This window comes from Scophthalmus maximus, chromosome 7 (assembly GCF_022379125.1).
Source record: "Scophthalmus maximus strain ysfricsl-2021 chromosome 7, ASM2237912v1, whole genome shotgun sequence".
Taxonomy (NCBI): domain Eukaryota; kingdom Metazoa; phylum Chordata; class Actinopteri; order Pleuronectiformes; family Scophthalmidae; genus Scophthalmus; species Scophthalmus maximus.
The window spans coordinates 12133720-12270578 of record NC_061521.1 but is presented as its reverse complement, the minus strand read 5'-3'; the positions used below and the strand labels follow the sequence as shown (position 1 = coordinate 12270578).

Below are 136859 nucleotides of genomic sequence, written 5' to 3'. Positions count from 1 at the left end.
GGTGGTGGAGAGTGTTGTGTTACTCACTGGTCCAAAGTACTTCATAGTTGTTCAGCTGGGTTGAAATCAGGTGATTCTGAAGGCTGTGGCATATGATTCATATGTGCAAGCATTTCCATTTATGGTGCTCATCCACCCATTATGTCTGAAATGAATAGCTCATTAAAGTACAAATATTGAATATACATATCTTTTATGTCATGTCTTTGTACTGTACCATACCAGCACTATACAGAAGGCTCCTTTTATGCTTATCACAGTTTTGTACAAGGTGTGAAAAGGTTAAACTAAAACATAGCTTTTTGTGTCGGCACAGTCTTTTACATAAGCACAAAACCTCTATATACTGGAGATAATTCATAAATATTAAAACCAGGTATTCAGATCAGGCTTTTGCCTTTGGAAAAACCTTCAAAACGATACCATTTTTATTTTAAGCTGCGATAATCAGAATTCAAAGTGATTTGCTCACAGTGATGGACCCACAACAAATCTGCAGTTCTCAAGAGTACTACAGTGCATTTGAGCATCTTTCAAGTCATTGTTGTAATTCCCCGGTCCACAACTGTGTTGCTTTTGTTCGCAGCAGGCAGCTGTTCACACAAACTGCTCAGCAGCAAATGACGGACAAGCAAGTAGCAGATGTAGACCAAAGTGTAGACCAAAAAAGAACGAAATGGACACCGAATATTCATCAGGTCGACACTAACATGGCTCCAAATAATGGCTAATGATGCTCGGTTTCTGCCAGATGTATAAACTCTTTGCCAACAATATCGCCATACCAACCTAAAAAATGGTTATATGTCATTGTTGTGTTTAAAGTTTGCTTCTTTTGCCTCATGTGTGTAAAAATAGCTACAACATGTTAGACTTGTAAAACAACATTTACATGCTGTCAACCAATGTTCCAAATATGGGGCTACATGAAAATGACCAACAATGCATCATGTATTCATGTTTTGTCATACGTGTGTGATGACGTTACCTCTTTCCCCCCACAGTGGCTGGCTGGCTACCATCACCTTCTTCAGCACCAACATTGGCTCAGCTGTGGTCATGCTGATTCCCACCATCATGTTTACTGCAGTGGCTGTGCTCTCTTTCATCGCCCTCACAAAGGTGACTTGTACTGCGCTTGTCTACTTTTTCTCAGAAAAAGAAAAATAAGAAAAACTCTGAAGGTTTAGGTTCTTCCCCAGAAAAAGAAATAAGTGTTTTGTTGTTTTCATTTGGTATAAAGGCTATAGGTGGTAATATACGAACGGGATACCAGACCCACAGATGGCAACCATGTACTTAAATGAAAATTGCTCGCATGGCGCATGAGCTTAATACATTATCTGTCTTCTGGGTTCCACATTGTGTGGCCCTCTGCACATGTGCATGAGTGTTTTTCCCCCACTGGCCCCGCCCCATGTGTTCCCACTCAGCCCAGAGCCGTGACATCGGGATGATGTCACAAAAATACAACTCATGCCACTCGCAAACCCAACCAATGTGGATGCGTCACAAGACTATTGCTCAATGTCATTACACCCACAATGAAACAACTCTCATCTTTTATAGGTTCATAACTTTTACCGTGGTAGTGGTGGCAGTCTGGGTAAGGCCCAAGAGGAGTGGGCCAGTGGGGCCTGGAAGAACCCCCACGTCCAGCAGGCAGCTCAGCAGGCGGCCATGGGAGCCGCGCAGGGAGCCGTGCAGCAGAACCAGTACTCAGCAGCTCCCACCTACAACTACGACGACCCAATGTAGGACAGAGGTTGGGGCCAGGCTGCCAAGTGGGAGAGATGGAAAAAAAAAAAAAGAGGATCAATTAAGAACACGAATCAGAATAAGGTGCCCTTCATTATAATACTGTACAAGCTGTATTCAAAAAGAACAATGTAGAGAAAAAGTCATGTCTTTGGTGGAATTGTATTTATTGAATTCTGAGTTAACAATTTTATTCAGTTGACATTTTAATCAGCCAGTTATTTTAAAGGGTCTTAATTTTTAAATCTCTTATGCTGCTCAATTTTAGCTCGTCAATGCGTGTGTTGCTTTTTAACGGAGACACATAATATAGCTAAAGCCAATGCCCTGAGCTCCATCAGTTTATTCAGGAAGGTTCATCTACGGTCAACACAGGGTGACGTCGCTGCCTCCGCCTGTGTCTCCTTTTCAAAACATGTTTTACTCACCTTGAATGCGCTTTGAGGAACTGCAAGAACTAGACTGCTCACGTGTTTACGTCACCAAACGCTAAAACAATTTGCCCCTAAATGAATGTATGTCAAGAACATTTTTGAGAATTATTATCGATTAAATTAATGCCTTGACACGTTGGGAAATGTGCTTTTTCACCGTCTTGTTGAGAGTTAGGTGAGAAAATCTAAATCACTCCGTGTTTATGACGAATATAACGCTATGGCACTAATCTTTCAGTCTAACTCTCAGCTAGAAAGTGAACCAAGCCAATTCCTTTAAGTGTATGATGCGATTACACCTTAAGGCATTTAATATAGGAGAACATATTCCTTTTGATAAGGTCGTCAATATCTAGTCTGTAGGTGAACCATGTGCTTTCTTTGCTGAAAACTTGACCAATGTAATCAGAATTTGAAAAAGATTTTTTCCCTCTACTCCCGAATCTTTTAAATCCTGGAGAAACTGTTTGCAGTTCACGTTTTGATTACCTGATTGTTTAGTTGTTGTTTTTCTGTACTGACAATTATTTCGTTTAATCTCAACATTTTTTCACATTCTCAGGAAATTTGTGATAGCTGGTTTTAAATTCCACCTGTAAAGCCCTTAAAGCGTCGGCCTTTGTCTCCTTCTATCACCTCAATTAAACCACCTGGGGGGTGTGGTTGTGTCGTTGTCCTCCAGGTTATGTGTTGAGCAGGTTGATTTCAGTTAAATGAGTTATTATTACATGTTCAAGTGAAGCACATGCAGTATTTTGGATTGCAGTTCTTTGGATAAAACATTCCAACAAACATTGTACAGGTTAAAAGTGACAGAAAACCAAAATGCTTGGCAGGTTGAACATACAGTAAATATTAAAAAATCATTGTTGTAGGTGGTCATAGCATTGTACGAAGTGATGGATGTTTCCTCCCGTTGGCAAATTCTTCCTCTAACCCCTACATGTAAATGCTTAAATGGCTCCTCCTTTCTGAAGCTCTGGATTTCAGGCCTTTTTGTGTGTCATTTCGTGGCTATTGGTGTTATTTCATGAGTAGGTGTGATATGACATTTATATAAAAGAAAATAGAATATAAAATTCAAACCAATTATTTATTTTACAAAGTGAAATTGAAGCCCTTGTGAGGCCTGATGTGGTCAGAGACAGTGTCATGTGGATTTCACTGAAAAGGTGAAAAGTTTTTTTTGCCTCGTGTCACTTCGACTCTTCAAGATTCAGTAGATGGTTATTACAGTAATACAGTATTAGACTTGAAACAAATGTGAAGATACGTATCTGAATGCTCGTTATTTCAAAACCCGTGAGTTGTCTTGTCTGACTGTTATGACGTGGTATTCGATAGGCTGTTTGATGTTTTCTTTTTTCAGTTGTTGTTGTTTTTTTGTACCAACCCCGTTTTATTCTGTGTATTTTGAATGATGTGTGGGCGAGTGTGAAGCACATGTCCGTTGTGTCTTTCCATGACTGTGGGTAACAGATTTCTTTTTCTTTTTTGTTATATTAATGTTTTGAAAATCTTAAGTAATGTTTGCACTGGGTAAACCTGTTGACATCAGTGCAAACGTAACAGTGAATCACAGTGTAGCAATACCATCATTAATGTCTTCAACAGCAGAATTATTAGGATCGAGCGGAGTCCTGTTGTGTAGACACAAATATTAATAACCATAACACAAAAACGGGGCCTGTTTTTCAAGTTGGACACCACCAATATGATTTTATAATTGCGTAACTTTTTCACCAGCAGATGCACATACAGTAGTTATGGAGTATAATAAAACGTACCATTCACACGCTCATCTGTTGGTAAATGCACAAATTTAAGCTCTATAAATTGTGTTAAGTTATGCACAAAGATGAAGAAAGGAGCAGTAGTAAGTTATTTTAGTGAGTTTCAGATCAGTCTAAACTTTCTGCTATATGTACATATAGCACAGTTGACATGTTTATGGAAGTGACAGTTGTAGTTGTTGTGTAGGAGGAACTTCATTTCATGTCGCTCTATCAAAGCTTCTCAAAGCCATTTCCCATTATCTTACCCATGTTCCCACATGTACTGTATGTTGTTTGATATGTATTATCATGTACTATATCATAAGTAGATATAAATATATAATTACTTGAGATGAGGTAAATATTTGCCATGGATAAACACATTGAATAGGAACATGCTCTAATTAGGTGAATTAAACGTTTGAGGAGGCTGTGTCTCCATGAGTGAACTCAATGAGAAATACATTTTTGTGTATTACTTTTGTATTATTTGATCTTACCCTAATAGATATTAAACAGTTATCATTGCATCTTGTTTTGTTCTTTAATGAGTTCACATATAGGTCTTCTACACGAGATCCGTACTTCAGATAACCTGAAAGATTTAGAGCTGTGCACCGAAACCAAAGATAGATGGAAGTACAAGCATAATGGTTACAGTTACTTCACAAACTGATGACTTTAATACAAAGAGAAGTGAATGAGATGAGAACTACGCATCTATAGCTCAACAGTCAATATTGATCTGATAGTATCACTGATTGTGTGGCCAAACATGAGCCATTTTCTAAGTTTTTTCAAGGCCTGGTGTTTAATACATTCATTGTTAATTTTCACGATCCATGTACGGTTCAGTGTGCTACAGTTAAAATATTTGAACAGGATGTGATGGTGAGTGTTTATACAGGTTTGTCATTTACAGGAGTTAAACGCACCAGCATTGCAAATAAGTAATGGGATGATGTGCTCACTCACTTGTGCTTTTCTCTTATGATACAGGTGCAGAAGTCAACAAAGTCAGATCTAAAATACATATACAGTATAAAGATGCATGTTAAATTAAAAACCAAAAAAGTGTTGGGCCATCATATCTACTTCAAAAGTTAGGTCCACTTAGGTCTGTTAATCCACTGCTCAAGTTTCTGCATTCATTTCAGATTTCCCTTTAATTTGTTCCCCCACTACATTTAGCAACATGTTTTTGTATGACTAATTCTACTTCTGTTTAGAGGTGAAATGATTGGTTGATTAATCTATAAACTTTTTTCAAAATTTAGTTTTTGGACTTTTGCCTTGTACTGTTACTTATATGGATCTTTGTATAAACACACATGGCTCAGACATTGTTGTAACATATGCAATAAAAAAAACAAAACAACATGCATTCACCCAATGTGAAGACTGTAAGTTATGAACACTTTACAGAACAATGGGTGAGTCTGCAGATTTTCACAATAGTTACAGAACCAAATTGTATTCATCAGTCACACTATTGGTGCTCAAAGAAAACCACATTTATATATTTTGTTAATGGGATTACATTTTTTAAAACTGAGAATGTTCTTGTTTCAGTGACTAACTACAATTGCTTCATCCAGTTTTGATCTCTTAGCAGGTTCAGTGGATGTGGGGTGTTATTACGCTTGGCAGGGTTCCCGTTTGAATAGCTGACCCAGATAGATTGGTGAAATTAAATGAACGGAAAAGCCTTCGGTGCAGACATTCTGCCACAGCGTAACAATTTCCCACATTTATCAGTGCGTCAGTGGTGGAGCAAAATGACAATGATTCAAAAAGTGTCCAAAACCTTTACCGCTCCCTACTCAGTATATTTTCTATACGGGGTATTGGAGTGGATGGGAGAACAAGGGGAGGATTTCGGACACAACCTGACAAAATGATCATGTTGGTGATGTCATGAGTGTTTAAACATTTGTAACAGTCACGGAGGGCGCGGGGTTTGTCAAACATGCATTACCAGGGCAGGGAGGGTTAAAATGGGAGACCCTTGATGGACTGCTGCGACCTTAAGGTCGAGGGTCACGTGAGCAATGGGTTTAGCCAAGTTAGCTCTGCCGCTGGTGAGCTAATCTGCTGGCATCTTTACTGCCTGCCGACCACTCCTGGCTGTGCAAAATGTTAACGTGTTATTTTATTCTGTTAACTAATGTGTGAGTGTGTCCGGTAGTGTGAAGCGACTTCAAGACAACTAAAGCGCAGTCAATTTACATACTCGAGATGGAGAATGTTCTAGTGGCTCAAATAACACACAGCGAAGCCCATAGATCGGCAATAATCTTAAAATTCTTTATTCATAAACTTGATGCAAGTTTACAAATTACTGTACATGGTCAAAATTTCTTCAAATGGAAAATGAGAAATAAAAGAAAACCAAAGCGAGCCAACGGTGCCAGACTGTCCTTTTTGTTTGTCTGCGTCAGAAAATGAATTGACAATTGAGATAAATGGATCTGTTCAACGCACTGTCCAGTTAGAGAAGCGTGCAAGTCCCTTCACCACGGCATGACTATCGAACTCAATGTACCCTCTGACCAGAGTTTTGGCATTTTGGAGGAAGGAAATCACAGCTGGATGAAGGCTTGTGTAGCGGGAGAACCTTAAGAATGTTTACGGTGCAACTTTTCTGTGTCGCCAAGCAACACGGGCCCTTTTGTGGTGAGGACACACGTTGATCATATCTGGAGGATATGGAGCAGTGTGCTGGGGGGGATACATTTTTCCTGATTTTAAAATATTAAGCTCAGAATGTGCTTGATGTTATAACTGACCTCTCCAGGCACATTGCTGCCATTTGTGCAAACATTTCTATCAGGAACATTCAAAGATCACCCACCGAAAACAAGTCTGTTTCAGTACTTAGGAGGGAAAAAGGGCAAGAGACGACCAGTGGGTTTGGGAGGAGCCGTTACGTGGGCTGGTCACTGTGCTCCTGCATGCCTGTAATCCTTCTGCAAATGTCCTTCCTCTCTTGAATTACAAGAAACGTGGCCAATATTATTGTAAAGCTCATTAAATTTCCTATTGTTGACATCATAAGTTTGAGTGAATCTTAACATCAGTGAAACAGCGTTAATCAATCCAAGAAAATAACCCAAAACTCAACATGTGCATGTACAGAGTCCCCTCCCAAGGATTGTTTGTTACCTGAGTTGCCATTCAAACGTGCTTTTGCAGACAGTGTTAACAAAAAAAACTGCAAAAGAACAAACAGATAGATACAGTGTGTGTCCTGTAGTATGGGGAACAGCAGTACAGATGGTGTACTACAGTATATTGCGAGGTCAAAGGTAAAACGTGGAGTCTGGAGTTTAAGGTCTGTTCTTGTCACACTACGTTCGCTTCACGGCAAAAGAGACACCTAAACACATCTGTGGTGTATTGTTGTGGCAAAGGGAAGCCCTGCAACTTCTGGGAGTTTAGCTGCTGACTGAGAAGAGTGAGGCAGCGGGCGGTGCATTTAATGTCATGCATCATGGTGGCAGATTCAAATCTTAACTGGGCAGGGGCAAAACATTACAATCATTGTAGGCCAGGAAATTGTGACAACTTTAGCAGAAAAATTGGGCAAACTGCTGGAAAAAAAAATCCCATTTTCAAACAAACAGCCTTCATCTATTCCCTCTGTAAAGCCCATCGCAGCATGCTTCGGCAAGACAAAGTGACAGTAATCAAACCCAAATGTCTTCTACAACATTGGCTGCGACAAGGCCCCTGAGCATCACGCGCTTAACTATGCACACGCGGGGCCTCAGCATCGCACTAGCCTTCAACCTCTACAGCCACAACCAAGAGAAAGGGCCACAGCCAAACTGAGCTTGACAGAAATAAGGCAAAAAGAGCTCCTCAGCTTCAACGTTAGGTCTGTGAGAACTTCTGAAGTGATGCATTAACGCTCAATCTCACCGTCATCTGGTGAAAACATCTCTTTCAATGCTTTATGGAGAATCTGAGATGTTTTAATTCCACCGGCCATGTCTTCACATTAACCACTGACAGATTTGTCAAACGACAACGTATTTGATCTCAGTTCAACAAACCTGCGCCATTTTGGATCTGCTTGGCCCAGTATACTTCACACATTTTAAAATGTAAGAGCTAAAAGATACCAAGTGGTAGGTCATCTCGATTTGAAGATATGCTCCCAAAATATTAAAATTGGCTCATGGATTTTCTAGGTTGTTCAAATAATATCTCTCAAACAATATTTGCATTCATGTACCACTTAATCCCCCCCCCCCCCCAAAAAAAACACCCAACAAAGACAGGTGCAGTGAGGTGCCACTTCAAGAGCTTCTGTATCAATCTTCTTTTTAAATCCCCATAACTGACTGTTCGTGAAGCCCAGTTTGTCAAAGCAGCGAAAGAAAAAGCATTTCCCCACACTTAAAGGGAGAAAAGTTTTTTAAAGACAAATGAGCATATTTAGAAAACAGGACTAGTGATACCCCCACATCCTCCTCCTCACTAAAACACTGAGAGGAGAAGCAAAGTGACACCAGAGTAAAGTCTTTGTCCTGGAGCTGGGCGGAGGAATACTTGTCAGATGAGCCAGCGAGATGGTTTTCCGCAATAAAGATGATATATCCCTAGTTAATTCAGAGTGGGGGGAATATTCCAAAGAAAACAAGATACTTTGACCCAAAGACATGTTTCCTGTGCATAGTGGTAGTAGCTCCTTATCCGTCCTCTTTCGGTGGTGTGTACCAGCCTGTGAGAACAGAAAGAAAAACCCTGTTTGCCCATGGATCTATAGCATAGTGTCATTCAGAAATATTCAATAGACATGAAATTCTTACCATTCTTTTCATGGATCTGCACGAGTGATTTGTATGACTGTTGTGCTCTGGCAAGATTGTACTGGTTCTGAAAAACAAACGCTCTGTAAATTTCTCGCTGTGCATTAGGACCTATGTAGACTGTTACTAAGGCAATCCAGAGTTCGCAGCTTGCCATTATTCCTCATCTTTCACTCCCCTGACTCCCAAAAAGGGAATGACATGACCACTTTAAATTGCACCGTCTCTCCAATACGCATGCATAATCTTTACCCCTCTAAAGTCCAACTAAAGCTGCTCTCCGACATGCACTGAAGTCCCGACAATTTCCTGAACTTTTCCACAGGGATTGTATATGAGAACGCTAATGTCCACAAATGTTGATGCACACATTTGCCGGAACTTTTCCTACTAGCACCCGAGTAAAATTTCTAGAAAATGTCCAAGTGAGGCCATGTCAGAATACAGCCGGAGAATTCACAGCGAGCAAGTTGGCGTGTTGATGACTGTAAACAAAGTTATCATCGTGTCTGGCCTCCTGCGTGCTCTACAGACGCCGTACAATTTTCCGTAGCTTATCTTGTAGTTGTGCACGCATCTATCTCCTGCTGCGTTCGTCACATGTGAACGGCAAAGTCTGGAAAACGTGAAGGCGCAATGCTCCAGATATTTCACAGAGATCATGTCTGTTTAATCGACAGAGAAACTGGTCGTTAGGGAACATCCCTTTCACAAGCACTTCTGCCTTTAGACACGGTCCAAAAACATGATGTGCAACCTTACTTTGAGCATACTCCAGTTACCTTATTGGCTCCAAACTGCACCCTGGCTTTTCCTTTGACCAGCGTTGCATTTATCTGCATAATAACAGATTCTATGGAATAGGCACTGCTCCAGCCCTGAAAAACACAAAAACACAAAAAATTAATCCACATCCTTTGTTTGTTTTTTCTGAGCGAAGGAAAATCATGTCTTAAGACATAAGATGTTATATGATGAAAAAAATCGAAGACCTGTTTTGTGAGAAGTTCCATGCACAAGGCCCCTCCTCCTAGAACATAACTGTAATACAAAAAAAATAAAAAACAAGTATTAGAAATGGCTATTAAACATTTTAAACGAAACATCTATGATAGGCCAAGAAAGAGTTCACTCGACTTTTTGCAAATTTGTTGTGCTTCAAATTGATTTCACAATGTCTTTGTTTGCCAGGAGATAAACTTTTTGTCCAAACTCTATTTGAAAATTGAGCACACAGCAAAATGTGGACCGAGTGGAAACTTTCTGCAGTGACATGTAGGAATCACAACACACTCACCCTCCGGAGAGCACGGGTGAGACAACCCGTACAAAAGGTGGATCAAAAGGAAAATTATCCTGTCACACGGAGAAAGAGAAAAAATTAGTCTCAACTCTGGGGAAAACTCTTTTCCCCAAAAAGCATTTGACAAACATAATGAGAGGACTCACTTTATAAGAGAAATTGAGCAGAATGTAGTCCACTCCCTCCTTTTCTTTTAAGACCTGCAAGTCACTATGCAATGGACTATCTGGGTCTACCCTGTAATGGGGGGGGGGGCAAGTCAAATCTAACAGAACACACAATATTTGGCAAGATAAAAAATGATTAGGAGCGACTGAATGTGAGAACTTACGTCCTTAACTTGACATGCCATTCATAAAGGCTGTCGCCGACTAGTTCGACTGAATAAATACCTGTGAAGAAAAAAGGAGAACTTAAATTTAATCTGCTGGTGAGACTAAAACAAAACAAACAAAGAGGAAATTTGTGCCAGTAGTCACCTGTCTTGTAACTCTGTGATCTGTAGATCTCCCTGAGTTCCTTCATTAGGCGGTCTGAGGCTTGCACTGAGCCAGAGACTGCACCCTGCAACACAGATCACACAGATTTATCACCCAGATGAAAGATGCCTGGACAAATGGGAAGATATGGTACACTGCAACGTGGAGAAGTGGCCGGGCCGCCATCATAGCCTGAGGGGAAAGTCTTACTTCTACTTTAAGTCAATAAACAATGTCACATTTGAACATTTCCAACACCTGAAAAGGACAACCAACTGTCCTTGAGTGAGGAAAGATGGATCACTTAACTTTAGAAGATAAGTCTCTCATAAGCAAGTAAGAGAAACTTCTGATTATGGAGCTTAGATGCTGTTGCAGTGACGAAACCAGTGACTTCAAGATGTTTTATCACGTTTGCCTTTGTAGAAATTCAGCAGTTAGAATGAGTTCCGTTTTACATCAAGTTTGGGTCACCGCTGTGCTACTACTGACAGCCAACACGACACGATCAGAATAGAAGAGTTTATGATTCTGGCTCTCATCTTTTCATCATCTTCACAACCAATGAGGCCGTGTTTAGAGTGAAAACACTGTTGCGTTGGAGATGATGGAAACTGCAGCTGCCAAAGCTGACAGCCCAAACTTTTATTTTGTAAGGTTTTATCATTCTTTTTCTTGCTGCTGCCCTCTGTAGCAGCAGCCACATTGGTTTTAATGAACAGTGACTCTGTGATTTGTTAAAATGCTTCTGTTAGTGTGAACATGCAGAAACTGATTTGAGTTTGTCACATGGAATGAAAGTGAAGAATTGATGTATTTATGTACTTAGCAGGTATGTATAAGCTCTTAGTCTTCTCTACTCTCCTACCGTCACCAAACTCAATAAAGAAAATCATGACGTGAATGAGCGCTTACATTCAAGTGATCCTGCCTCTGGTTTTTACGAATCTTCTCCAGGATGGCCAGATTCTCTTTTTCTATCCCATCATCTTCTGACTTTTTTCCCTCTACTGGCTCCTCCTCTTTCATGTCATAATGGTCCAGGTCTTGGTCCAGGTCAATGTCCTGCTGTCACAGTGTATTAATTGTGTTTAAAAAGAGTGTTTGAAACAAATCCGATCACCAAGCTATACATGACATTAGTCCACTGCACATTCAGTACTACATATAGACACCTCTCCCATTTCTTCCTCCTCTTCCTCTTCAGATGTCACCTCATCCGATGGCCCATTCTGCAGTGAGGAGAAAACATTGTGGGTTGATCGTTTTTAAATGCAACCAAAAGACAGAGGATTTTCATGCTTCTTTTTTTTGTGCCTACCTTTCGCTCTTGTGTAATCGGACCGGCAGGCAGAGGCTGGTCGAGCATTTCTACATCTGGATGTTGTGGCAGGTTGTAAAGCCGACAGAGATCACAAATGAGCCGCTTCAGCTGCTGAAGGAGCTGCGGGTGAAAACAAACCGAGGAACGTCAATAATGAAAACCAACCTGCCAAAAGAGTTTTTCTCCCAAATCTCCCCTTATCCGGTGCACCTGTTCATTCGCATGCAATCCAATGCAGCCGTCCTACCACAAAATCTGACTTTACACCTGATAGAGTAGGTTTTTGTTGACACTATCGTAGAAAAGGGAATTAAATTGTATGTCTGAAGTAGTGATGTGCTTGTGCAGTATGGTCAGAGGTGTTTGGAATATTCTGCCCCCTCATGTATGAAAACAGACAGAAAAAATGTTTTAACACCTCTTCATATAATGTAGCCCTACACAACACCAACCACTAACTATAACCTAATAATAAACATGAAACTGGATTTACACATTTCCAAAAATATCTCCAAAAATTGAGGTTAGACAAAAAATAAATAATAATAATTCAAAAAAAGTTAGAAAGTGGAAATTTGGGACATGTGCAAAAGTAAGTCAATAAGTAACTGTTTGCCAACTGTGAAGCATGTGGGTGGAAATATTGGAAATCCTTTGGGGGTTGTGTAGCAGCCAGTGCCACAGAAACACTGCATGGATAAGAATGAGGAATGGATTGCACTAAATGCCAGAAAATTCTGGATGCCGATGTCCTGCTGTCAGTCAAAGAACTGAAAGTGAAAAGTGGCTGTCTTTCTACAAAGGCCGAATCTCTGCGTAGATATGACACACGCTGTGTGCGGGCGACCGATAGCAGAGCAGTGAGGCCACGCACCACATTGGGAACAACAGCGGGAATGTTAACTGCATGCCAACTCTCTCCCCCTAAATGTCCTGTCTCTTATCAAATAAATCACAATGATAAAAAAAAAAACTCTGTATGTGTAAAAAGAGCCTAAAAATATTTGGTTGCGCTCGTACCTGTTAAAGGCGACAATGAGTGTATGCAACAATCATGATGTGCCTTTGTAAAGCTGGATCCACGAATGTCAACTTACCAATGTGCTGCCTTTCCTCACATCCTCTAAGCGCTCCAACACTTCAGCCAGACTAGGATCATCAGAGTCAACAAACCATATCGGGGGTGTTGAGGGATAGGATTCCTGCAACAGAGGCAACAATGGGACATTGGAAATTTAGCCAGTCATGCTGCTGTGTTGAGCTTTATCGTCGACAGATTCTTGTATATTGACGCCGCATGTTTTAATGAAACCAAAAAATTTTCCCAGGGAAACCTCATCCACTTTAAATGCCAAAATGATTTGTCTACTGCCAGATGCAGAGCTGCACGAGCATCTCCAGCACTGGAGGACAAGTGGCTGAGTGATGCGCTTAACCGTCAATTAGATCTTAATACAGTTGTTCAATCATGTGTGGACTAAAGACTCAGAAGGCAAATCTGAATCATAAAGCAGATAGCCCTTCATCCAGGAAACTACGGTATAGTGGGGTAAGAAGTACAGCTACACTGTTGTGGGGTCTAGCCAGCAAGCTACTGCTGTGTAACGTACTGGTTATATTTTCTGCGGCAAAGATCCTATTTCCAATTTCCAGACAGGAAAATGCAGCACTTTTGTGTACAGTGATGTTTGGGTGTAAAGTTACAAATTAATAGGTTTTATGTTGCCTTCATGTTACCTGGGATGGATGGTTGCATCTATTTATTGGCCGATAAATTGTCCAGGAAATCATTGCGACAAACCACATTAATTGCAAGTCTACGTAGAGTCAATGTTCATCTATGGTACGACAGGTTGATTGCATAATTATTGTGACAGGCCTAATCCCTGCTTTGTTGCTTTTAAGATACTTTAGAACAGAATAAACCTACTAAAATTTGCATTCTGATTCTAGCCCCATGTAACCGAGGTGACATGATTAGGTCGGTCCGTCATTTGCCTGTTCCTGCTCCGGCGTTTTGAGTATTATTTCTGTTTTGTATCATAACAAACTGAACATCTCTGGGATTTGGACTGTCGGCCAGACAATCTAACACCTTTCTGACATTCTGTAGACCAAACAAATAATTAAGGAAATGATTAGCAGATGAACCAACAACGAGAACGTGTGTTTGTGGCAGCACTAATCCACATCTTTTCAGGATCTAGCACCAACCATCATCTTAATTCAAAGAAACTCACACGGATCGTGTCCCACACAGACTGATCTTCGTCGCATGTGTGTGTGCGTGTGTGTGTGCGTGTGTCTAACTGAGGCCCCTGTTCTTAATCCTGGTTCTCTCTTGTTCTGCCCGTTCCTACAGCTGGATTTGCTGAATTGTGTTGAGCCGGTGCAGACCTAGTAACTACACCGTATCCAGTTAATCTCAGGTGGGTGGACCGGGGCGAGAGATGAAAACCACCTTTCTAACTTCTCATCTTCCAGCGAGAGGACCGCTGATGCTGAAAGCTCTGTGGCCGACCCGACGGGGATGCAGACCGTCAACATGACACGGCTTTGAAAACATTTTTCATGAGCCTTGTCTGTGTCCTCCAATAAATGAGCATAAGTGAGAGTGTGTGTGTTCAGAGAGAGAGAGAGAGGATGTGGTCAGGGTGTTGAGAACGTGCCTGAATCACAGAATGACTGGCGCCATGATAACAGTGAGCACTGGTTGTTGGTGACAGGACCTGCACATTTGTTTTGCACATGTTTGAAGATGCGTCACTAACAGTGAACACAACCTGATCCCACGAGCTGGAGTGGAGCGGCATCAAAAAACAACTAGGCCCATCTGATGCTTCGTACGTCCACAAAATCAGCTCGGTTCGCGCTATGGAAAATAAATAAAATGACTCATACGTACTTAATCAAAGTGCCGTCTAATTCACATGCACAATACACCGCCCTCTGCGTGCTGCTGGTGTCCGGAGAGAACGGAGAAAACAAGCGTCGCCACTTTGAGACATGGCAGCAAGTTCGCCACATGGATGCGTCTATTTACTGGACAGGCAGCGAACACAGGGGCACTTTGCATTCCAGCGAACGGCGTCTGTTTACGGTTCGGACTGCGAGCGGGACGTCCGGCGGCGCGACGCTGATCCCGGACACGAGGACGAGCGAACAGCAGGAGCGAGAGTGGCCCCTGCGCTTTGAAACAAAAACCACGCGGAGATCGAACCCGCCGACGTCCAGCGGCCGCAAAGTTTAGAAGCCGCAGTGCTGCAGAAGTGCGGCGCAGTTGGTCGTGCTAACCGGGCGAGCTAGCGGCGCTCAGCGCGGAGGCTAGCGGGGGCTAGCGGGGGCTAGCGCTACCGATCGCCGTTCTGTCGTTTTAATTCCCCGCGGCAGATTCAACACGAGACGCTGAGGGGGCTGGTTTTAAATCGAATCGCGAGGGCTGCTCGCACACTCGGGTGCAAATGTAAAAGCGAGCACTTTTATTCGGAGTTGATCGGCGAACACGGAGGCTTCCTGCGGAACGGCTGGGTTTCAGTCGATAGTCGGGGTCCGGCGGTGCTGGCTGGCCCCGGACTCACCGTGATGTTGCAGTGGATGATCAGCGGCTTCTCGCCCGTCACGTTGAACTGGCAGCTCAGCTCGTCGGGTTTCCAGTCGATGATTCTGAACCGCTCGTGGTTTGGGTCGAAGATGGACTCGAGAAACTTCAGTTCGGCCTTCAGCCCCGACACCGACATCTTCTGCTCATCTCAAAGCGCCAGGCCGCTGGCGGAGGGGGGAGGTCGGGGCGGAGTGCGACCGCGCAGTGGAGTCGCTCGACGGATCTCGCCTGTTAGCGTGAGAACAACAACAAAGGGCTGGAGGCGCTGACGCACCGAGCTCGAGGTCTCCGTCATGACACAACACAACTCCAGTGTGACTGGAATGAACCAAATGGTCCTTCTTTCAAAAAAAATAATACAATTGTTATGACATTATATGTTCAGTTCGCCACTAAAACCCATGGTGCTCAAAAGCTTTCTGACAGGAAGTCAAGGTTTAAGTTTCATACTGTAAATATGTGGATATAGTCTAATATATATATATGTGTATATATATATATATATATATATACACACATATATATATATATATATATATATATATATATATATATATATATATATATATATGTGTGTGTGTATATATATATATATATATATATACACACATATATAATATTTGAGCAAGCAATAATTTGACAAAGGTAAGAAAATGAAAAGTTGGGTTACCAATCACCCCAGGGGCCCACAAGACCTCCATGGGCCCCAAAGTGCTTTCAAAAAAAGTGGGTCCTGGATAAATTTGCAATCTCGTAGCCCTGTGTCAGAATCTTCCTTTAATCTTTCAATTGATTGTATGTTCACAGATTTTTTTATGGCCCAATAAAGATGTGTATCATCAGGTGACCACAAACTAATGGACATTACCTGCAGGTAATATTTCAGTGAAGGAGAATTGGTCTGGGTCTCTGCGTCATCTATCAACAGCATAAATTTGCACTGCAGCCTCCAAATAAAATACGATCGGGTTTTATATAGGCAAAATAATCTGTGCGGTAGTCATTATCAAAAAAAACACACGCACACATTTTGGGACTGCTCAAAAATACAGACCTTTTGAAAAAAATGTCAAAGACGAAATTGAGAAAATCCTGGAAACAGATATTCCTCAATCTCGCTGTTATTATTCTTATTGGACCTATCACCTGAACACCCGCTTACCACAGACCTAGTGCCTAGTGACCTCAAACTTCCGCCTCTTTGCATTCAAGGACAGTTTCTAACAAGGATTACTATTTCATTTTATGTTAGAAAAAAATCTTTTTGCCGTTACAGTGTGGTTATCATGGCTCTCTGCTTTTAGGAAATTGAAGTCACATATCCATCACAGCAGCAATTGTATTAAAAAAATGGCCTGGTTAAATCAATCTGTTCAGGTTAGTGCTATTCAAAGAGCCATTCAAAGTTGTGTGCACTGACTTGACACTAGATGGCACAACACAACAGATGAATCGGTTCTACCAACAAAACACAACAGGATGTGGCAATCATGAGCAGTGCATTCATTATACAACAGGGCACTTATCTGCACAACAATACACCTGTTGTAAAGAAATTGCGCAACATAGCTGTGTTGCATGTTATGTGCTGGATACTTTGAAGGACAGACAAAGTGCACTCAGCACTCAGTAGGTGAAGGGAAACATTTGAGTTGGATTTTCTATCCTGTACCAGTGGATTTGGGTGAGTGTTATTGTTACTTATGACATGTTGAGTTTCTATAATATACATTGAAATTGTGTTTGGGGAGCTCTTCTGTTAACATTTAGATCACTGAATGTGACTAGTTAACATAAGGTTTGCACTGAGGTACCAATTGATCAGTGGTGGATAAGTATTCAGATATTTTACTTAAGTTAAAATATCAATAAGACAATTTAAAGAACCCTATTTACGAGCTAAAATCATTCATTCATTCTTACGTACTCTTCCTGAAGTAAATGCACTTAAGGTAGTAAAAGTTAAAGCACTCGTTCTCCAGTGAAATCGCCCCTCACAACCACTGGTTTAATCTTTACACAGTGTATTGCATTTTATAAGCATATTATACATTTTTTTGTGTAAAATTTTATTATGCAATGTAGTCACTGTCACTGTCTTTTCAAATAAATAGTACAATGAACTTTTACATAATTACAGTGTTTGAGTAAATGTACTTATTTATCTTCTGCCACTAAAATGTCATGTTATAGTGTCTGTAAACACAGAAACAGGCAAAGCGGATAGGCACTACTATTTTACTCCCTTGTTTTTCAGGTCAGAGGAACTTCAACATGAAGGCCCCTCCGTTATCTCTACTCACCCTTACTCTACTGTTGAATCAACTATCCAGTGCATCCGGGGGGAAAATACTGGTGTTCCCATTGGATGGAAGCCACTGGGTAAACATGAAAGTGCTCATAGAGGAACTGCACGCCAAAGGCCATGAGATCAGTGTGATTCGGGCGTCAGACAGCTGGTACATTAGTGAAAAGTCTCCTTCCTACACCTCCATCACACTTCCAAGCACAGGTGGCTTTGAAGAAAACTTTGAAGCCTTTTTGGCTCCACAGCTGCAGGTCCGGCTTCAGAGTAAGCCTACATCTTTTTGGTCATACTTTTGGATGCATGTTCAGCTGCAGCGGCTGGTCGTGGACCAGTTCTCTCAATTCCACAAGAGAATGAGTGAAATAATCATTCCGATATTTGAAGATGAGAATCTGATGCGTTCCCTACACGATGCCAAATATGATGTGGTTCTGACTGACCCTGGCATTGGCGGAGGGGCCATACTGGCACGCCGGCTCCAAGTTCCTCTTATTTTCAATGTCAGATGGACCATTCAAGGTGAAGCTCATCTTCTCATTGCTCCTTCGCCTCTGTCATACATTCCTTTTACTGCCACAGAGCTGACAGATAAGATGACTTTCCCCCAAAGAATCAAGAATGTTTTAAGTTATATCCTTGGGACATACACACTATCAAGGATCACAGAACCTTACTACAAACCTTTGGTTAGGAAGTACTTTGGTCCCGATGTGGATTACTCAACATTTTTCCTGGATGCTGATATATGGCTCATGAGGAATGATTTTATCTTTGAATTTCCACGTCCTACAATGCCAAATATAGTCTACATGGGTGGATTTCAGTGCAAGCCCCCAAAGCCGCTGCCCGAGGACCTGGAGCAGTTCGTCCAGAGCTCTGGAGATCATGGGGTCATTATAATGACCTTAGGAACACTAGTCGGGAAGCTTCCCCAAGATGTTGCAGAGGAGATTGCTGCAGCCTTTGCTCAGCTGCCCCAGAAGGTTGTATGGAGGTACATGGGACAAAGGCCAGCCAGCCTGGGCAACAACACATTACTGGTAGACTGGTTGCCACAGAATGACCTTTTAGGGCATCCCAAAACCAGAGTGTTTATTTGTCATGGAGGCACCAATGGAGTTCAAGAAGCAATTTACCACGGGGTTCCTATTGTCGGACTTCCCTTATTCTTTGATCAGCCAGATAACATCTCCAGAATCAGAGCAAAGGGAGGAGCTGTGGTCGTGGATATTGCGGTGCTCGATAGGCACATATTTGCAGATGCACTGATGACAGTTCTGTACAATTCCTCTTACAGGGAAAACATGCAGAGACTCTCAAGACTTCACAGAGATCAGCCCATGAAACCACTGGACCGGGCAGTGTTTTGGATAGAATATGTTATTAGGCATAAAGGAGCAAGACATCTGCAGTCACCGTCCTACAAAATGTCCTGGTTTGTTTACAACTCCGTGGATGTCATTGCTGCTTTGTTGACAGTTGTTGTGCTTATAACATTGACCTGCATTTCAATTGTAAGATTACTGTGGAGAATGATTTTTGTTGGGAAAAAGGTTAAAAATGAATGAATGCATGAATGAATGATGTGTGAAATCCAAGCATTTCCAGATATTAACCCAGAAAATCTTTGTATGCAGTGTTGGAAATCAGTGTACATTGGGACATTTTTGTTCATAAGGATTAATAAAATATCATGATTAAAGAGAACTTCACTGATTTAGCTTTACTCTCCTATAGCATTTATTCAGGATGGACAGTCTCTTCCTTGGGCAAATCTGGAGACTACGTTACCCAAAATGCACCTATGTATGGATATATGCAAGACCTGCAAAGGCTAATGAGTAAAATCAGAGGATAATGCCAATAACCTGAATCGGGCGATAATCTGAATATAGATAAGGTATTTTTATTTAAAATTACTTTTATAACAAAAACCCCAGAGGATGAATAGTTTCTGTGTTCTGTGAGAAATATAATCAAGTATAATCAGTCATGCTTTTGTTCAATATACAAATCTCTCCAACGACTCAAAGACGAGTCTTATGAGATCAGATGAAGGTAAACAGGAAAGAAAAAGATCCATGTCAGGACTCAGGTTGTGTGATTTATTACAACTTAATATGTATTTGCCACCCAAACACAAACATAGAGCAAGAGAAAAACAAAATACTGAGTGACACTGATTAAAAATACATTAGGGGTATCATCCTTTTCTAGCTCTTTTAAATTCCATATTTTTGGGGTACTTACTAATTGGGATCATCCATCAGTTTTTTTTCCAGTGTGACACACATTCACCCTGCCTCTGGAGAGATCTGTCACTGTCTGCTGGCTTCGGACAGTTTTAGTATATTTACTGTAATGTTCAGAATACAATTAAGCAATAACTCTTTTTACTGTTTTGAGTAGATTACAGTTAGTGTGGATGAAGAGAAGAAAAGAAGAGGCCGCCATGCCAAGGATGGGAGAAAGCTGTGAAAAAACTCTGGAGTATATTTAGAAATTTTGTAGCTATAGATCATCAGCAGCAGAAAAGTTGTAAAGGCATGAATGAAAAAAAATGCAACTTTCAAAACCGTTTTGAATGTAAACAATATTCAGTTTCCTTTTCCATTTTACAGAAACAAATCTGTTGCAAAGTAGGATCTGAGCAGTAGATGGCAGCCTCATGCTCTGTCAGGTTTATGAGGCTCCATGACAGATCCCAAACATAGCTTCAGCTTTGCTCATAGAATGATTAATATAGTCCATGTCCTTTAAAAAAACAAAAGAAATGAAAAAAATAGTACCCTGCACAGAAGATTTGAAATATAAGCCTAACCTTTTCAAATGTGTTATCTTACCCTTTGTTGGACATTTGTACAAGTGGTGAAAATGAAATCATCTGAATACATACAGCAAAACAAACAATTTTATATTAAATCTAACTATATTTCTATTTTTCTATATTTACTTCTTTACCAGAACTTCCACCAACTTCTGTCTCATGGCACATAATCAACATTTAGTAATTTCACATGCAAACTATTGTCCCTTTTTTCCTGGTGATATTCAGGATATGATGTGGCAGAAACCTGGTTCCTCATGAATGACTCCAACATCATTCAGGTGTCTGATCGTCCATACAGGAGTGACTTTGCACATCCCAGACACCTGTAGTCATTATTGTGCCGAGGATGAACAGAGTCTTATTTGACGTTCACTTGTGGAAGTTCGACAATGGTACAGTATTCATTACTTACATTTTTGCCTGTGTTATACAACTTACAGTGCTAACATGCCTTACAGTGGGCCTTCACTGAAATTAGCTCCAAAATATGTGTGTGTGTGTGTGTGTGTGTAGATGTGTGGATAAGGAAATGAATTAAGCTACTCTGTTGTAGGTTTGAGCCTGCCATTCCCCTACAATAGTTCAAAGAGGAATAGGATTATCGTCTGTTTAAAGCCTATGCAGGTTCTGTTGAGGTCAGGGCTTAGTCCGCCTGAGACACTGCTTGACCCAAGGCACAATTTAAGGCTCTGAGTGGCGCATTATTTAGCACTGCACACAGTACACATTTGGAGAATCTTTGGTGGAAATTAGCTGAGTCAATGCTGCTCTTTCTGCAAGTTTAATTTGTCATCTGCGGATGGAAACACATTCTAGTGCATAAATGAGAACAGAGATAGGAAGTAGCATTAGTTTTAAACCTGCTGGTTGGGTCACATATGACCTAATAATTCTAAACTAATGCTGGGCTACATGTCTTGTCCTGTCCTTGGACATTGAGTGAGGCGCTGATGTCTGCATATTTTACTTGTCAGGCAACCATCATGTATCACTTTATCAATATAGGTCAGAGGGTAATTGGAAAAAATGCATATGAAGAATACACAGGTAGCAGAAATATCTAATACCATCCTGCCGCAACGCCTGAGAAATACTCATGTCTGATTGGTTGGCAGCAGTGCGGAATGGGCCAAACAAATCACTGCGCTATTAAATCGCAGGTAACCATAGCGACAGAATTAGCTCAGCTGGTTTTAATGTGGCTACATATATTTTCCTGACTGGTATTTCGCTGTTAAATGACTCTGGTCAAAGGGGAAACATGGTGAAGGCTTAGTAGCGTTCGTTGGTCCGTTGTTTTCATATAATTGATTTCTGCTCCACTTTATGACAGGACGTCCACAGGAGCGCTCGCTCGCCTCCACGCTCCTCCGAGGTCTCGCGGGATTTGGGATCACACGGAGGGGCGGGGGTTAGAGCCAAGGTGGTTCGCTCGCCTCGCGCGGAGCAACACAGGTAGCCCGCGGTAGTACATCGAGCCCACCGCTAGGCCGCCGAGCGACGCTCCCCTCCCGGCGTGACGCGGTCGGAGTGTGCGCGAGCCTCGGACGAATCCGCGCGGCGCCGTCACATCCCGCTCGGGTCACCTTAGCGCTCCCCCCCCTTCCCCCCCGCCCGGCCGGCATCTCCATCCACCCCGCGTCTCCGACGGTGGTACCTGGGAAACGAAGAGCCGCGGTCATGTCCTTCGCCGCGGCGATACTCGGGGCGCTGATGCTGCAGTCCGTCTCCTCTCAGAACGGTAGGAAATTAGCCTCTCTGCACGCACGACGCTAATCCCACGGCCGGGCGACAAATGCGGCTGTCGGGGGAGAGGACGTCGCCTGCGTGTCTGACATTGAAGGCGTTTTTTCTTTAATGAACCGTCACAAGACGCCTCTGTTGTCACTGCGGCTGTCCGGCACCTCTCCGGCCGCCAAGCCTCACCGGGTAATCCCCTTAACGTTTCACCGAAGGAAACGGACATCGGTCGAGTGAAGGGCTCTTGTTCCTTTTTTCTTTCCTTGTCCTTTTTGTCCTTTCGCTTTCCGGGCGTTTAAGACGAAGGGTCGATAAATCATGAATGGGCCACGATGTGTGTTCGTCGGGATGGAGTGGGCGCATCGGAGGCCTGTGCGATGTCCCTACAATGTCCTTTGGAGTGTGGGGCAGAATACAGAGTCAGTGAGGAGCAGCTCTGCTCATGAGACAGGTGGACAGGGGAACGGTGTCACACGCACACACACACACACACACACACACACACACACACACGCACAAACGGCATCTGTGAGGATGTGTGTGCCTCAGTAATTCAGCATTCAGTCTCCTGCAGTGAATCACTAAGTTCCTCCTGCAGGGTGAGAGGATTCTCTGCATCACTCCAGATCTCTGTAACAGAAAAAAAAAGAAAGAAAGAAATATATATGTCAAATTTAATTAGATCTAGGACCTTGGAAGTGCAGCTCTGTAAATAGCATTAGTCCATTTTGCTGCATGCCTCTATTTTTAGAGCAGAGATGCTGCACTGGGAACAGTGGCTTTAATGTCTCCTTGCAACGGTGGATCTGTTAACTCTTCGCTGAGATGTACTGCACTGCAGAATGGCATTGATTTTCTCGGCGCACTTCTACTTGTCCAAAGTACTCTGGTGCTCATAAATCTCATCCCCACCAAACAGATCAGTGTGGCTCCATCTTAGCCGAGTATTTGTAAGTGTGTACAGTGCAGGCGCTGGGTGATAATGAGTGAGAATTTATTTATTTATTTGTTTTTGTTTTTTTCCAGCTCGGGCTTTCCCCCGGAGTTGGCCATGTGTAGGAATGCATTATACGTCTCTTCCTATACTGTACACCCACTCCTCACATTTCTTCATCAATCAGCAGATAAAGCTCGGGAAGTCTCGCAATGAAAGATATTCAAACACATAGTTGCCATAGTTGCCAGACATGATGAAATGTTCATCAATATGCAAAGCCACTGTATAGTGTATTCACTTACATCTGTAGACAGTAGGTTTGAAGCCTTTACTGATCTTCAGTTGTGGAGATCTATGAATTTATGCACAGTATATGCAGGACTGTAGAATTGTCCTTTATTAGTTCAGGAAACAACTAATGCTCATCCAATGAAGAATGAAACACATTTTAGTCTTGGAATTAAAAAGCCTGGTCTCTGTGATGTGCAGTAGGCCAACAAATGTCCATTCCAGTCATTTATTGATTTATCCGTTTATCACTTTTTCACTTTGTCCGTTAAATGTTTGGTTCGACGCAATCGACTAGTCAAAAGACTAGCACAATCCCCTAAAGCCTGAGGTGACATCTCCATATCACTCATGATGTTTGACAACAAGTCAAAAGCATACAAAGATATTCAGTTGATCCACACAAGACAAAGAAGACATCCTTACATGAGAGAGGCTGGGACTGCTGAATGCTTGCCAGCTAAGCTTAAAAAACAATTAAGATATTGACTTGATTATCAATACAGATGAATGATTAGTTGATTAGTTGACTAATTGTTTCAGCTCTAATTTACACCACATTAAACATCAATTATATTCCTACTCTTATAAAAGTGGGGACTTTTATGATGTCTCAAATCAGGTCAATTCGAAATGCAGTTTGTGCGAGTGTAACCTATTAATTCAACTCACGCGGCCATTTTAAAAGCACAAGGACGAGACTGCATCACTTGAAATGTCAGTTTTTTACCTGCCAATTTTCACTAGATTTACTTTAACTTTTGGGTGGAAAAAAAAGCCAAACGTTTAGGTATTAAAATGTTAAAACCACACAACAAGCATGTATATTTATGTGTATATGTGTGTGTATATACAGAGAGATAGAGAGAGTCTGTAATCTGCACGGAAAGACTCATGACTACTCGAGGGCATCTATTGTTAGATTGAACTGTTTGACAAATGAACCAGAAATAAGAAACTAATTTAAACCCCAAGTCTTCATATTATTCTATTAATATGCGGAGTGATGAGGTTACAGTTTTATTTTCTGATTTAAGCACCACACTAACCTCTTTCTCAGTCTTCAGTCGCAAGGCTCTGACAGGATGTGGTAGAATGGTGGATTTTGATTGGTCCTCACAAAACATCCGAGTGTCCGATTAGCGAGAAGTACTGTTCTGTACACAGAGGCTTATAAATGATGATGCAGTAAAACTATGATTTTCTCTAGATAGAGCTTTTTATTATGCTAAATACAGTATCTAACTCTAAAAGGCTCTTGTATAAAAATAACACTAAATTAGGAAAAATAATCACCAGCAGCTGTTTTGATAATTATTATTATTAATAATCAAGCTCAAACTCCAACTCTTCTCTGGTTTCATATTCTCCAGTCTGAGCATTTATAGCTTGTGACTGTTCTTTTATAAAGAATATCATCTCCTTCGTTGCTTGGAAATTCTTAGGGGCTTTTAAAAAAAAAAAAATTCTGATATTTTATAGACCCAACAATTAGTAGATAATAACCAAAAAGCAGTCTAATTTATGGTCAAGGGAATTTCAAAGTCTTTTGGTTTTACAGCATACACATAATTTACCATTGCAAATTTTCATCAACAAAACAGACAACCAAAATCACAGAGATTGAATCAAAATTGAAACATGATACAGAAACAAAATACCAAAAGAAATAGAGTGTGTAATAGAGACAATTGAATAAAGTGAAAATTTGTACAATTTGTAATATAGGCAATATGTAATATAAAAAATGTCAAGAAAGACGAGTGACATCACTGAGACATTCAGGGACGGTGTAACTGGCTCAGCACAACACAACTGTCAGAGGTGGCAGGATTATGTCTCACAACATTTCTATGTTAGGAGCTGAGGTGTTCACATTCAGTTTCATGTTGTGTACAAGTAGGTATGTACGTATGTATGTATGCATGTATGTATGTATATATATATGTGCAGGAATCTATACAGGACTTGGCTGTACAGCAGGGTTATGATGTCAGCTGAAAAATAACAAACCCGTCTGTCTTTTGGTGATCTGCCTGGTCTCGTTGTCCGTCTCTTCCTCTACCTACTTTGTTGCCTTCGAGTGCTTCTATGGAAACGGAGGGGGTCTATCACCAATTCGCCCACACGCTCCCTAGAGACCCAGAGCTGCAGCTTCTATAAATCTACTCTCAATCTCATGTGCCCTCTCCCCGGTGCCTATAGACCATACTTATGACTACAGCCCCCCCTCCGCCTCCTCTTCCTCCTCCTCCTCCTCATCCTCTCTGAGCAGCCATGATCAATTGTTTCACTTTTATCGCATTTGCCTCTGAGAGGGGGACATTTCAATTCAGTTACATCAACAGTATCATTTGCCTGGTTATCTGTGTCTCCATTGTTGATTAATAATGTGAACAAATCTTTTCTGAGCACTAATCATCATCATCATACAGACGATATGTAGTGAAAATAATGACAAGGTCACTTGGAGGACTCTCTGACGTGAGCGCTGTGTGAGCTGAGCACAAATTAATACGACGTTATTAATTGAACACAAACCAAGTGAGAGTGGCTGTGCAAGGACGTCCCAGCAGAATTCAATTAAAGCTTCCCAGATATAGCAGTAATGTGGCCTCTGTGGATCTGAGGTCGTCTCTCTCTCTTCCTGTCTCTTCGCTACCCAAAATATTGATGTGACCCACTGTGGACAGCTTGAGGTCGATGTTTGATTTATTGTATTTTAGAAATAGTTACTAGATGAATTGATTAGTTGATGCACAGAAAATGAATCAACAACCATCCTCTTTTATTTTTCAATCAGGATGGCCAAATATTTATCTGCTTTAATCTTCTCAGATTTGCTTATTTTTGTCTGTGGGTTCTTCTCAGAAATTGTAAATGTAATTTTTTTAGGATAAGCACTGAATTGAGATAATGAGTGGGAGACAAATCGATATTGGAAATGATCGTTAGTTGCAACCCTATGTCAATATACCCTATTGCATATTTTACTTTTATGTTATTTCTTCAAAATTTTTAATTAACCTTTCTTTTCATTTGTTATTTTTCTCTTTTCCATTTTATTGCACTTTGTTTGGTCGTTTTGATTATTTCACATGATCTGTTTTTTTTCTTTCCTTTTTTGTTCCCTTTTAATTTACCCTGTTGTTTTTTGCCTTTCCATCCTATACCTGTTTCCCTTTTTCTGCGCTTATCTCTGGACATGTTGTCCTACCTCCACCACCACCACCAACACCACCACCACCACCAGCGGGCTTTGTTAAATCCCCTCTCTCCGAGACTAAGCTCACAGGCGACGTCTTTGAGCTGTACTGTGATGTGGTGGGAAACCCCACCCCAGAGATCCAATGGTGGTACTCTGAGATCAACCGAGCCGATTCCTTCAGGCAGCTGTGGGACGGCGCCCGTAAGCGGCGAGTGTCCATCGGCACGGCCTACGGCACCAACGCTGTGAGCGTGTTGGGTGTCGCTCGTCTCACACTGGACGATGCTGGGACCTACGAGTGCAGAGCCAGCAATGACCCGCGACGCAACGACCTGCACCAAAACCCAGCCACTACCTGGATCCGTGCTCAGGCCACTATAACGGTGCTGCAGAGTGAGTGGTCAGTGTAGAGGACCCCCAACCCACCCCCAACCCCAGCAGCCAAATTGAACAGTTCCTGTGTGATTCAGCCTCCCTCATACCTCCCCAGATGACTGCTAGCTTCCTCCGTAGGCGCCATCCTCCCCTTCAGACCTGGAAAATGAAGAAAAACACAACCATCTCGTACTCATGTTGTCTTTAACAAGCAGAGTTGAGTAGTATTTTGCATTGTGCCCTTCCCTTAGTTCATAACACCCTTTAGCCTGTTGAGCCCAGATTTCCTTCTTTTCCGTTCTGCTTCACTTCTTCACAATCTTATGTAGGCCAAGTTATTTGATGGAGCTGATGGTGTTATGATGTTTGACGTCTTAAAAGGGACGACACTGAGCTGTGATGTATGTATGTGCTGGCCCAAGTGATTGTTTCAGCTTGTGGCTGCTCAGATCGAGAGGTTTGCCAGTGTCCAAACAAGATGTAGATAATCAGGATTAGGCAGAATAAAAACTCTACAATTAAGGTCATTAAGGTTGCTTAAAAGCTAATCCAAGAGAGGATTTTCCGCAGGTTGCATTTCAACAGGATAAAAAAATATCTAATTGTAGAATATTTTCTGTTCATGGATTCCTTCAGAGCTAATATGACCATTGGAACAACTTTGACCAATAGTCCTGAGTTCCTCTTTTATAAATTCTGAATGCAAACACTGTTTAACACAGTTTTACTTCTTTTGTATTGATAATTCAGTTGAGAGACTTCCCTTTCCATCTGAGCGTCTGAAAACGATGCAGAAAACGAATGGATTTCTATTTCAGGAGCGTCGGGTGCCCAGATTAATTCCTCCCACCTCGCAACTCTACTTTACTCCCTCTTCTACATTATATAAAGTGTGGTTGCCTGTCTCTGTCTGAAACGCTTGTTCGCCCACGAGTCCAAGCAAGCATCACCTCTGCCGTAGCTGATCGCCGTCTCTTTTACAGAGCCGTCAATCGCCACCTCCGAACACATCACACTTCCTGTGGAAGGTGACGCTTTCACACTGCAGTGCAACCTGACCACCACCCACAGTCCCCACCAGGAGAGCTACTGGACGAAGAATGGGGAGGAGATCGAGGAAACCCGCAGTCTGAATAAGAACACCGAGTACAGGTAGGAGTCACGGCAAAATCTTATGCAACTTGTGTGCTTGTGCGATTAACACAGACTTTAGCAGTCGACTCTGGGTTCACATGAGGTGTGCTTCTGCTCTGCAGGCTGAACAAACCAAGGGGAGACGACGCTGGAGTGTACATGTGTGTCTACACCTTTGAGATGGCTCCTGCGGCCAATGCCACCATTGAAGTTAAATGTAGGTGTTGATTTGTGAGCTGCAGGCATCTTTGTTAGTTTCAAGGCCACATTAGAGATGTCAACCAATAAAAATGGCCCGTGTGGCCTCAAGCACTAGCAGCCCTGTCATGTGAGGACCTGTGATTTCAAACGGCCCTGCTGGCGGATCTGTGGCAGCCAGCGCCCTTGACACCTCCATCCAACCAATGCCCGGCTCAGTGGTAGCAGATGGTGTGTTGTTTGTCTGATGGCAAAGGATTATGTGTCAACGGTAAAATCTGGTCAGCCTTTTCTGCTGTCGCACACGCATCGCCATGAAGGAAAATTGGATCTCGGAGAGTTTACATTCATTTTAATTTCTATTTACAAAAAAAGATTTACCACCAGTTCATATAACATATAGAATACACAGACAAATGCAGTTTAATGAATCTATGAAATGTTGTGAATGACATTTTTATATGTTCAAATTTCACTCCTGTTCACACAGACACTCATCAGGTGTCCTAACGCATTATCTCCCGATCATAAATAATAGAATATATAATCATTATAAATTATTTAATAAGTAAAAATACAAAACACCCTCAATGTATGATTTATTCTTCTGTTGTGAGTTTAAATCTTTTATATTTCTGTTTAAATGCAAGTTACAAATCCTTTTATTATCCTAATTCTGGAAAGAGCTCTGTGCATCTTACTTATAATGTATATCTTAAATTAATAATAATTGCTATTGTGATTTTAACTGACCACTGTTACACAGCTGTTCAGTGGCTGGAAATGTTAATTCAGCCATGTAGCCATGTGTCACTAGCTTTGTTTACTTAAAAAGATTGATACATTAATAAGAGTATTGCTTATTTTAATTGCCAACTTGAAAATGAAAGGATGAAAAGCATGATATTTCAATGCAACCCATTCATTTTTTTCATGCTTATCACATGACTACACTGGGATGAATAACTGCACTTAGAGAACCTTTAACACTTCTTGGACTTTTATAACAAATAATCTCCGATGTTTTCTTTGTTTCAGCTGCTCCTGACATTACAGGCCACAAGCGTAGTGAGAATAAGAACGAGGGCCAGCTTGCTATACTATACTGTAAGTCTGTGGGCTATCCTCACCCTGTCTGGACCTGGCGGAAGTTCGAGAATGGCGCTTTGAGGGTATGTGACATGACGTATACATTATATAATTGGATTACCTTGATTGTTGATAATGTTCACAAATCCACAGGTGCTGAAGCTTGTTTCATTGGGATGCAATAATATCTCAATCCACAGAGAAATTCAATTTAGTTTTGTTGCCTTTTTAAATTCCAAACCTGAACCAACAGAGCTGTATATTTAATATTATTATGATATGTGCTGAGATCACATATCACTATATCTGCACAAACCCACCTTGGAAGAAGTCCATGTCTCGTCTACTAACAGGAGGTAAACACGTTGCGTGAGCTGAAGGTTGAGAGGTTAAAATCCACTTAGGCTCAAGCAAACATTTCCTCTAACTGCACAACAGTGTCTTATTTTTCTAGTCTTAAGGATTCTCTGCAATACCACACTTCCACGGACTTACTGTAGATATTCTTGCCCAGGAATCTTGAAAATATTTTTTTTTATATGAAATTGCATCAAATGGAAAATCTTATGTTTAAGTATTGTACATCATTTCATAATAACTATGAAGAATTTACAAGTACTTTATATGAAAAAAAACAATTTTATAAATGCAGGTAAATAAAGGCAGAGAGAATGAAATAGAATAGAATACTCAACAATTAAGTAAAAAGAGAAAACTAAGTAATAGCAAAACAACAAACAAATAAAACAGATCAAATATACTGGAACTGGAAAAATGATTACCGTAGTTTTTCATTTTACAGATTATACACAATAAAATGTTTATATTTATTTTTATTTAAAGCCTTAAAAGTAAAAGCCACTCTGTCCATCTCCCCGATAGGAAATCGACAACTCAACCGGACGCTTCTTCATCAGCAGCAGAGACAACTACACAGAGCTCCAGATTACTAACCTGGATATTAGTTTAGATCCAGGCGAGTACCACTGCAACGCCACAAACATGATCAGCAGCCGCGACGAGAAGTCTGTGCTGAGGGTCCGCAGCCACTTGGCGCCCTTGTGGCCTCTCCTGGGGGTTTTGGCCGAGATCATCATCCTGGTCATCATCATCGTTGTTTATGAGAAGCGTAAGAAGCCAGATGATTTACAGGATGGTGAGTCACCAGGAATGCTGGTTTGGATTTTGTTATTATTCCACTGTTTATAATATGTTGGAGCAGAAACACAATTAAATGTGCAATTTTTACTTTTCTTTTTATTTCTTATTGTGATGTCTGCTTTATTCATTACTTTTCGCAAGAGACACCAACAAGAGTCACCCGTGCCTGCATTCAATAATTCAGTCTGGCAAGGTTGACCCAATAGGCAGACACTGTTGCAGGAGGTCGCACCTTGTCAGGACAATTCCATCCATTTAATATTCATGAGAAATATGATACTGCAGTGTTGTGAAGGTGGAAAGTTTCAATTATTAACAGCTTTCCAAGGACCTTGTTCTGTCCCCAAGCTGCTGCAAGCTTAACCATGACACATCAATTAGCTAAACAACATGCATATGCCATCCAAAGATATTTTTTTTAAATACTACTGAGTACTTAAATTTTAAGAGACTAGCTATATCATAAATTATGCATTAGTGTTATATATATGGAACATTTTCCTCTCAAACTGAATTTTGATGTTGTTACATGCTGATTAGACGCAACATGCAGTGAATGACTGACAGGTCTCTGTCACACTGCACAGGAATTTATCGCCCTTATGGTTCATTACATGGTCAGAAATGGACTCAACTGCAGAACTTATAGTGTCTCAGTCACATTGATGAGGATTATACCCTCACAAAATGAATGTAGACGTCCGTGAATGACATGCATCAGAATTACTCGACAAGTGAATAATTCATATATTGACATTTCTTTAAATTAGGTTAGCGTGGTTGCTGAATACTTTAACAGATTGTTGTAATATGTCCCACCCTCCCCTTCTGCCAAATTGCATAACCTAAATCATGTATGTGGTAAGTGTGAGACTTTGCATGCATCGTGGGTTTCAATCAGCATTCAGCCTCGTCTCTCTCCAGTCCACAGCACAGGACAACGTTCTGTTTAGCTTCCTCCATCTTCAGCATTAGTGTTAAGTGCAGTTTTATTTTTTTCAGTTTTAAAGTTTTTCCTTTTAAACAAACACCCATATTTTTGCAACAAAGTCAAAATGACTACAACAGTGAAATGGCATGCGAGTGATTGTGAACAATTGGAGGGATTTTTGTTCATCAGTCATTTCTCCCGTCACTTTGAATTATTACACACAGTAAAGCTTCTCATTAATCTCTTTGAGTGAACAGATGTTCTTTGTGAGTGCTGCTTGTCTGTGCATGACAACAGTATTTTTCTCCTTAATTTGATTTTTTTCCCCTGAATGCATTTGTTCTCACTTGCACATGCGTGTCAGTGTGTTGTCGTGCTGGATTTTGTTTGTGAATGACCTCATGGGGAGGGTTTTGGCTGCAGCATGAAGGTGCATTGTTTACTATTTTGTTACTTCATCTAGGGCTGCATTTTCATTCCATAACGCAGTCTGCACATACTGTACAGCACAGCTAGAACAGAAATGCTCAAAAGGCTCAGTACTAAATGCAGCATGTGTTAGTAACAGCTACTGTTAATTCCTCCTGTTGAAAAATCCCCAAACGCTTTGTCACTTCATCCACTTGTACAACGTCCTTTGCGATCATTTTCTCTTTTGGTCCTCATTTCTCCATTTCTTCCCTTGTTGCCTCAGATGATGACCCAGCTGGACCAGTGTAAGTATAAACCTTATACCCTCACTACCTTTTCTCTGTTTAGCCTGGTAAATTGATGTGTGTTTTGTTGTAGCTTGCCATCATGTATCTACTGCCGACTGCTTGCGTAGAGCTCAGAATCTGGGTACAACCCGACTCTGCGTCACAAGCAACTTGGAGAATCATGTGTTGGTGCCCTGCTGTTTTCAAAGTAAAACACAGGGAAATATTTTCCAGTCAGTCAAGGATACTTTTTGAGTTATCCTTGAATTGTTCTGATTAGAAAAACCATGATGCTCCAAGACACTTCTCCCTATCTAGCATTTATGAGCAGTATGTAAATGTGTTTTAAACAGTATATATACAGTTTATTAGCATACTGTTGTTTCCAAGTTGATAAGTGCTTATTTATGTATTTGTCAACAATTATAACTCCTCCTGAGGGAACTCGGAAGGGTTTTTGCGTATAAACACATAATGAATATTGTAAAAACGGTGGTAAAAAATATAAAATGTCCTCACAGAAGAAGAGAAAAATTGTTGACACATGCGTAAATAATTAAACACAATAAACAGCTTCTCCTAGAAATAATAATAAGAATTGTTATGTGTGTGAAAAATAGAATTTGTTTTTGTGTAGTCCGCTGTTTAATGTACATTAAAGTATTTTTTTTATCACTGATCAAAGGGTTATTCCATTGATAACTCTAATAATGTTGTCAGAGTTGCGAGGGTGGAGTGCCCCTTTAATCTAAACTAATATCTAAAATCTAATTAATATTTGGTCTATAAAATGTCTGACATTATGTTAAATTCTCATCACAACCTGGCGGACATTTTTTTTAATCAACAACCAAAAGTATCTAATTAATAATGGGGTGACAGAATTTTTAAAAAGTTTTTATTGAAACATTAACTGCAATGATTAAACAGTTATTCGAACTAGAATCAAACCACGTTCTGTCAATCAGTTGCCTGACTTCTGTTACAGTTTCAGCACTGGTACATTTCAGTGTGATGTGTTAACTGACTGTCATTTGCTTCCCGCTGAAGGAAAACTAATTCAACCAACAACCACAAAGACAAGAACCTTCGCCAGAGGAATACAAACTGAACAGCCTGTCTGTTGAGTAAGTATTCAATTATTAAGAGGAAGCTGCATGATAAATGTATGTTACCAGCCTGTGGCCACAAATCACAAGATGATCGACTATGAAACTGTCAGTGAAAACTCTTGGAAACCAAAATAAGGGCTAATGGGTTGATATTTTTTTGTTTGTTTTATTTACAGGTTTCATTACACATGTATTGACCATATGAAGGTAATCAAGAAGAGAATCCATACCAGTTGATCACAGGATGTATCTTCCATTGAACGTATGGTTGTGGAGGAGTTAAATGAGGCATGCCTTATGATTGTGTGAGATGAGGAGGTGCATTATAGGATTGTTAACATTATAATCACCGTTGCTGCATGCAGGTATTGACGTTTATGTTTTTTTCTCCCTCTCATCCACTAATTTTGAATTTTCACTACTTCTAAAGTAATGCATGCAAGATGTTGACCTTCTGTTTGATACAGAAAGGGCTTTTTTTGTTTGTGTCTCTGAGAGTGGCTTCATGTAGATAATCTGTACTGTGTTCTAGAGGAAAAACAAAACTCGGCAATGTAAAAGCAAATGCCACAGTAATCTGGTATGACAGTTGTGTACAGTTTTATCATCCCACCTCATACCATTTTCTAAGTTTCATTTAATTTTCCAAGTTTTATCAGACAATATGTATGACATTTTAAGGGCTTTGCAATGTCCCTATAAATTTGGTTAAGGTTTACTTTGCTGTATGTATGTACTGTATGTTTTAAATCACTATAACTGTGTATCAAATCATTAATATAAAGACTATTCATATTATATGATGCACTTAAATGTTGACAATAATGAAAAACTATATAAACTTTAGGAAATCTGTTATAATCATTCTAACATATTGTTTTGTAACTATGTGTATTGTACAGCATGGCTATTATCCTATGCAATTATTATCCATATCGATATATTGAAAATCATCGCAGCTTTTGATTTCTCTGTGACAAAGCTTTAAACTAGTAGGATCACCATATTGCGTTGACGGCATACTACAGCTGCATGAATTATCCACAGCCGACGTGGGAGGAGGCGAGCGAAGGCCCACGTCAAGACTGACACGTGAAGCAATTCTAAAATCTCTGAGTCATTTTTAAGAATAAATATCTCGAAAAGGACAATGTGTCGGTCCAGTTGGATTTCTTTGTGAAACACATTCAGGCTCTTCCATGGGAATGCAGAAGAAGGTGAAGGCATGTGGGAACAGCGCCATCTAGTGAGACTTTGAGTGACCCACAGCAGACACACTTAACATAGTAAGGTTAGAAACGTAAATTATCAATATTTAAAGAAAACAATTATATTGTTACATCAAACAAAGCTAAGCTCATTTCAACAAAGGTAAGCCAGACCTGATAACCTATAAATGTGTCGAATCGTATCAAAATGTTATTGCCAAACTTATTAACAAATGTTATCCTGCGATTCATTATTGATAGAGAAAATTTTGTGAACTTGTCTTTGTCAATTTCCAGTAAATTTTTTGATCGTCACTTTCAGAACTAATAATCACGAGATCAGAAGACAAAATGACCAAGTGTTTGATTATTTAACTGACCAAATTAAGTTATTTATGCTTATCCACTTATGCTTTCCAGTACACACAAAGAGATTTCTGTCTGTCACGAGGGAAAAAAAGGTAAGACTTTTGAAAAAATTGAAAAAGGTATCCTCAAAGGTTTGTAACAAACCTGAGGAAGAGTGTAAGTCTACATTTACAGACATATTACATGTTGTAAGTTCGGGTAAGTCCAATGTCTTGCTTTTTTATGTCAAACATAAATCAAGGTAAATGGATTTCATAATTCCCCACTAAATTACTTTTCTGGCGTTATAGGCAAGGCTGAAATAGAAGAAAATGGGCCCATTTACAAATTGATGTGATGTCAATAAACATTGAAATTCAAGTGGAACATAAGGGGAAGGTCCTTTTTTATTACTTTGTTGTAATTTACATTATTTATTTTCCCCTCATGAATGAAAGACCAAGGGTGACAGAAATCAACGAAGTTGTGAACTAGGAGTAAAAATTAAACTGTCAAAATAAAAGTGAAATGTGTGAGAACTTTATAGTGAAGAGAACAAGGCACTTTTCTTTTGATCCAAGAGCTCAAAACTTAACAGTTTTAATTGCAAGTCTACGAAACATTTATGTGACATGATGAACATGAACACACAAACCTGGGCCATATTTCAAACCTCAACGAGTCTCAACACAGGGCAGCGGAGTGGAAGACAAACCAAGTTCAGGTTGAGCCACAACCCTGCCAGGAAAGAGCAGACACAACATCTGACTGAATGATTTATTCGGCATGGATTAATCCTTGATTCAGTTAAAAAAATAATAATGTAAATGTAAATCGATCTGGTAATCTAGTGGTTGGTATTAAACAACAAATTTAGAGAGTCCTTCAACTTCCAGGAAACATTTATAGTTTATTTTTTAAATATTCAAAGAGTAACCTTCCTTTGGATTTATTCAAATTCTTATCTGGTTTATCTTGTTATGTAAATATCCATGTGTCACAACTGAACGAACAGAATAAGATGATTATTATTTTTTGATTAGTGATAACCTAGTCAGTGATGCCCAAGACCACAAACATCATATAAATATAGCGTGTTACTGTGAAATTTGTTCAGGTGAACAGGATTCAATGCCAGCTAATAGTTGTCTGGGGTGTCTATTTGCAGGTATTGGGCTATTTACACCCCTGTGAAATGTCCAATGGCTCCTTAAGCACCTTGTTTACCTTCAAAAGCCATTTTTGGTTGGAAAAACAATGTATAGGATGGCACGAATAGTTGAAGTGCACCTATTGATAAGTGCACCTATTGATAAACACCAAATGCACCTATCACCACAGTGCTGTGTCGACACTTCACACACATTATTCTGCTTTAAGGGGAAAAACGCACTGGCTAATTTGTTTTTCTTTATCCAGTCACAATTGTCTTGGACACAGTGACATGAGAAGTTGTTTGGGTGGAATATTTGCATGTGGGAAGGTGAGCACTGTTATTGAAATTACTTCTTTTTTTTTCACAAACAAAACACCATCAAGAACAGTAAAAAGATGTATGTCGACATTTTCCTGAACTTTATCAGAGTGGCAGTATGTGAGAACGCAAATGTCTGCCAGGCAGAACTAAATATTCTCAATGACAATACAGGAAAAAAATCCGGAAATTCACCTGCTAGCGAGTGGGTGTGCTGATCATTGTCAACAAAAACAGCAAACTCCTGAAAATGTCCGGACCCAATTATGCAGGCATTTTCAGGAGTTCATGTCTGAAAACAGCTTTAATCCTCATCAAAACTTGCCGTTGTCAGTGTGTACGTTGCGTGCTCAGAGCTCGCCCTCCGTTTCCTGTAACATGGGAGATTCTGAAAACGGTAACGAAAGGGGAGTAGAATGCCCCTTGTCGCCCAATGGCAGGCTCATACCCACGGTGGTCTACATCCGATGGGTCAGACAAATCCTCATATAGAATTTATGGTGTGTCACTGAGTGTCAGAAAATATATAGCCAATAATTTGCCGTGAGGAAGAGAAAGTGTGAGCTAAACATAAGCAAGAAACTCATTGGAGCTTAAAGGTCAAGTGTGTAGGATTTAGGGCATCTATGGGCAGAAGTGTAATATGGCAGTTATGTTTTCATAAGTGTATAATCACCTGAAACTAAGAATCATGTTATTTTTTTTAAATTTAGTATCTTATCTTTAGTATCTATAGTAGCCCTGAATGGACAAACCAAACACTCTAGAGATAAGCTTTCACGTTTTGACCTCCCTAGGTTCTCCTATATGCTTTGGAAGGGGAGGGCTGGTGAGGGTATTCATGTTGGTTGCGACTGCTAGAAGCCACCGACTGCTGCACACTGAACCTATAACGCGTGGCCATTTTCTCTCTTCATTAAATTCAGCCAAACTCGCATAGAGCAGTACATCGAAGTTAACGGGGGGAACCAAGATCAAGAGAGTTCATCGTACAAGCTTTTGCTGCCTGCAAACATAATGGAGAGTGATGACTGAGTGTACTAAATAAGGCACAGAGTGTGAAATCCTAATCTGGGCGGTTCATGATAGGGAGACTCCAAACATGAAGGGCCACACCAAGACAGACTGATTTGGGCAGCACACTGTATAGTGATGGGAAAAGCTATAAATAACAAGCGGCAATACAGAAAACGGGATAACCAACGCAGGGATGCATACAGCTCCATAAATAAAAGGCTAATTGCATCGTGTTGTGTCACCAGAATAATATATATGAAATAAATTAAAGTCAAACAAGTTTCTGTTGCACATAGCAGCAGACTGTATATCGAAACACTAGTTGACGGTAGCAGATATCGGCTTGCGGGAAATCTTCGTCTCTGTTAAAGTGACATTTATCTCTGTGTCATAATAAAATATTTTGGCAACAATGCACTGTGCACTTCCCCCTGTCGTTTGGCATCATGCCATATAAAATTGCTGTATGGTTTAAATCAGTTCAGTGGCGCCAGCATTGAATCATACAAACACGATGCATCCAGCCGTCAACAACCTTTACGTCAGAATTCATTTGCCATGTCGGCCTGTGCCAGGAAAGCCTTTCATTGCTTGTCTATATGACTGGAACTGTCTTCTTTAGGGAATAAAAAAAGAAAAAAAAGACGCCAGGTACTTTTCCTCAGAGCTCCTGAGCAAGTTGTCAACACCAGTTTGGAGATACTGTAATCCAGAGGAGAAGAAAGAAGTATGTGCACTAGAGCTCCTACTTCTTATTTTGGCTCCTATAGCGTCAACTAGCGACAGCCTTAGCGTCATGGATAACTCAATGCCAGCAGCCTGACCACTGTCCAGGGCAGAAAAAAGGCCGTAGCCTCTTGAGTTCTGGAGTTCTCTCCACGAAATAAATGCGAGCCCGAGGTTCACTCTTGTTAGGGCCCGAGCGCCTGACGCAATTCCTTTGTGCCCGTAAATTGAGTCATATTTTTTCTGTGTAAATTCGCGACCCGCTGGCCAAGAGAACCACATGGTGAAAGCGAAGCTTGCAAGGGACCAATATAAGCGCATAGATGTTGTCGTTTTTCTGTCGCCAATACACTGTGCCATCAGATTTAGCATCGTAATGACAAGTTCAAGCCAAAATATGGTCTGTTTCTGCTTCTCGCTGCAGGTTCAAGGGCTGATCGGAAGATGTCGGGGTGTAAGACATAGGAAACAATCACGTTCTTTGTCCATTTTAGATATTGCACCCTTGCAGTTAGTTTTTTTCCATGGGCTGATGGATTATGTTGTCTTGCAATCTTTTGTTTTGAAAAATGATTGCGGCAGAGTCGAGTGAACTGCTGTAGCCTGTTGACCTGTATCATAGTATTATATTTATGTATGATATCATATCTCAGAATAACATTTATTCTGTCCTATAAAAGCCATATCTATAGTTCTACATATTTTAACTGTTTTTTTGTTTTTTTTTTAAGCGATGAATCAAGAGTTGCACAACAGCTTTCATCCCTTTTTGTGTAAATGGGAACAGCAGGACTGACCAAAGACTTCAGCAGCTTATGAAAATGAAAGGAAACTCTCAGACTCAATGTCATGTTGTTTTCTGTTGTTTTAATAGCATAAAGTGTTGCAAAGGGCGAGAACCAACGTTTGTAATCTATTACACAGCAGGTGCTTTTGCAGATATTTCATTGGGATGCGAGTAAGCTCCAACAAAAGTGTGCAGCCGATAGATGATATCTATACCAGTATCCGCACTCAATCAGTGGCCCATTGTTTCTGTAATGAACAGACACGTCAACAAACGTGTCTGCACGACACACAACGTCGGCTTCTCTCAGCTACAGTGAACTGTCACCTGCGAGGCTGGGTCGCATCCTTGAATCATCCAGTCCGGTTGTCCTGGCGGGGCGGGGTGAGCGCGTGTGCCATCCCGGCTCCTATGGCAACCCGATGGATCCGCTCCATCGATACTCTCGTTATTAGAAGGCGGGAGGCTGAGGGCTCGGTGATTCCAGTGCTCTTTGGATGTGGCGGCCAGCTGGTGCGTGCGCGTGTGTCATCACCCTGCACTGACAGAGAGCTCCGGGGTTTTTTTTTGGTGTTTTTTTTTAGCGGGGAGGTGGAGATCATGCTTTGTCATTGAGGAGCTCAGCAGCAGCAGCAGCAGCAGCAGCAGCAGCAGCATTCTTCCACTCCGGCACGTCCGACGCTCAGCATGCTGCATCCTGATGCGCTCCCGTCTGCACGCCGTGCGTTCACCTGGATGCGCAGCGCTTCTCCATGACCGTCGGACCGAAGCGGCCACGTCTTGTTGACGCATCTCAATGTTCGCACCGGCGGAGCGACGCACGTCCCAAGTGTCAAATAAGAAACGACCTGTCCTGCGGATGCGCCGTCACCGTTTCGCCCCCGGCGGCACCCCGAGTGCACGAGCTCCATGATTTGTCCCTCCGTCCTCGCGGGCTGTCCTTAGAGCGCACTTGTCCCCCGTCCGCACGATGGAGAGGTTCCAGTCTTCCATGCGCAAACGGCTGTACAGCTTGCCGCAAAACATTGGGCAAAAGGCGTTCGTGACTGACGAAGGAGACGGCGGCGGCAAGGACGCCAAGAGGAAAAGTATCCGGCTAAAACATTTGTCCTCTCCGTCTCCTGCCGGCAGCTGCAGGAGCATCGAGGAGGCCCGGAGCGAGCACTTTGAGAGGGACGTGGTCGTGAAGACCAACTTGAATGGGGACTGTCGCTTGTTCCGGGGCAGCATGTCGTCCATCGCCGGGCGGCACCCCCCCGGGTCCGACGCGGCGGAGCAGCGGCGCCTCATCCCCGAGGCTGACGCCGGAGTGGGCGAGAGTTTCCCCGGCGAGCGCGGCCCCGGGGCCGGCCAGTGCGCAGCGGGGGGTCCGAGCGGCGCGGGCGACCGGGCGTCCGCGCTCGACCCGGCAACTTTCATCAAGTTGGAGGGCGCCGAGCAAATCACAGCCGAGGACGAGCGGCTGTACCAAGCCGGGTTCATGCACCGGCAGTTCGGGGCGATGCTCCAGCCCGGTGTCAACAAGTTCTCCCTGCGGATGCTGGGGAGCGAGCGGGCCGTGGAGCACGAGAGGGAGCGGGTGAAGTCCGCCGGCTTCTGGATAATCCACCCGTACAGTGATTTTAGGTAATTTGATTTTGCACAACAAACTTTGTGTTGCACGAGCTGTTGTGTCTCTTTCAACAACAACAACAACAAAAAAGGAACGAGAAAATGCTGCAGTGATCCTGTCACATCAGGCTTGTGAGGCCGACACATTGGCATTTTCTCACAGTCTGATTTTAAGGAGTCATAAAATGCCATCAAATGTGACATGGTCACTGTAAATTAAACATATGTGATGGTGTTATGATGACACCATAACCAGGAGGGCGAGCCTGTGCAGAATGGGTGTCTTACAAAATGAATGTGCCTCAGTAATCCATACACACCTTCAATGGATAAATGGCTTCAATTATGACAGTCATCATTTTCTGTAGACTTTACTGCACAGGCCATTCTTACAGGGAATTTGAGGCTGCCACAAAGAAGTTGCCTGGCATGCAAAATCCTATTTTAAAAACGAATTATACCAATCATAGTATATTATGTTTGGACCAGACACGTGTGTATGTGTGTATTTGAATGCCCGTCTGCACAAGAATGGAATCTGTAGTTCTCTAATCTACCCATTGTGGAGACAGTTTTTTTTCCTACCTTAGAGTTAATTGAAGTTGTGCACCGAAATAAGATGACCTGTAATTCCATAATTTACCAGCCATGCTGTGTTATTAATTAATGCATGCACGTTCCACATTTCATCGCATTCTGATCATCGCTGCCATCAAGGGATTTTCGTGACATTTAACCTTGAGGGTCACTGTCATCATATTTTCACCGGCCAGTTGTATGCCTGCAGGTTTTTTCCCACTCATCTGAATTACACTTTTTTTTTATTTATCATTTAGCAAGGGCAGTGGATTACAGAGAGTGCAGCAGGGGCTTGGAAATGGGGTAATCAAAATAGGGTAACATGACCATTCAAGATATTAGAAGCACACATCAGTGGAGATTATTACAGCACAATTAGTCTAATGGAGCAGAGATGGTGTGGACAGGGAGGGGACACACCACAAAACACCGAACACACACAGGGAACGGCAGAGAGCGATTGAAATGAAAATGATGTTGTGGGGAATCAGGACGCCCAGCTGTTAACTCTGTGTGAGGTGTCGTTACTCGGGTTGTTATATATCACGCTGCAGGAGCAGGGTTTTGGAGCCCGGTGAGGGCCTCTTCAGGTGAACCATTTATCCTGCAGATCCCATTTTAAGGTCCAAGTATAAACCTTTGCAACATTAAAGATTATTTGGGATTGTTTTGGGTTATGAGACGTTGTTGGTCGTAGCACTGCAAGCGGCCATGTTCACTCCCTCATATCTGGAACAGTTGTGGGCTGACCACTGCACATCAACTGCGTTTTGTGTAACCTGCGTATCCTCTCCTTGGTTCTTTTAATAAACCCAGTCTCTCGGTTGTTTGTATCGTAAGTAACTGCTGTCTTTTCTGTGGCTACCGCAGCACACACGCTGCACTGGCACGCTGCATAAATATGGTTAATATGATTGCTGGTGGAACTGAGCCACAGTACAGGTGTGTGTTAAGCCACTGAGCCGCATGCAGGCTGTTGTGCTTCAGCTGAACTCTGGCAGCAAGAGATAAGTATCTCTGGTACAAATGTGATCCCTTTTTCAGCTGTCCTGATTGATCTAAGCTCCTTTCACCATTTTAAGCCTTTTTGTGTTCACTTTGCTTGTAACTCCCGTCTCTCTGTGCTCTCATGCTCTTTGACGTAGTTGTACTCTGACCCAAATAGTGCAAGTTTCCACTCTGGACCAGCGGAGGTCCAGAGTTCCCACAAATGTCAGCGTTTTCTTATGGTAACAGGATGGTCTGCGGGGGGACAGCCGTAATGCACTTGGTCCAGCTGTTCTAGGGTTCTGCAGCACAGTGACGTGTGCAGAGCGGTAATGCTAACTACTCAACATCTGGCTGATGGGAGATGACTTCTGGAGATGACATGGATTCCCAGGAGATAACGGTGGATTTAGCCCGAGAGAGGCAGTGCAATTAGGACCAGTGTGTCACTGCAGAGACAACTGGCAGATGAAGAGAGGAATCCAAAAGCTTTGTTTGGCAGAGAACAACAGAAAGCTGATTAGAGCAAATGGCCATCCTGTCCTCTCATGGTCCTTCTTCATGTCGTGTTCTTTTGCGAAGCTCTGGTCTAAGCACCTGTTGAGTAGAAAAATGTTGAATTCTGAATTTGTAGGTCGTGATGCAGCCTTGTCAGAGGAAATGTCACAAAGTCAGGAACAGGCTTTTGAAAAACACAGCGACTCCCCTCCAGTTCCATTTGTCGTCTCCTGCTGGTGTTCAGTTGTGGAGCCTCTAGGTTTTGTCAGGTTCCTGGTGGATTGATCGGTGGTTAATTACGTCTCTGAAATAGATCCGTCATGCAATCACATGCATGCATGCTTTCTCAGCTCTCATACGCATACACACTCGACGACGGTGACTGGAACACAAACACTCTGCAAATCTTATTTGGTCTTAGCGTGGCTGAGATGTGCTTCACTGTTCTGTGTGTTTCCCATAAAATGTTCACCAGATGAAATTCAGACACTGGATTGAGCATTACAAAGAAGGAAGTGAAATCAATGAATTATAGATGTAATCAACATTATGGTGTCACATTGTGTGATGTGCTTATATTGTAGCTGGCAATAATTTGATTTGTAAATAAATCAATGAAATTTGATGAAAATATTCGGAGAAAACAATTCGGGGGGCCAGTACTGTCCTGATTCGGTTGGGTACTGTGAACACAACTTATCAAAGCCCATTTTCACGAAATTGATCTCACTGTTGCTGATACTTGAGGATTCAGTTAGTTATGAAAATCGATATTTCCTCATGAGCAATTCAAAGGAATTCCAATAACCCATTTTCCTCTCCGCCCCTGTGGCCCGAAGCCCAGTATTGAGCGGAATTAGCAAACCACCGTTGTTTTCCTGCTTTGTTAATGTTTATATTCAGTGTTTGGAAAAATGTTTGCTCTGCACATTTTTGAAGATTTGAGATGTAGTGTGAGACTGCGGGTTGCACAGGGATTCATTTCTATTTGAAATGCTACACATCCAGAAGTGCTTTCAAAACAACCAGCACAAACTCAGTTTGACTCGATGACTAAATGACTATATTCAGACTAAGATAAATGATCTGGTCCTGTGCCTCTCAGCCTGTACTACTTTTTGACTTAAAGATAAATTACAAGAACGTTCAAACTACTCTCAATCAGTACTTTTACCAGGGTTGCAATTGTTTTCAACATCGATTAATCTGTTTATTTATAAGATGTCAAAACAAATTTGAAAAAATTTCCATTATATATATATTCCCAAAGCCAAATGTAATATATTAATTTTGTTTATTTTTTCTGGCCAGCAGTCTGAAACCTGAAATTATTCATTTACTCTCATGTCTGACAAATGAAAGCATCAAATCATCATATTTGCTGAACCAGCAAATGTTTTGCGACCCTTGTAAAAAGACGCAATCCATTTGATTATCAAAATAGCAGCTGATGGGGATTTAGATCTCTAATAAAAGCATACAAATATCTGGAGGTCACTAATACATGCTGACATTCAGTATTCTGTATCATGACAATTTGTCTCAGGAGACCTCCTGGGCCTAAATGACCTTGGCCTGCTGTTATCCAGAAATGTGAGTTATTTGTGTCACTGTGTGCTTCAGGTTCTACTGGGATCTGACCATGCTGCTGCTGATGGTTGGAAACCTCATCATCATCCCCGTGGGCATCACCTTCTTCAAGGACGAGCACACACCGCCATGGATCGTCTTCAACGTGGTGTCCGACACCTTCTTCCTCATGGACCTGGTCCTCAACTTCCGCACGGGCATCGTCAAGGAGGACAACACGGAGATCATCCTGGACCCACAGCAGATCAAGATCAAGTACCTGAAGAGCTGGTTCGTGGTGGACTTCATCTCGTCCATACCCGTGGACTACATCTTTCTCATCGTGGAAACTCGCATCGATTCAGACTTTTACAAGACGGCCCGGGCCCTCAGGATCGTCCGGTTCACCAAGATCCTCAGTCTGCTGCGGCTGCTGCGCCTCTCCAGACTCATTCGCTACATCCACCAGTGGGAAGAGGTAGATCCTGCAGGGATACGCTTGAATCTCAATCACACGCTACAAGCACACACACGGTTTGATATTTGTCTAGTTGTGGCTCTGTAAATGGAGCTGTAGCAATTTGTCCCCAGAAATTCTGTTGTTTTCGTCCATTTTTTAGAGAACTCTTTTACATATTTTACATCTTTTACAATGATATATTGAATATCCTTGGGTTTTGAACTGATGGTTTTATTTTATTTAAAAAAAAAAAAAGGTAATTTAAATACACCACCTTTGCCTCTTGGAGCAGATTTCACAATTTCACATCAAAGATTTTTTTATGTCACTAATGAAAATAATTACGAGATGCAGCCTTACCACGGTGAGATCTCTCTTACATGATCAGATTTCTTATAACTTCCACCCTTGTCTGGATTATTACATTTCTGTATCAAGGGAAAACATATGATGCTGCTTTTTGTAAAAACAAATGTCTACATTCTTAAAGCCATACAGTTAATTTGTTGGTTCTCCTCTGAGGCTCACACACAATCTCACACAATCGACTTGCTTAATGACAGACACTGTATTTTCCTGCATTATCGTAAATCCAACTGAGGCTGCATTCCCCATACAGTAGGCCATTAATGTTGCTTGCGGATGGTTATGCAAGATTTGAACAGCCTCTGGTCTATAGGAGATTAAGAACATTGTGGTCTGGTATAGGACCCTTGTATTCATCAGCCCACACAGCACCTTCTGTGTATTTCAAATCCTCTGATTGCATGAGAGAGAATTGAAATTTGCATTATTGCTGATAATCTGTGCCCCAGGTTTTCCATATGACCTATGATCTGGCCAGTGCCATGGTGCGTATCATGAACCTGATTGGTATGATGCTGCTGCTGTGTCACTGGGATGGCTGTCTGCAGTTCCTGGTACCCATGCTGCAGGACTTCCCTCCTGACTGCTGGGTCACCAGAAACAAGATGGTGGTAAGTGGATTATTTATGAGTCAGACCTCGTCCAAATGTGTTTCCTCCTAACGATCCTGAAAACCTAGTTTTTCCAGAAGCCGTCTGACTGTGAGAGATGAGGTCCTACATGAGCTCAAAAGCTTTGGTTTTAGTTGTTTCACATGCAAAATTTTCTATATTATTATTTTCCATTGTCGTTACTCTCATCACTAGTTCTAAGTGGACGGGTCTCAGCTGATAAAGGTGATGTTGCACCCTTCCATCGACCAATCAAAATCAAAATTTGATAATGGTTGGTGTGTTGTTTGGTCACTGTCAATCAAGGCTAACCAAATTACACCCTCGCAGTCCTGAAAAAGCAGAATGTCAAACTTTTTCAAGTTTCATTGTGGCTCCTTTAGTCATAGATGTATGAATATATATATATTTAATTTTTAGAGCTGAAGCAATTAGTTGAGAAATCGATCGGTCGCTCAACAGACAATTAAAAAGCAACTATTTTAAGAATTGATTTATCCTCAATTCTTTTCATTTTTCATTCATTAATTTATTTTGGTTTCAGCCTCGCTGATGTGAGGATTTTGGGAAATTCTTTGCCATATGATACTCTATGAACTAAATATCTTTGGATCTTGGACTATATGAAACAAGCTATTTTGATACATCACCTTGGAATATGGGAAATATTCTGACAATATTCGAATTGATAAATTAGTCGGAAGATTAATGAATATAGAATCAGTTGCATTTATAGATTTATTGGTTTTATTGGTTATCAATCTGAGCACAGAATATATTAATTTACATACTAGTAACTGATGTAGACTAGGACCCATACATCAACCTGGACAGTAATGCAAGTGCATAAGTGAGATATGTTCATGTTATAAGTGGATGTGAGCCCCTAGACGGGGGGCTTCAAAGCCAACAGACCTAGAAAATAAAGACTTGATCACCTTTTGATCTAAAACTCTGAAACCTGCTTGCACAGATGTGCCGCTGCATTAATGTTGCAAATATTGAAAAACTTTCTCTTACAGAATGACACGTGGGGTCAGCAATACTCCTACGCCCTGTTCAAGGCCATGAGTCACATGCTGTGTATCGGGTACGGTCTGTATCCCCCTATCGGGATGGCTGATGTGTGGCTCACTATCCTCAGCATGATCGTGGGGGCCACCTGCTTTGCCATGTTTGTGGGACATGCAACTGCACTCATTCAGTCTCTGGACTCCTCCAGGAGGCAGTACCAAGAAAAGGTGGGTGGTCTTTCCCTTTATGTTTGATATTTGTCCTAATGAGTGTAAACCTGCCATGGAGTGCTACTTGATTCTTCTATTCCAATACATATCAGTAGAAAATAGTATTTAATGGCTTTAGTTACTATTAATTTTATTATTTAGGTTCAAATTAACTACTAAAGTTTAATGCTACTCACACAGTGAAGCATCAATAATAATGATTATAGTAATAATAGTACAATAAAAATAAATAATTTGTGCTACATTCACAAGTGCCATTAATCTACATTACGTTTTTACTTCATTCATTTGACTTAAATAGGATTTTGAAGGCAGAATTTTACTTGTAATATATTTATCCATTGTGATTTTGCTACTTTTACTTAAGGATGAAATATTCCTTCCATGGCTGATGAAAGTGACAAAGCATGTTATCCAGGAGGTCACATAAATCTTTACAATACACAGTTATCAAAGATCTACATGACATTTAGGTGTGGAAATGTCCCACGGTGCAGCAGAGATCAAAAATACAGTATCTCACAAAAGTGAGTACACCCCTCACATTTTTGTAAATATTTTATTTTATCTTTTCATGGGACAACACTGAAGAAATTACACATTGCTACAATGTAAAGTAGTCAGTGTACAGCTTGTATAACAGTGTAAATTTACTGTCCCCTCAAAATAACTCAAAACACAGCCATTAATGTCCAAACCGCTGGCAACAAAAGTGAGTACACCCCTAAGTGAAAATGTCCGAAATGGGCCCAAAGTCTCAATATTTTGTGTGGCCACCATTATTTTCCAGCACTGCCTTAACTCTCTTTGGCATGGAGTTCACTAGAGCTTCACAGGTTGCCAATGGAATCCACTCCTCCATGATGACATCACAGAGATGGTGGATGTAAGAGACCTTGCGCTCCTCCACCTACCGTTTGAGGATGCCCCACAGATGCTTGATAGGGTTTAGGTCTGGAGACATGCTTGGCCACTCCATCACCTTTACCCTCAGCTTCTTTAGCAAGGCAGTGGTCGTCTTTGAGGTGTGTTTGGGGTCGTTATCATGTTGGAATACTGCCCTGCGGCCCAGTTTCAGAAGGGAGGGGATCATGCTCTGGTTCAGTATGTCACAGTACATGTTGGCATTCATGGTTCCCTCAATGAACTGTAGCCCCCCAGTGCCGACAGCACTCATGCAGCCCCAGACCATGACACTCCCACCACCATGCTTGACTGTAGGCAAGACACACTTACGTCTCACCTGGTTGCCGCCACACACGCTTGACATCATCTGAACCAAATAAGTTGATCTTGTTATCATCAGACCACAGGACATGATTCCAGTAATCCATGTCCTTAGTCTGCTTGTCTTTAGCAATCTGTTTGCGGGCTTTCTTGTGCATCATCTTCAAAAGAGGCTTCCTTCTGGGACGACAGCCATGCAGACCGATTTGATGCAGTGTGCGGCGTATGGTCTGAGCACTGACAGGTTGACCCCCCACCCCTTCAACCTCTGCAGCAATGCTGGCAGCACTCATACGTCTATTGTCCAAAGATAACCTCTGGATATGACGCTGAGCACATGCACTCAACTTCTTTGGTCGACCATGGCGAGGCCTGTTCTGGGTGAAACCTGTCCTGTTAAACCGCTGTATGGTCTTGGCCACCGTGATGCAGCTCAGTTTCAGGGTGTTGGCAATCTTCTTATGGCCTAGGCCATCTTTATGTAGAGCAACACTTCTTTTTTTCAGATCCTCAGAGAGTTCTTTGCCATGATGTGCCATGTTGAACTTCCAGTGACCAGAATGAGAGAGTGTGAGAGCGATAACACCAAATTCAACCCACCTGCTCCCCATCCACACCTGAGACCTTGTTACAATGAGGAGTCACATGACAGCGGGGAGGGAAAATGGCTAATTGGGCCCAATTTGGACATTTTCACATAGGGGTGTACTCACTTTTGTTGCCAGCGGTTTAGACATTAATGGCTGTGTGTTGAGTTATTTTGAGGGGACAGTAAATTTACACTGTTATACAAGCTGTACACTGACTACTTTACATTGTAGCAAAGTATCATTTCTTCAGTGTTGTCCCATGAAAAGATATAATAAAATATTTACAGAAATGTGAGGGATGTACTCACTTTTGTGAGATACTGTAGCTACTGTTGTACACCTTAAACATAGCAAATGGAGACCGACATTGGGAATATTTGGATCCAGATGTTACAAAACGAGATAGAGACTTACCGCAGGATGTTACATGCGTGGTCCGGGTAAACACTGACCATTTCTGGTACGTTGCTGGCACAGTAAACCGCTGAAGGACACAGTGGTTAATGTTATTAGCCGCAGCCTGCAGAGCACAACTGTATTTGTCAGATGGGGCAGAGGCACAACATTGCACTGTGGGCAGGTTTCACAGATGGCCTGACAGTTGACTGTTAACATAATGAGGCACATTATAGTCCACCTCTGAGCCAACACATCAATCAGTTTAATATATTCATTTTGACGTGACTTTGCATTTTGTCTTCGACACACATGCAGTGACATTACAGTGACGAGAACAGATATGACTGTTGAGGTTTTTGTTATTTAAGCACTTTTATTTGTTTCATGATCTTGATTATCGGACTTGTTGTCTTAACAGTATAAACAAGTGGAGCAGTACATGTCCTTCCACAAGCTCCCGGCCGACATGCGTCAGAGGATCCATGACTACTACGAGCACCGTTACCAGGGCAAGATGTTTGATGAAGAAAGCATTTTGGAGGAGCTGAATGAGCCACTGCGAGAGGTCAGATGTGTCGCATGCTGCTGTTGTTTATAGTTATAATGATGTAAGGATGATGCTGATGCTGACGCGTCATAACGTTGGCATCAACATCAATCACAGCTAAAATTCAAATTTGCATCACTTAACCTGACCTCCACTATACTATATTGCATTTATAAGCAGTAATCGGACATTCGACAAATTTAGCTCATTATAATGCAGGCGGAAGCAGATATAAGTTTTTATTTATGTCAACAACTCCGAGTAGAAGCTGCTGTGGAGAACATTAGAATTTATGATTCTGCGTTAATACGTAAAAATGTCTTCATATCTCGTATATCTTCCTTTATATATATGCTCTACTACATTACAACTGCATTATAGTGTGCTACGGAACATTTATTAAATGTTCATATGCTGCTTACAAACGTTAAACAGTTTAGTTTAAGTGAAGCATGACAAAAACGGTTTTAAATTATTATTACAAGTTTAATGGTGTTAGTATTTTTGCCACAAATTGTTTACACTTGGTGATTAATGTGATCTAATATGGCTCTTTCACTTAGCACGATAACGTTAATAGTCATGTAATCTGATTAGTAATGACTGGAGAGTGGACTACATGAGGACAGAGAACCTCATTAACGGAGCACTAAGCTGTTAACCACCCTGCTTTTATTATGATTGAAATGTACACACATGGCTCTAGCCATTTCGGTGCTGTAGGCAAGATTAGGATTTGTGTGTATTTTCTTCTTTTCTCTCCCATTAATCATCTCAAGACCACTCAGATTTATCCAATGTCCCTGTATATGAAAGTGTGTATAAATAATTTCAAACTAGTTCCACCAGCTAAAACAGTAACGTGCTGCTTACACACTGATGCTTCAGTATTGACACTGAGCCATAATATGTATCATAATATATTTGTCAACTTAACAATGCATGGATGGATTTTCACCAAAATGGAGGGAATATTACTTGGGAGGGTATCTGTATCTAATGATTTACTTTAGATACAGATACCCCCCCCCCCCCCCACCTCTGTACCTCTGTAATTGTCTTCCTCTTCCTCCTCTTCTTTTCTCTGTTTTCATTCCTGAAAACCTGGAGCCTCGGATGTTTTCATTATGAAATTATTTGAGCTAATGATAATAGAATTGCTGATCCAAAGACAAAATAAAATGCTACCCAACTTACAGTGCACACAGTAGAAGTGCATTGTGTGGACGCAGTATGTTTATTATTGTAATTGATTATTTAAAAGGCTGTTTTTGTTAATAATGTTACTGTAATCATGATAGAGGAAATGATGTTAGTGACACTTGCGCCGCCCCCCTGACAGTCTGCGTACTATGCTACCGCCTATGTTGCCACGAGACATTTCTGTCGTGTCTCCTGCAGGAGATCATCAACTTCAACTGTCGTAAACTGGTGGCCTCCATGCCGCTGTTCGCCAATGCTGATCCAAACTTCGTCACCTCCATGCTGACCAAACTGCGCTTCGAGGTCTTCCAGCCAGGCGACTACATCATCAGAGAGGGAACCATCGGCAAGAAGATGTACTTCATCCAGCACGGCGTTGTCAGTGTCATAACCAAGAGCAGCAAAGACACCAAGCTGTCTGATGGTTCTTATTTTGGAGGTAATATAGACACGTAACGCTTGTGTACTGCGTACCAAAATACTCTGTAGCTGGCAGTGGGTCAGTTTGAATGAAAGTGAAGGCGTGGTGATAGTATGATTTGTTTTGATTTATTTTTGCTCAGGCACTCAGCAGATTAACTTTTCAGACCATTACATCTGAAAAAATTGTCCGCATCATCTCCATAAAAGGGCTCAGGACTAAGAGGAGCAAAGCTTTGTGATCTTTGATTCAGTCTGTGGGGTTTTCTCCTTTGTTAACGTCGTAACAAGGCTGAAATCCACAACTCTTCATTCGCTGGGGCCTTGTTACATCATCTTAACCCGTGTAGAAAAGTGAAATGTCATGGACCAACTAGGAAACATACTTTACTTTCATTTTTCAGTCAGCATTCATGTGATCTGACCTCCCAAAAAAGAACCCCTTTGATGCCAAAGTATCATTTATAACCATATTTCAATGTTTAACTGTTCCCCAGCATATAGGTACAAGAATTCACCTTTATACTCTTTGGCTTAAATGCAGCTAAAGATGACTAAAGAAACAGACAGTAAAAGAGGACAAAAAGTTTGTGTCTAAAACCAACACATGGCAAAAAAAAATGTATCAGAAATCCCATGTTGTCATGTGTGATAAATGGAATCAATAAACAGGACACAGGAGGGAGACGGAGGGAGAAACCGAGGGAAGGAGGGAGAGAGAGAGAGAGCATGAGAATGTGTGCGTGTGTGTGTGTCTACATCCTCAATATGTCTCTCCTGAAAAATATGTGTACTTTTTTTTTTTACCAAATGGCGCATTATTTTATTTTTCTGATCCGGCACGGCAGATGAGGTCAGGACAAACTGTAAGCTGCAGAAATTGCATTAAGTGCTCCATCTGTGGGGTTCACAGGCACCGCTCTTTTCATGTTTCATGTCTCACACTAATATTACTTTCCTTTCACAAATGAATCTAAAAAGATGGGAGTTCTGTCGCAGCGTGTCACACAACTTTCATGTTCACGACCCATTTCTAAATGAGTGATGTTAATCTCTCATTTGCACTAAGCAGGAAGTATTTTAAAGAAACGATACAAATAGATGTTTTTTGCTTTCCTCCCTGCAGAGATCTGCCTGTTGACCCGAGGCAGGAGGACGGCCAGTGTGCGAGCAGATAACTACTGCCGCCTCTACTCTCTGTCAGTGGACAACTTCAACGAGGTGCTGGAGGAGTATCCCATGATGAGGAGGGCCTTCGAGACCGTGGCTCTCGACCGTCTGGACCGCATCGGTGTGTCCTTTGCCTACAGATAAAACAAATCCAATGAAATCAAAGCCAATTTCATGTTTTTCAGTTGTTATGAACTAATATTCTTGTTTTCTTTCTACTCGTGGTGGGAAAGGTACTCTGATTCTTGCCCTGAATAAAAGTATACAATACAATAATGTAAAAACTTAAATTTAAAGTCCTATGGTCAATAACTTCTTGGATGGAGGCATTTCTTTAGAAATAACATCAAGTAAATGTTGGAATATTGGTTGATTTTGAAATAATAATAACTGTTGGACCTGTAACATTTACTTAAATTAATCTGTGAATTTCAGTGGGGCAGATGTCTCCTGGGCGTAACAGCAAACACCTCACACGCACGACTCAGTGGGCTTCAGTCAGACATTGCTTTTATGAAGTCACAAGCCAAAACCCACTGGTTTTAATCTTGAACAATGTTTTGTGTATGGTGATTTGTTGTGGATTAAGTGGAATAAATTCCCTCTGAATTATACTGGAGTTGAAATAGAAAAACTGTAGTAAAGAATGAATTCATCAAAGGTGAACTTAAGTACAAATTTCTGTACCACTGTATTCTTCACATGACATGTAAAATGCTCAAAGTTCATGTCCGGAAAAATGTGAAATAGTTTGTTGCTCGAGTTTTGTGAACCTTTTTTAATAAGAAAACATATGATAGCGAAATCTATTAGAATAATCTGTTTTATTCTGTATGTATGACCCTGTCTTTTTCTTCTTCTTTACAGGTAAGAGGAACTCTGTTCTTCAGCATAAAGTCCAGCATCACCACAGTTCGGGTACATTAAATCTCCAGGAGAATGAGATCATCCAAAGAATAGTGCAACATGACCGTGACATGGCCCAATGCACACAGCTGCTCCAGACCAACACCGCACAGAGTCTGAACCCTCTCCCTGCTCCCCCTTCCCCCACCCCCGTCATCTGGGCCCCGTTGGTTCAGGCCCCGCTTCAGGCTGCTGCAACCACCACACCTCTGGCTCTGGCCTTAGCCCACCACCCCCAGCTTCCTCCCATCCTCTTCCACCACCATCTGGCACCGGGCTTTGGTTCTGTGAAGGACCCCACCGGTCATCCAAAGAGAGTCCATGTTGGAGTGAACACCTCCAGCAGCTGTGGTTCAGGGCCCTGTTCTCCTGTGAGCCCCAACAAGTTCCGCTCCGGGGTTGAGACCCCCACACTGGCGTCCCTCAGGGCAAAGTATCTCTCCCCGGGGCCAGTGTCACCCACACTGATGACCCAGCCTGTCTTCACCAGCAGCATGCAGCCCCTGACCCCTCTGCCCATGCACCAACCCCTGCAGCATCCTCCCCACTCCGGCATAGCCTCGGTCTTCCCCGTCAGCCAGGCCACCGTCTCCTACACCTGCTCCGCTCAGCTCCACTCCCAGCCCTTCCACGGTGCCATGACCACTCCACCCCACCCAATAGGTTCACTCCAGCAGGGGGCACCAGGGAGGCTTGCGGGGAGATTCCCTGCCCCCTCTGCCTCCACCATAGGCCCGTTGATCTACAGCTCAGTCGACCCCATACTAAGCCACCTGCAGCAAATGAGGTCCAGTCATGACAGAGTGGGTAGGACACCCAGTGGTCTGAACCTCCCAAGTTTTCCCTTCATCACCAGCACCCATTCCTCCGGTGGGTTTATGCAGCCAGTGTCTTCAGTCGGAGCTGGAGTTGCTGCCTCTCTGGCCCAGCACAGCCTGGCAGGCCTCCAGTCGGTTTTCCTCCCCCAGGTTTTTCCTGAGCACTCGGCCCTCGCCTCCCTGGCGCAGTATGGCTCCGCGGAGGCCTCGCCCTGCTACACCCCCCCTGTCCAAAGTCCCAGCATACAAAGCCCTGTGAGGGGAAGGACAGTTTACCACAGTGAGCTCCCCAGCACCATGGGCTCTCACAGCCCTCTTACCCCTAAGGCCTCATGCCCTGCCAGGGTGGATGGCACCCAAAATGAGAGGGCAGAGTCCTTGGTGAACCTCTTTACCCAGGAAATAAAGACTATCTCAGGCTCTTGCAGCTCTATACACCAGGAAAGGCCTTTGGCCATGAGCGGCTCCTCGGAGGGGGCAGTTGGGGCATCGAGCCCCTTCTTCTCCCCCATGGCTGTCAGTATACCCTACAGTCCCATCCCTGGTCAAGCCACTCCTGTCATTCGGACTCATTCAGGGCCCGAACATCAGCAGCAGTCTGCCGGTGTTCACTCTCCCCACGTAAGATCTCCCGCTAAGATGATAGAGACCGAACACAAACAGACCAAACTTCCCTCCAACTTGTGAGGTTCAGACACACCCTCCTTTAATGCCTGAACAGAAGGGAGACCATCCCGTCCCTGGCATTGTTTTAACCACACACTTTGAAGTGGGAGGGTGTGTTATCCCAATCAGACTGAAGAACACTGGTTTGATTTTTAATCAGAGTGAATGGTTCATGGATAATGATGGAAAATTACATTTATTTTCTCTAAATAATAAATGAAAGATATATATATAGAGAGAGCACCTCAAGAAAATATCAATTGTTGTATTATATTATAACCTCACTCTGATTTGAAGTATTTGTTTTAAACCCCATTTTCCAGGCAATTTTGTGTAACCTTTTAGTGATATTTATTTAGTTTGAAATTTGTCCACAACTGTATCCAGTTATGATTGAAACCAAAACCTTTTGTCCTTTTTTGTATACTTTCCCACTACTGAGCATAACGTGCGAATGCAAGGTCACCCCTTTAGAGATTTGAGGAGAGACGGACAGTGCGCTTTGCTTGTTTCAGAGATCGCCTAATGTAAAGGTTCTACGACGGCATGTCTTCCAAGATAGCGTTTCAGCAATATTGCACACCCAAACGGGTCGCACACCAATCAGATCACGTTCAAACACACTGAAGAAATGAATGTAATGTGATGTAATGTTGTGGCTGTTAGAGCGGGACAAGTGGCGGTAGTTTTGAATGTGTTGAACATGAAGGCAATGATTTTTATTTTATTTATATAATGAGTCGTTTCGGAGACAACGCACACATTTCCATTTTGTCCCTCCACAGCTCCAGCGGCACGTGACGAGTCGCACAAATGCATGCCAACTCATTTCGATCTGACAATAACTTTGGTACACACACCTGAGCCAATGTTTTTGTGCCACTAGCATAGTATGCAATAATCTGTGTTTTTTATGGGAATACAAAGGTTACTGTGAATTGAAGCGCTAGAGTGAGATTCAGTTTCAATCAAGCAATTGTGGATAATCAAACATCCTGGAACCAGCGATGCACTAAGATTGATCTGAATGTTTTGCACCAGTCAAAGGGCTAAATGCAGTTACTTGGGCAAATGGTTAATTGAGAAACCCTTATGGGTCATTCTGCTGCATATTTACCTCTTTCATTGTACAGTGTTTGTTTGTAAAAATTTGACGTCTGTTGAACTATTGCTGCTTTGAGATGCTATGCTGAATCAATAAGACATATATCACCGACTTTTTTTCTAAATCGGACTCTTGGATCCTTTTACTTGTTAATAAGTTCATGTGTTTAGATCATACTTCTCTCTCTCTCTCTCTCTCTGGACCCTCGGCCAGCGATGAACTATAAGCAGCTAGCCGATCAGCGGGTCAGAAAACTGGAGGATCGTGAGCAAGCCCGTGGCTTTGGGTGCCTGGTTACTGACCCAGAGGTTTGCTGTGACTCTGACCCCCCCTTGGGAGGAGAGATACTATCAGTCACTAGCCGGTCACTGCCAATGTGCTCGAGAAAACCCCTCATTACTATTCTCTTCCAGCCCCGCACCACCACACGACCTGCTGTGGACATCAGCTCCGATGGTGTCTAAGGCTGAAAGGGCATTTGACACGGATGTGTGTGTAGGAGAGGAACTGTCGTCATCCATTTATTAAATATTTATTTGTCATTTTGCTGCCTTTTAACCACCAAATCTGATGATTCCATCACCCTCGTGTGTTAGGCACATGTTATTTTAGCTACTGAATTCAATGCAATAAAATAACATATGGTCAACGGTGCTCGTCCGAGCTGTCGATTTTCTTTTCCAGAGCGGAGCGTGGCATCGAGGAGAATCTGTATAAAAATGCTGGCGAACTTTCCGACTTTAAACCGGATTATGAATTGAGAACTGCATGGTGTTGTTTGGTACCATCATTCAAAATAGGCAGGATTATAATTTGTCATATATTTGTGTCGTCCATTCCAAAGAAAATGATTTGTTCTGTTCATGGGGAAATAACTGCTGGATTAGTTTGTAAATATAGATATTTACTTCAGCACTATTGTAATGTGTGATTAAAATAAGCATTTTCTTTTTTTTTTCTTTTTTTAAGCTTCAAAGGTCGATTCAAACCAGACAAAACTTGTATTGTACATAATATGTCATCCAGGATAAATAGTGTGGAGACCCACAGTGTTCAGTAATAATACTTGAATAAGAAATGATAACAAATTAATAAAGATATAATTGAATACAAACAGAGACAATCCCAGCTGACATTGGGTGGGAGGTGGGGTTCATCTTGTGTTGGAACACTCATCCAACTGACTGAGCCCTGACATGTGGATATAATGTTTTAATTGTGCAGTTGCCTTTGTATGTACCTTTGCATTAGTGTTTAATTCATTTATTATGTAGGTATACACCAACTTGTGTAAATTAGTAGTGGTTAGATTGTTTTCCAGCGTCTTGCTTCTGCAGCGTCTTTATGGCAGTGACCTAACATGAATACCACCTGGAACCACTAGGGGCATGAAAGTTGTGTGTTGCCTCTTTAATTTAATTAACACAACCATCAGCAAGATGCACTTACAGTTTTGACATTCCTGATGCGCTGACAAGTAGCACCAAAGCATTTGAATGTCATGGTAGTTCAAAGATGAGATAAGTACATAATAATCTGTTGGGTTGCAGCAGATCTACAGCAGGGTATCGTATTTCGTAAGATAATGTGATTTGTAGAAAAATGTAAGAAATTAGTGCCTACAGCTGTCAGATACATGTAGTGGAACAGGTCATTTCCCTCTGAAAGTTGCATAAAATTAAACCGAATCATTAAGTGCTAGAGTAAATGTATTCAGTTACTTTCCACCATTGGACAGTGATAACAAGAGGAGAAAAACACAGTTGACCCAAAAATTCCTTTTAATGGATGGATGCCAGGTTCACAATGACACGTTGTACCAACTGTCAGTTCTGCATGAAAATACAACATCTGCAACTGTTCACGACGCCTGCACAATAAGCAAACCATAAACTAGGGAAATAACAACAAGTGTACTCCGAGTTAAGTTACGTGCACTGAAACACTCATCTTCACTTTGTTCAACATGCAAATAGAGTCGGCACACACGTGACAAGGGAGCTTCCACTAAAGGGCTTTTGGGTTCAGTCTCAGCAGCAGGGTTTAGACAATAAACTACACATATGGATGACAGGAATCATGGAGTTTCTATCTGTAATGACACCATCGAAAGTCCTTCGAAAGGGGCGGGCTGGTTTTGACTTTCTGCTGCATACAAGGACCAACAGACAAGAAAAGTGGCAGTTTACAGAAGAGGGGAGGGGGAATGGTTACTAATGTCCTTTGACGAAGCTCAAGGCACCAGCACAACTCTCATTGTGTTGGTGTAACCGGAGCCCGGGCGCCAGCCGGTCACAACGATGGCGACGTCGCCAGACTTGAAGAAATTGCGGTGTTTGCCTTGAGACAGAAAAGAGGGAGATTAACAAAAATCAATTGGCTATTCCCTCCTTCCGAATAAGAAGAAAAAATATTATACCGCAAGTCTAAAAACCCAACACTCACCAGCTTCCAGGGCAAAGTTCACGCGCAGATCGACGTCCTCAGCCCAGACGTCGTTGGCGGGCTTGGTGTAGAGCACGGGGTAGATGCCACGGTACAGGTGAGCCTGGCGGGCCGTCTGGCCAGAGCGGGTCACGGCAATGATGGGAGCCCGGGGCCTGTACCTTGACAGCATGTGAGCAGACCTGCAGGTAACAGGGACAAGTTTTATCAACGTAGTAGAACACATTTCAATTCCAACACCAACACTGGTCTGGATGAGTGCCAGAGGAAACACGTTGAACAGCAAACATCTACTCACACAGTTACACCATTAACATTCATGTTTGTATCCACCTTCCAAATGTTTACTGTCCCATAAATTCTGCTCTAGTGTCCATCAACTCCTGAGGAAAATGTCTGGCGTCTCTAGCTGCTGATTGCTCCACTACTTGTCTGTTAGCCGTAACTGTGCAGGTAACGCACAGTGGATTTTTCAGCGCTGCTGTTTTCCATAGCTGGCTGCCCTGTGAGGAGTGGTGAGAGTGAGCTGGAAGAAGTTATAAAGCTCCATAGAGTCGTGTGGAACAGCAGAGTCAGGAGATAAAACTCATCAGAGACTCCTCTCACATACAAGTAGTCATGTGATCTGCTGTCAATACAGAAGTGTTGATAATAACTTCTTTGATTATGCCGTTATCATTATGAAATGAGCCCAGCTGACAGTGGTATGTCTCCCGTGCCATGTGTTGTGAGGATGATCTCCCAAATGGAGAGGAATGACCAGGCAGTTAAAATTAACTTGTAAAATGTCAGGGTTCAGATCTCAAAAGGTCGCAAGTAGAGTACAGATTGTACGGTAAAAGCTGGTACGCTTTTCACATGAGCCGTGGGCTTGTGTTACGGAGAGAGTGGAGGCAGAGGGTAGAGAAATATTCAAATGCACCAGTTCCTTCATTGATAGTGGGTGTCGTAGAGGATATGATGACTCAGAGCTTTAAGGAGATCCACAGGAGGTGGGTTTATTCTTGAATTCTCACCTGCCAGACTTGGTGAGCACAATGATGGCACTTGCGCAGCACTTGAAGGAAGCCTCCACGGCGCCGATCGCGACAGACTCTGTGGGGTCACGGGTCAGATGGGAGGTGCGACGCAGCTCCTCGAACATCTGCCTGTGGAACATGGCTGCCTCAGCTTCACGGGCAATCTAAACACGTGAAAACAGATAACGGTAGTGTCAGGCTGCAGTCGCACGGCTAGTTTTAACTGCAGGAGTTAGTTTTGTATTTAAAAAGGACAAAACAAAAGGGCTGTTATGTTTAGTGCAGAGGTCTTCATACCTGAGAGCACACTGAGACATGAAGCTAAATATCAGCAGCGGCCATGATGTCCGGGGACTGTTGCTGTGCACCGCAGGTCCTCAGACACATGCTAACTGAGCAATACGATAACACAGTTAAAGCACAATGCAAGAGACAACAGAGGGAGGGGTGGTGGGTGCACACAAAGCAAAATGACTAAATGCTAGAAACAAGCTGTTAGTGAAAACCAAGCTGATACCACCAATGTGTTCAAAAATGTAGAGGAACATGTGACGCACATCTCAAAGAACACATCATTGTCAATAGATGTATTTCTGCTATACATACATCTGCGAGTATCTCGGTCTTAATTTATAAGGCTGCACCGTTTTACTAAAATAAGCTAGTAAATAGATTACTGTGTACTTCTTCAATACATGACCAAATTAAACTGACAACTGCAAGAACAAAATCCCACTTCAGAGGTATCTTTCTTGTCTTTTGCACAAGGCTCATAAAAGGCATAAAAGGTCCTGACGAAGAGAAAAGTGCAAAACCCTTCAGTTAGAACCACTGATGCTTTGCTGGATCATGTGAACTTTGGCAGCTTTTGTCATTAAAGATGTTGCCGTTTGCCAGACATCGCTCAAGACTTGGTTTGGGGGCTTTTATACCGGTAATGCAGGCTTCCTGAGGGTTAGCTCAGGATAGCTGCTGCATTTTGCATCAAACAACATCTGCACACTTTTTATATCAAATCTAGTAAACAGTCTTAAACATGCTGACACACTAGTAAAGGTTTTCGACATTGCCACGAAGGACTCTTTTGTCGCGCACACGTACAGTCAACATGATACAGGACTGAGGGGGTGGAAACAGAAATCGCGTTCTCACCATGTGCTGTGTGCGCACGGCCTCAAGGGGGTAGTCTCCCTTGGCAGTCTCACCACTCAGCATGATGCAGTCGTTGCCATCCAGCACGGCGTTGGCGACATCGCTGGCCTCAGCGCGAGTAGGGCGGGGTTTCTTGGTCATGCTCTCCAGCATCTGTGGGAGAAGACATTACATACAATGTATATCTGTGTGCACACTTTGCCAAACTTTTTAAAAGAGACTGCTTCCATGATCTCCGCGGTATGGTGACACAGACCTGTGTGGCGCAGACGATTGGCTTGCCAACCCTGTTGCACTTGCCAGTCATCATCTTCTGGGCGATGAAGACCTTCTCTGTTGGGATTTCAATGCCCAGGTCTCCACGAGCAACCATGATGCCATCACTAGCCTCCAGGATCTCATCAAATCTATCAGACAAAAACACAAAAAATTAACTCTCAAACAATTCATTCCATTCGACACATTCGATTCAGGCCTGTGCAGATTCCGCTGCGACTCACCTGCGCACACCCTCGTGGTTCTCCAGCTTGCTGATGATCTTGATGTCCTTGCCCTTCTCGCCCAGCACTTTCCTGACGGCCTGAACGTCGGCGGCCTTGCGGATGAAGGAAGCAAAGACCATGTCAACACCCTGCTCCACGCCAAACTGCAGGTCCTGAATGTCCTTCTCAGACACAGCGGGGAGATCAACAGCAGCTCCGGGCAGGTTGACACCCTTCTTGCTGCCCAGCATACCGCCATTCTCAATCTCACACATCAGGTAGTCGTTGCCTTGGGATACACAAAATGTTGAGAAACTTAATTTCCAAAGCGAAGCAGAAAAAAATAGAAGAAGAAAAGAAAAACCAGTGCGTCTACTTGTGTGCTTACCGATTTCTTTGACCATCAGAGAAATCAGACCATCATCCACGTAGATGTGGGATCCAGTCTGCACAACCTTGGTTATGTTCTTGTAGTCGAGCCACAGAACTTTCTCATCACATTTATCCATGTACTGGTCGTCGAAAGTGAGCTTGATGGTTTGACCCTTCTTCAGCTCAACTTCAGCTGTGCCACTCTAAACAGGACGAGGGGAGAGTTTGTCGATTGTCAAGTCGAACACCACTGCAGGAAACATTTATATACAAGTATATGTGCATTAAATCAAAAGTGTTCCCCTCTGAGCCTCGGTAATTCGGTATGAACTCACGCCCTTGATCAGCCCGGTCCTGATTTCTGGTCCTTTGGTGTCCAGGGCGATGGCCACTGGTCTGTAGTCGACAGATCCTGGACCGAAGCTTTCTGTTGCCTCACGGACATTCTTGATGGTCTCAGCATGGTACTACATGATGCAGGGTGACATTAAGAAACATTGAAAAACTATTACACTAGTGCGTTAATATAACTAGCTGTTATAATGTTTTCCTCAGAGAGTCAAATTCTTAAGGGTAAATGAAGTTTGTGCAACAGCAGGTGGACAAGCTTGGTCACACAGCCATGCGTGGCATCACGCCAAGTTACATAACTACATGTAGCCCGTCTTGAATGACAACTGCGACACATTTTTAGGACGTGACATTGTTCCGTTCCATTGTACATAAATAGCTGCACGAAGCCTGTCGCTTATTAAATAAACACTTCCCAAAATATTTCAGCTGTAGCCTGAGCAGCACAGTGTCTGACAAATTCAATCTAATGCTTAATTTCCTCAGTAATGGGACAGACGTGTACAGCTGCTACGCTGCCTGTCTACACGTATGGATCTAGTAATCATACATGTGAAAACAAAGAATAACGTATTCTAAGATAGTAACAGTTCATAGTTAAGGCGTCACTGTGGCCCCTCTACGTGCCTTCTGCTTGTACTGTTGCTGCGAGCCTTACTCTCAGAAAGGCCTATTTATAGCTGTACTGACAACTGACACACCAATGAGTTGGGGGGCATTGCTGCAGTTAACCTTTAAAGATCCAGATATCAACTGTGGATGTTTCATAAAACATCAGAAGACACATGTGATGCCACATCCACTCAGGTGACAGTGAAAAAGGTGAAGAGCCATGACTTTTAAGGGTGAGGAGTCAAGTAGTATAACGTTGGCTGTGATTCAGTGTGCTCGCCATATCAAGCTACGACTCCGAGCCAGCACTGGAGGGGCAAACACCAGCTCATGGATCACATTACAGTTGCCAGGCCATGGGAGTAATGTCATCGCTCGCAGAGGGCAAAGATACTGTCTGAGTTTAAACTCTCAAGCATGTTGCACTATTGGACATGCCCAAAGACGTGATGCCATGGCAGGTTCTTTGGCATCTGGTGGTAAATCAACTGCTGTTCACTATTTGGGATTGTGGGATCAGAAGTACCAACGACCCTGAAAGTTTAAGGGAAGTCTTGGCGAGGCAATTGAGAAAATCAAAGACGGGCACTTTACTCACTTCATGTGTGCCGTGAGAGAAGTTCATTCTTGCAATGTTCATCCCAGCCTTGATCATTTCCTTGGACTTGTCCACAGATCGGGTGACGGGTCCTACATAGAGACGGGTGAATGAATATAGAAACATGGTCATGGCATGACATCTTTAAGGTCATGTGGATTTTTCAGACCTAGATACCTAGATAAACATAATAAGTTGTGCTCTTGGAAATAAACCAATGGGCTTTGGGGAAATGTCTGACCGATTGTGCAGATGATGCCAGTGTTGCGAGACACGGCGGGTTCAGAGTCGATGTCCAACAGACACATGTGCTCAATGAAGGTGTCCGCCATGGCAGCATGGAGCTGCTGGGTGTGGATGATGGAAGAGCTTGTATCCTTTGTCTTCAACATGACTGGATCGGTGTCAGCGGGATAAGACCTGGAGAGACGGGGAGGGAAACAAGAGATGTGATCGATTAGTAGGTTTCTACCTGCGACATTTCTTTCAAGTTAGAGAAAAGTTGTTGTTTTTCCATGGCTCACAGACAGAAAACAGCCCAGGTCGACAGACTTGTGAATACTTATCATCTATATGTTAACACAATGGCTTCACTTTAAAACAAGAAGTTATTAAAGGAGCTACATATGATCGCAACAAAATGGTATGGAAACAAAAACAGACAATGACAAAGTAAACAGTTATAATAAAGTGTGACATCTCGGATTAATTTTAAGTCTACCAGGGACGAGTGTGGCAGTATTGGCGGACCGGAGAGCCTCTGCGGAGAGCAACAACAACAGTGTGTGCCTGCCTGACTGCACTCTCCCACATTCCAGCAGAAGTTCCTGTGCCGCTGAGGAAGAGGAGCTGCTCACTTCTGACGGTCAGAGGCTAAAGGTGCTTCGTGCATGCAGAGAATAACTGCAGGGCCATTCCAGCCTTAAAATAACAGGGTCTGCTGGGAGCAGTTATTGATTGTAGACAAACTTATAACAAATTATAACAATGCAACAGACTGCATTAAATACATGAACCCATTTAATTGATTGTGAAGTTCCTGAAGCATGCAGCTTTAATACAAAATGAATGTATTTTTTGCTCTATTTGCATATATTTGTATTCCCTGCCTAGTTATGAGCCTCCGAGGACAAACACACACACACACACACACACACACACACACACAGTCCTCTCGACTCTTTCTGACACACAGATGAATCGACTTGCTGTTACTCACCAGCTGGGAGAACTTTGCATGGACCAATGAATGCGCCGCTGGTTCCGCTGCAGCGACGGACTTTTATTGCCCCGACTGACCGGAACTACTTTCCTGTGTGACCAACACTCGGTGACACATGGGACATAGGGCGTGACCGTTAAGGCAAGATTTCAGACTCGAGAACACACACACGCGCACGCACACACACACACACACACACACACATTGAGGGGGGGCTACAGCGCAGGTACAAGTGTTGTTCGCCTGACTGATCGCAGATCTCTCCGCTGATCCTATAGGTCATCAATTTAGACCCGAGGCGCCTGAAAGTAGGAGCGACTGGCACAGGGTTCATATATCTAATAACATTTATACACATAAGACATAAGAAATAAGAAAAATTAGGACTTCAATTGATGAAGTGTATTAACGTTTTGCTTACTTTGCTTTGTCACATATCAATAGTACACACTGGCAAAGTAAGATAAAGTGTTTACAAAACAGTCAGTATAGAATTGGATTTTTATTTCTGAGAAGGTTATTGATGCACACTATGCTCCCACAATGCATTTAAAAGTAAAGGAGCTTCTACTCCTCGACCTAAAACTAATTATGATATGATGATAGCAATAATAATAATATTAATTTATTTTTATTATAGAGCAGTGCTTTATAGGGAAGTGATTGAAATAGATCACTCATTGAATCATCAGATTTAAAAGACAACAATTTAAAAATTGAATTTCTAGTCAAATCTGGAAAGTCTCTCAGATAAAAGCATGTCTCTGCTAGGGAGACAGGTAAGAATCCTATGTTTTATTTAATTCTATGTTTGGTTGATAGGTTATTAAGTTTTATTAAAAGAAATCCTTTTGTTTGTTATTTTGGCCGTGCTCACCCTGAAGTCAAAATACCATTTTTGTAGATAAATATCTGCAAATTCTGTCTCCACGGTCATCTCTGGAAGTTGGGAAAAAGGAGGGCAAACGTTAATGTTGCACTCAGGTTCCCCTAGACTGGTCGGAACATAAATTGTTAAACAAACTAATGTGTCAGCCTGATGTCCATAGGCAGATCGTTTCACACATGGACTATATTTGCTACGTATGTACAGTATGTGTGTGATTGGTTACATATGTACAGGCACGTATGCATATGCATTTACATAGGACTATGTTTTTTTAAAATTTACATGGTGACAGCTTCATTGCTATATATATTAACTGAAGAAACTATAGACAATTAATGTGTGTGTGTATGAGGTGTGCGTGTGGGTGTGTGCTCACGTATAAAACATTATATTATACATATGTGTAAAACATTAATTACCCATTATACATAAAAATCCCAAGCCAGTGACTCTCTGCCTCTTGCTCTCTCAACAACAGCCCTCTCTTGTGGATGAATGCTTGAATTGTCTTGACATTTTTTTCTTCACATCTAATTTATATTCATAGTATTCTATATTTTCACTCATTTATTTTTGTTTTATGTTTCCATATAAGCAGTAATACCCTCTGATTTGATATTTAATATTTTCATAACATGTTTAGTCATGACATGTATTTGTAATGTATCTTTGCATTGTATCTTGAAGCACATTGAGTCTATGCTTGTCATACGAAATGTGCCACATAAATAACTTGACTTGGCTTCATTATGCTGTATGTATGTATTTTATTTATTAATTGTACATTATGTATGTAAGTCAGTGAGTCAGTTCTATCTGCTCATGTCAAAACACAGTAACAAAGGGAAAAACTGTGCTGACAGAAGATCAGGTCACTTGACACTAAGCTAACCACAACGAAAAATGTATTCTTTCATTAAGTATAATTTTCTTTAATCTAATTAATTTGTTTGTATGATTTATGTCATTTAATTGTGTTTATCTCTGTTTTGACTCAGTTTCACAAGCAATTATATTGTATCATTTTTTGTCTGTTTTATATGGATTTCCTTGCCTGGTAATTGTTTATTTGTATAAAGGCTCATATAAGGAATGATCATAGCAAATTATCTTATGCTATAAATACAATGGTACGTGAAACCGGTCAATGCTTTTTACTTGTTCCTACAAAATCAAATAAAATAAGATAAATAAGATAATAAGATTTTTTGATGTACATGTGTGTTTCTTGAAAAACAGATCTTCATTACAATGACACCACCTTCATCCATCCATTATCTACACCACTTTATCCATTTAGGGTCTGTAGCAGACACTACCTTTGTGAAGTTCCCAATGTTGCGCTGCCACTGAGTCCGAGATGGGGCTTTATTGTGCCCATCCGCTATAAATAAACACACAAGGAACACCCCCCCATCTCTAAGTGGATTACTCCGAGAAAAGCACTTGTTGAGAGACGACTTGCACAGATGTAGGTAGACCTAGAAGTGTCTAATCTGGCCAGACTGCAGAGCAGCAGGAAACTGCTAACAAGGGTAACTGCCGATTAAGGTCACTGCAGCACTGCAGACGGACAAGAAGACTAATAAATGTTAAACATCACCTGAATCACCATGCATCAACATCTGCCACCTGTGGTCTCTGTTATCATCACAGGCTTAAAGCTGATTCATGAGCCTGACTTTTCATGAGGTTGCAGGATAGTGCATTGATTTCCGTTGTTTTATTTCTCCTCACCTCTTTTTTTATAAGGGATATTTTGTACACGCATTGTAATTGACGGCTTTCAAATAAGCCAAACAGGACAAAGATACTGTAAGTGTGCAATGAAAACTCTGTAGTTGCGGGTCCTCATGACCAGGCTCAGCTGACTGGTCCTTCACTATCTGCAGCCAATCACGGGACAGTGCTGTCTGAGATTGAACATGTGGGATTTCCTGCTGTTCAAGACCGGAGGGGGAGAGGACAGCCAGTTAGTCGAGTTGTCAAACTGAAATAATCATTTGTTCTGGTAGTTTTGGAGTCATATATGCATGGATCGAGGAAATTATCATACTTGATTTTTTATTTTTTTACAGAAAAAAAAATGAAGAAAAGGTAAGGACTATATTTTGTGTTTACCCGATCACCAATATGTCCATTGCAGAGGCAGCTGAACAAATCAAGCCTCACATGTTTTCCCAGTTGTTTGGTTTCTTCATGTTGGTCACAGTGGAGTGACCAGACTGTTGATTGTTTCTGAGGAAGTGTCAAAGAACTGGATGCATGGTGAGTTTATAGTATTACTTCTTCAGTTTCTCTCTCTTTCATATGCTGTGTTGGTTTTAGCGAAGTCATTTGGCTGACAGACCTTTCCTTTGAGAGCTGAAATTATCAATTCATTTATTTTGGGTTGAAAGGAAATTCATCTTTAACAATTCAGAGAATAAATCAGTGTTTTAAAGTTATTTTCAAGCAAAAGGCAGCTTCTATTCTGGTTCCAGGTTTAAATATTTGTTGGTTTTCTCTGTCTACTCTGATATCAAATTGAAAGTCTTTAGGTCTGGGACTTTAGGTCAGACAACTGAACTGAGTTGTGGAATGAATGTTTTTCGTTTTATCCTTTTCCTACTAAAAGGAGTGTACACAAGTCCATCCAAGCAAACCGACTATAGTCTCAACTCCAAAACACTGAAGTTCTCTAAATGTCCTGCAAATGTTTTGAAATCTGTGTTGGAAATCAGGCGCGGTAGCGTTGACTTTGTGTTGACGGAAGGACCTAATTATAGGTGGACAAATAAGAGGATCTTTTGATTGACAGCTTTTCCCATTAACCCGACAGGAGACCGAGTGCCAACAGTGGACAGACAACCAAACTGATGAGGACAGTGACACAGAGGGGATCCTGATGGGAATACAAGTAAAAGACTCCTTCAGTATCCTCGTAGCTCAATGAATATCACTGTAGCACATTCTAATTATTAGCAAACCTTGAGTGAAGACAATCAGAAGGACAAAATGGTTGCATGTGAAGTTATGATTAAAAAGTACTTATTATCATGTTACTGGATGTTGGAATGGAAAAGACTTCCTTTGGTTTGCATATAGTGGAGTAAAGTTTGCTTATATGAAAATGCCAGAGTGACAAGATAAAGTTTTAACCACACTATATATCGCCATAAACTTCTTGACATGATGCCCTGAGTGATGACAGCCTTCGGCTCGGCTATTGTTGAAGACCTCTGCGAGTGGTTTAATCCCTCAGCCCCATGCGGTGCTGAGCTGTTTGGACCATAAGGTGATTGTGTTAGCGTTTGTCTCGGCAGGAGAGCTGTGCCACTGACCCGCATCACCACCCTCAGCTGGAAACAGACGTGGAGGCAGTGAGGACTTTGTATTCAGGCTCTGCGGCCTCTGTCAGGTGAACATCAGAGCTTCACATCTCCTCCATGGCCTGAAAATGAAGAGATAACTGCTGGTTTTTCTGCATTGTGTAATGTTCTCCTCCTTTTTTATCCTCTTAGGGTGTATGGGTCAATTGATGATGTGGACGTTGACTTAAACATTAATGCCAACTTTCTGGATGTAAGTTAAATTTACAGTACGGTTCAGTTCAGACAAAAGTTCACATATGCTTGAACAGGACAGTATCAATTATTCCTGCACGTCCAAAACATTCACAAATTTGGTTTATTTAACATTATGTTTCTTCAGACACTTGTAAATCCTAACTTGTACAGTTAGGATTTGGTCAAAAATCCCTTTGCCCTTTTCACCTCAATCAGCCGCATCATTAACTAGCATCTCTTTGGATCTTCTTTGCTGAATACAACCAATTTGCTGGTTTTCCTGCGTCGATTCAAGTAAGAAGACTATTCCAAAGGTTTACGTTTTAACTTGGTTTCCATCCCAGGGCCGTTTCCGATGCGTGTCAAGGGTCATTTTTCTGTTTGAACACCCATTAGTATCCAAGATTTAACTTTTATGCTCATTATTTTGTCCACTTTTGTCCACATTTCATCAGTTCCAGAGCCTATATTGACATGTTTGACGTTTGCCGTCGTGACATCAGGACCTGTTGTGTCCACAGGAGGAAGTGGCCAAAGCCTGGGGGATTAATCAGTCAGAGCCCATTGTTATCCGTCTGCACTTTTCTCTCTCTCAGTATCTGGATGGACCCGGTGAGCATCAGTGACACTTGCTGCCAAATGGCTGTGTTATTAGTGTGACAGTAGGTTGAATAATGTTTTCTGCTGCAGCACCTTCAGTTCAAGTTTTTCAGCCATCGAACACGGATCATTTCAGTCTTGGGAAACAACTACAGAAGTGGGTGTTTTATATCATCATTTTTATTATAGTGATGAAACTACACTCTTATTAGTCATTGTCTCTTTTACAGACTCCATGAACACAATCTGTTCCAACTCTTTCTGTTCCCCAGTATTCTCGCAGTGTTCATATCTCGCGAGTGGGAACACCTGACAAACGAGAAGATCGTCGTCCAACAGAAGTGCAGACACAGCTGGTATAGGCCGAGTGGAACCATCAAGAAATTCCGTGCCCGACTCAGCATCTGGTTACCACTGTCAAAGTAAGTGATGATTTCATGAGTTCAGCTGATTGATTTATGACTGAATCTGTTCTTGGATATCTGTTCAACCCTCAGGTCAAATGATCTCCAGCATCCAACTAAAAGGGGAAGGATCTTTTTACCAACAATGAAACTAAACCGTTTCACAAATCATACAACTTCCTACTCCATCAAGAATCCCACAGGAGAGCTCTTCACCTACACACCCAGTGGGAAGGTGAGCGCTCCCTCCTTAGCTATAGTGGAGATAAATCATTATGATTTACTATTTTCAACGTGTTGTTAACTCTTCCCTCTGATGTTCTGAAAGGGTTTAATAAAAGTATTTGTGCACCTTCTTCCCCAGAGGGTGGTGGTGTCTGCGGTCAAATCCTCGACACAGCTTAGTACCAAACAGCTGATGGAGCTGCTTTTCTCCTCCCAAGCCATCGGGCACTGTAAGACCCCCCCGACTCTAAAGCATGGCTTCTTAGTCCAGGTGATGACAAACTGTAAATTGTATAACTATTGGAAACATTATCTTTTTTTGTAATGAGAGGTTTTAATTTAACTAAATGTTCATACTTGGCAGTGGTGTTTTGCTTGGCTGCATTTCATCAAAAGGCGTTTTGAGTGTTTTTCCCACCATACACATTCAAAACAGAGTATTATGTTGTCCGGTATAGTTTTAATGAAAACTTGCCGTTTTAATCTAGTTGCATTACGTTTTACAGGGTTACCAAACTTTTTGCTTTTGTTTAAAACATTAGAATGTAATTATTTCACACCATTTCACAACATTTTATCATAGTGTTTTACAATACCATTCGTTTGGATTTTACTGCTGATCTCAACACAAACAACACAAAGTTGTTTTCAGCAACTGCCAATGGTTTAAAAAAATTGTCTTTAGTAAATGTCAAAGCAGATTATGAGAAAGAATCAAACAATGTCTATAATTATGTGTTACAATTTGCTGACATGTTTATATATATATGTTTAAGCAACTCATCGGGGTTGTTGTGACCTTTGACACCGGCCTGTCCAGTGGTGGCGATTGTGGCGCCTCAGAGTTTGAGCTAAACTTATCGTAAACTGTGCTTAGATGAATTTGTTGTTCAGAGCAGAGGCTGACTCTGACCTAAAACAGGCAGTTGGGGGAAGAAATGGCGAAGCAGATTCTATTATGCTTCTCATGTGTGGAGTCTGTTTCCTGGGCCCACAATAAATGCATTATAGTCAATTAATGAATTCATTGATTGGGGGTGTTGTTTTTTTTAATGCATCATCATTTGCTTGTCATTGTTGCACGAAGATAATGAGGTATGCTGGGCAGAGAATGCCAACGCTGAATGAATACTGTGTGGTCTGTGATGAGCGACACGTGTTTCAGAACGGCCCCATGTTAAAGGTAAACCACTATAGAGAAATTACTGGGCAGCTGAGCTACAGAAGAGAAACTTACATTTCTGGTAACTGTCAGCACATCACCACCACTCTGTTTGTGTGTGTCTGTAGCCCGCAGTTTGCACAAGGGAGCTATGTGTGTTTTCCTTTTATACACTGGGGGTTATGTCTGGAGCTACAGAGGAGGTTGCAACGGGTGCAGAGGTAGGTAACAAATAAATGCACACACTTAAATACGACGTGTGATTGATCGTTATAAGATTGACGTATTCCAATAACCTCTGTTGTAGGTTATTGACCTGTTGGTCGCAATGTGCAGAGCTGCCCTTCACTCTTCACGCAAGAGCATCATATTTGAACCCTACCCTTCTGTCGTTGATCCATACAACCCCAAAGCCCTGGCCTTTACCCCCAAGGTATGAGCTGAACCGATTCAATTCATCACTTGATTTGAAATAGACTGTTTAGTATGTCATCTTTTGAATTGTGAAAGATTCTTATTGTTTTTGTGGTAGAGAAAGAGCTACAGCAGGCTGCAAAAAGCACTGGACAGTGTCCTATTGATCAGGACGTTGGCACAGGTGACTGATCTTAAAATAAATCCTACACTAATGATGCCGTTTACACAATTTACCTCTGATCCTCCTTATCAGAAAATAATCTGAAGTCCTGACTTCAATTCATTTGTCCAGGGTCCATATTCTGAAATAAGGAAGCAGATGGACAAATTAGATCCTCTTGCTTATCCCTTACTACAATGGTGAGTGACACAGTCTAAACTAGCATTTCACTCATATTGTTATTCCATTTAAGATGTGATGATGTGAAGCGTGTCTCAGATTTATATCCAGATGTGTGTTTGTGTGTTTTGACAACAGGATTTTAGCAAGCAACAGATCACACATTGTCAAGCTTCCACTGAACAGGGTAAGATAGAACAGTTAGATAGTAATACCGTAGTTGCGCGTTTTACTACAGAGGTTAATATTTAGCAGCCAAATATATAGATTAATTACCGTGTTTCATATATATTCTATTCTGCTGTTGCTATCCCCACCATATTTTCAATCCCCTGCTGCACAATAGCAACTGAAGTTCATGCACACACCCCATCAGTTCCTGTTGATCAGCAGCCCTCCATCCAAAGAGGCTCGATTCCAAACTGCCAGAAAACTGTATGGCAGCACATTCGCTTTTCAGTGAGTAAAAAAAAAGTAAAAGTAAAAAAATATATCATTGTAAAACATACAGATTATACTTTATGCTGCTTCATGTCCATATTCTTTTGTCTTTCAGTGGTTCCCACATTGAAAACTGGCACTCTATTTTAAGAAACGGGCTGGTTAATGCCTCATACACAAAATTACAGGTATGAAAAGGTCTTTGAATATCACTGTGGAGATTTTCACACGGTCATCGGACTTCTGGAATTCTAACTGGCTACAATCTGACTTTATTTTTTCCTCAGCTTCATGGAGCAGCGTATGGGAAAGGCATCTATTTGAGTCCTATCTCAAGCATATCCTTTGGATATTCTGGTAAGAATGTACACTGTAATGTTGTTCCTAACCGTGTGCGTTTAATCATTTTTCCGTTTTCCATTCCTTTTTGATTCAAACATGTTTTTGAAACATATTCTTTGTCTTGGGGTAAAGAGATGGGTAAAGGTCGACACCAAATAATCGCAAGAGAGGAACTCCTAAAGAAATACAACCGAATAAACAAGGTCAAACAGGTACTGCAGATTATAATTAGTAGTAGAATATATAGAAATTCACATTTGTTCAGGCTCTGCCTATTGATGCACATTATTCAAGGACACATTCTCTTTTTTTCTATCTCATCCTGTTCTCTTGCCTTTCTTTTAGGAACGGCCAGGACAAGCAAGGTTTCTGCGGAGCAGGAACCTAAACTGCATTGCACTCTGTGAGGGTAAATATCAGATAACGTAGTGTGACAAAGAAGAAAAAGCCTTGATTTGATAATATAAGGTGTGCATTTTCGACATTGTTCTATAAAAAGTTGTCTGTATGTCTTAATAGTCATAACTTCAAAAAACCTTCACAAACATGGGGACATCTGGGTGTGTCCGGTACCTGACCATGTGTGCACACGTTTCCTCTTTGTGTGAGTAAAATATGAAGCAGCAGAGACGTAACTGTCTCAAAATCCTCTCTAATTCTCAGATACTCCAGATTTCTAAAACGTTCCACTGTTGTCTCTCTCAGGTATGAAAATGGTCAGGTGGGAGATGTCAACATCAACACTCAGGAAGACAGGATCCACAGGGAAATTTTACAAGTAATTGCTTCGAAGCCATGCTGAGAAAACCAATATGCACACGTACTGTATATCCACGCATCTCTCTATGATGTAGATTTCATATAAACACACACTAAGAGTGGATCTTAGTTGGTCACTTGTGTTTTTATATGACAAAAGATTGACAAAAGAATATGAATGTGCTGCCTGATGTTACATTCACCAGCTGAGTGGGAAAAAAACACTAAGGAAGGAAACTACTCCACAAAACTGAATAAGGCATCTCTTCTTCTGTTATCATATGTAGTTGTGTGAGATGGAAGGAAGTGTTGTTGTTGAGTTGTGGAATCATGCACCTGTAAAACCTTTTTTGCCTTGTATCTTAATTGACAGACTGATATCATCTAAATCTGTCAGTCTCATGAATACATTTTTATAACCACACGTTTTTTTTAAATAAATGTTCTACAATATTTGTATTTAACATATGTGTTTTATTTTACTTGTAAATGCAGAGTTGCCCAAAGCTCAATGGCCCCAAATTATTTAGTTTATGTAATACATGTGTTGTACCACAAGATGGAAGTGTAACCAATAACAAGCCTCTATGTGGCTCTTAGCATTACCGACACATAACTGTTACGTTAGGAATCATAATTCAATCTACAGAGACTGCTACAGATGTTGAAATTGGATAATACTGTGGCCACATTCACAGCTTGGGTGTTGAGCCTGTGTCTTATTCTTCTTTCAATAAAAACACTAGACAACAACACACCTGATGTGTCAGAGGAGTCACACACAAAACAAGCGATGCCGTGCTTTATACTGAAAAACTGAAAAGGTGAAAAAGTAGAGTTACATCCAAAAAATTACATAAAAAATCCTACATTTATTCATGATGGAAATAATCTAGTCTATTCACCGATGGACAATTGATTGACAGTTACGGTCAGTGGATTAATCTCCTGAGTGCCAGCTGCAATTTGCAGCTCAGATTCCTATCCAGATGTGTGTTTGTATGTTAGATAACGGGATTTTAGATACAGAAAGAGCCAAGAATCTCACCTTTGTGCTCATTGTGCGAGTCAGTGAATAACAAGGGGGTGCGTACCATCCTTTGAGGCAGAAATGCACCATTATAACAGTATACTGGTTCCATATGAGCCCCACAGCTGCCTCCCGACTCCCTCCCGCTCCTCTAAAGAAAACGTGAGTGTGAAAACACCTATGTGTCTGGATAGAGATCTTCTCTTACAAGTTCAGATTTTTATCATTTCGTACAAGTTTGGCATAAGTAGCAGCTCCAGGGCAGGAATGTCCTCACAAATGTCACTGATTCCCTGAAAATTATGGAGCAAGCATTTTCTGGGTCAGCCCAGCTGGCGATGGACTGAAGGGAGGAGAGCTGTGAAGTTGCTGTAATAGCCCAAAGGAAGACATTTCTCAAGGACCATATGGCTCTCTGATGATAGTGCAGAGGGAAAGTTGCCTCGAAAAAACATGATATACTGTATGTCGCAACAGCTATTGAAAATGTTTTTCTGTATTTTTAACCGAGGGAGATTGTATAGGTTGGTGAGATATCTACAAAGGGGCACATTAAGACTGTCAACAAAATGTGACAATCGACACCTCTTCGTTTAAAACAAAGAATTATTTCAGCTACATGCCTTGTTAAATCACATTAGCTTGTGTTTATTCATCCGTATAATTCAAGCAACCATACAGACAAATAAAATCTCCAAGCCCTCAAGGGTTTAACAAAAGCTTCCCCCTCCAAAACCAACACACTAGAATGTGACAGATATTATTAAATGTTGCATGTGCCTTTAAGAGCACTATGTCCCACTCTACATGTCTCTCTCTGAGCCTCCTATGTGTTTGTTGGCATCAGCTGTCCTCAGTGCTGAATAGAGCAAGGACATCGTTTCCTTCACGTCAATGGGATTAGAAGAAGAAATGCCCTTTTCATTCTGCTGGCTCTCTCCAAAGTACTCCAAAGACAAAATGGGAATGCAGCATGGACAGATGACGGAAAAAGGATCAAGATAAAAACACACAACTCCAAGTTTGGATTACAAAGCTGCTCAGTTTTTTTTTTGTTTCTCGTACAAATGAACAAGAAACAAATCTTCAAATCTCAAGGGAGGTGTGCAAACAACCAAGGCTGCAGGCTCAGAAACAGCATCCTGCGCTGTTATTTTGTTGCTTTCTAAGCAGTGACCGAACCCACGGGTCAGATGAAGAGTTCAAGTGCTGCATGCAGCGCTGCAATGGAACCAACGTCTGCTTCGCTCAACTCTTCTGTCCCGTCTTCACCTTCGTCTGCAAAACTTAGCCAAAGCAACTTCAGGAGAATCAGCCGAACAGAGGACAGCAGTCCCCATCCGATCGCCGGCCTGGCAGCAGATGTTCTGCACATGCGAGTGAAAGAGGGAAGCAAGATACGCAATCTAGTGCGGTTCGTAACAGTTCGTATGCAAGGGGAGGGAAGAGACGGCGATGGGACATTGCTGAGGCAGGTGGTCTTCACTGGCTCAGGGAGGGGAGTCACCAAGACCATCACCTGTGTTGAGATCCTGAAACGTAAAGTGGGAGGGCTGCACCAGGTGTCCAAACTCCACTACAAGACAGTGAATGAGGTTTGGGAGAGTTCCCTGCAGGGAGCGCCTGGGACAACCATGCAGAGGACAGTCCCTGCCATCTGCATCCTGCTCTCTAAAGACCCTCTGGATCCCCAGGAGCCCGGATACCAACCTCCACGATCCCTCAGTGTTCCGACAGAGGACACAGAGAGCTGCAGACCTCTGCTCCAGCCACCTCACAGTCCCTCGACACAGCGCGGAGCCAAGAGACTCTGTGAGGACGACTGGAGTCTGACTGCATTTTGTGAAATATCAGAAAAATAGTTTTTATTAGTGTGTATATGTAGTTATTTTACTGTGACTTTTTTACAGCATCAGGTTCACTTAATTAGAAGAAATAACTCTGAATTTATGTTTTAATGTTTATGTAGGTCACAGCAGCCTCCGATGGCAAAAATTAAAGACGTTCTTTCAATTCATACTCAACAATACTGCATCAGAATTAGAAAGGTCATTATATTCTAAATGATTTGCAGGATTACGCGTGCATGTTTTTCTTCATTAGGATGAAATTCATGTACATAATAATGGATCATGAGAGAAGAATGTTTTAGTTAATGGTTGACTTTAAAATACATGATGGATATGTCATCACTGTAATAAATAAACTAATTTGGAAATGTATCTCAGCTTATGTTATAGTGTGTTGGAAAGTATACATGCATTTTATTTGAAAATGTACATACCCTACAGAACGGATGCAGTTCAAAGCTCCAAAACTGGATTTTTACAGAAAGGCAAATCTATTTTATTCCATGCAGATTACTACCTGCATCTCCAAACGGTCAGTAGTCAGTTTATTTTGACCCAGGTCAGTTTGTGCTTTGTGTTACAATGACATGTAGCAGAGTGGAAAATTAGTCTTCAACACCACAAGCCTTGGGACTATTTAACTCTCATCCTGTAGCTTCAATTCTTCAAACCTTTAAAAAAGATATCTGATATTGCTGTAGGAACTACTGTACACGTTATTTATTAGTGGTGTCAAAGGTGAGAAAAGACAAGGCTCTATTTGTGTAGCACATTTTCAAACATAGGAAAACTGAAAGTAATGACACAATGACATTGACTGTGTTATACTATTTTGGCATGGTGTTTCCTAGCAGATGGATGGTTCTGTATGGAGTTTTTAATCGCATCTCATGTATAAAATATAAATAGTGGGATTTATAAAATACATTAATGAATCCCATGAATTTACTAAACTTTTCTGTGAGACTTATCAAGTATGTATGCACCTGTGATCCATTTTCCATAGGGGGAAAACTCATCTTAAAATAAAGACAATCAGTTGGCAGTTGATCTGGTACACCTTGTCTGATACAACAACCTGCTATTAATCCTATTATCATGAAGGTCACAATCAGGTCTTATTCAAATGTTTTAAAGAGCCGTTGATTTGACTATATGTTCATTTTGGAGATTGCAGTTCGTAGTGCTATAGAGTTGCATTGCATTGTATATACTGGCTTTTCTATTATTATGTCAACCTCATTCATATTAATGGGGGTAGACTAAATACCAGAAATACATTCCCTACATTCACTGACTACATCCTACTAATAAACAATTTTAATAGAAAATGGATCATCATGAACTTCATTTAAGGGAGGATTTTCAAGATTAATCTGCATACATTTTTTACTATAAACTGAATGTACAGTACAGGGCAAAGTTTCCAGGTACATTTCCATCTGGCTTCCACAAAACCCTGATGACAACACCATGGAGTCATTTAAATGAAGAGACAGAGGGTAATGACTAAATCCACAGAAAATCTGCGGCAAGTTCTCGAAGATACTAAGAACAACCCACTAATTTTTGTTCTACATTTTGAGTCAACTAATAAAATAAAACCTATTAATGGCATTATTTAAATTTTTTTTTTTTTTAAATAATCTCCACTTTACTTTTAATTAATAAAGCGTTTGGACAAAGCCTCACGTGTAAATGTATGCCACGTTAATTCGAGGTCAAAGTCAGAACCAGTAGGACAAAAATACAGGAACGAAAATATCACAGTCCTGCAGCAGTTCGCACATGCGCAGGGCGGGGCCGCGTACGTGACGGGCTAAGCTAGTTAGCGTTAGCGCCCTCCTGCCAAACCTCGCCGAACCGCGTTGCCGGCTGTCCCGCATCATGTTCAGAGCCGCCGTCCGACTCTCTGTCTCCGGTGTCCGGGGCTTGACCCGCACGACGCCCGGGTCCCAAGGTACCGTGTCAGTCTGCTCCCACGCGTGAATGTTATGTTGTACATTGGCAGCTCGTGGACCATTGAGGAAGTTCTAGCGGAAATTAAAGCAGGCTAGCTTGCGGCTACTAGCTCGGCCGGTGTAACGGTCACTTCTAACTACACGGTGATTGTGTCGATGTCTCAGTCTCGTCTCGTAAACTGTCGTTAAACACACACGCGACTCCCTCTGTCTGGCGGCGGGCTGCTCTGGTGTCGCCCCGGTGCTCCGCTCCGTGGTGTCCGTGTCCGTGTCCTTGCCATGACCCAGTCGGAAGGCTCGGGCTCGGGCCCTGTTAGTTGTGCTGCCGGTGGCTAGCTGCTAACATGCTAACTAGGTTCGTTGACCGCAGCTCTGTGTTCCACCGACTCCTCGCCGAGTGTGTTATTGGACTCGATCCGTGGTTTTACTGCAGGCGACTACAAACTAGCACCTCACTACTGATGTGATGTTTGAGCAAATACACTGATCCTGTACCTGTGTGTAGCAGTACAGTTATATTAGGCAGATGTAGGCAGTCAGTGTTGGAGAGATCATAGGATCACCCCTCTACTTGAATATATTAAAGCACCATAGTGCAGATAGTTGTCTGTCAGTGTGTTAGCCTGCTGGGTATCAGTCGTATCAGGACGCTGGCACAAATCCAGCTGCATTAAGTACCACACAGCACTTGTCCTTTTCCCAACCCTCTCCACTGTAGATCTCCTTGACAGGCACCGTTTGCCCTTCCGCAGCACCCCCCGCTAGAGGCCACTGATTCACCTGGGCGGTGCCAGGTTGTCCAACTGAGAATTTTGTTTTCATCCCGCAGCTCCGCTGGCCTCAAGGTGCTACTCACACGGGAAGCAGGAGACAGATGAGGAGTTTGACGCCCGCTGGGTCACCTACTTCAGCAAGCCAGACATTGACGCATGGGAGCTGAGAAAAGGTACTTGTGTGTAAAGATTGGTGACAGTGGATCGCAAAATATGTAAGCCCTGGCCAATATAGGAAATATTTGAGACTGAATACAAAGCGTCCAACAGTTGTGATTGCAGAGCGTGGAATAAGGAAGTTGTTTTCGAGAGCTTAGGCAATACAACAGTATTTATTGGGAGACGAGCAGACGTCTTTGGACAATTTAAAAACTAGTGTTAATGCATCACCAAGAGTTTCAGTACAAATGCCAAAACAACACCATATATTGAAGACTGACCTGAACTTCCTTTATATTAAATGTTGGTCAAGTTGTTGGTCAAAAACTTGAATAAAAAAAGTTGGTTTTGTATGGGCCAAATAATGATTAAAATCAGAAACTGTGTGAACAAAGAATAAATATAGCAAAGCACCACTCTGAGCAAGCTTTCAATACCAGCCCTTCACAGTTTTTGATTAATGTACCAAAATCCATTGAGATTTATTTTCCAGTCTTGGTCAGTAAAACCATCTTAGTTGGTTAGTCTGGCTTTTGATTTGATTTTGTCGTCTTCAGTTCTTCGACTGATGGTATCAAACATTCACTTCGGGGTTTATAAACAGGAAACGTAATGCTAACTAGCACAATTTTTTTTCTTCATATAACCAGTATTCACTACAAATCTAACATGCAAATGGTCTGCAGAAACAAACATTTTCTTCGACATGTTCTTTTAGGTCCCGCTCCATACTCCTCCTGGGGTGTGTAATATTACTGATCGTTCAACAGTCACACAGAATTCTATACTTATGAGTGTGTCAATCTTTGGGCTTCTGCCGGACACCCTTTTATCTTCACCACACTGTGTTCACTTGTGGTTAAACGTGGGCTCGTGTCTGTCCCAGTCTTGTGAACACTATATACCAGGAACACCTGGAGTGAACGTCATTACTTCTGACACAAACTTCAACTTTGACTCGAGGATCAACCGATTACAATCTGGCTGCTTAAAGTCATGGTCACTGTGACCTCACAAAACTGATGTTTGGTCATAATTCAAGAATTCCTACTCTGCATTATGACAACGTTTCCCACACCTGTGTTAAATGATAAAATGATAAAGTTATGACATAATATTTCCGCACAGTGAAAGGTCAATACAATTTTGATGTGCTACTGAGTATTTTTAGCTCGGGGAAGGTGTGTTTGTGTGGGATCAATGTAAAATAAACCACACTGCCTGTTTTCTTTGTAATGCAACGGCATGTGACTCAGTAACTGTGTCTGGTTTATGGGGTCTGTGCTTCAGAGAATCTGATATAGTCTTATCACGCTTTGACTACGATTCCTTTGAACAACCTATGAAATGAAAGGAATGTGATTATATATATATAAATGTGTATTTTCTTTCCTCTGTTCTTAAATGAAGTGGGGTTTTTTGTCTTTCAGGGATGAACACGTTGATTGGTTATGACCTGGTACCTGAGCCAAAGATTCTCGAGGCAGCTCTGAGAGCCTGTCGGAGGTTAGACGACCTGGCAACCGCTGTCCGGATTTTGGAAGCTGTGAAGGTGAGAGAAAAGCTCCTCCTGCCAATGACTTTCTTTGCAGTTGGCATCCATAAGTAAATGATTAATGGGTTTTGCCATTGTTTAATTTCCGCAGCACAAAGCCGGACCTCATAAAGAGATCTACCCATACCTGATCCAGGAGCTGCAGCCTGTACTAGATGAACTTGGTGTCGCCACACCTGAAGAGCTTGGCATTGACAAACTGTAAATGAGTAGGTATTAAATTCTCTGAATGGGCATTTTATTTATTTATTTTATTTCAATTTCCATGTTTGCTGTGAGGTGGCAGTCAAAAATAAATGTTGTTGTTTTTTTCCAGATAGCTGAGAGTGAAAATCCCCAGGACTTGTACTTAAATGTTTGCCTCATACAATACATGTGATATTTAATTCGGCCTTTATTAAGTTCTTTTGCTTGTAAAATAATGATGAACCTAATAAAGGAAACTGTATCTTTATCGAGTGTCACAAGCATTTTTGGGTATTTAAAATAGTTTGAGAACATATTGAAGCAACTTTTGTTCACAAGAGTGGCGTGTCACTGTACACTGCATGTCGTCTGAGTGTGTCCACACCTTCATGTGAAGGTCACATTTTGCCTCCAGGGAGCAGCATTTTCACACAAATGTAAACCTCATTCTACTGTATTCAGTCTACATTGAAACTGTTTTCATTTCAGGGAAAATTTACATGTTTATTTAATAAACTTGTTCAAATGGCTAATGGTGTATTGTTATTATCAACAGCTGTAACAGAACTATGGCAGCAACGATCATTTATGAAATTAGTTTCAGTGACCAGAACAGACCGCGCTTCTTACAGTTCATGGTAAACTGAGAGAACTTGGTTTTTCAGTTTTGTCTTTCAGTAATACCCCAAAAAACTACCAGCCTTTCTCAGGGGTATCCTGTTTATCCAACGGGCCGACAACTAAGTTATTTTTAGTTGACAAAACGTGTATGTGTTCTCAGAGCTCTCTTTCACTGCACCTTCACCCCAGTACGAAGGTGCCCCCCCCCCGCCCCCACTCTAATATTACTGGTTTTATATGCTTGCAATTCTCATCTTCAATGCTCTGACTAATCCATTGATTTAAGTGATGTTTTGCCTGAACATGGCTTCATGTAAGATAATTTTTTTAACTCTTATTTTATAATCAATCACATCATGTCAACAGCATCTACCTTGGGCTTTTAATAGAGTGTGGGAGAAACTACAATCACTGATTCCCAAGTAAGTACTGTTATCTCATGTAGCGTGTGACTGCTCAGAATAGAAGCACAGTGTTTGGACAGTTTGATAGTTCCCCTCATTCACAGCCCTGTTCGTGTTAAAGTGGCCACATTTATATGACGGTAACTCGCAGAAATAGATCTTGAACCCTGTGAGGAATCCACTGGAAATGTTGGACCCTGACAAATGACCTCAGTGGCCCCTCGGGCTATATACATTTGGTCTAGACACTTTTGTGTGCTTTCTCTCTCTCTCTCTCTGATAATCTAAATCCGGTCCAGAGAAAATCAGAGGACAATGACTAATGGACCGTGACGTCACAGCCCAAATTCACTCCGGTGCGTGTGTCCGACGTGAGGAGCAGAGGACAAAAAGAGGACGTGGCCCTGAGCCTGTAGAGGTCAGATCGATTTGCAGCTGTGAATGGAGGTTTTAAAGCTCCAGGTTTAAGAAAACCCGTGCCGTTGCGTATCTTTTGGGCTGAGCTTGGGAACATGGAGGAGAACATGAAGGAGATCGGCGGCGGTTTGAGGTTTTTAGGGTGGGATTCTCTTTGTGAAGTGGGCGGGTGTAGCTCCAGAGACATGTAGGGAAGAAACCCTCTCCGCGAGCTTTACGCACGGGGCGGGCCCTTCATTCATCCGAGCTGGGGGGGGTGGGGTGGGGGCAGGGTGTGTGCCACTCAGTCACAGACAATCAAAGATGTTTGAGTTTCCATGCGCAGTGACCAGGGAGGCACAACGCGAGGCACTACCACCCCTCCTCCAGCTCCGCGCGCACGGGCCTCCGCACCGCAGGGGCCTCTGATCCACACTCGATCGGAAGAGAATCGTTTCTGTCGAAGAAAAGAGAGAAAAAAAGAGAAGAAAAAATCGGTCATGAGACGCGATTTGTGTCTGCCGGAAGACAGAAGGAAAAACTAGACACGACCTGTTGGCGATGATGGATTACTCGAAGGCGCAAATGGTGAGTGTCGACGACGGTTCGGTAACGCTCGTGTTTGTTACAGTAACAAAGCGAATGGCGATTAATCGAGTCGTTATTCGGAGCATCTGGGGCGTTACGATGGATTTTCTTTGGCCTTTTCGTTGAGGGGAACGACTTTTTAAAGTATGAACGGATGCAGACTTTAATTCGCATGTATCTTCACTTTGCAATTAAGTTTATTTCCCCCCCTCATGAAATCGAAGAATCGATTTGTATCGTTTGCCTTCAGTTTTTCCTCCCCCGGTTTATTTCCATCATTGCTTAATCGAAGTCGATTTTTCTCCAAAGTGAGTAGTAGGCTACACGGGGAATCTTAGTGAGAATCATTTGTATCCTGCTGCTGATTTATTCTCGAGTAAATCAATGCATTTTTCGTTAATAATTGTCTCAAGCCTTCAAGCTTTGCTTCACTTTAATCCCCCATTAATGATCTTTCTGAGGCAGAGGCAGCCTCTCTTTGACCAAGTTTCCCATCAACTTGTTATTCACATCCAAAACAAATAGACTAAATCTCTTTTAGACAACATATTTCAACTTGTTGAATGCAGTTTTCTTGGATGTATAACATTTGGTCCATTTGGTCCAATTTATAGCCCCCCACTGAACAGTGAAGTGATGTGTCATTTTCTAAATCAATTTTTTTTCTTGTCCTCAGTCTAGCTTATCTGAGGAGGGCAGTTCAGCTGGGATTCCTCAGACCAGTCCTGCTGGTGTGAAGCTGGAGGCGGTGATGGAACAGCTGCAGAGACAACATGAGGCCAAACTGGAGGTGAGCCTGCAGGAGAAGCATCTTCAGGCTCAGCTGCTGTTTGCTCAGCACGCCGCTGCGGCCAGAGCCTCTGGCTCCAGACTGGACTCTGTATTATTAGCCGGACAGACTTATCACGGCGCTCAGCAAGCTCTGCTCAGCCACCTCGGCAGAATGGACCCAGACGACGACGACGAAGACGAAGAAGACACAGATGAGGAGGAGCGAGAGATGGTTGGGAACGACGAGGAGGAAGATGAAGAGGAGGAGGAGAGTGGGCTCCATCAGGAGGTGAAGAAGCCCCGACTCCAGCAGGTTCCCGGCTTCCCATTCTCCTCTTATTCCACGGCTCAATCGGCCGCTGTGAGGCAAATGTCTGAATCTCCACCTCCGGCAATAAAACAGGAGCACGAGGAGAAGGACCTTCTGTCTCCTGCAGGCCAACACGCCTTCACCTCACCCAACGGCTTCACCGACTGGGGCTATGACGAGCCATTAAAACGAGTAGGTTATCTTACGTTTGATTAATAAAACCGTAGGGTTGTATTGTCTTTCTCTTCTGAGTGAATTTTAGAATATTTCTTTTCATAAATCACGGATGCAGAACTGTCCATTGTAATATTCAATAGTATGTATATATCCACTCTGGTAATTTGTTGTTGATCATGGTAAAAAAAATTCGAGCCTCCTTCATGTCTTTCCAGATTGAAGATGAACATCTGTGACTCTCTTCTGTAGTTTGTTGACGTTCTGCCTCTGGTTATTAATTGTCGACGTCCTCCTGCTGAGAGTCAGCCTGCGCTGCTCTTTCACAAGTGGAGGAAGGAGCGTACCCCTTTGGCAAGGTGCCCAACCTTGATAGTGTTTAGGCTAATCACTGGCCAGATCAGAGGTCTCTCCTCCGTCCATACTCAAACTCATGTCTCTCACTTTCAGAAACGCCTTTTTTTCTTTGCCTCTGCCGGAGCTAATTGGTCTTGGCTCTGGTCCAATCCAAACTGTTCAAAGTAGCTGGCTCAGGACTGACAGAGTAGAGGATTAATGAAATGGCCTCAAGCATGCATCTATGCTCAAGGTTTGCTCCGAGGGTTAACTATAGTGTAAGGCATTGCTTGGGGAGGGGGGAGGGTTTTTTTCCCCCTCCTTGTGTGTTTGCTTTAAAAAACAAAATCATGTTAAACATGAGTAAAGAAGACAGTATTTCTGAGCATGTTTCCCAGCAGATGTTTAGCTTCATAAAGGAAGCAGGGGATGGATTTTCTTTTTCTCCCTTTTATGGGGGCGGATTTCATTGGTTCTTCTGTGTGTATGTTTCCCTCGAAAAGGCCCCCCTTCAATACAATGCATTATGATTAACGAGGCCTGTGGGCAGAGGGTCGGCCCGGTGCCTCACAGCATACCAGCAGGCCACCACCCATAAAGTTTACTTACAGTAGTTTCAGTGGAGCGGAATGGGCTTTTGTTATTTCCCTGTTAAGATTCTGTTGTTCTCGATTTAGAAATATTTTAGACTTGTATTTTCTTCTTTTTTTCCTCTTATTGCCTGAATGTTGGGTAAGAAAACAGGTGGAATCACTTGGCCTTTTTACAAATGTAAATAATTACGATTGTTAGAAGAAGAAGAAGTATCTTTTGAAACCTTGATGAGGCCAGAAAATTCACGTAGCTCGGTGGAATGCTTTGCATAATTTAGCGGTCGCTTGGCAACACTAAATGGCTGGTTAATTCAACTGCAAGTAATCAATACACTTTATACTACTGCAGAGGGAATGTGTTTCTCTTTCTCAGCGCAGCCCAAAGAACCATGAATGCGTCTAAAACATTTCGGTGAGCGCAGCGATGAGACGTGAGACGTTAATTTATCACCGTGCAGTTTATCTTCAGGTGATAGTCATTTTTAGTAAATTGGTGTTTAGGCCTGTTTGTCCAAATCTCTACGAACAGCTCAGATGTTGCTCCAGCTGTAATTTTATAATCTGAAGAAATAGCAGGTGACGCTTCTGCGGTGACCTGTATCCTAATCTTTGGATGCCATTTGTGTTTCCCTTAATCTTGTTAATTGTTACACCAAAGTGAGACGTTCCTTTATCTTTGCTTTGATCTGCAGCCTTCAACCTGACAATAGATTATATATGCTGCACTTTACCCATCTCGTTTGATTAATATTTGTATTCTTAGTTCAAACAGGGCTCCTCTCGGTGCTTTACACAAATGTTTTTGCAAGTTAAATGGTGGCTGTTTTTCTAGTAGATGTGATTTTCCTGTTTTCCTTTTCTGAATAGTCATTCGATTCCCTCCTTATTTTACTTTCTCTTTTACTCATTTTGTCAACACGACCTCTGACGTTAGTAGTGGGCCTGCTGTACAGCCATTGTTCATCCCCTCGTGTGCGGTCTCACTGTAAAAGCCCTCAAATGTTGCACGGGGCCGGGAACAAAGAGCCTATGTCCACTCGCAGTCTAAGCTCCTGGCTCAGCAGGGGGCCAGATAAATAATCTTGACTTGTTCGGGTGACTAAAGGCCCAATAATTTGATTTGGATTAAACATTTGGTCCCCCTGCTGTTACATTGAAAGTTGGTGAGGGATACGTTTTCACTGTCGCTCTGCTGGAACAGCTGAATGATTTTAATGAAGCTCATTACAAGAGGTAGTTTTCACTTACTGTTGTGAGTGTTTAAATGGGATATTTCAAACAAAGTGGGATTTTTTTTTTTTTTACTAGTTGACCACACTTTTTTACTGAACTGCTTTTATATAGTAACACATATATTGTGAAATTGTAATTTAAATACATAAAATCAACTGCAGGCCTAATAAAAACTGGCCTTTTTTATAACAAAACAAAAGAAACCCTTTCCCTGACCTACATACTGAATAGTATCTGGATTCCCAGGGCTGGATGTGTGAAAGCTCTGTGAGCAATTAACTGAAAGCTCTTTGTTAATAGATTCAGAGTAGGTCTCACTTGCTCATCAATAAGGGGGGAAGGGTTTTATTTCCATTTGATGGTGAAAAAGACTGGTATGTTTATCTACCCTCACATCAATAGGCCTTCTGCTGCGGGAGTCGAGGTCCTCGATTAGAAACTGTAAGCTGAAGCTATAAGATGTGTCAACAGCTCTGCCACCACAGACGCAGAGTTTTGTGTTTAAAGTGGATACACGGTTAAACCCGTTAAACAACTAAAACAGAGGAACAGAAAATAATGTAAGCACCCTATATACCCACTATATGCTTGTTTACACCAACCTTAACAAAGGCAGCGTATTGCTACACCCGTCTGCGAAAGAATCAGAGGTGTGACTTAACACAACAGTGTCTGCGTCTGTCCCACCATGTGGACTCCCCCTTTTACAAAGACACCGTTTCTCCGTGACTACCTCTGCTGCCAGAGAGGCAGAACAACAGTGCAGCTGAGTGCGCGGACATGTTGAAACTGTCCTAAAAGTAAAGGATCAGTGGTTAGAATAAAAGGCAATGGATGGTTAAAATAACTAGAAGTCAAGAGTCATTTATTGTCATATGTACAGTAAAAACAAATGTTACACCGCACAATGAAATCCTTACTTCAGTCGTCATCCACTACACAGTTAAATAAAAGAATAAAAGAAATTTAAAAAAAGAAAAGTGGCTAAATGTTAAAATAGCTAAATCTGATGAAGGAATGTTCAACTAGTCAGCTTAAAGCATCAGATAAACCGTTGAAATAGTTGACTAAAGGTAATGTATAAATGGGTGAAATGGATGAAAGTTGAGATATTCAAATGGGTAAATGGTTGAAAACAAAAACTGGGATAAGTCATTTGCTAAAAAGTCATATAAAAACGGTTCAATATGAAAAGGCTGAAATAGGTAATGTAAGTTTAAGGCCATGGATAAATGGTTAAAATGCGTCTTCCATTACAAGTGCTTATAGAACATGTGCAAACTTGACCAAACTGGCCTAAACATTGAGAGCTAAATCAAATATTACAATGCCAAAATCCACCATTTATTCAGTTACCAGTTATAAATAATATCCAGCGTAAGATCTGTTTCAGTCAACTCTGATATGACCGTGTGGGCACATCTGACAGCAAAGGTTGGGAACCACTTTACCCTGTCTCGCTCGATTACGCGCCAGCTCAGCATTTGCGGTTTGGGTTGTGTTTTTATATAAACACGAGGAGAGTTAAAAGATTATTGGTCCCTGTGAATTTTATTGCTGAAGGGACTGGTATTATTGTTTGCAGCTCCAGACTCCATGCAAGGAATGTGAGGATGTGTTTTTGAACAACAAAATGACCAAACCGTCTGTTATTTTGATTAACCACAAGCAATATAATTGAAGCATTTAATCCTTTCACAGACTAAAACACGAATTGTTATGTAGCATGCACATGCTTGTTTTTATATGAAACATGAGCATCAACAGAATGACATGGAAGCAACGCATTGACATGCCTACAGAAAACAAACGGAAGAAATAGATACCCATAAAGAAAACAAACCTGTCATAAGAGGTAACAAGTAGTGCGCGAATAAAGGGACTCTAGAAAAACACTTCAACCACTTTATTTAATTGCAATGACAGACCATTCTTGAGTGTGTTTTCTTCCCAAGGAAACAAATCATGTTTGATTTTCAAACTTGCATCATCACACAGCTCTTGGCTTGCAGAACAATAACTCCCCAGCATGTTTTTCCGCACAGTTGCACACATACTGCCCTCCTCTCACATTTTTAACCTTTAACTGTCGTCCTCAGGGGGGGGAGGTGATGGAGGAATAACATGTCACATTAAACTACCTAATGAGCTTGGGCCCTTTCATTAATCCCTGGGGCCTTTCATGAATCCGCATTTCACAGTGCCCAGCTGTTTTCCGTTCGGACAGTGGATAGTGTTTCCAGTGCTCAACACTGGAAGGGGGAAGTCCAGATTCCTTGAGGAAAATGTAACAAATATAAAAAGATTTAAATGGTATTTCATAGAGGATACAACATACCAGTCTTTTGTTTGATTTGATAATCTCTTTAATTATCCAGCGTCTATGTATTGCATGCCTGCTGGTTAGAATCACCATATACAGCTCAGTACCCTCAATGTGCATTCGTTTTTTGGTCTGAAGTAAACATTTGGAAAATAACTCATTAAATAATGATTTTTTGCTACATTATCCTTGGTAAATTTCTCTGAGACAATCTTGGGGGCAAACTGCTGACTGATATTTCTCTGTGCGGGTGTATTTACAGAGAGGAAGTTCTATCTGGTCGGAGGACAATGACGGAGTAAAAATAAGAGGAGAACCATCCAGGGACTTTGCCAAGGTCAGTAGATTCAGTAGATGTATGTAAAAATAATATGACTGAAAAGTTGAAATGCTTGTCGCTGATGTTTTTTTTTGTTTTTTTTAAATTTACAGCTCTATGAGCTGGATGATGACCCACAACGGAAGGAGTTTCTTGATGAACTGTTTGTCTTTATGCAGAAACGAGGTAAGACTCATTAATGACTACATACATCCTGTTCTTCTTCGTTGTCCTGGGAACTCTGTCTAGTGATTCTGTCCACGTCTTTGTTGATCCTACCAAACCCACGGTCTCCCTCAGTTCTTAAACTTTTCCAGCTTGGTTCAGATTTTTCTTGCAGCAGTCAAACAAGAAGTACTGTAGATGCGGCAAACATTATTTCTGAGGATAGAGGTGGTGGCCATGCCAAATGTGCGTATGCAGCATGTGTTCATCATGAGAACAAAGTCATTTGTTATTTCTGCAACTGCTTATCTAGCCTACTTTTTTAATTGGCTTTTCTCCAAATCGGGATTCAAAGGGTTAGTTGTCATCTCGGTCGGTGATTGGCAGACACGGCTGTCTCAGACACACCCCGCACTACAATCAATGCAGCAACAAAGCTGCTGTGGTGGAATTATCCCCTCCCCCACTCATCTGAAATAGGCTTCATTAGACAAGTTTACCCACACAGATTATACACCGCAAACCATATTGCACAGCATTAACATTTAGCATTAAAGTCCTCCATTTCCTCCTTGTCCCCGTACGAGACCACTCACAAGAGTGCATATCAAAGACCGTCGCTCCATATCATTGTGTACACTCTCCCCTTTATTCAGGAACTCCTGTGAACCGTATCCCCATCATGGCAAAGCAAATTCTGGACCTGTACAGGCTTTATAAGCTCGTGACAGAGAAGGGAGGCCTGGTGGAGGTCATTAACAAGAAGATCTGGAGGGAAATCACCAAAGGTCTCAACCTCCCCACGTCAATCACCAGCGCTGCTTTCACCCTCCGCACCCAGTAAGAGTCTCTCCGAGTTGTAAGAGCTCATAATGCTGAAGCTTTTCTGGTCATTAATCAGTTAACTGGACAACTAAATGGAGCTCCAGTATGAAGTTGAGTCACTGACAATGGAATCACTGTGTTCATCCAATAACATAATAGTAATAGTTTCTTTAAATGGAATGATTTTTCCTTTTTGGAGTTATTACTTTATTGCATATTGCCTTACCTTTATTCAAATGATGTATAATAACAATAATTAGGAAATTAGACACAGACAAGTAAAATATAATTATCTTTGATATTTTTGACCGTATAACTTTCTGTCAGTAATCTTCTAAAATATTACCATTTTACAAATAAATACGATTAAATCACTGTATAATCTGCAGGATGATGATCATTTATCCACATTAATTCATGGATACAATTGAAACCCACTACATTTGCTCATTCTTTTTTATTATGTTCTATTTGTTTTCATTATATATGTGCAGTCTACATGACGCGACAGTAATTTGTAACAGTAAAATATCACATTTACCCTTGTTGGATGAAACTAGGATATATCAAACCCACATGCTTGGTATAATGCAAGCAAAAGAAACTTTATGTACTCACAAAATAATTTCTATAGAATGAAGTGAAGCCCGTTTTGTATGTCTAGTTTTAAGAGAATCTGTTCCAGTAAATAATATTTAACACTGAAACTTTTCCTCCAAGGTATATGAAGTACCTGTACCCGTTTGAGTGTGAGAAGAAGCGACTGAGTTCTCCCGGTGAGCTGCAGGCTGCCATCGACAGTAACCGCCGAGAAGGCCGGCGTCCCAGCTACACCAACAGCCTGTACCGCTACTCTCCCTCCCCGAGCGCTGCTCCACACACCCTCCACTCCTCTCCCACAATACAAACCACAACGACAGCACACAGCAACTTGAATACATCCGCTAGTCCAAATCTGAAGAGAAACACTGGTATGACGATGCTTTGAGTGTTTTCATATTTATTATAAACCTGATTTTATTTTGAAAGTTATTCTTCTTGTTTCAAAGAAAACCTGTTGGTTCTTAGATTATCTATAAATATATATATATATATATATAAAAATATCATATTGAGCCAGAAATTAAATGTTTCCCTCCCTCATTACTATGGCTGCCTTGTGAGAAATCAGGGACACTTCACTTCTAATAGTTTAGATCTCTCCACCCATGGATAATGAAATGGATATTTGTTTCAATATAAAGGCAGTTTGCTATAGCAGTATTTTTCTGTTATGAACTGGTACCATTTTATCTAAAGGGAAGCTTCCATTTCATTTGAAATTGATTTTCACTTTTTTTTCCAATCAGATGAGACCGCCACCCCTGTAATAACAGGCCGGCTGCCCATGGCTCTGGCACTGGGGCAGCAGCAGCAGCAGCTGGCACAAGCTGCCACCTTGGAGCATCTGAGAGAGAGGCTGGAGCGAGGAGCAGGAGGAGCTGCAGCCGATGCTCCAGAGAAGAAAATGATGCGGCTGGCAGAGGAGCAGCAGCGCCTCATGCAGCAGGCGCTCCAACAAAACCTCCTGGCCATGGCCTCTCACTTCAACCCAATGAACCTCAAGCTTAACAATGGACACGGTGAGTTAACTGTACTTTTACCGACCATATCGTATCTGAACATTATCATAGGATAGTCCACCAATCATTGTTGTTTTTCCACAGAGAGCAAACAGGATTTGTCTCTGAGTATCTCGACTAATGGAGCAGCCAGTATCAGTGTATCTGTGGAAGTCAATGGTACTATTTACTCAGGTACGTCTCTCTCTGTGTGTGTGTGTGTGTGTGTGTGTGTGTGTGTGTGTGTGTGTGTGTGTGTGTGTGTGTGTGTGTGTGTGTGTGTGTGTGTGTGTGCGTGTGCGTGCGTGCGCGCGTGCGCGCAGTCCTGAAATTCCTTAAGAAGCAGTTAAGAAATGTATTTATTTATTTTTATCAAGTTCCTTTTTAAAATTGTTAAAATGTAAAATTTATTAGAGAATTTACTAATACATATTTTAAATTCTCAGATTAGATAGCACTTCATTGCACTATTTACAGGCAACGCTATAATCTCGCTTTACCCATACACTACTTGAAAGAATATTTTTAACCTTTGGGGAATTGTTTCATTTAGCCTTGTTCAATCAGGAAAAAAATGGTTACGAGCATCATCTATGTCTTGTTGATTTGATTAGTACAAAAACTAAATTGTGAAAGCAAACATCGTGGTTTTAATTAGCTTTGCCTTTAGTTGACCAGTCTTTCTGCTAAAATAAGATAGTCATCGACCCCCTGTAGCTTAAACATGAGGGCGGTATCAATGCAAGTCTCTTGCCTCTGTTTTTATTTCTCTGTTGTATTTTCTAGCATTAGAATAGTCATTACTTTCATCAATTCTGTAAATACTACTTAACATATTTTTTGATTTGAATCTGCTCTCTGGTCAAATAATTGTAGGAACACTGTTTGCCCAGAAGTCTGCTGCTCCCGTGGCCTCACAGGCTGTGACCAAGGCCGGAACGAGTGGTTTCAGTGCCCTCTCCTCCTCTCACAGTCCGTCATCTTCCTCTTCCACCTCCTCCAAGGGACCAAATTGAGGTTTACCGGCTTTTTAATTGGCTCCGAGCAAAAAAATAACTACACAGTATTCCTCTTGTGTCAGACAAGAACTTTGTGAATTCTAGAGGGAAAGTCAGCCGCTACACATGAAGCAAATCAGTTTTTTTCCCCGGCATTGTTTTTCCATTATTTGTCAGCGTAATGAAATGATTCTTGCCAATGGGGGACGTTGGTGTTTGACGACACAGACTTCAGACTATAATGTAGATTTGGATCACAGTTTACCTTAGTGCCTGTCAGAAGCTTTTTTTTGTAATGCACTGGCATTCACGTGTGAAGAGCTTTACATGGTTTGATTAGAAGTGTCTTTAGAGCAGGAAAGTGCACAATGAAATCCAATTCCAAGTTTTTTCGGCAGCTACATTTGTTGCTAGTCATCAAACGGGTCTGCAGCTGCCTTTGTTCCATAGTCGTCAGCAGAACAGTGTGGTTGCCGAGTGCAGCTAGTGAAGACCAAAAAGATGAAGCTCAGTGTCATAGCTCCTATTTCTAACTGTTTTGCTAAAAAAAATTTCAATTTAATTTCAATGAAAGCTTATAGTCTTTTGTGTGCTTTATTATTTGCTGAAGAATCAAATGCAATTTAAAAGAAATTGGTTACGGTTGGTAGTTTTTTCTTCTTCTTTTAACGTGTTTTATTTCTATTTTTTTATTTAATCATTTGGCCTGGCCTGAAAAAGTGCAAAACGTTTATTTTCGTGTCAGTTGTGAATCGATGGCAACATTCGGGAGACAAGGTTCTTGCTGGGAGATATACAATATGTAAGAAAGAAGTGATATAACCTTTACCTCATTTGACTTCCCAGGTTTGTAATGTGCTTGGGAATTTTGCTCTGGACTCAGGAATGTCCTCTGGACACATCGCTGTTATATTCCATCTCATAATATATTGTTGTGTTGTATTTGTATAAACGCAAAGAATGTATCATTAATGACCTCAAGCTTTTGACAAGTGAACACTGAAACAGTGCTACCTCACTCTTCTAGAGAAATATGCAATTGTTATTGCAGCAAGTGTTGGTTTAGCCAACTGCTGAAATATACTGTATGTGGACAATCAAGTAGATGTATCACTGCAAACTAACGTCACTGTGAACTTGGCAACTGTAAAAAAAACAAAAACAATCAAGGTGGATGTTTAACTTTGTTTTGGTCTTTGATTAACGTTTCTTGGAAATGTGGCCATGAGGAATAAAGAAATATTGTGTGAAGTAGAACGACTTTGTTCTGTTGTTGTTAAAGTTACTGCAACGTGTTTGACCTTGAACAAATCCCTAATATGCAAATGACACGTGACAAAATCGTTTCTCTTTTTAGGTTTTTCCATCTGCATCCCACATACTTCATCTGTGATTGAGCTGAGATCATTTCGTCACGTACTAATCCAAATGTCAAGCATTAACTTCCATGTCAAAACCGTGGAAACATGAGTTACAAATTATTTCACAGCTAAAAATGATGGATTAGTAGAAAGATACACAACTTTATTAAATCCAAAAAAACGCAGTTAAAAGCAATGACACTGTTAGTACGTTGTGTAATAGCCCAATGTATGGAGTATATAGTGTATAGTGTAAATAAGTACACTCACTCATGTATCACTCAGTTTTACCATCTACCCAACAACACAACACCTCAAGTTAGTTGGCTGCATCTTGACCAACTACAGCAATAAAATGCTACTGACACATCCTGGCATCAGTAGTGATAATCCAGCAATACAATATATGAGAGTGTAACACAATTCTTTTTTGAGAACTAATAATATCCACTTTCATGACATTGTCTGAACTACATGGGAAAAAAATGTAATCAGGTGAGTGGCCAGATGGGGGCAGCATTTCCTCTGTTTAAGACAAAAACACCATTTTCAAGTTGGTTTTCAACATGCAAATGTTTCAGTATTTCCAGATGATCGTCACTGTGAAATCTTGGTTCTCAATATCATAAACCTGAAACCTGAATCAATGGCCAATCAAGAAGTTAATGATCAATCAATTTCTGACCTGGGTTTAAGTGTTAAGCTTTGTTTTTAATTGCTAAAAACCAAATGGACATTTATGTTATATGTTTTGTTTATCAAATTAAAATCATCACATTGTGCATGTGAAACATGAATCGCTGAAAGAGTCTGTTTTGATAGTTAATTCCTGAACTGAGATTTGCAGCAGACCCCATGAAAGACGCTCTACTAATGGAGATAAGAGCCGATGGGATGAGGGCGGGGGATGAGTTGCAGGATTTACCGTTGGGATAGTTATTCTATAGTGACAATGCTGTGAGGAAGAAAGATGCCACAGGCACAATTGAGAGGTATTATGAGATGGATATCTCCGCCCACGGCCCCCGCCCTCCAGGGAGGAATAATACCAGTCAACTCACTCTGCAAATGAGTGGATCACTGTCGTGGGACGAAGACTGGAGTGTACTTTGTGGAGACAGTTAGGTCAGCAGGATGTCTTTCCACTTTTGAGCAGGGAAACGGACTTCACTATCGAGCTGTACTTGATAGTAACCTGTGTGAGGAGTTCCATTTTAAATGAGAGATGTGTTTTTATAAATCTGGGGATATGTAATTCACAGATGTTTTTATTTTCGATTTTTTTGCCTTTTTGACCGTGGCACTCTAAAAAAAATGGCTTGATTGATCATCTGAAGCAAAAATACATGGGGAGAATTCTCCCAGACTGAAAAGTCAGAATGTGTTTTCATCAGTCAAGCAAATGATCGTCTTTACTGGGACCTCTCTGCTCCTGTGGACAGTTCTTTAGGAAAGCCTTCCACAGACGCGGTGCTCACTGTTTGCACCATGCCTTACCACGATGAGGAGTACCCAGGTCAGCCTCTCTGGCAGTCTGTGCTGCTCTTCTGCTGTAAGGGCATGATTGAGGGCATCATGGTCATACTCTTCTTCTGGCTTCTGGTGCAGGTCCTCTTTACCAAACAACTAGAAGGTATGGTCTTCAAGGATAGGTTCATGTTTTCCCCATGTCTAAAGCAATACTCATATGCTTATTTAAACTCAAATGCTACATTAAATGAGTAACTGGTCACATCAATCATTTCTCCTGTCCATGCTGACCGTGAAGAGATCTATTCCAGTGTAAATCATTGGGGACAAAATTCACAGTCCTTGTTCTATGCAAAAATGCACCAAGCCAAAGCTACGAGGCATCACCAGTCTAACAAATATAGTGGGTATCCCTTCCAAAGTCACTGCAGCTTTTTGTGCAATATTCCCTCTTTGTTTTGATGTCCATCCTCCATGGCTCAACAAACAATCGCAGGGGGGAAAAAAACAGGGGATTACTCAGGAAGATAATCACTGTGGCTTTTATCGCCCATCTTTTACACTGGTAACAGGCAAACGAGCTGAAATCGTTAATTTGCAGTGTGTACTCCAGGGGTCGCATGGGGGAAATTATGACTTCTTTTTAAACTGCTGCCCTCTGACTGGCCTCATTCTTCTCTCTAATGTCTGCAGTTCATCTTCAGATTCTTCTCTTGGTTGGACTGATCGTCTTTTGCCTCTCTTTGGTGCTGGGATGTATTCTGTGCTGCAGGAAAAGTCAAATTTGTACAGTTAAAGACCAAGATACTGTGACGTCAGCGCCGGCTCCCGCTGAATCTTTGACCTTTGCCCAAAGCCAGAGTTCACCTCCCTTGACGGCAATAACAGAATCCAGGCAGCAATATGAAGAGCTGGATGGAGACATGCTGGAGTATCCCTCCACATTCACTAGCCCAGCCCCCTCTGAAGGTGAATTTACCCCTCTGTCATTTTCTAATTACGGTCAAGCTGCCTCTGAACGGAAGGAGCAGCCAAAGTCTTATTTTTCTCTGCGTCGTCTCAGCACTCCAACGCTAATGTCGCCCCTTTATAAACCCATAGATCCCAGCCACACTTCCGTGCCTTCATTTCCCAAACTGGGATTAGTGTCCAAAACATGTAAGGCTCTGCAGAGGCGCTGTACTGTCACTGGAGATAGCATATCTCACAGTGAACACAGCAGGCTCAGTAGCCGCGGCGCCGTCAGCGCTTCTATGCCTGAAGAACCGATCCCACTGGCTCCACTGAGCGATGGCTCCAGTGCAAGCTGCAAACAGCCAACATCACCAGAACCCTGCCTCCATTTCACCATGGCCTTCTCTCCGGAGCAGGAAACCCTGGCAGTCACGTTCCTCAGGCTCAGTGGGACACCTCACAGACTGGAGGACGTGTCTGTGCTGGGCAGCCTGCCGCCTCTGTGCCCCTGTCCCATACAAGCCTCGGTCCGGAGCAGCCTCAGCACAGAGCCGCACAGCCTGGTGCTGCTGTTGAAGGTGAACTCTGTGAATGAGCTCCAAAGATGCGCTCTGAGAGCAGCCGTGTACACCCGGGAACCACACAGCCTGAGAGGCACCGCACTGGGTGAAGTGGAGGCTGAGTGTGGAGGAAAAGACTGGCGAGAAGAGCATCCGTTTCACTTCACGAAAGAACTAAGCCCAAACAAGGGGAAACTAAAAAAGGTATTGAATTAATATCTGTGAGCACTCCTGTATATTTGCAGATATGGCCAAGATGCACCTGTTACCAGGCCTTGCATGGAGGTTATCAGTGACAACAATCAGATGAATCTGGTTTGCATTGTGAATTTTATTATTTCAGTGAACAGGTAGCTTGATGTCTTTGGTCAGTATTGTTCATTATTGTGCCGTGAGTCTCATTTAGTTCTGAATGAGGTTTCCCCTCTGCTTGAACTTTTGCCCTCTGACTGCAGAGTTTGGTGTCCCATGATGCACCGGTGCTTAAGGGGCTGAGCTGTCCTCCACAGATCTTCATTTTGCTTCAGTATCAGACTCCAGCCCACCGGATCAAAACCACAGTCCTCAGAGCAGATAACCTAGACAAACTCATTCCCCCGTGGGCATCACCAGGTAAAACAAGCATTTGTTTTTCTCTTGGATTTGACAAAGTGTGTATTGAACTCCATGATGCCGTAAGGGCCTCATGCACGGAGACATTATGTAATTGTGTGTGGACAGATATAACTTTTGCCTCTGAGGAGCAGAGGTAAAATAATTCCCTATGTTTGCTTTTAATGTTTAGGGGATTAAATGATGTCTACAGGATTCGAATGCAGCAGGAGATCATCCCCTTCTTTTAATGACATTGTGGTTTAATCCCTCACTATTCACAATCCTCTGGAGAATTTTCCAATCTCCTCTGGATCTCTGATCTGTCAGATGTAATCTTTGTTTGCATTAGCCTGTCTCTGCATTATCTTTATCTTAAAGAGCCATTAGATTTTATATCTGTTTCATGTGCAGTATGTCACATGAAATAATCTCAGAATCAGATTCTGTAAGCACTGACCATGAATATTCATACAGCATATTGAGCAGATATGTCTGCTTTACTATGGCTACAGAAAGAGACAAAATCTTGACTTTATGCATTCTAGCTCCTTGTTTTGCTTAAACATATCAAATTTTTTTTTTTAGGTTTTTGTTACTGGAGAGTGGATAAAAATGTTCTGGTGTGATGGGTATTTCATGTAAATAGAAAACTAACCTAATGCATACAAATATGGCAGCTTCTAAAACAGCAAAACAAGACATAAACAGTATACTTTTTTTAAATCAATTATTATTTCAATTGATTTATAGATAATAGGAAAGTCTTTTCTTTCCTGTTTCCTTTTGAATCTTGTTTTCATGTTTCATTTTCATTCCACAACATGTGTTTTTCCCACCGTGTGTGTACAGATTACAAGGTGCTGATAAATTTGCATCACAAGAGAATTGTGATCAGTAGCAGAGAAACTAAAGGAGGGTCCTGCACTGTGTGGAACACTTCATTCCTGTTTGACCTTCCCCCAGGAGACGTCAGTCTGCTCCCCCTCATGCTCGAGTTCATAATCATACAGGTAAGGATTTCTTTTAGGGCTCACAATTATAAAAAAAAATAAAATTACTAAGTGAGTTAAAGCATATAAATTGTAAGTACCCTGTAAATTTCATATTCTGCTCCTTTCTTGTGTGACAGAATCGTGTGGGCTCAGAAGGTAGAGTTCTGGGTCGAGTCCTCATCAGTGCCGAGGCTGCAGACGCAGGGCGTGCTCACTGGAGGGACATGTGCAGCTTGCAGTTGGAGCAGGCGCGCTGGCACAATGTTCAATCGGAGCCACTGTGGAGCGCTGACACATGTCCTTAAAAACCGCTCTGTGACCAGTGGACCATACCAAACTGTGCAAACAGCGGGGCATCCAAAATAATCTTTGACACAAAGTGCTCACAGCTGATGTTGACTGTGATGCTACAGTTCTAATGGATGGATTCCGGAGCAACAATAAAATCTTTGAACAAGGCCTTATTTCAACGTATCAGTCTATGAATTCTTCTATGGGACATTTCACGTTGAATGGTTTTGCAATGACACGACATAAGCGCAGAGTTTGTGTCGTGATGCATTTGTAAAACGTTACCCAGTGCAGCCTGTTATATCAACAAACAAAGGAAAAACCGCGAAGGAAGTTGAATAGAAAGATATCTTAAAATACTGAAGAGTTACCCGGGGGTACAGCCCGTGATTTAAATACACATTGTCATTTATTTGACATGTGAATAACACATAATACACACAAATGTACTTTACATGCTCTCATGTATATCTGTAATTTCAAAATTCTTTTGAGGCACATTTGAAATGTCTTGTCGGCTCTAGGATTTCCTGAATGTAAAAGTGATGTGAGGAACCATGTCATATAAATAAAGCACTCTTTTGCCAGATGTTGCCCAGTGGCTTTATCACTCATTGGAACTTTCTGTTAGACTAAACTACTAAAAAACAAACAACACAATCTTTATATTTACGGTTAAAAAAGCATCTGCATCATCATATCAAAGGGTTATTTTCAAATTGAAGAGGTGAATTAATCCGTACAATACAAGCTCAAAGGTACAAAGGCCGGCTGGTACTGCACCCTGTAATGACCTGTCTCTACATAGACTTATATACAGTCTTGCCAAATGCTTCTTCACGAAACACCCCATTCGTCCTCTCCCTCCTCTTCACCTTCATCCGGACTGCAGATATCTACAAGCTCAGCCAGGAATATTCCATCAGGATAGAGGGACGTTGACCTCCTCTGCATGTCACACACATCTGCACAATGAACTACGATTGGCACTTCAATATCTGGAGACGCGTCTGTTACTTTTTCTTCCGCAGTGTGAAGATCCTGGATTGGCTGCTTGGACCTTATGGCTTAAAAAAAATCAAAAGAAATAAGTGTGACACACTTAAAACAGGATCCATGTTTCCAAGTGTCATATGCTAATATGTATTCTACACATGCAGATGAGAGAAAGCAAAGGCAGATAAAGAAGGGACTTATCCACCAATTAAACTGTATCGATAAAAGTAACCTTTATTAATTGTTTAGTTCATTTAGTAATGGCCATTCCTGGATATGTTTGAAAAAGGAAAGAACAATGAACACGACACAGCACAAGCACACATGTCTACACTACTGATTACATTGATTCATGCACATTTTCACCTTGCAGCAGATTCTCATGTTTGGCTTCTCTCTGATTGCTGATTTCTGTACTCATCTGGTAGAAAAGAGAATGGATTCAGATCTCTTCTTTTAGTTTAATGCTTTCAAATGTATACGCTTTTTAAAAAAAATATTACACAATTTTAATTTCACATCTTTATTGATAGCAACCAGGATAGATCATTAGAGAGAAACATCATTTCCTTCCTTAAGCTCCCCCACACTGTAGTTTCTACTGCATCACAGTGTTTTCATGTAATTTCGAATGAAAAACCTGCATTTACTCATGTATAATACAACTCATAATTTGTCTTTTTGAGACCATGTTATGTCTGTCATGATACGCTGGTAGTCAAATGCCTACAGTATAAGACAGTGACATACTGTAACATTACTAATGCCCATCCTCTTATGGTTGACTCAGATGTGCTCCAGTCGAGCGGTTCACTCCTCAACTCCAAATCCGATTATTTGCCAAGTAGAGAGGGTCGAATGTGAGATTATGGATGAACCGCGTTTCACATGGAGTTTAAGTGGAGTCATGCAGCCATGTCCCCTCGTGCTGTTCGCTCTGCACATATGTGTGTATGTGATGAGTGAATGCGGCTGCAGCTGTGTTAATTTCATGATATAATCTGTGAGCCACGATTATGCCATTAATGATATTAATTGACATCGGTGGCAGATGCTGATACATCATACATTTATGAGTGTGAAATCGGAGACATTGGAGGGACCTATGGGCAAATCGGACACATGCATGAAGTAAAAGAAACACTCCTAACCTGGTGCCCCTGATCGTGGAGGTTTCCCTCAGCATGAGCCTCTCCGGCTGGCTCTTCCTCCCCTCCCGGCAGGTCGCTGCTCTCCTCGTCCTCCTCGAACACTGGCATCAAACCTGGGCCCTGCTGCCAGCTCCACCTGTCCACTGTAGTCTGAGTGACAATCGACACACAACCTGAGATCTTCCTGCAAACCTTTGAGGCTGTTAGTGTAACTGCTCACATGTCTTCAGTTCTTACCCTGGCAGCTTTGGGTGCGGGAGACCAGTCCTGAGGTGAGACGGTCCCAGTTTGAGCAGCTGCTGATGTGTTGTCAGTTTTTCCCGCCTCATTTCCTTCTCGCTCTTTGAACAAACTCTTCAACTACGAATATGGTAGGATACAGTATATTTCTGTTATGAGTATCTAACAAGCCAAAACGTAACTGCACAGGCAGCCCTTCAGTGGCTCTTTGAGCTAAATTCTGTGTCAGCGTTCTAACATGCTCACAGTGACAATAATGCTTAAGGGAAAATGTTAAGCAAGTGATGACATACGTTACTTAGTCTAGGCATTTTCCATGCGCTTATTGGCATTGAAGACGTGAGTATTCAGATCTTTACTTTGGAAGAGATGCTAAAGTTTTCAAGTATTTGCATCAAAAATATTAGTGCCAAAAGTAAAAAAAATTACCGGGTAAAGCTGGTTTAGTGTTTGAAGCTTCTGGACTGCCAGCGTTTTCTCCTGCTGGAGCTGGTTCGCTCTCCTCCTGCTCTCTGAAAACAAATGGAGGAACACGTTTTGGAACTGAACCAGTGAGGAAGATTAATCCAACATCGTAAGAAATGTTTTCGTACCTTCTAGCTCGGTCTTTAGTAAGTCGGTGGTTGAAGCATCTGCTCGGCCTTCACTGTCTTCAGAGGCCTTTTTCATGAGCTTTAGTGAAAAACAGAGATGATAAAGAGAAAGGATATGTGCCGCTAATTAGGTTAAACACCGACGTGTGAATTTGAATCATAGTTTGATCAGGCTGTTGTAACTGTACCTTGAGCTCTAGAGCAGAATCTCTGGTTTCCGCCTCAGTTTTCTCTGTGTCTCTCAGCCTCTCTAGACTCTTCAAAGCATCTTCCCTAACACATGGATAAAAACATGTTACATACTCAATTGGTCATTCATCCATTTAAATACTTAAAATATATTTTTAAAAAACTTTTAGCTTACTTTTCTGTCAGTTGCTTCTCTCTTTCTGCCAGTTTTTCCTTCAGCCTTTGAACCTCGCAGCTTCGTATACACACCTTTAATCGTGGAAATTAACTGTCAGTATTGTATGCACAAAATATTTACTCTCAATACATGTTTGACAGGCGTAATTTCATCTTCATTACACAGTTCCCCCTGTATATTAAGTGTTATAAAATTCAATTTATTGAGGCGGGGATCGTCTTGTTACCTGGGGGGATTTGTTTTGGCTGCTGTGCGAATGTGACAACGTCGGCCACAACAGAGAGGATTCTGATAAGCTGATACACAGATAGAGTACAAGATAAAGACACAGAACAGAGAATTACATTTTCAGCCTTTGCTGACGGTGCATTTGGAAAATGAAAATCTCATCAAAATCCACCCACTCCGTCACTGTCTCTTTGTCCTGAGTCCGCACAGCCTCACCACCTGCAAACACAAGCAGTTGTGGAGTCGAGTTGGGTGTTGCACAACGCTCACAACGGTAATCTTCCTGAGAATATTCGCAGTTTCCACAGACTGCTGACAAGGACATTGGCCTTTACCTTCGTCCTTATATCTGTGAAGCAGCGCCTGCCTCCGGCATCTTTCCAGGTCCAACTCCTGTTTACATGCGTCGAGCTCAACCCTCAGAAGCGAGTCAGATTCCCTCTGTGTGAGATAAGTGTACAGTTATGTAATCCTTAGACAGTCTATGTACCACATCTCCAATAATTCACAATCATCAGAGCAACTATTGGTCCTCAGAAGAGCTCTTCAGGGATATACCACCATGTTTATTGTTAGCACCATACTATCGCCATTCTATCATTGTACTTCAGCAGATTTTCAGTTTTGTCTCTAGGTCAAAACTTATGTATTATCCATACAACATTTAATTCATTAATTAGATTGGATACACTCCTTTCAATTCTGATTCACTTTTTGTCCATCTATTTTGCCCTCTTTTTTAAGTTGTTCAACCCCAGTGGCCAGTCGCAATTGTTTGATTTAGATACACACGAATATACAGCTAAGACACACATGTTAGTACGCAGTTGTTTCATGCGTTTTGTTTATTTTTTCATATATTATATATTTTGTTATTTCACTGACATTGTGCAGAATGGTGTATGTTGCATGCTGAAGGGAGTGGTAAAGGGATTGCCTTACTTCATTTCTGGAGTTGTTCCTCCTGAGGTCTTCCAGCTCCTCTTGTGTGAGCTGCAGAGTCAAAGCAACCTTTTGCCATTTCTCAGTCCAGTGTGAGGCCACAGCTTTTAGTCCCTCAATATTTTGGACCCTCACTGCATCTTCTTTCTGATACTCCTCCCCCAGCAGGAGTAACTTCTCCTCATTCTCGAGGACTTTTGCCTCCAAACGCAGACACCGATCCTGCAGCTTCTGTTTCTCTGATTCCAAAACCTCCACAAATTCCCTGGAAAATTCATTTGGGTTTTTTTAGTGAGGGGAGGATAACTGCGTCTTCAACATATTGAAGTGGAGCATGCGTTTCACATCTCACCTGAGCTGACAGCACTTTTCCTTCATTTCATGTCCACCTTCCTTCATTTTGCTCAGCAGTTCTTCTTTTTGTCTGATCAGCTCAGAGCGTTCTGCCTCTAGACCTCTGATCTGTTCAGTGTTGACGGCCCGTTCTGCTGTAAGCTCCTGTAGCTGAGACTGTGATGTGTCCAGCTTCTGCTTGATCATTTCAAGCTCACATGTCAACATTTCATTTACCTGGTGTAAAGAAAAAAATACAGTTCGATAAAGACTTCTGAAAAAAAAAAGAAACTTGACAAAATGACAGCAACTTAAAACTTCCAACCTTTGAAAGAGCTTTTGATTCTTTTGTCATCAGAACCGTCTCCTGATCCTGTTTGTTGTTGTGAGACTCTAAAGTAACCAGTTGATCGTGGATCTCACAGCCCTGGGAACCTGGTGGCATCCTCTCCAGTTGCAGCTCCAGGACCTGCAACCTCTGGTGCAGCTCTGCTTTATTCTACAGGAAGCATCATGCAAAGAAACCCTGGTCACACTACGAAACATGACATTTGGATCTAAGGTGCCTCAGACGTTGTACATCAGAAGTGATAATATCCGATACCTGGATCGGGTGGTCTCTGTCTGACAGAGCCACTGGCATGTTGGCCTTCAGCTCTTTCATTTCATCCTCCAGCTTTAGCACTTGAGTTGACAAGATGGCTTTTTCCTGAGCAGAGGTACAGAGATGCTTTTAAATGTAATGTATGTGTATTGTGTTGGTTGAAGGTAATGCTGAATCAGACACGGGCAACTGACCAGGCATGCTTGGCTGATTTTGTTGTTAGCTTCGCTCAGCTGTTCTTGCACTCCATAGTGATTTGACACAGTGTGGCTGAGCCTCCGATTCATCTCCTCTATTTGACTCAACAGCGTCCTCTGTGTCTATATGCACACAGGTACAACAGACAATCAGCCCAAAGATATACAGTAAATATGCACCAAAGTTTTTTGTATTTTAATCTGACTTTAGACTTTGATATATTCCCTTACATATTGATAAACCGACCTCAGTTGATGTCTGGAGTTGCTGGAGTGCCTGGTTTCGCTCATCTTCCTGTGATTTGGCCCTCGCCTCCGCCTCTTTCAGAGCCTCTCTCAGCTTGCACAGCTCAGTGTCAACCTTCTGCTTCTCCTTACCACAAATAAAGCAGCGTGTGACAGACATTATACACAGATTAATGCATTTACAGCACTATTTTCATATCATATATAACTACACACCTGTCTGTTCAAGTCTTCTTGACACGCTGTTAATGTTCTGCTAAGAGAACCTGGGGTTTTTTCGGTTGGTCGATCATTGCTTTCTCTGTCCAAAGTAGACCTCATTTGCAACAGGTCCTTCTCCAGCCGAAGGACCCTTGAGAGTGAATTTCACATGAGGAATGTCAGTCTTGTCTACAGTCATTCAAATTGACCTCTTCACGCCTTTAGCTGCACTCACTTTTCATGGAGCTCTCTACGCTGTAGGTTCTTGTCAAACTTGGAAAATTCAGCTGCCTCCTTCTCCTGCCCAAGAGTACTCATTGCTCCTGACAGCTGCTGTGTTAAACATTAGTACAGGGTGAAAGGACACAGTGTGGAACTGTAGCAAATAACAAACACATTTTTGAAGCAAAAAAAACTGTAAAGCGATTGGAAAAAATGATGGCAATGAGGGAGAAGAATGCAAAAAAAAAGGTTGAGCGTAGAATTTGTTTCCACTGAAATCGAGATACTATTTTACTTACCTTGTGTTTCATGTCAAGTAGCTGTGCAGTAGTTATGTTATAGCTCAGACGTGCGTCTCTGGCCCTCAGCCGGTCCAGCTGAGTGTCTATTCGCTCCTGAGCATCCTGCAGCCAGTGCACCACTTCTGTTGGTCTGAAGCTACTGTCCCCTTGGGCAGCTCGTAATTCAGCTCCTGGAGTCGGAGGAAAGGGCCGTGTAGCACCTTCAGGCGCCAGATGGGACAAGGACTGCCACTTCTTTAGACCTGGGTCATTCTGTCTGAAGCCATCGGTGCTGCCTGATGTGCTGGAATAGATATGGCATTTCAATCACCGTAACTTGAAAATGGGTCTTTGTTGATTGAAAACTGTTTCTACATTTTCCCCTCACCTTGTACTGATTTTAGACAGAAACCCTGACCCAGAGACATTTGTCATGCCATACCATGCTGAGGTCTAAGAAAGAAAAAAACCCACACATTTTTGAACAACTGCACTTTGATTAATCTGTTTTAAAAAAAAGAAAAGCATATGTGGGTTTTACCTGGGCTGTAAAGTGAGATTTGTCGTCCCACATGTCGAGGTCCGTGAGGGAAAATGGACTTGAACTTCTGCATGAGGGTCTAAACATCACGGAGTGTCTTCCCAGATCCATGCTGTTACTTTGTATGGGAGCGGCTACAATCCTCCTCATCTCCCCACGTCTACCCAAGTCACACGGATGGATTTTCACACAAAGGTGGTAGCTCAGGGTGTGTGGCTATACTTGGATCATGAAGCTTGTTTTTTCCAGTGCTTGCTTGACCGTAAATAACTCGCCCTGACAAAAGGTTATCACAGTGTGTCGGTGATCTACAAAACCACTGGCTTGATTTTAGATTTGTTCATTTGACCTATTTCCATATCTGAATACAAGAACGTTTGGTCAAAGTGTAACACAGTTTATCGCTAAATCTAATTTCTGTTGTCCGCACTATATGAGACTGTACCTTGTTTCAGAAATCCTCTCTTGTACATTAAGGATGCCCACCTGCTCTGCGTCTAAGCCCCACGCAGCTTTGATTGCAAGCTGTTCAACTACAGCCCTTGAACTAAGTATCCATGGTAACCTGTGTATACAGGACACAGTTGGGTGGGTGTGTCATGTGCCAACACTTCTGGGGATAGTTTCCACATGACCTCACTCGCTCTGCTGACTGGCTGTTTGTTAGTTGTCAAGAACATCCGACCATAATCATAATACACATAATTTACCTTGGGTTAATTACACATGACAGTAAATAAAAATAATAATAACAATAACAATAATAATAATAATAATAATAATAATAATAATAATAATAATAATAATAATAATAATAATAATAAATTCCATAGATAGTCATGATTGATTTTAAATACCTTTAGAGACAAAGAGAGAAAAGAAAAATGCTTGATGTGATTATATTTTTGAATAGGTGGATTTGTAAGGGATTTTATTTTAGCTCCAAGGGTTAAGAAAGCATGTGATGAGTTGTCATGTAGTATCGGGGCTATGAGCTTTCCTATTGCTCCACAAATCTGTGTGAAATATTGCATCCTACCGACCAAGAGCTAAAGTTGTTTCTTTGCATAAGCAAGTCAGACCCTTATTCAGAAACACTGCTTTAACCTTCAACAATATTGCACTTCCAAGTTGATGCTCACATCAAATAAAAAACAAAGCAGAAGATAACGCTTTTGACGATCTTAAACATTTACCATTTTCATCGATTTCACCTAATTAACTATACAGTAGGGTAAAACAAAATTCTTGGATCAAGGAACAAGTTTAATATCTTATTTTGCTAAATAAAATCAACCGGAAACCGGAAGTGGTAATCCGGACGCCAGCGGCAAGAGCTATTGGCCATTTGAGAATCTCAGAAGCTAACAAACAGTTTCGAAGAGCAAGAATCTTCCTTCCAGCACTTAACTTTCCAGTTCACCCGTCTGTGTCCTTGACGAGTTCATTTTGCCTTGATCACGAAAAGGTAGAACACTTTAATGCCATTCCTTTTTTAATTAAATAGAGTGTTTGCGCCCAATTTAGCTGAACAGGCCGATGCTAACGCTAGCTGGTTAGCATAACTATTCGCTAACATCGAGCAGTCAGAAAGTTCGACCATTGATTCAACAGACCCGGTTGTGGAATGCTACAGGGCTGCACTGACAAAAAAAACACTGGATTAAAACGTCTTTTCTTCCACACTGTGCAGACATGTCTGCGGATTGGTTGGGTAGTTTGGTGTCCATCAACTGTGGGCCGACGCTGGGAGTCTATCAGGGAGAGGTATCATCCGTGGACCCGTCCAGCCAAACCATCTCCTTGAGACAACCGTTCCACAATGGAGTGAAGTGCCCTGTTCCCGAGGTCACGTTCAGGTGAAGCTCAGCACCACATTGTTTCACCTCTGGCTGCTTTTGCATATTGATCTGATTTACGACTACACTTATTTCCTCTCTCTCTTTTTTTTTTTACTGCAGTGCCATTGACATAAAAGAACTGAAGATTTTAGACATCAGACATGGCAGTGCCAGGAACAGCTCCTCTGCATCGACAAAGGTCAGCAGTGCTCCGGTTGCAGTCCCGAAGGGAGACACCAGGTCTGTGGAGAAAGTGAACTCTCCTCAGCACTGCTCCAAAAGCTATGGAGAGCGTCACCTGGACGTTCCTGGCCAACCTAAAGGATTCCGTCGAAGACACAACTCCTGTAAGTGCGATTTGTATACAACTCAAACAGATTCAAACAAAATATTCACAGTCGAGGAGTTATTAACTATAAATCTACCGTCCCACCAGGGTCATCTAGCAGTCGAGGGGTAAACCAAGTGACGCCGAAGAAGAACGGGGTGAAGAATGGTCCGATGAAGCACAGAGACGACGAGTGTTTCGGCGACGGCGTGGAGGAAGAACTGGACACAGACTTTGATTTTGAAGCAAACTTGGCTCTTTTCGACAAAGCGGCAGTTTTCTCAGAGATCGACATATCAGAGCGGCGCAACGGAGCGAGGTCACGAGGGACGCCACAAGAGCAGACGCCGTCACGGTACCGTCACGATGAGAACATCCTGGAGGCCAAACCTATTGTGTTCAGACAGATTACTGTACCGCAGTCCGGGGCCAAAGAATATTGCACTGGTAAGTGTTTCACAACTTTAAAAAAAATGGTAGTGAGGGGAAATATTTTAAAGTTATTTACTTACCTTTTCTCCATGCAGACTCTGGGCTGGTTGTACCCAGTATTTCCTATGAACTACACAAGCGTCTGTTGTCGGTCGCCGAGCGTTACGGTCTGTCATTGGAACGAAGACTTGAAATGACCGGAGTCTGTGCCAGTCAGATGGCACTTACATTGCTGGGTGGGCCCAACAGGTGAGCATGCAGCAAGACTGATATAATTATATTGAATGTTAACATCAAATATAACATCATATGTTTGTATATTTGCTCAAACAAGGTTTAAAAAAAGAAAGGTGGTCAAGTGGTTATCATGTGGTATTGAGACCCCCAAGTGTTCAAAATGAAATAAATAAAACAGTATTAAATAAATAAGCAGCCTTAGATAATATTTTTTAATATTGAGCTGAGTATAATAAAAGGTCATTGTAACATGTTTCTTTTATCCACATGATTTCATAATGTCTCTTTCATTTTGATATTGAATTTTGGGTCTCCATACCGCTGAGCCTTTATTATTTAAATTTCAAATGATGAATTTACTGGCTTTTGGTCCTGCGAGAGCTGCAGAATTCAGGAAATCAACAGCAGCTCTTCTTATCCTGTTTCTTCCAGGTTCACACCCAAAAATTTACACCAGCGTCCCACAGTGGCTCTGCTGTGTGGCCCCCATGTTCAGGGGGCACAGGGCATCAGCTGCGGTCGTCACCTTTCCAATCATGAAGTGGAGGTCATCCTGTTTCTGCCCAACTTTGTGAAGATGCTCGACTCCGTCACCAGCGAGCTCACGCTCTTCAACAAAACTGGGGGCAAACAGGTGTCAAGTATCAAAGGTCAGTGTGTTTTCCTACTTGCATAGACTTCGACTTTCTGTTTTTGCCACAATCTTAATGAGTTTTTTTCACTTTACATTGTAATTGGTCGAGCAATATCTTGATATTTCTCATTTTTTCTCCTTGACTACTCAGACCTTCCAGACACCCCAGTGGACCTGATCATTAACTGCCTGGACTGCCATGAGAACACATTCCTGATGGATCAGCCTTGGTACCGAGCAGCGGCAGACTGGGCCAACCAGAACAGAGCGCCAGTGCTCAGCTTGGACCCTCCTGTTAGTGGACAGGGTCAGGCAGTTGAGGCCAAGTGGTCCCTCTCTCTTTGCCTACCTCTTCCCCTGGCTGAGGGAGCTGGCAGGGTTTACCTTTGTGACATAGGTATTCCTCGCCAGGTGTTCCAGGAAGTTGGAATCAAGTACCATTCTCCTTTTGGCTGCAAGTTTGTCATCCCCCTGCACTCTGCATAACGGGACTGACGGTCAACACGACAGATTGAATCTTTCACCATCCTTGACCGTTTGGGTTTGGGCGCCTTATATTGGAGAGCTTCAGCTGTTTTTCAGTTCATCCCTTAAGTTTCTAACTCATTAACACATGAAAGGGACTTTTCCCTCGCACTGAAGGACCAGTGTTTGGTCTGTAAGGACTAAATACATAAGAGTGGAGAAGGAAAAAGACTTTACAGGCCTTTTTGAAAAAAATAGATGTCATGAAAACTAAAAGCTTATACAATTGTATTTACATATTACAAGATATTTTGTTGATGAATCAAAAAATACAAACAACGCTCAGTTTGAAATTGAGTAGGACAATCTTCAAATGGAAAATATCTGAATGTCATTGTAATCTAACATCTATCTAGTGATCTAGTCATTCCAAAGCCATGTTGTGAATAAGATCCACCATTGAATACGTGCAAACACAATGTCATCACATTCATCTGGATGAGACAACACTTACGTTGCTAATGTCTCTGCTCACAGCCTTCCATACTTTTCAGCATTCAGTAAATATTGGCAGATGTTCTATTATGATCAAATTTCCTCTTTGTTTTCACACTAAACCAGTGTTGAATGGACCAGCTCCTGGAGAGAATACAGATCTCAGCAGTGTTGTTTGTCTATGGTGAATGAGGCCGTGGCAACAAGGGCTCCGATAAGATGACGGCGTGTTATACCTCGGACGATCTCACCCTTTTAGCGATGAGAACGTGATGGGCAAGAAGTTCGCTAACTTAATTTTAGTGAAACTTCCGGACCATACCAGTCTTTTCAGCTCCTTAAGTACAAATCATGTATATTTTGCATTTATATTTTTTCTCCTGAGCATTTTTAAATGTAGGCTATATTTTCAGTTCCATACAGTTGTTGGTTACTGTCTGAAAATTAATGAACAACTCAGTTACAACTCAGTTAAAGTGTGTGATTCTCCACAGTGAATGAAGTCTCCTGTGAGTTTGTGTCAATGTATTGTTATTGTTGTGTGGTAATGCAGTTTAAAACGCATTATATTTGCTTGAAGTGTGCACTGCATTACATTAACAAGAATCAATGCAGACTTTTTTTTTTTAAGAGTATGCTTAAAGATTTTTGTGTTGTACAGGAGTTAAAAGAAGCCAATGGAGGCCTGGAACAGTAGACAAAATACATCTACATTTTTCTAAAACATAGCAAGATGATATGCAGATGGTTGTGGTGTCAAACTGAAGTGATTTGTGACGAATGGGCTGAAAACTGGTATGATCCTTTAAGTTTCAAACAAGTGATCAAAAGAGTTTTAACCGTTAAGGTTTGAATGTCAGTTTTCCGATGGAAGTTGTGTTGGCTGACAAAACAATCAGCATTTCCGATTAAATTAGAATACTCTGTGTACTCTGGGATTAATGCTTTTTTTAAGGTAAATAATCTTGATCCGAACTCACAAAAAGTTCCAAGATGTACCCTGCTGCACTGAGTATCATCTCTGTACCAGTTAGATTTGGTCTTTATGATGAGAATTTTTTTGACAAAACTGCTGTTTTTTGTTGTTGTTTTTTTCAGTTTCAGTCTGACCTGGTGTTTGCCTGTTTATGTATCTGACCATTCCTGGTAATTTAGCGTAAAAGTGAAGACTGTGAAATATACAAATAATCTAAGAGAAAGGCTGCTTTTTGAGGCCTCGGCAGACGAGTCAGAAGCATCTGTGATGCCAGATCTTTTTTCGCCGGTGAAAGTTTAAAACCTTTGCTGGTTCGTTCACAGAGCCCTGTGTCCCGAGGCCAGTGTCGTGTAGGAGAAGCTGATTTCAAACAGTACACTCCAACCTATACTCTTTGGCACATGGTGTTTTGTTTATGATAGCTTATTGACATCTCAGGAGGATGAAGAACGCTCGCGTTACTGTGTTTCCCCTGTGCACACTAGTCTGCACACGGCCCGTGCGCCGATTCAGTGTAAATTACTGCCATGCACAAATATTTAGTTCCTTCTCCAACATTCCTGCAGCCTGATGTTTTAGGTCACATCTGTTGAGACAAGTCCGGCTCAACTGTTGCTGAATGTGAACATGAAAGGGAGTCGTGTTTCTCTGTGGCCGCCAGGGGGCCACGCCACCACGTGTTTCAGTCGTGGAGGCGTGGCCCCCTGCTGTTGACTCTGATAATGGCAGCTCTGTGTACCTGATGCTGACAGTTCTGAACACGATGTGAGCAGTTTGGGACAGGAAGAGCCCTGTTAGAAAGTTGAATTAGACTGGTTCATATGTGACATATTCCCTGAATGTTTGGTCCACGTAAGGTCCGTTTTCAGTTCGACAAAGCCACAATTAATAGTCTGTGTTTTTTTTTTTGTCTAGACAGTTTTCATTTGAGTGTCAAGGATCTCCTGCAGTCCTCTTGTCACATCTGCAGATTGAAACAATAAAAAAAGAGAAAGAAAACCACTTGTAAACTTCGCCTCATTGATGATCGCCTTCCTTCACTGACATGGATTCACTTCGAGACTAATTTTAGCCAGTGGAGGGTTTTTTTTTCTTCCTTCTTTTTTCTTCGCTACCGCGCATGTGCAGTGCAAACCCAAGGTGGGGCAAAAACAAAAAAAACTAAAAACTTGAAAGTTCTTCGGGGAAGAAGAAGAAGTGAACTCTGATACGTGTTGAGAGGTTCACTGGCCCGAGTCGTCCCAGTGTTCCAGGCTCCGCGGAGAAAAGTTCGTAGAAAAGTTTTTTGTTCGGTTCGTTTCCCCCCTGACACGATGTTGACAGGAGACGCAGCAGCCGCAGTCCTCGCTGTGCTCTCGGGCTGCTGAAGGTTCACCTGGGACACGCTTCACTTCCTCGTCCGGACTCGACCGCGGGTGTTTATGTGTCGTGTCGCGGCTGGTCGGAGGACTGTAGCCGGATCCCCTGCCGCCGCCCGGACCCGTCGGACCCGTCCGATCAGTCGGATCTCTCGGATCTCTCGGATCAGTCGGACCCGTCGGATCAGTCGGATCTCTCGGATCAGTCGGATCTCTCGGACCGCTCCTGCAGACAGGTGAGACGTTCTGTTGTGAAACGACGACTCGACACGCGGTCGATCGCATCGCAGCTCGGAGCGGCTCAGAGACCCGGGATGAGTAAACGTGTCGTCGTCGTGATAAACAGCCTGTCATTCAAACCGACGCCACCTCCTCCGGCTCCCTGGGCCGCAGCTGCAGCTCGGTCGCCAGGCGACACTCGACCGGCTCCTCCTGCTGTCGGCCACAGCCCCGAGTTCAGACACTTGATGGTTGTAAATTAGTTCTTCAGCTTTTGCACATTCTAACCCTTTTTTTTTTGAAATTTCTTTCTATGTTCTTTCTGTCCACTTTGCTGCTGAAATGCCCAAATGTCCCAAACAAAAGAGGTTTATCTTGTCTCATCTCAGATGGTAGTATTGATAATGATCATGGTCTCAAGGTGTTGGGCCTGTGTCAGAACTGAACTCTTCATCAGTGAGCTGCACCCACAGAGACGTGTGACTGGCACAGGGGTTATTGTTATGATTGAATGGTAAAAGCCTGTCAGCATCATGTTGCTTCCCCCTCATTTGGTCTCTCATTCTCGAGAAACAATGAATGGCTGAAATTCGAAAAAGCCACACGTGCACTAAAAGCATGAACACAAGAGTTGACTGGAGGCGGTGTTTTGTCAGAGGGGAGAGGAACTGAAGAACCTCTGGGGTCTGTTTCAGGTCGATGCCCCTCCAGGTGAGACATGAATTCCCTCAAAAGGTCAGCGACCTTCTGAAGAGATGGCAAAACCTTAAAAAAAAGCCTTTTCCCGCTGAGGATTCTTTTTCTCGTCGAGTGTGCGAGAAAACTGTGAGGAAGGGTTAAATCGGTGACACAAGATGAGAGGAGCGCATCAAACCGCAGCGAAGTGCAGCAGCCGCCGTGTAGCGTGTCGTGCATGGCTGCATTAGCTGTGCAGCATTGCACTGCATTGTGTGCAAAGCACCACGGCAAGGAAGTGACTGTCCGCTTTGCCTTTGCACGGGGTTTTGGTTTTTGATATCCTTCCCTTAGTAAAATCAGCAATTACCCAAAGTGTCATAAGTGTATAGACCTTCATCGTGTCGCCTGAACTTTGGATAGCATTAAAATGCAAATTTTACTGCGAAGCAGAATTAAAGGGGATTCTCCCCCGACGAGCAGTGATACAATGATGGCCTGTGCTACAGGATTCACCACTAGATTTCTACTTCCTCTCCTAAGATCCCACACTTGTTTCAGTGAGCAGAGCTGCATGTGCTATAATCCAGCTGTTGTCCCGGAGGCAGAGGTGGTTTCCTCCTCTGAGAGGAACATCTGCAGGCTGTCTTTCTGTTTTGGGTACCTGCCAGTTAAAACCTCAGTGCATGTGGACAAAAATCATCGTGTCCCTCACTCTTCACTTGGCTCTGAACTAGTGATGATAACGGAGCAGCAGCATCAAAGCAGCGGCAGAGCATCCTGAGGCTGCAGGACCAGGATGCAGGAGGGCAGGGAGGGATAATGTTGCTGTTTACATAGAGAGGTGAAGCAAGTTTTAACTTTTCCATGTACAAATAGGTGGTTTAGTCCAGTGGCAGTAGCTCAATATTTGCACTTCCGTACAGTGCTGGAGCAATTGTAATCCAAAGATAACTATGTGAAGGTTGTTTTGTTTTTTTCCAAAGTAATATTTAAATCCGGGTGACAAATTTACAAATCCCTCTCTGATGGTGCTGGTCCTCCTCACGTCACTAATATCACAGCAGCGTTTGCAAACACCAAAGCATAATTAACACTTTGACATCAGATCCTGTCTGCAGATAGACGAGGGAGTGGCAAATTTGAACGGGGCCAAAGAAGATATTTCTACATTCCTGTTCTGTCTTGCTCCGTGCAGTCGGGCTGCCACTGATCTTTACGGTGCAAGACCATAACTGACTCGCATGAGACAAGAGTCAAATGTTGATCAACCGGTCTGGTTTGAACCAAAGGATTGTCAGGCATGGAAAGTTGTGCTCGCCTCAAACAAGGCGATATGAACTTTGTTTCAAGTGGTGTGACACCTCTTTCATTTTTCATAAGTAAAGTTTATATTTCGACAGAGTGCGCCTCTCTGACTCCATTCAGTTTACGTCTGCCTCTAAGTTTGCTCGTTTCCTGTCTTAGTGGATAATGTCATGCATCACTTCTCCTGTAGCACGATGTCTTCATCGAATATACCAATGCACTGCTTGCAAGTCTTGTTTCATGCCGCTGTTCGCCAAGACACAGTTTAAACTGTGTTTAAAGTGGAATTCACAAGATAACAACAACAACAACAACAATACAAACAGAGTAAAATTAGAAGAACAATTCGTATTTTCCAGACATTCAGAACTGAAGTGTTGCTGTAGTTGATGTCAATCACTGGATAGTCCGATGAAGATGATGATGATGGTGATGAAGATGATGATGATGATGATGATGGTGGTGGTGGTGGTGGAATTGTCAATGAGACAAGTCATTTGAAGACCAGGCGTCAGTAGAAACTCGCCCGACTCACAACGACATCATTGTGTGCTTCCAGAAAAGAGCATGCTGTGGTTCCACGTGGAGCTCTTTGGAAATGGCAACGTGACTCCATGACAGACACAGTTCTGTCCCATTCAATCAGCTGCTGGTGGACTGCTGCTGAGCTGCATTCACTGTCCCACAAGAGATTAATAATAGTTTTTTTGTTTTTTTTTAAGTGCATTCCCTGTCAGCATTGGTCCCACTGATCCATTCCTTGTTTGGGGAGATCAGCCTGCCCTTTCACCAAGGACATATTCTGTTGCAATCAAAACTTCTGATCGCTTTGCTGTTTTCAGAGCATCGTGAGTTACGCCTACTGGTGATGGAGATGGATCAAATCGTAGTTCCGTTTTTTCGCCAGCATGGCTCTAGGGATGTCAATGTCAATGTTGCTTCGTTTAATGGTCCCACGACTTTGGTCATGGATCACCAGCGTTATAAGAACTCATCCTCTGGGCATCATGAACATCTGGACAAAAGGTCATGACAATCCATCCGACGGTTGTTGAGATATTTTTGTCTGAACCAAAGGAAAGGCCGACACTAGCATCCCTAAAGCCACATCACGACCAAGGCTAGAAATATTGTTTTCTACATAAAATGAATATGAAGATTTTTTTGTGACCTCTTTAACAATTATTTTATTCTTCCTCAGTCTTGGTTGAACTGCTTGTGAATCACAGCCATTTTAAACGAGCTACATGAGGTCTCTCAGGGAAACACAAGACAAAAATCTTTTGTTGTATCATGTTTGGTTTTCTTTACAATGATTTGTTACAGCCTTACAATAGTGCTCGCACGGTCGTGGACTTACTACAGAGAAAGTCTAACTGTAACAGGGAAGAGAAAAGACGGCTTGGGACGTTGTGTTTTCTGGGTTGACGGGCGTGGGAAATGCGTCCATACAGTTTTGGCCCTCGATATCGAAAGACAGCTGCAGTTCTCTGTAAGGGACGACACCCGCCACATCCCCATCATATTAAGTGATGACAATTCTCCCTGGGACATGTGTGAGTTTTGGCGTCTAAAGGAAGAGGCATGCTATGTATTCGTGGGAGAGAGGAGTCATGCATTTTAAAGGAGGTGTTCAGACAAGTGATATCACCCTGATATTGGAGTCTTCTAAATCTGGGCTCGTATACAGGAAGCCGATTGCGTAGCGATGTGCATGTTGGAGGATGTGACCTCATGTAAAGTCACACATCTGTCAAAGCCATTTTCCCTGAACTTTGAGCTTTGCCACCTTTCCGATACAGAAAGAGAGGAATAGGGTTGTTTCGGGGGAGTGGTGAATTGAGCTTTACGTTATCCTAAGGTCATAATTTCATTGCAACGATTCCGCACTGATTTGTTGTGTTTAAATCATGCGAACACATTAGGGTGGCATTCACAGTGGCGGCTTCATTGCTCTAAAGAAACCCTGGGGTGGATTAGTCCCTTGGGGCTGGTCACTAAGTTCTCACCACATGTTTACATTCCTGCATTGAAGAGAACTATCTTGATTCCTGCAAGGCCCAGTGATTATTCGACTTAAAACCAGTCGGTTTCCATTTAGGCCAAAATGGACATTATTATAATAATTCAAATGTGCATGTTATAGTATATTTCTTTTGTGTCATTGGTCCATCTGTTCACTGGAAGCTGGTCTCGATTGTTCTGCGTCATGGAAACATTTAACCCTCTTGTGAAAGTGTGATTAAAAAAAGACTTGTTAGTTCTGCTTTCTGTGAGCAAGTTATTTTTACTGACAATGCCTGCTACACTACTCTATTGTGGTCAAGTGAAAACTTTTGATGAAGGTTGATACTTAATGTTTAAAGTCAATTCTTTATTTTTTTTTATTCTTAGGTACTGCGTGCGTGCGTGCATGTGTGTGTGTGTTTACCGGCCCTAATGGTAGCAGCTAGATAACCTCAGCTGTGAGAGGATCGGACCACCTCACCATGACGGAGGTCCAGGTAAGACAGGCCTTCACCGTTAAAACAAGAATTGTGTGTCAAAAACATAGATATACACAAACCAAAATGTGATTGTTTACAAGTTAGTGATCTGCCCATGTTCCCATAGACTCCATGGCCGCAGGGCACAGAGTGTGTTGCCAGGTACAACTTCAAAGGCACATCGGAACAGGACCTGCCCTTCAACAAAGGAGACGTGTTGACTATCATCGGCGTCACAAAGGTAATGTTTGATATGCTGCACTTCTGCCCAGTGTCCTTACAAAGATGGAGTTTTACTTTTTTAGTGGTCACACAATATGTAAATATGACATTGACTCCCATTTTCTCTAAATATGAGAAGACATGAATGACGTCATCGTACTCCTCATGCTGACCTGTTGTGTTTCAGGATCCCAACTGGTACAAAGCTAAAAATTCTGCAGGTCGTGAGGGAACAATCCCGGCCAACTATGTTCTGAAAAGGGAATGCGTCAAATCTGGGGGCAAGCTCAGTCTAATGCCGTGAGTACAAGAGACTATAGTGGCATATTTAGTCCCGACATAATCTTTCACTTCCAAAGCAAACGGGTTTATGTATTTGCTGTGTGTATGTGAAATGCTGCCACCACCTCAGCTTTATATGGCGTCTGCCATGATGGCTAAAATAGCTCGAGTGTTCCCTCTTGCTATGTCTCTGTGGTTGCCGAAGGCAGATGGCCCTTTTTGTCGTTGCAGTGACGCTGTAGTTATGTGAATGGAGACCATAAGCTTTGCTCGAATTCTGCAGAGTTTCCTGTTGTGTGTTTTCTCTCTAAGACTGAAGTAATCTTAAAAAAAAAGAAAAGAAAAAAAGAATCAGCTTGTTTGTTAATATGACAGGAAGTCTGTACACATTCATGGGCATATGTGTATGAATGACAGACATATTTATTGTGCACTTGATCACAAAGTGTGTAGGTGTAGCAACTAGTGGCAAAAACATGAAGAAACTCATAATGAGACATAAAAATATGGACATTGAAAAAACATAGCAGCCGTACCTGAGCTTCTCTGATCTACCATCAATGTCCATAAATCATTAGTTTGTGTTTGCATGTTCTTAGACATATAATATTGCATGTCCATCCCCTTTTACAGAAACGCCTTTTTACAAGCAGCACCAACTGGCCTAATATAAACTGCACTTCTCAATTTTTGTAAATACGTATCCCCAGTAATTATTCTGAGAGCAAAATGGTAATGGGACTCTGAATGGAGGCAGTTTCATGTCAGTTCAGTTACAGAACTGAAAAGGAAAACCGCCCCATCACACCTCCTACAACTCAGAGGGAAGATGTTTCTATTTCAATGAAAGACGAAAAAAAAAACGTTTCTGTCAGTTCTCCAACAAGATGTGTGAAATTAAAATGTAAATTTCTCATTGAGCCAGGTGCAAATAGATTTACTGTACATCCTGTGACTTTGTCAGTAATACAACTGTTGACAGTTGATATGTAAAATACTTTAATCTACATGTATATCTCTTGTTAACAGTATTTATTCAATTTTTTATTTTAAGGACCTATTTATTTAAAATAATAAAATCATGAAGTACATTTAACAAGATGTAAATTTCTCAAAAGGCTAATGGAAAATAATTACTAACACAGATTCTAAATGGACCTCTTATTAACAATGATGGATATCTCTTAAAACAGTTGGTGCAATCCCTTTCAACACTTTTGATAAAGCTAAAAATAAAAACTATTATTTATTGTGTAAATTGTTTTTGCACACTTGTCATTTTAAACGAAAAGCTGATATGCTTCAATGATGGGCTTTTAATCAGAGTGAAAAACATGGTGTGTAAAGTAAACCTTAATTTTCCAAAATGTAAAAAAATCCACAAGGCAATATTTCAGTACACGACCACTTAAGAATAAATTGAAAGAAATGGAAAAAGAAAGGCGACCGCTTGCTATCTCCATGTTTGTGCAGGAGGACCACATAAGCCAGTTTCCACAAGCGATGTGTGATGAAAGGTCAAATGTAAATGTAGCAATAGCTCATATTATGTTCTTTAAAACAAACGGCACTAAGAGCCTTACAACAAGGGAACAGAGAAAAAGGACACAAAGAGTGAAAAATACAAAATAAAACCAAGGAAGGCTTTAAAACCGCAGAGAAGAAAATTATTGGGTCGAAATGGAGCACATAAAATGAACTTTTAATATATGTGAAATATGCTTTGTAATAACCGATGCAGACAGAAGGACATTAGCAGAAAATATCCAAGAAGATTTCAATCATTTGGTTCGAACAATAAAGTCTGCACATTCTCACCATTTTAAGGATGTTTGTTCTACATTTTCAAAACATTTCAGTTGTATTTACCGAAGTCCCTGTGACAGGATTAGTTTGAGTGATGGAGTTGTCATGGTGTTGTTGCACTGACGCCTCTCTGGCTCTTCCATTCCCAGATGGTTTCACGGGAAGATAACGCGGAATCACGCAGAGGAGTTGCTTTGCCCGCCTGAAACGGGCCTGTTCTTAGTGCGAGAGAGCACCAACTTCCCCGGCGACTACACCCTGTGTGTGAGCTGCGAGGGCAAGGTGGAGCACTACCGCATCATCTACCACAACGGCAAGCTCACCATTGACGATGAGGGTTTTTTTGAGAACCTCATGCAGCTGGTTGAGGTAAGATATAAAATTAGGTAGCTTGCTCTGGTGCTATATCGAGCATTAGTCTACTGTATGTATAATGTGCTTTCCTGTCCCCGTGTCATTGTGATACCTCATAGACCACATACAGTTACCGGAACAAATAATGAACAGGAAGTGTCAAAGAGGAAGAGCCGACTGTGCGCTGGGGTTCAGAGTTCTAACCTCAAAGAGCACCAAGGCATCTTACGTGAAACTGACTCATTTACTGTGTAAAACTCTCATTTTGAACGGCAGCATGCTTTAAATTTTTCAGAGTAAAATAGACGTGTGGGTTCAGTATGACCTATTTAGGGAAAAACCTTGTTATTCTCTTTTCTCATTTGACCAGACTGCCCTCTATTGGTCACGGAAAAGCACTGCTGAGTTTTATTGCTTCTAAGCTGAAACACTGGTGGACTCTTTTTCTTTTTTTTTTTCATCATGTGCAGTTTTATTCAAGCTCTGTTGAGTTGGTACAATTGTATGCTTCAATTTTACCACAAAATAAGAACAAATAGAACCTACCAGAACTGTTACCTTGGTGAAGACTGTAGAAGCTGAAAAAAGAGGCAGAAAATCTAAAGGAAGTACATCATTTAAACAAACGTTGGAAAAATTCACAGCCTTGGCCAGAAGTCATTCTAGGCTGGTGAAGACTTATCATTTCAAATTGGTCGAAATGGAATTTGTTCCACAAAGGCAATGGAGGAACAAATGTCCCTAAAATCCTAAAATCTCCAAAATTCCCTAAAACCATGTCCAGCCGACGCAAAGTGGTATAATGCTATTGTTTCCGCTTTAAGTACATGTTTACTCCTAATTCCCCCGCCTGTTTTTAAAAATGTCTTTGTGTCCAGCACTACACCAAAGATGCAGACGGCCTGTGCACCAAATTAATCAAGCCAAAGCTGGAGGAGGGCACGGTCGCCGCTCAGGATGAATTTTCCAGGAGTGAGGCTCAGTTTATCAATCTTCGAAAAGTTCTTCTTGCCGTGACATTGATGCCTGTTTGCTTACGAGAAGCGTGTGTGGGCCTCTTGTGCTTACAGGTGGCTGGTCGATGAACAGAAAGGACCTCAAACTGCAGCAGGTCATTGGAAAAGGAGAATTTGGAGGCAAGTTTTCTTTTGTACCTTGGTTATTGTCACACTGCGATATACACCGTTTTGTATTAATGCTTACATGTGGCAGAGATCGCATATATAATATAAACTTGTACAAATGCATTTTTCATAGCCACAGAGATTGTTAATTTGGTAAATCGTTTAAAGTACATTTGAATCGATAGTAGATGAATACATTTTAACTATAAAGCATATTCCCATAATCTCTTTGACGGTTTAAATACAGATTAATTTTTTTGCAGGTGGTTAATTTTTGTGAACCATTTAACAGGACCGGCTGTGAACATCACATGTGCTTTATCTGCCACGTTTGCATCTGTTCCTCAGCTCCGGGCCGGATAAATGCAGATTCTCTGCTTGTTCACTAACAGTACGTTGTTTGTTCCAGATGTCATGGTGGGAGACTATAGAGGGACCAAAGTAGCTGTGAAGTGCATAAAGAGTGATGCTACAGCTCAGGCTTTTATTGCTGAGGCGTCTGTCATGACGTAAGCATCATTAAAAAAAAACATTTTTCAATAATATATAAATAACCCTAATAATAAGTCTATGTGTTTCTCTCCTCCTTCAGGCAACTACGGCACAATAACCTGGTGCAGCTGCTTGGAGTGATTGTGGAGGAAGAGGGGAGTCTCTATATCGTAACCGAGTACATGGCCAAGGTATGTGGGCGACTGTCTGATCATTTGACGGCATCCAAAACATAGTTACGAACACCACACATTGTTTCTTTTTTGTGTGTTTTTTTTAGGGCTGTTTGGTCGACTACTTGCGTTCCAGAGGCCGGACAGTACTCGTTGGAGATGCTCTCCTTAATTTTGCACTGTGCGTATTTCTGCAAGTAGTCGATAACATCTAGAATTATACTGTATTAAAGGTAGAGTGTGGAGTGTTTGACCACCAGTGGCACCTTGGAGCACCGGTTGAGGAGCAGGGCGCAGATTAGTTTGTATTCAGCACAGAGATGACCTGATACTGATACTGCAGATATATGTTGGAGAGCATATTGCAACAAAATCTACAGAGAATTTGCTTACATTAAAAGCTGAGCATTCAGCTTCGCTAAGGCTTTGTCTATTATCATTTTTACAATAGATATTGATTAAATATGCTAATACGGTTTGGATGGCCAAAATCTTACCACGGCTGGAAACAGGATTATTGGGTCTAAATCAGACTTGCGTGTAGGTTTATGTCGTCATTACCACCTCAAAAGTTTTTCAAAGTTGGAGGTGTTTTTAGCTTGTTTTTCATTCTAAATGAAACACACAGGATGTAAAGTATCTATTTATAAAAAAACTCCACACTGTACCTTTTTGTGCTATCGTCAGAAAAGCCAGCATTGAGAGTTTAAAAGGAAAACGTCCCTCAGGTTTTTAACTCCTCTCATCTGTTCCTGCACAGAGACGTCTGTGAAGCCATGGAGTACCTGGAGGCAAACAACTTTGTCCACCGAGACTTAGCAGCCCGAAACGTTCTCGTGTCTGACGACAACATCGCCAAAGTCAGTGACTTTGGTCTGACGAAGGAGGCCTCTTCCACTCAAGACACTGCGAAGCTGCCTGTGAAGTGGACATCACCAGAGGCCCTCAGAGAAAAGGTCTTTATTTAGAAGGACTGTTGAACATGCTGAGTCTTGTGCTCTGCCATGTGTACCCACCGCACATGAAAGAAACTCTGACATCTATTTTTTCCCTTAATTGATAGAAATTTTCCACTAAATCGGACGTATGGAGCTACGGTATTTTGCTGTGGGAGATTTACTCTTTTGGCAGAGTGCCTTACCCAAGAATTGTAAGTATCAATATCTTTTTGTGACACGTGCAGAAAGTATTAAGGTGGAATTAAGAGGCATCGTTATGTTTGTGGGCACAATGGTTGTATGCTTTGTGGTTTCTATAGAAGTTTTTTATTTAATGTACATAAGTGAAACTCAATAACAAGTTAAGAAAGGAAAAGATGTCAAACTAAATTCCTGGTTACTCTGAGATTTAGAAGAGCAAAACTGTATCGTCTGTGTTCTTGAATATATTTTTCACCTGTCAAATTGCATGCCTGAAATTGCAAACTGTGTGACACAGCAATTTCACACTAGATCAAAATCCGTTGTTTTCTGCTGTGTTACTTAATACTAAAAGGTTTTTGTCATTCCTGTAGCCATTAAAAGAAGTAGTGCCTCGGGTGGAGAAAGGATACAAAATGGACTGTCCGGATGGCTGTCCTGAGGTGGTGTACAACATCATGAAACAGTGCTGGAACCTAGATCCTGCTGCTCGGCCAAGCTTTCAGATGCTGAAGGAGTGGCTCCAACATATCACCCAAGGGAGGGGAAAAAAACAGTGAGACATCTGACAGAACAGAAGCCAAAAGTGACTTTCCTCTTCCTTCATTTTGACGATGAAAAAAAATTTATCTCACACAGACTGTATTATTTGGTAAAGTTCACAACAAATACGCTTTTCATGAACTGTTCGTTATGAAAAAGTTGTGTCAAAATGTTGGTTCCTTTGAGTCTCAGGTTGTTGAAACTGCAGTGACTCTTCGTTACTGCCTCAGTTGCTCTTGTCTTCTTGCGCTCTGTTATCAAGAGTGAATGATTGACTGTCCTATCGACGAGTGCTGCCTCAGAGCCATAGTCTCTTGACCTGTTTTTATATTTCCTATGTCTTTTCCATTGGTATCTTTGGTCTTATTGGTGGAATCATTAATTTTATGAACTTGTGAACAGCGTTTGACAAAAGTTGACTGAATCCACGGTATGGGTTCAAAGAGGGAAAACGCTTCAAAGTGCAATTTTGATACGTTATTACTCGCTTTATTCATATTTTTTTTTGCCAGCCAGGTACACCTTTTTTTTTGCGTGGATTGGTGAATGTTAAATAAATTTGTTAAAAGGACTCAGTTTAAATAATTCTTATTATGCAGCTTTATTTGTTCAAGGTATATTATTTTTAATATGCCTACTTATGGATCTCTCAAAGACGTCAAAGAAAGAAGACAAGTTTGGACTAATGTCACCTTTACTACTGATATAATGACATCATACAAACTCAGTCATGTCATCATTCCCATGTACAGAATTTCCATCTGAAAAAAAGTTTTATTTTGAGAATTTGGGGATTTAACTGAAATAAATGCATTTTGTATGTTATAAGAAAGAAAGGATGTTAAAAAATTTACTATGTTGCTATTTTCAAAAATAAAAAAAAAAATCTTTTGGAAAATCATTTTGCGCTTTTTGGGAATAGGTACTTGGGCAATTTTGAGTGATATTTGTACTTCAAAGAGCTACCGCAATGTTATTTTGATGATAAAGATGCATACTAAACATATTGTTTATAACATAACTATTTTTTATTAATTAAACATATTAGTATAATGTAGTTTGTCCGATATTACCCAGCTAGGTAAAATGCTGCATCAGTAATAACAATGTAGGTATATAATATATGTAAATGAACATTCCTTAATTAGCCATTGAGGATATATTTTAGTAATTTAAGACAAGTTGTTCATGATGATCTATAAAGAATGAATATCAGCCAATAATAGAGCCATTAATTAGCAAAATAATAGTCATCATCGATTAACCAGTAATAGAGGCAGAGCCATTAAATACAGTTCAACTATATATACATGTGTCATACCAAAATGTAGTGTCAATATAATTTATTGTTTACAAGATGCTCCGTTTCTTTCAAAAATGCAGCGAACACTTGTTTTGTGTTCATGAATTTAAATACGTTGGTATTTTATGAAAGAAATATATTGAAGATGTATAAGACTCATTGTCTTTTACCGTGTGCAAATAAACAAAAACGCGTTTTTAGAAAAGCAGGAAGTGGCGGAACCTTGGCGAGAGAATGAGCTACAAAGGGGGGGGGGGGGGGGCCTATTTCGGTGTTGCACTTAAGGGTGCCACAGGGAAACGCAGACTGAAAACAGAGGCGGCTCGATAGTTGCTATGTGACACACAGCAGCCCGCACACTCAGCCAACTCACTCGGTTGTCAGCGTTGTGATGGAGAACGAGGCGGATGTCTTCTATCGGCAGCTGCCGAAAGTGGTGAGTCAGGAACTGAAACGAGGGTGTTTCAGGCGGAGAACGAGCTGGTCGGTGTTTAGAAAGAGTCATTAATTACATGTGGCGGACGTCGGCGCTAGCTAACACGCTAACGTCTGCGTTCCACCTGTCGCCAGGAGCTGCACGCTCACCTCAACGGCTCCGTCAGCTCCCACACCATCGAGAAGCTCATCGACCGCAAACCGCATCTCAACATCGAGCACAACATGACCGCGATCGGCAAAGGCCAGCGGAGGACCCTGGACGAGTGCGTATACCGCGTCATGTCCGTCGTTGATTTAACGTTTAATACGAGGCCCGTCGGCGGTGGTCGTCATCAAACAAATGGAAGTGAGGATTTCATTCGTAATTTTATTAGTTTTAATATGCATAACCAGCGGAGGGTCGTGTCTGTGTTCAGTGAGAAGCAGATGATCTGTGTTCACGCAGACAATGGTTGACTAATGATAATAATCAGGGGGCGTCTGTGTGAAGCGGGTCAACATAAAAACAACATGGCGGCACTTGTCCGCAGGTGTTTTCAGGTCTTCAAGGTCATCCATCAGCTGGTGGACACGGAGGAGGACATCCTCATGGTGAGGACTGGCACTGACCCCAGTTCAAACAAACAAATAAATGAATTATCTATTTCCTCCAGGTTACAGCAACAAACGTCGGTTAATTCTTCCCAGGTGGCCACAGATGTGATCAGGGAGTTTGCAGCTGATTCTGTCAAGTACTTAGAGCTCAGAAGTACACCGAGGGAGGAGAAACACACAGGTGACGACACTCAACACGCAGGCGGATGTTCTGATTGAATTGTTTACCAAGTTATTCATATTACAAGTACAGCTGCAAACACCAATTGATTAGCGTCAACAGAACATTATTTTTATTATTTTCTGAGAAGAAATGGCAGACATTTGTTGTTTCTCAGATGATGGGATTTGTTACATATCTTGTCTTTCATGACAGTAAACATCTACTAAACATCTTTGGATTGGTTGTGCAAAACAAGGCATCAGAATAAATCATGTTGGGCTGTGGAAAGTCATACGGCATTTTTATGTGTTGTAGACAAACCTAATAATCAGAAGAGTAATAAGCAGAATAAGCACTAATGAAAAAATAATTGTTTGTTGCTACTTACAAGTTCCTTCTCTTTTTCCTAGGATTGACAAAAAGGAGATACATTGAAACTGTCATCAGAGCCATCCAGCTGTGTAAAGAGGAGGGATTGGACATTGATGTCAGGTAAGTGTAGCCTGTTTTATCTGTGTGTGTGTGTGTGTGTGTGTGTGTGTGTGTGTGTGTGTGTGTGTGTGTGTGTGTGTGTGTGTGTGTGTGTGTGTGTGTGTGTGTGTGTGTGTGTGTGTGTGTGTGTGTGTGTGTGTGTGTGTGTGTGTGTGTGTGTGTGTGTGTGTGTGTGTGTGTGTGTGTGTGTGTGTGTGTGTGCGCGCGCGCGCGCGCGCGCGCGCGCGCGCGCGCTCCAACAACTTGAGTGTCTGATGCTAAAACCTGCACATTCATCTTGAAGGTTTCTCGTGGCAATCGACCGCAGGAATGGGCCACAGGTTGCCATGGAGACAGTTGAGCTGGCCGAGGAGTTCCTGCTCTCCTCTAATGGTTTGGTGGTGGGACTCGACCTGAGTGGAGATCCAACGGTCAGTCCACCAGTTGTATATAAGTGGCTCACAAAGTTGTTAATAATAGTTTGGACAGTATCAGTATTTTTTGTTGTTGCTGGATTATGTCAAGACTTGTTCATTAATGTAATTCTAATTCTAAGGTGGGCGATGGAAAGTCTCTCCTTCCAGCTCTAGAGAGAGCCAAGAACTGTGGACTGAAGTTGTCACTGCACCTCTCAGAAGTACGACCATAACATTCTTTTTTTGATTGATCCGACTTAAGTCACATTATGCAGTGACATTTCAAAAAAACAAAAAAAAAACAACATTCTTGCAGGTACCGTCCCAGCTGGAGGAGTCCGATTTGCTGTTGAATCTTCCTCCTGACAGGATCGGGCACGGCACATTCTTGCATCCGGAAGTGGGTGGATCTCAAATTCTGGTTGACAAAGTGCTGAAGAACAACATACCACTGGGTAAGACTTGAGTTTGAGATTGTGACTAATCTTCTGTGGATTGTAGTTTGTTAACTGTGTTTTTTTGATCTTCAAACTCTCGTAGAGCTGTGCCTGACATCAAATATTAAAGGTCAAACTGTGCCGTGTTACTCCAAACATCACTTTAAGTACTGGTACCAGCTCGGACATCCAAGTGTCATCTGTGTAAGTTCCCTCCCTTTATCCGCAGGAATCTGCGAAACTCTTTGTAAAATGTCTCTAACCAGGATGGAGGTTTAGTGACATAAAGATGCCTTTAGTTCCAATACCAGACACGATACTATATATGCTTTGATGCGAGTAAAACTACTAAAAAAACATTTGAATTTGACCAAACTTCTCAACTGCATCAGTGTTTGTTATCCGTGTAGTCACAAAAACACTTACAAGCAGTAAAATAAAAACTAATTTGATTTAATGAATAAACTAAGAAGTAACAAAAAAAGACAATGACCAAACATTGGGTGCCAACTGTTTGTACTTGAAGTCAAAATTCCTTCAGTGCTCAAGTCTTGATTCTGATTATTTGCTTTGCAAAAATAATTCATGTAGAACGTGAAATGGCACTTGATGGCTGGGCAGAAAAACAAAGTTCAACATGAATGATTTTTATTCTTTATCAAATTACAGACTGACGATAAGGGGGTCTTCAGTACAGACTTGTCTCAGGAGTATCAGCTGGCAGCTTCCACATTCGGTCTCAGTCGTGAGGCCGTGTGGAAGCTTTCCCAGCAGGCTATCGATTGTATCTTCGCACCAGAGGCCGTGAAACAGCAGCTCAAACAGAAGTGGACTGATTTACAGCCTCAGGTGTTCCAGTGATCCGTTCAGCCTCAAGACAGCCATATACCTCAGGTTTCCGTAAAAAGGAACAAAAACTTTTCGTTAACTTTATACAAGTCTTTGTAGAAATCATGACATTAAAAAGGGAACTCTAAAAACTGCTGTTAACAAATGTTTGAAATAAGTGAAAGTAAAAAATACTTATTTAGTACAAGTGTGAATTGTGTTCTTTTCTGCTGTTATACTTTTTGTGGTGTTGAACACAGCATAAATCAAAGCAAATAATATTTTGAACTAAAAACTATCATCGGGGATTCAAAAAAAAAAAAAAATCAGTGATATCCAGTCTTTCGGATGCTTTTCAATATCTGCAAGTCCATCCAAGATATCAAAAGTTCTCTGAATTAGAGCTCATGTTGCTGTTGCTCTGTTTACTGTCACGCCTTCTTTCCAAATTTGCCATGTTTGTCTTTGTGCTTCTTGAATTTGCCGTGTTGCGTTTCCTTCTTCTGTTTACCGTGCTGCGGACCCCCATTGCTTGCTGTCACATTTCCCCCATCCAGCTTCCTCTTCTTGTCACTGTTGGGAAGAAGACACTTTAACAAACACATGTCTACAACAGTCACGTAGTTATTCCTAATCACCCTGAGAGACACTGCACCTCTTTATGCTGACAATAGCCGAGCTCCCAGCTTTCTTCAACACGTGGTCCCACTCCTCATCATCGCCACGGATCCTATATCTGGAAATACAAAAACGATTATTACAGCTTCATTTAATTTTGCCACAATTCAAAAATGCCTGGACAAATAATGACCAGCGCTGTCCTCCGGACTTACTCCTCCAAGTCCATCTCCTTCACTTTCTCTACTTCCTGCTTGTGTTGCTCATCAAACTCTTTAGCTGCTTCATTCTGTTAAGGGAAAGAAAAACAATTACTTAATTAAAATTCAAACAAACACATTCTTAGGCGAAGAGCTGAAGCATAATATTTAAATTCACCTGCTAATATTTTTTAAGAAGAGTTAAGTCAATAAAACATCAGAAAAAAACATTACAAACTAAAACTCAAGGTTGTTTGAATTTCTTATTCTATAGACCACAAAGCCAAAACAAAGATATATAAATTGAGAAAATTCTCAAATCTGAGGCTGAAAACAGCTCATGTTTGGCATGTTTGTCTATTAATTGCTTATTAATAGACTAAACACGTCTACCGTGACCTAGTGCTGAGGAACCACATACCAGATCATCACTGAGGCTTTTGACAGTCGGCTCCATGGTAACGTCTTTGGTGGCCGTCATCTCTGCCTCAATGGCCTTTTCTTGGATGCTGGTGAAGGCCTATGACGGTAAAGGCGAGCACAACAGACGGTAACGACATTATTGCAGCTGTTTTAATAAGAGGTCACATAACATCTTTACACTTTGGGTTCCAATGTACCTTCCGCCATTGACATCAACTGACCTGCACAAATTTACGGATGAGACGGTTGAAGAGGCCCATGAGCTGTGAGCTCGGGAGATCAATTTCCTTTTCGAGCTGGTCCACTGACTTGTGCTGTAAGCCAATACCAAGCAGTAAAGCCTAGAGGAGAACAAGTCGTCAGCCAATCAACATCTACGAGATAATATTGTAGGTCGCAGCAAAGGGACAACTGGTGTTCCAAACCAGTGAGGCAACTTACACACTGAGCTGCAGAGAGGGAGATGTCACCGAGCTGCTTGAGGAAGAACATGCGTGCCACAGCTGGGATCAGGTCCATGATGAGGTGGTAGTCCACCATGCTCCTCGAATACAACTCCAGACGTTTGAGGTCGTAGGGGCTGAAATGGGCCGCCAGCTCGGAGCTGCCGAGAGCTGTGGGGAACAAGAGACGAGTCAGACCGGGACTGCGAGTCGCTGAGGAAATCTGATGTGTACGAGGTGGAAGGATCTTAACTGCTCGTCTCCTCCTTGGACTTCTTATTCTGCAGGATGCTGAGTGCCATGCTCGGACTGAAGCTGCTAAACTGGTAGGAGAGGAGGGACAAGAAGCGCCGACGGAAATCTGAGGAAAACAGAATCTGTTCAGGAGGACTGCGAAAAGTTTATGAAACAAACCAGGTCTCCTGAGGTAGTTCTGGAAAATTCACCTTTCCAGAAGGCAGACAGCCACTGACTCTGCTCTGGGGCTTCATCTGTATTCAGCTCCTTCAGCATGACAACAGAGTGCTCTCCTGTCAGGTCGTTCTAGATACAATCACACACCAACAATTACAGCATGTGACGACAGCACCATGTACAGAAACATAGGAACACATCGTTCAATACTTACAGGGGTTTGTCTTAGGTAGACAGGAGAATAGCCTGCTTTCTTCCAGAACCTGTCAGGTGGCACAAAAATTTGACATTTCCAAATCTTCAGATATATCGCCACCCAGCTCCCCTCTGGATATTTTAAGGGCACTCACTTGAGCAGCTGTGTGGTAAGGCCATAGGAAACTCCTAAGTAGTCCAGCCGCTCTGCTCTCCTCTCACTCAGCTTCAGCAGCAGAGGGGGGAGCTCCTTCCGTGGCGTGACGACTTCCTCCAGGAGACTGACGGCCTGCACAGCAGAGTTCGTGACACAGATGTCTGCATTTAATTTGCCCCATCCGATCGCTCAATTGTACTTTTGCACTTCGTGCGGGGAATTAATGCGTCTCAGATGTCTTGGATTGAATTACCTCACTGCTGACGGAGGTGATCTCATTGTGGTTCGAGCGTTTGCCCTCATCCATGGTGGGAAACTTGCCCTCGTAGTACATCTGCAGCATTTGGAGAGCTCTGGAGCCATAACCCATCTGTTCGAAAGGTGGAGATCCAGTTACACACATGAAAATTCATTTAAAAAACTCGATAAACAGCTGAGGCCTTTGCAAGTTCTTACCCCTTGATAGTCTGGATTGACAGCTATTCGCACCACTCTGCCTCCAGAGAGGCTGCCGAACTCCGGGTCTTGGAACTACAAAGGAAAGAGCAAACTATTTGTGTTTGCACTGTGGTAACATGAGCCGTGACAATTTTTATGAGAGCTTTGCAACGGGTTTGTACCTGTTCTGACACGGTCCAGGGAATGAGATCCCCAGAGGCCTTCTTCCCTCTGGACAGACTGTTTAGGATGGACTGCCTAGATATTTCTCCCTCCAGACACACCTGAGAATCCACAGACGAACAAATGCATGAATGGGCCAAATCAAGAAACAGTTTTTTCTCTAGAACAAAAGCAAAATTTAAAATGGTTGAGCAAGGTAAGGTAGATTTTAAGATAATCCTCCTGATCAATTTTTTTCCATTCAAAAACACGGAAGCTTTACAATAAAATAACAACAGAATTTCACGAGGGTTTCCAGAGAGTCTTACCTGCACCACAGCGAGCACCTCGGGGAGTGAGTTCTGTGTCGGAGGAACAGGCGGCAGGAGGCAGAAGAGGTGATGGGCCGGAGCATCGGACAACATCTGCAGGTCATTGGGGGAATTCTGGAGCCAAAGAAAACAATAAGTCAGCAAATAGATGACAGAACCGTGTGAAGGACAGTGTGCTCTCTGAATAAATCTGAATTATTTCATTACAGGTGAAAAACCTCACCTTGTAGTGTGAGGCCACGTACAGAGCCATCAACCTCTGCAGGAAGGCCTCAGACGCCTTGTGGTAACAGAACAGCGTGTCTCGGTTCACATAATATCTGGACAGTTGGAATTAAGGATGAAAAATCTTCCGCCGTCTCTGCTCCAGACTCAAGTACGAGCAAAATCAGAGACTATAAAGAAAAAGGTTCTGCTTTCTGCACAGACGTGAGACTATGGACAAGAAACTTAACAAACCTAACCTTGCAGATACATATTCAACCATTCAACATGCTGCTTGCTGGACATGCATCCAATGTGAAGTTTTTCAGATTTATCCAAGATATTCGATATTTGAAATGCTGCATTAATTAAACTGTATGGTTCTCACGGGCTGTCACAAATGCAGTGATAGTAACATAGTAACCGTTCCCAGGGATTAACTGTGAAAATAAATGCTTTTTAACGAATGCCATCGTTTGTTCCAGGTCTATCAAAAGTACAGTGGCCTGGGTCATTTTAATTATTATGATATGGACTTATGCACAAAGCATTTTGAATCACTTCAGTGCATCAGTTCCGACATCCAGGTCTCGACCGGGGGGAACTTCACGTTCTTTCCAGTGACTCAAGGATACAGGTCACAGGTCTGTGGCAGCGGGCAGCCAGAGATGAGCCTGGGGATGTTGAGACAGTCCAGACAGAGCAGATCATTCAGCCACTTCTCCACAGCGTCTCCTGGAGCGTACCGGATGGACTCATGGAGGGAAACCTCGTGGAGAGAGCGAGCTGTGTGGGGAAATCCGCAGGAGGCGGTCAGGCAACGGACACACACACACATCCAGTAAAAACACTGGGATTCATTATCTACCTGCTGCCAGCCTCGCCGTGTTGGTGCTCCTGTTCTCTGCCGACATGCTCTGCTGAGTGTCGGAACTCTGCTGCCTCAACTGCTGAATCAGTTTGAGAGAGAGGGAACGTCCGGTACCTTCATACCTGCAGAGACCAGAAACACAAATGATTAGAAGATGATCAAACTATTTATTGATCCACTGAATATTTACCAATTTTGATAGTTGATTAATCATCCAAGCCACAAAACGCAAACAAATCTCCTGGTTGCAACTTCTCAAGATGGAATATTTGCAGATTTTCCTTGTCATTTATTACACTTAACTTAATATCTTTGTTTTCAATCACAATATGTAAACTTAGGTTTAGGAAAATTGTCTAGCACATTTTTTACTCTCTAAAAGTAACTAGTACCCTACTTACTAAGTAAAATACATTTCAAATTACTCGATAATGAAAATAAGCTTGTTTTCGCAGTCCTAACCATTACTTATCGCTTTTATTTCATTGGTCAAGAAAAACCATTTCACTCCATATTTGGTTTATAAATGTCATCCAGCTCGTTACTGACCCATTGATAGTGGAGGCCATGAAAACCAGATAAGGCCCCAGGAGGCGCTTAACCAAAGGAAGAGGGATGGCTGCAGCCTCGTCAATGACCAACAGTTCAGCCTGACCCAGCTTCACCGCATCACCTGGGTGGATGTACTGTTGGTCACAGGAACAGGAAGATCACACGTTTTACCCACTTGCGATTATAAAAAAAGAAATTGGGGTAGAAGACGCCTGGTGTCGTTTACCTGAATCGTCTGCCGATGCTCTTTGAAGATGTTCACGCGCACCACTGCTTTGTTGTACTCTGGATTCAGCGACTGAATGATTTCATAGTCAAGGTGCTCCTACAAAATGAAAAAAAAGAAGACATGAAGTGGTCTGTGCTCACAGCATCGAGATACTGTCACTGAGGCTCACGCTGCCTACCTGGTACTGCAGAGCATCGAATCCTTTGAAGATGAACTCAAACATGGTGTGGAGGTTGTCTGGGCTCGGTGAGGTCACAAAGATATTTGAATAGCTGTAAAACAAAATGTCAGGCAAAAATGGGTTAAACTTGAAGACAATACACAAGATTGATATATTCATATCATAACATTAAAAAAAGTTAATCTGTACCCAAAAGCCACAGCTCCGGCGACAGCCAGCCCCAGAGCTGCAGACTTGCCTCGACCACGGGCAGCAGTTAGAGCCACCGTGATACGCAGGGTCTTCTCCGAGATCGCCTCAATGAACTTCAGCACTGCCTTGGCCTACAAGGAAAGAACAGACGAGGAGACAATGAAGATAATGATAAGTGGGACGCCCATCAGGGTGTCATTCTTCAGGAACACTGTCACAGTACTTGAAATCACAAAGATCTATGATTCTTATTGGTGCAGTCAGGAAATGTGTGCAGTGGCTCTTAAAGGAAAAGGTCCTGACCTGGTCCATGGTCCTGCAGCCATCCACCAACACGCCCACAGGCTGAGTGTCCTGAAGTGACTCCTTCAGATCCTTCAGCTCCTGTTCTCGCGGAGACAAACCGTCCTCCTGCACGGGATGACACATGAAACACGTTAATCATTTGGCACTTTACAAAACATGCGTGCTAACCACTTATTCAAGAGGCCAGTTGACATGTATGAATGTAAAAAATAAAATTTTCAAATCAATATTAAAATAACATCTAGTGTCGGTAGAGAAAAGCGAAGACTGGTGCACTGTGTGATCTGAGTTTTGTACAAATCAGCAGTAAATTGTGCTTTTTGCTTTCATAAACTGTACATATCAATTAGGGCTGCAACTATTAACTATTAATTTTCCTAAAAAATAATCTATGAATTTTTGTGGAAAAAGTCTAATTAATTAAAATAGCTTGTTTTGACCAAATTTCAAAACACAGTGGTATTTTATTTAAATCAATATCAAAAGACAGAAAATCAGAAAATCCCCACACAAGAAAGAACAAATTATAAACCATTAAACATATTGCAAAAATTATTTTCTGTTTTCCTGAAAGTACCTGAGTCTTTGGAGGAACTGGTTTGATGTTTGCCACGTGACTGGAGATCGGAAGGATGTTGAGTTGGTCGTCAATGGCAACACAGTTTTTGCAGGATGCAAGAGACAGAATAAACCTGGAAAATGTAAAGTAGAATTAATAATAATGTTCAATTTTTCATTCTATTAACCCAAAACCCCTCCAAATGATATTAAATCCTTAGGCAGCACAAACCTCTCATTGAACCGTCCCACCACGTCCTGATGAGCCTCAGTCCTGTATCGAGAGTGGACATCCTGAGGAAAACAAGGCACAGCGATCGTTGGGCACCTGACTGGAACAGAGACTCCGACGTGTGTGTGGAGATAAAACGTGATGGGGACTCACCATAGTCATCGTGTACAACTGCTTGAGCGAGTTCATTGTCCGTAGCAGGATGACCACTATCCCACCGCCTTCGACCGTCTCAACAGTCCTCGCCAAGAGGTTGGGTGTTAGAGCTTCGAAATCCTGTGTGACAAGTGAAACAACAGAAATAAAATGATATACTGTTCTTCATAGAGATCTAAAACTGTGGCTCCCAACAGTTTCTTGTGGCCCTTCTTCTCGGGGGCCATATGAGATGTAAGTAAATTAAACAAAAGCGAGATGGAGGAGATGTTGAAAATGAAAGATTTAAAAACATAATTATTCTTTTTGTTGTGGCCTCTCCGTTCTGTCAAGCCTCTGTTTGACCACTGGTCTACAGCCACAGAGCCGAGGGACTCACCTGCAGGACACACATTCCGAAGGTGTTTCCCAGGATCTTGTGCGTCTCGTTGTAGTAACAGTAGCGGATGTTGGTCGCGGCGATGAAGAGCTCAAACGGGTCGTCCTGATTCAGATTCAGCGTGCCCGTTTTGATCTTCTTCTGCAGCTGTCTCATGCGCTTCTTGCGATTGCTGTTTGTGGGACACGGCGGGACAAGAAGTCAAACCTCCCTCTTCTCCTGTACGATGCACGTGGACACATGACGTCACGTCCCTGACTCTCTGTGAGGAGACTCACCTGCTGAAGCCCAGGTCTTTTTTGTAGCACCAAAGAACTGAGGGTCGAGCTCTCACGCTGGCTTTAGACAGCATGTGATGCAGGATGACAACCTGAGTCAGAGACAGGTGGTTTGATGCAAACAGATTCATGCGACAAAAGGACAAATATGTACCCGACACAGATGAATTTGCCAGTGAGGAAGAGAGAGTGATATATCACCTGATCTCTGCCACGATCCCCCACCACCACGAACATGGTGCGGTGCTGCAGAGCGACTCCATTCTCGATCTGGACGCGGATCCGGTTGTCGACCTTCTTGCGGACTGTTGCCATCGTCTTTCTGCTCCCGAGAGAAATCAGAGGAATCGAACAAACCCCAGTTAACACTGCAGAACAAGGGCCGACGAAGAGCCGTCAGCTGAGGATGAGGCTGCGGCCAAAACAGACGAGTTCGTGTACAACCTGTCGACACGCGAGGAGGAAAGATCGCGAAATCAAAGAGCGTTTTTCAGTTTTACCTTCTGTAACAGACGAACTGTTCGATATCTGATCCTCATACAAGTCCAACAGTCGAGGGCTGAAGTTACATGCCGGCCGTCATGCTGTTGATATTCTCACGTGGAGACAGCCGTTCATGGAGGACCCCCGGGCGTGACGTCACATCTGCGCGACAGTCCCATGAGTTGTGTGGGAGGGGCTACAGGCCCCGAGTTTGGTCTGCGAGGTGGAAACTTCTTTACAACTGAAACGAACAGTCGATTAAATGTAAATGTTACATTAATATACAGCTATTTCTTAAACAGTTTAATCGTTCAAGTCATTTTGAAACAACATTATCAAAAGATTCACTAATTCATTTCTTCTCAATGGATCTAAGATCATTAGTCAACCAATCCATTGTTTTGATAAAAGATTTATTAGATAAATCATCAAGTCATTTAAAGACAAAGCGACAAGCATGTTCTTGTTCCCAATCTTCCAGTTTAATTTTCAGTTTTATATATATCTGCATACTAAACATTGAGGGACTTTCTATGAACGACATATTAAAAACTTCCTGGCATTTTATAGACCAAACAACAAATTCATTAATTGATAAAAAAAAGACATTGGTAAATTAAACAATAATTAAATAATCATTAATTGCAGCCATAGTCAAATGTGCAG

The 136859-nt window shown here is 41.9% G+C and overlaps 16 protein-coding genes across 30 annotated transcripts in view; 12 read left to right on the top strand and 4 right to left on the bottom strand.

Moving 5' to 3' along the window:
* The window catches only part of scamp5a (secretory carrier membrane protein 5a), a 7419-nt gene extending 2924 nt beyond the window's left edge, over positions 1-4495 (top strand). Inside the window, exons 6-7 of the mRNA XM_035641961.2 lie at positions 1005-1122; positions 1570-4495. Of these exons, the coding sequence (XP_035497854.1) occupies positions 1005-1122; positions 1570-1758 (307 nt within the window). The 3' untranslated portion in view covers positions 1759-4495. The remainder of the gene's footprint in view (positions 1-1004; positions 1123-1569) is intronic.
* A 1758-nt stretch (positions 4496-6253) lies between these two features.
* LOC118315036 (ubiquitin-conjugating enzyme E2 Q2) lies at positions 6254-15830 on the bottom strand. 2 transcript variants are annotated; one of them, XM_035641958.2, is made up of 13 exons: positions 15469-15830; positions 12988-13092; positions 11888-12010; positions 11742-11798; positions 11482-11631; positions 10567-10651; positions 10419-10479; positions 10234-10324; positions 10082-10140; positions 9777-9825; positions 9567-9662; positions 8785-8851; positions 6254-8696 (listed from the first exon to the last, which is right to left on the bottom strand). In XM_035641958.2, the coding sequence occupies exons 1-13, from the start codon at positions 15625-15627 to the stop codon at positions 8665-8667; spliced, it is 1134 nt and encodes a 377-aa protein (XP_035497851.1). In that variant the 5' UTR covers positions 15628-15830; the 3' UTR covers positions 6254-8664. The 2 variants fall into 2 exon arrangements, with proteins under 2 accessions (XP_035497851.1, XP_035497850.1); XM_035641957.2 differs by having other exon boundaries at positions 11482-11634; positions 15469-15825.
* A 290-nt stretch (positions 15831-16120) lies between these two features.
* On the top strand, positions 16121-19506 carry LOC118315035 (UDP-glucuronosyltransferase 2A1). The gene is made up of 2 exons (XM_035641956.2): positions 16121-17175; positions 17749-19506. Exons 1-2 carry the CDS (start codon positions 17070-17072, stop codon positions 19365-19367), a joined length of 1725 nt encoding a protein of 574 aa, XP_035497849.2. The 5' UTR covers positions 16121-17069; the 3' UTR covers positions 19368-19506.
* A 2671-nt stretch (positions 19507-22177) lies between these two features.
* LOC118315037 (neuroplastin) lies at positions 22178-34648 on the top strand. Of its 2 annotated transcripts, XR_004794790.2 has the most exons (9): positions 22178-22370; positions 28161-28329; positions 28434-28528; positions 29548-29681; positions 30481-30754; positions 31684-31735; positions 32385-32406; positions 33439-33515; positions 33677-34648. XR_004794790.2 is itself a non-coding variant. In XM_035641960.2 (8 exons), exons 1-7 carry the CDS (start codon positions 22310-22312, stop codon positions 33497-33499), a joined length of 804 nt encoding a protein of 267 aa, XP_035497853.1. In that variant the 5' UTR covers positions 22178-22309; the 3' UTR covers positions 33500-33515; positions 33677-34648. The 2 variants fall into 2 exon arrangements, 1 of the variants encoding a protein (XP_035497853.1); XM_035641960.2 differs by lacking the exon at positions 31684-31735 and having other exon boundaries at positions 32397-32406.
* Positions 34649-39639: 4991 nt separating this feature from the next.
* Positions 39640-57082, top strand: LOC118315901 (potassium/sodium hyperpolarization-activated cyclic nucleotide-gated channel 3-like). Its single transcript, XM_035643573.2, has 8 exons — positions 39640-40686; positions 44359-44782; positions 45580-45741; positions 46764-46982; positions 49620-49766; positions 51150-51390; positions 52498-52662; positions 53409-57082. Exons 1-8 carry the CDS (start codon positions 40031-40033, stop codon positions 54950-54952), a joined length of 3558 nt encoding a protein of 1185 aa, XP_035499466.2. The 5' UTR covers positions 39640-40030; the 3' UTR covers positions 54953-57082.
* A 717-nt stretch (positions 57083-57799) lies between these two features.
* Positions 57800-64431, bottom strand: LOC118315774 (pyruvate kinase PKM). Of its 3 annotated transcripts, none has more exons than XM_035643339.2 (11): positions 64287-64431; positions 63309-63487; positions 63068-63159; positions 61842-61973; positions 61523-61709; positions 61153-61423; positions 60909-61059; positions 60653-60805; positions 59498-59664; positions 58482-58663; positions 57800-58376 (listed from the first exon to the last, which is right to left on the bottom strand). In XM_035643339.2, the coding sequence occupies exons 1-11, from the start codon at positions 64304-64306 to the stop codon at positions 58270-58272; spliced, it is 1641 nt and encodes a 546-aa protein (XP_035499232.1). In that variant the 5' UTR covers positions 64307-64431; the 3' UTR covers positions 57800-58269. The 3 variants fall into 3 exon arrangements, with proteins under 3 accessions (XP_035499232.1, XP_035499231.1, XP_035499234.1); XM_035643338.2 differs by lacking the exon at positions 64287-64431 and adding an exon at positions 63789-63895; XM_035643341.1 differs by lacking the exons at positions 57800-58376; positions 58482-58663; positions 64287-64431 and adding exons at positions 59069-59219; positions 63789-63895.
* A 2709-nt stretch (positions 64432-67140) lies between these two features.
* Positions 67141-73871, top strand: LOC118315353 (protein mono-ADP-ribosyltransferase PARP6-like). The gene is made up of 23 exons (XM_035642588.2): positions 67141-67275; positions 67363-67446; positions 68000-68077; positions 68484-68578; positions 68682-68742; positions 69248-69338; positions 69417-69483; positions 69599-69748; positions 69824-69965; positions 70095-70226; positions 71043-71138; positions 71246-71338; positions 71425-71550; positions 71650-71715; positions 71827-71894; positions 72013-72061; positions 72221-72333; positions 72431-72503; positions 72603-72672; positions 72790-72869; positions 73003-73066; positions 73177-73261; positions 73363-73871. The coding sequence occupies exons 2-23, from the start codon at positions 67444-67446 to the stop codon at positions 73457-73459; spliced, it is 1899 nt and encodes a 632-aa protein (XP_035498481.2). The 5' UTR covers positions 67141-67275; positions 67363-67443; the 3' UTR covers positions 73460-73871.
* A 1432-nt stretch (positions 73872-75303) lies between these two features.
* Positions 75304-76374, top strand: LOC118315513 (ribonuclease P protein subunit p25-like protein). Its single transcript, XM_035642852.2, has one exon. The coding sequence runs from the start codon at positions 75640-75642 to the stop codon at positions 76306-76308; it is 669 nt and encodes a 222-aa protein (XP_035498745.2). The 5' UTR covers positions 75304-75639; the 3' UTR covers positions 76309-76374.
* Positions 76375-78090: 1716 nt separating this feature from the next.
* Positions 78091-81198, top strand: LOC118315548 (cytochrome c oxidase subunit 5A, mitochondrial). Its single transcript, XM_035642915.2, has 5 exons — positions 78091-78256; positions 79087-79203; positions 80620-80741; positions 80836-80953; positions 81061-81198. The coding sequence occupies exons 1-4, from the start codon at positions 78184-78186 to the stop codon at positions 80947-80949; spliced, it is 426 nt and encodes a 141-aa protein (XP_035498808.1). The 5' UTR covers positions 78091-78183; the 3' UTR covers positions 80950-80953; positions 81061-81198.
* Positions 81199-82621: 1423 nt separating this feature from the next.
* Positions 82622-93844, top strand: LOC118315547 (AT-rich interactive domain-containing protein 3A). Its single transcript, XM_035642914.2, has 9 exons — positions 82622-82939; positions 83616-84212; positions 88942-89016; positions 89112-89184; positions 89820-90003; positions 90709-90959; positions 91338-91610; positions 91695-91784; positions 92466-93844. The coding sequence occupies exons 1-9, from the start codon at positions 82913-82915 to the stop codon at positions 92603-92605; spliced, it is 1710 nt and encodes a 569-aa protein (XP_035498807.1). The 5' UTR covers positions 82622-82912; the 3' UTR covers positions 92606-93844.
* A 1195-nt stretch (positions 93845-95039) lies between these two features.
* On the top strand, positions 95040-99050 carry LOC118315863. 2 transcript variants are annotated; one of them, XM_035643506.2, is made up of 6 exons: positions 95040-95581; positions 96112-96387; positions 96520-97136; positions 97388-97544; positions 98376-98536; positions 98656-99050. In XM_035643506.2, exons 1-6 carry the CDS (start codon positions 95437-95439, stop codon positions 98821-98823), a joined length of 1524 nt encoding a protein of 507 aa, XP_035499399.2. In that variant the 5' UTR covers positions 95040-95436; the 3' UTR covers positions 98824-99050. The 2 variants fall into 2 exon arrangements, with proteins under 2 accessions (XP_035499399.2, XP_035499398.2); XM_035643505.2 differs by having other exon boundaries at positions 96112-97136.
* Positions 99051-99196: 146 nt separating this feature from the next.
* LOC118315862 (rho-associated protein kinase 1-like) lies at positions 99197-106507 on the bottom strand. 3 transcript variants are annotated; one of them, XM_035643499.2, is made up of 23 exons: positions 106397-106507; positions 105952-106227; positions 105799-105863; positions 105429-105714; positions 105143-105240; positions 104923-105058; positions 104708-104833; positions 104458-104583; positions 104264-104368; positions 103985-104158; positions 103679-103896; positions 103327-103591; positions 102720-102825; positions 102561-102603; positions 102383-102452; positions 102154-102227; positions 101978-102062; positions 101790-101868; positions 101626-101708; positions 101194-101316; positions 100957-101106; positions 100172-100226; positions 99197-99876 (listed from the first exon to the last, which is right to left on the bottom strand). In XM_035643499.2, the coding sequence occupies exons 2-23, from the start codon at positions 106099-106101 to the stop codon at positions 99647-99649; spliced, it is 2847 nt and encodes a 948-aa protein (XP_035499392.2). In that variant the 5' UTR covers positions 106102-106227; positions 106397-106507; the 3' UTR covers positions 99197-99646. The 3 variants fall into 3 exon arrangements, with proteins under 3 accessions (XP_035499392.2, XP_035499396.2, XP_035499397.2); XM_035643503.2 differs by having other exon boundaries at positions 105143-105237; positions 105952-106497; XM_035643504.2 differs by lacking the exon at positions 100172-100226 and having other exon boundaries at positions 99747-99876; positions 105952-106497.
* Positions 106508-107262: 755 nt separating this feature from the next.
* Positions 107263-112358, top strand: edc3 (enhancer of mRNA decapping 3 homolog (S. cerevisiae)). The gene is made up of 7 exons (XM_035642258.2): positions 107263-107419; positions 107645-107810; positions 107913-108139; positions 108229-108567; positions 108648-108801; positions 109222-109439; positions 109575-112358. The coding sequence occupies exons 2-7, from the start codon at positions 107647-107649 to the stop codon at positions 109907-109909; spliced, it is 1437 nt and encodes a 478-aa protein (XP_035498151.1). The 5' UTR covers positions 107263-107419; positions 107645-107646; the 3' UTR covers positions 109910-112358.
* A 138-nt stretch (positions 112359-112496) lies between these two features.
* Positions 112497-124438, top strand: LOC118315193 (tyrosine-protein kinase CSK). Of its 2 annotated transcripts, XM_035642259.2 has the most exons (13): positions 112497-112953; positions 117314-117423; positions 117533-117646; positions 117815-117927; positions 119865-120084; positions 120948-121041; positions 121140-121205; positions 121603-121702; positions 121786-121876; positions 121966-122039; positions 122619-122814; positions 122922-123008; positions 123372-124438. In XM_035642259.2, exons 2-13 carry the CDS (start codon positions 117409-117411, stop codon positions 123555-123557), a joined length of 1356 nt encoding a protein of 451 aa, XP_035498152.1. In that variant the 5' UTR covers positions 112497-112953; positions 117314-117408; the 3' UTR covers positions 123558-124438. The 2 variants fall into 2 exon arrangements, with proteins under 2 accessions (XP_035498152.1, XP_035498153.1); XM_035642260.2 differs by lacking the exons at positions 112497-112953; positions 117314-117423; positions 117533-117646 and adding an exon at positions 117657-117724.
* A 679-nt stretch (positions 124439-125117) lies between these two features.
* adal (adenosine deaminase-like) lies at positions 125118-128395 on the top strand. 6 transcript variants are annotated; one of them, XM_035641509.2, is made up of 10 exons: positions 125118-125279; positions 125414-125544; positions 125812-125872; positions 125969-126056; positions 126449-126530; positions 126814-126940; positions 127066-127146; positions 127242-127380; positions 127466-127566; positions 128032-128395. In XM_035641509.2, exons 1-10 carry the CDS (start codon positions 125235-125237, stop codon positions 128221-128223), a joined length of 1047 nt encoding a protein of 348 aa, XP_035497402.1. In that variant the 5' UTR covers positions 125118-125234; the 3' UTR covers positions 128224-128395. The 6 variants fall into 6 exon arrangements, with proteins under 6 accessions (XP_035497402.1, XP_035497403.1, XP_035497405.1 ...); XM_035641511.2 differs by having other exon boundaries at positions 125137-125279; positions 125378-125544; XM_035641514.2 differs by having other exon boundaries at positions 125262-125279; positions 125414-125627; positions 125822-125872.
* Positions 127800-136371, bottom strand: nat10 (N-acetyltransferase 10). 2 transcript variants are annotated; one of them, XM_035641506.2, is made up of 29 exons: positions 136211-136371; positions 135912-136032; positions 135711-135802; positions 135433-135604; positions 135051-135173; positions 134898-134959; positions 134685-134799; positions 134105-134212; positions 133799-133932; positions 133607-133700; positions 133426-133524; positions 133197-133333; positions 132645-132769; positions 132412-132562; positions 131796-131892; positions 131570-131686; positions 131261-131362; positions 131097-131171; positions 130894-131010; positions 130639-130772; positions 130503-130551; positions 130321-130417; positions 130128-130235; positions 129873-130045; positions 129653-129772; positions 129430-129528; positions 129024-129097; positions 128846-128926; positions 127800-128763 (listed from the first exon to the last, which is right to left on the bottom strand). In XM_035641506.2, the coding sequence occupies exons 2-29, from the start codon at positions 136023-136025 to the stop codon at positions 128622-128624; spliced, it is 3111 nt and encodes a 1036-aa protein (XP_035497399.2). In that variant the 5' UTR covers positions 136026-136032; positions 136211-136371; the 3' UTR covers positions 127800-128621. The 2 variants fall into 2 exon arrangements, with proteins under 2 accessions (XP_035497399.2, XP_035497400.2); XM_035641507.2 differs by lacking the exon at positions 136211-136371 and having other exon boundaries at positions 135912-136051.
* Positions 136372-136859: the final 488 nt, after the last annotated feature.

Excerpts from the sequence above, each read along its gene's own strand:
- LOC118315036 (XM_035641957.2), bottom strand. The coding sequence starts at position 15,627 with ATGTCGGTGTCGGGGCTGAAGGCCGAACTGAAGTTTCTCGAGTCCATC. Across the intron at positions 9,826-10,081 it reads TCACCCGTGCTCTCCGGAGG|TTATGTTCTAGGAGGAGGGG; the intron begins GTGAGTGTGTTG and ends TTTGTATTACAG. Across the intron at positions 9,663-9,776 it reads TGGAACTTCTCACAAAACAG|GGCTGGAGCAGTGCCTATTC; the intron begins GTCTTCGATTTT and ends TGTGTTTTTCAG.
- LOC118315035 (XM_035641956.2), top strand. The coding sequence starts at position 17,070 with ATGTTATGTGCTGGATACTTTGAAGGACAGACAAAGTGCACTCAGCAC. Across the intron at positions 17,176-17,748 it reads TCCTGTACCAGTGGATTTGG|GTCAGAGGAACTTCAACATG; the intron begins GTGAGTGTTATT and ends CTTGTTTTTCAG.
- LOC118315037 (XM_035641960.2), top strand. The coding sequence starts at position 22,310 with ATGTCCTTCGCCGCGGCGATACTCGGGGCGCTGATGCTGCAGTCCGTC. Across the intron at positions 28,330-28,433 it reads AATAAGAACACCGAGTACAG|GCTGAACAAACCAAGGGGAG; the intron begins GTAGGAGTCACG and ends TCTGCTCTGCAG. Across the intron at positions 29,682-30,480 it reads TCGAGAATGGCGCTTTGAGG|GAAATCGACAACTCAACCGG; the intron begins GTATGTGACATG and ends TCTCCCCGATAG.
- LOC118315901 (XM_035643573.2), top strand. The coding sequence starts at position 40,031 with ATGGAGAGGTTCCAGTCTTCCATGCGCAAACGGCTGTACAGCTTGCCG. Across the intron at positions 44,783-45,579 it reads ACATCCACCAGTGGGAAGAG|GTTTTCCATATGACCTATGA; the intron begins GTAGATCCTGCA and ends TCTGTGCCCCAG. Across the intron at positions 45,742-46,763 it reads TCACCAGAAACAAGATGGTG|AATGACACGTGGGGTCAGCA; the intron begins GTAAGTGGATTA and ends TTTCTCTTACAG.
- LOC118315774 (XM_035643338.2), bottom strand. The coding sequence starts at position 63,880 with ATGTGGGAGAGTGCAGTCAGGCAGGCACACACTGTTGTTGTTGCTCTC. Across the intron at positions 63,488-63,788 it reads TACTGCCACACTCGTCCCTG|GTCTTATCCCGCTGACACCG; the intron begins GTAGACTTAAAA and ends CCGTCTCTCCAG. Across the intron at positions 61,974-63,067 it reads TCTCTCACGGCACACATGAA|TACCATGCTGAGACCATCAA; the intron begins GTGAGTAAAGTG and ends TGCATCATGTAG.
- LOC118315353 (XM_035642588.2), top strand. Across the intron at positions 70,227-71,042 it reads AGCATGGCTTCTTAGTCCAG|ATAATGAGGTATGCTGGGCA; the intron begins GTGATGACAAAC and ends TGTTGCACGAAG. Across the intron at positions 72,334-72,430 it reads GGCAGCACATTCGCTTTTCA|TGGTTCCCACATTGAAAACT; the intron begins GTGAGTAAAAAA and ends TTTGTCTTTCAG.
- LOC118315513 (XM_035642852.2), top strand. The coding sequence starts at position 75,640 with ATGAAGAGTTCAAGTGCTGCATGCAGCGCTGCAATGGAACCAACGTCT.
- LOC118315548 (XM_035642915.2), top strand. The coding sequence starts at position 78,184 with ATGTTCAGAGCCGCCGTCCGACTCTCTGTCTCCGGTGTCCGGGGCTTG. Across the intron at positions 78,257-79,086 it reads CACGACGCCCGGGTCCCAAG|CTCCGCTGGCCTCAAGGTGC; the intron begins GTACCGTGTCAG and ends TTCATCCCGCAG. Across the intron at positions 79,204-80,619 it reads CGCATGGGAGCTGAGAAAAG|GGATGAACACGTTGATTGGT; the intron begins GTACTTGTGTGT and ends TTTGTCTTTCAG.
- LOC118315547 (XM_035642914.2), top strand. The coding sequence starts at position 82,913 with ATGATGGATTACTCGAAGGCGCAAATG. Across the intron at positions 82,940-83,615 it reads ATTACTCGAAGGCGCAAATG|TCTAGCTTATCTGAGGAGGG; the intron begins GTGAGTGTCGAC and ends TCTTGTCCTCAG. Across the intron at positions 84,213-88,941 it reads ATGACGAGCCATTAAAACGA|AGAGGAAGTTCTATCTGGTC; the intron begins GTAGGTTATCTT and ends GTGTATTTACAG.
- LOC118315863 (XM_035643505.2), top strand. The coding sequence starts at position 95,437 with ATGCCTTACCACGATGAGGAGTACCCAGGTCAGCCTCTCTGGCAGTCT. Across the intron at positions 95,582-96,111 it reads CTTTACCAAACAACTAGAAG|TTCATCTTCAGATTCTTCTC; the intron begins GTATGGTCTTCA and ends TAATGTCTGCAG. Across the intron at positions 98,537-98,655 it reads TCGAGTTCATAATCATACAG|AATCGTGTGGGCTCAGAAGG; the intron begins GTAAGGATTTCT and ends CTTGTGTGACAG.
- LOC118315862 (XM_035643499.2), bottom strand. The coding sequence starts at position 106,101 with ATGAGGAGGATTGTAGCCGCTCCCATACAAAGTAACAGCATGGATCTG. Across the intron at positions 104,584-104,707 it reads AACTCCAGACATCAACTGAG|ACACAGAGGACGCTGTTGAG; the intron begins GTCGGTTTATCA and ends GTGTGCATATAG. Across the intron at positions 101,709-101,789 it reads ACTAAAGACCGAGCTAGAAG|AGAGCAGGAGGAGAGCGAAC; the intron begins GTACGAAAACAT and ends ATTTGTTTTCAG.
- edc3 (XM_035642258.2), top strand. The coding sequence starts at position 107,647 with ATGTCTGCGGATTGGTTGGGTAGTTTGGTGTCCATCAACTGTGGGCCG. Across the intron at positions 108,802-109,221 it reads TTGCTGGGTGGGCCCAACAG|GTTCACACCCAAAAATTTAC; the intron begins GTGAGCATGCAG and ends TGTTTCTTCCAG. Across the intron at positions 109,440-109,574 it reads ACAGGTGTCAAGTATCAAAG|ACCTTCCAGACACCCCAGTG; the intron begins GTCAGTGTGTTT and ends TTGACTACTCAG.
- LOC118315193 (XM_035642259.2), top strand. Across the intron at positions 121,206-121,602 it reads TGGAAAAGGAGAATTTGGAG|ATGTCATGGTGGGAGACTAT; the intron begins GCAAGTTTTCTT and ends TGTTTGTTCCAG. Across the intron at positions 121,877-121,965 it reads TAACCGAGTACATGGCCAAG|GGCTGTTTGGTCGACTACTT; the intron begins GTATGTGGGCGA and ends TGTTTTTTTTAG.
- adal (XM_035641509.2), top strand. The coding sequence starts at position 125,235 with ATGGAGAACGAGGCGGATGTCTTCTATCGGCAGCTGCCGAAAGTG. Across the intron at positions 125,280-125,413 it reads ATCGGCAGCTGCCGAAAGTG|GAGCTGCACGCTCACCTCAA; the intron begins GTGAGTCAGGAA and ends ACCTGTCGCCAG. Across the intron at positions 125,545-125,811 it reads CAGCGGAGGACCCTGGACGA|GTGTTTTCAGGTCTTCAAGG; the intron begins GTGCGTATACCG and ends ACTTGTCCGCAG.
- nat10 (XM_035641506.2), bottom strand. The coding sequence starts at position 136,025 with ATGGCAACAGTCCGCAAGAAGGTCGACAACCGGATCCGCGTCCAGATC. Across the intron at positions 134,800-134,897 it reads GTGGGACGGTTCAATGAGAG|GTTTATTCTGTCTCTTGCAT; the intron begins GTTTGTGCTGCC and ends TACATTTTCCAG. Across the intron at positions 133,525-133,606 it reads TCGATGCTCTGCAGTACCAG|GAGCACCTTGACTATGAAAT; the intron begins GTAGGCAGCGTG and ends TTCATTTTGTAG.